Here is a 110,396-nt window from a genome sequence, read left to right as displayed (position 1 = left end):
ATTTTAACAAACATCTGGTAGTAACGAGAAAGAGTCGTCTTCGGTGTAATAGAATACGCGAGTTCCGGCTTTGACTATCCAACCATTATGTACTAAATTACAAATATACAGAGCGACCATAAAATTTTCAATGTAACAGCTCGTAAAGCAAAGTCTCTCCAAAAGCAAATAAAACATGAGATGCAAGCTATCTAATCAACAAGTATGAAAATATAGAAAGTATTCCGAATTGGCGCTTTAAAAATGTTGATCTGTCTCTTTCAAATACACGGTAAATCCTATAATTTCTAAGCTTTCGAAATGCACGAACTTCAAAATACAGCCGAACAAAGAAAACCACATCCCGACCAGTAGAGTTGCCAGGCAATATCATACCGCCGAATGATATGTCCCTTTGCTGCTGCGTGACTTTACTTTGTGACGAGTGAATTTTCGCCCTGGGATAGAAAAAGGATACGGGGTTGTAGTAGGGAGAAACTCATAAAAGATCCTGAAAAAAGTAGCTTCTGTCAAAGGTTTTCCACTGGATTTGAAAACGTAGATTCCCGTAATTCTCTTTCTTTTCCCTTTTACTCTCTTTACAGACTACAGGCCGGGAATCACGTAGAGCCTTCGATGTCACTGAAAGAGACAATAAGTGAACACAAATAAGTGAAGAAAAGGCAAACTGATAAAATTTTTAATTTACCTTACACTAGTCAGCTCATTCGCATGACTACGCGATAGAAAAGGCTTATCAGTTTTCTGCTTAAACTTAAACGGAGACTAAATTAATGACGTCAACAGCTATATTTAATTTTATATTTAACTTTAGTGTTTTTGCACTCGTATGCGCAGCCAATATTATATTATAAAATATTCTAAGAACTTAATATTAAAGATGTATTTTTTTAACTCATAAATGCTTAGAAATTACATTATATTGTTTGAAAATTATGTTTGTAAAATATTTTGCAAATATACGTCTATAAATATTTTACTAATAGGATTTCCAATAATAACAAGTAATTAACTAAGAAATAATACATAATTTAGATGTATAACGTTTTAGATAATTTTCCATTTTAAAACATAAAAAACAACAAAATTATAAATCTATCACGGTACTACAGATAGGATTAAGTTTTCAGGTAATATTATAAAGAATTGTATTATTCCTATTAGATTATTTTACGGCGGTGTGCTACAAGTAAAAATTAAAATCAATATTTGATTTATAATGTATATTACACAATTACTCAATCTAGACTAAAAACAAAAGAAAAACAAACTTTTGTGGAAATTTGTATTGAAAATAATGAAAAAAAAAAAAAAATTATTACAATATTCATTTATTCAAATTCATGTATTAAAATTTAATAATTTAGGAAAAAAAATATATATATATAATATGTATATATGAATGTGTAACAATGAATAGTTAATGACACATATTCGAAACATATTGACTGTTTAAAATATGCATAAACGGTGTCGAATCATTATTTCATAAAATGTTTGATCTTCTTCAGCTTTGAATTGACTCGATGAAAATGTTTTTACATCAATCACAACAATATTTCGATAAGCCCTATATTTATCATTAAAATTTCGAAAAAATTAAATTAAAAATTTCAAAGTGTTTTTTCATTTAACAAACGATTGAAAAAGCATTTATACTGCATATTCAATAACAAAACATTTTTAAAATCTACAAGGTTCTGAATCTTTCATTTGCTGTTATAAAATATAATTATAAAATATACCGATAAAATAATATGAAAAAATTTTAATTATTATCCCAGCCATTTATGTTTCTTTGCATACTGAAAAATTCAATAGAAAAACTGTAAATTATCCCAATATAACATTTTGTTTAATTAGAAGTTTAAATGATACTCAAATTTTATATTTATAAATAATTTTCGAACTTTGCTCAGTTAACTTCCAAAACCTTGATTCTTATAATTTTTTATCTTTACAAGTTTTATATTCAAAAATATAAAATTTTCAATTATACGCAATGAAATAGAATATTAATAATTTTCTTTTATCGATATTATAAAATTAATTTATATTTATAATATATACATATATAGTCATTGTAAACTAAAGATTTTTATTTTTATAGTGCACAATTAATTAATTAAAAATACGATAAAGATATTATCGTGTACTTTGCATTAAGAAAAATATGTAGTTTTCTTGGATATACCACAAATAATTAGTGATGTTTGATTATTGAAAATCATATCAGTTTGAAAATTTTTTATCAAAAACAAATTAAAACTAAATCTCTTTTACATATTTATATTATTTCGTATCTAATTAATTATAAATTTACAAATATTTATATATTTACACAATTTAAAAGAATTTTATCGTAATTTACACATTTTTTTTTACCGAATAATGTATTGATTTAGAAAAACAAATTTAAAAAATAAAAGTTATTATTAAATTATTTAAAGATTAAATTAATGTAATTAATGAATAAAAAGTCTACATAAGTTAATAGTTAATCATATTAATTTTTCAGTTATAGTCTCTATTGTGACTACCAAACTCATGGTACATTAATTACTTATAATTTATTGAATTTATTGATAAAAAATATAAGTATATTTATAATTCATTTACAAGCTTCTGCACTTTATAAATATCTTATATTATAATTAGTTCATGTCATGTATAAAATTAATTTTAATTTATTTCAGTATTCGGTTACGCCTCTAAAGGTATTATAAAAACTTAAATGTATGGATATTATACTCTAAAACTTTTCCACAATTTATATTTTCGAATATAGATGCAAACTATTATCAAAAATAATTTTATTATAATAAATACTATTATAATAAATTATAATATATATTATAAACATAACTAAAATGTTTAAATTCTATGTATGTTCTATCAATATATACAGTTACATAAGAAATATTTTTTTCAGGCATATACAATTACTTACACATTCGTGTAATTAATATAAGTGAGAAAAGAATTTCACTTTTCTATATTATTCATAAATATTGTACGTAAATTAAACATGATATTAAAACAAATTCATACACCGAATTTTCGTAGCTTATGAAATATTATATTAAACTAAATAACCTTACAAACAATAAGCTTAGCTATAGGTCACTTACTATCATAGTTTAGCATTCATTGATAACAAGCAATAGAAATAACATTTGTGATTCATGTAGAGAAGAAGGTAGAAAATGTATAGAGTTCACAACATTATCGTTGACAAAGACTCAAAATTTTCAATACAAAATTTGGATGATGAGAAGTGTTCTAAAGAATCGCATTTTCCTTATGTTTCTCATCGTGCCTAGATTGAAACAAGTCTTTTTAATTAGATTATCAAAAAGGTTTTTACCGCTGCTCCAATACCATTGGATCATTAGTAAAGGCGTCGAGAGACGAAAAATAACGGGTAAAATTCAAAAGTTTTAATAAAATTATTTGACTATTTTTGTTTTAAAATTCATAGTAGTTGAAAAATCTAGAAATACTCGCAACACTTCAAGGTTCGAAGTGCTGTTGGGGATTGCCATATTTTTGCATTTCAATAGCATTAACGGATCGTGCGAGTTATAACTTTGTAACTCTACGTGTTTCAGAAAGTGAATGCTAAACAAATGGTACTAATTAACAACATATGCTGCAATGTAAGTACACATGCAATCGCATGCCCTTTATACAGTAATAATTAACTATTATACAAACTTCAAAGTAATTGCTACTGTTCTAAATATTTTCATCCCTAGGGCATAATTTCATATTCTAAATGTATATTGCCGTAAAAATAAAAATAAATCATTTCTTGTTAGAATAAGAAAATTTTTTAAAATAAATATATATATTTTAATAAATTTTATGGTTATTAGTTATATTTAAATTACAAAAGAAAATTCAGTATGTTAATGGCTAATTGAAATGAATAATATAAAAATATCTAAAATCAATAGAACTAAACGTTAATTTATTTTAAATGAACTGGATTACAAATATTACAATAGTGATTTTAAAATTATTATCAAAGTTGTACTATAAATTAATAGACTGACTTATGAATAATAATACATATATATATATATTATAAACTGTTAAGAAAAAATTTATATTTCGTTCAATAGGGTGTGTTTGTAATTATTCTATACTCTTTATAATTTTAAATTCTGAAAGAGTATTTATGTCTTAAAAGTAAATTCTATCTTATTATATTTTCTAATTTTTATAAAAGTAAAAATATCAATTCTTTCATATGCGAATATAATTTTGATTTAATACATCTTTCAACATTTATGATCATATCAACAAATTTACGAATCATTCATTAATAAATTTGTAATTAATAAATGTGAGCTTACCGATTCACATAAAATTATTTACAATAACATTCAAATATATCGCAGATTATTTCCATATCAGTGCTTACATTTGTTTATATCGACAATTAGTATATAAAAGTAGTTAATGTTTCATATAAATATAATAATTAAACTGATTTTTGCAATAAGATACGTATGTACGTGAATATATAACGAATTATAATCGATATTGTATCTGGCAGTCATTAATAATTATACGTTCAACGAGCCTGATATAAATTGAATGACAATTGCCTCAATTGTAGAAAATAATTGAAAATACAACTTACAGCACTTTGTATGTTAATATATGTTTTTATCTAATTGATAATTATGAATGAAGACATACGTTAAAAATAATTTTTTAATACCTTTTGAGTAACTTTAAAGAAGACTATGTCGTATACTTATTCTATTGTAGTTTTCTATTAATTAGAAATTAGAAAGGATACAACGTTGGTTAAAGAATAATAAAAAGTAAAACATAGTTAATACATAATATTAAGCAAATTAAGCTTCGATATAAAAAATAACAATATGCAATTGAGTAATATTTTTTTTAAATATGAAAGTACATTAAACTCTAAAAGTTAATGATCATAGGTTTTCAATTATATGAATAATTGTTCAATTAAATCCTTATAATTTCACAAAAATAAACGTATTGAATATTGGGTAACAACTAAATTGTAAAAATGAGGTTAATGCACGACAATTCTTAAAAAAATAAGATATTAAAAGAACTTTAATTAGTTCCGAGATGAAATGCATAAGAGGAGAGGATAGATAGTGCAGGAATAAAGAAAAAGTTACTATTGTATCCAGTGACTATTAAATGTTTCCAATATCTGTACTTAAGAATTTTATTAAATATTTTTAAATATAAGCTAAGTATCGTAATAAACGTAAGGTCCAAATTACCGTAAACTTTATAATTACATTATAAAGCAATTTATAATGTACTGTTTAAATATCTGTTTAAATAATCAGAAATTCAACGATTACAATCGCTAATCGTAAATAATACATGGAATATAATATACGCAGCATTACATTATAAATTGTTTTTAATATTCGATTTGAAAGTTAATTATGTATTATACTGTTGCGATATAAAAATCCACTACGGTCATTGCAGAACGTAAGAATTTTCATAAATTTCACATAACCAGAAAAGAATAAAATTACAATTAAAGTTAGCTAATGTCTCCTAAATAAAAACATCTCTAGGAACAAATAGCAAAAACATTTAAATGCAAGTACCCAATTTCTACGCAACGTAAGCTTCGTTTCGTCCGTGTGCTTGATTGCTCATGAATTTCGGGTCAAAATTAACCGGAGACGCGTTTTTAGCATAATACAATAGAACAAATAATTCTGTTTATTCTATAAAAAAAAACTTGATTCGACAGGGTTAGGTAACCGTTGCATACGCTTACAGTGCGTATGGATGGTACAGCTTTGTACATGCCTCAAACACAGACGATCGAGTAATAAGAAAAAATAGGACTGCAATGCCTCAGTTAACAATACCAAGACAAGTACATCGAATAAACGCATTTTTATTCATGAAACGAATCCGTGCTCGTAGCCTATGGCTTAAACATAAATTTATGCACATTGTTTCTGTGTATGCTTTGACACGCGTGGGTCTGTTTCCGTGTAAGACAAACCTTGTCAGTGTTACGTTGCTCATGTTGTTGAGCCAATTACAATTTTATATGGTCATTATAACAAAATTTATTTGATCTACCTGAATTGTAGTTTCACTATCGATTCCTTTTTCTTTTCTATCTTAAATAACCCGTTGTATCGTGTTAAGCCTTGTCCAAACAAGTAATATTATAAATCACACCAATTATACAAAATGCATGGCCATATTAATCCGTAGGAATTTTAAAAATAGTATAAAGCTGTTAAGGAGCCTTTGTTAGGAGAAACAAAAAAGCATAGGATTTCCGTATCAAAGTAGTGGAGAGACACAAGAAGTATGGTTTTCCGACGAACTTTATAGCCTAATTTTCCGTAAATTTCCTTCGACTGTTGAATGGCAATTGGTGAGAAAAGCCTCGCGTTCTCATAGATCGCATGATGAAAAAGGTACGCGTAACTTTCGAAGGAGAGAAGAGACGTAGACGCGAGTCGAATTCGCGAATCAAACGGACGTCACATGGGAGTGCCGTCGAGTCAACGGGTCATGTTTTCGCCCACAAGTAGGCCATGGTTCTTCCCGAGCACCTCCTCGCGATTGTAAGGACACAGCGACTCGAACGTATCACTCGATACTCGAGCTGCCCCAGATTAGTGCGCTTGCGTAAGCTAAACCATGTAAAAAATCTTAAATACTGAATTATTTCGATCCTCGAGCTTCTCACACCTCTCTACACGCATCTTCACGACTACGAATGGCAATGTGTGTAAGGACCTTTTGGAGTTCGACACCACTGGCAAAATATTATATATAATCATCGAGAGCTGCAATTGTTTGTCCACTAGTATGAGTACGTATATTAATGATACATTGATGATATTGATAGCAATTCAATATGATTAAAACGAGAGCGCATTATTTTAGATATAAATTAGAAGGAAAATATATTCTACAATGTTAAGCATTACGGTGACAATTACTTTCGAAATTTTTTAATTCCAATATTTATAATTCCACTATAATGTAAATTATAAATATTATATAAAGTATATATAAATTCGCATTTACAGCTTTTTCTGTTTATTAATTTTCTTAAAAAATATTTTCAATAAACAAAACATCGATACCAACAGTACGTAAAATAGAATAATTAGAATTTATAATAATAATAATTAAAGTAATTTGCAAATATATATAAAATTGATTGATATGTAAAATTGAAAATCCTTGTAATTAGTAACTTATCAACTAACCGTGATACTATGAAATACGTCCTTTTATATATAAACAGAATGTGATTAATATTTTTGAAGGCTTACAAATTTCTGAAATACCATTACAAATTTTTAAATACCTATACTCTAATTTATAATTTCAGCATGCCTTTCACGTAATTTATACTAAATAATTCACTTTGTTTTTTAACTATTTATTTAAATTAAATATTCGATAAAAAAAAAATTTATACAAATCAATACCAAAGAATATTAAAGTAAAGTAATCAAACAAAAAAATTCAATAGAAATATTAAAATTAACTTAAAACTCTTTATATTTAATCAATTGATCAAACACTATACAGATTTTTGTGTAGAATAAAAACAAATGAAAATAAATAAATTTAATTTCACAATTATTTAATTCTACTTATAATGTAATATTTAGATGATGATATTACTGTTTATCAACTAAGCTTTTAAAAATATATCAAAATCGCCAACATAAAAATATTAATTCTAACGTATTAAATAAATTCTCTTATTAGATTATTAAATATAAACGTATTAAATGAATATTAAATAATTTCGTAAAATATAAAAATTGGTATTTGAAATAAAAAATCTCTAGAATAAAATTTCAGTTTTTTAATGTTTGTGTGCGTGTGTGTGTGTGTGCGCGCGCGCGCACGCGCTTATAATATAAGACTACATACTTAAAGTTGTTGTTCCAATCAGACATAAATTACTAAACAATTTTGCTATATTACATTTTCGTTTGTATTTAAAAAAATGACCCGTAAAATTTGAGCCTTAAATCATCTGTGAATCAATAATCGAGACAAAGCTTTATTGAGTGAGTAGACCATTAGCTCATGTAATTGCGTGTCTTGCAATTACGCATCAGAATAACAATACTATACTTTCCATTAAAAAGTGTGTGCGCGTTTGCGTGCGTTTCCGTGTGTGTGCGTGCGTGTGTGCGTGCGTGCGTGCGTGCGTGCGTGCGTGCGTGCGTGCGTGCGTGTGTGTTTGTATGTATGTGTGTATGCGCATGCTTATATGTACGTCATAAATCAATTGAAATGTTTTGATGATATCCCGATGTTATAATACATAAAATTCTAAAATATGCCCAAGAATAAAAACAATAACATTTTGTTACAGCAACAACGCTTATTTATCCTGCCTTTATATTTTGCTTCATTCTAATATTTCCATTTTTATCTAAGTATAATTTTTATATCAAAGCGATTTATGTTATTAAAATTTTTCAATTAAACTTTGAAATGAAATAATATTTAACGCTGAATATGATTAAATTTAAATAACTAAATTTCAGCATTATAGACTGCTAGTGACTGATTATTTAATAAAGTTGCCACTGTATATTTAGAGGGAGTTGTAAAACTTTAATATGAATGAACTGAAATGTATAAAATAAATATCTTTCGATTAATTGCTTATTACCATTAATTGTATTTTAACGATAAAAAGAAATTATGTAAAATATACTATATATACTTGCAATTCAAGATATGAAACTTTGTGTAAAACGCCAAAAACTGTTTTTTAAATCTAGAATATTTGCTATAAATCATAATAGGTTTTAAATAAATATTAATTTATGCCTATAAAAGTATTATTATTATTTTTTTTTGCTGAGTGACAGCTCTAGGTGCAGTTTGTGGGCTTTAAAAAATTCACTGAGCTGATAAGCCAGTTGGTATTCAAAGTTACCGATTTGTAACGTCGAAACATAGCAACGACGTCTGATAACTAGAACACGAATCACTTTTGACTGCTGTATAATGAAAAATCAGTGCCAAGGGGGTCTACCATAATTCTCCATTTTATTCTCCTTCCGTACAATTTTCATGTGCATTTTTATTTTATCGGGAATGCAGTATGAAATTTGAGTATATTAATAGTAAAATTTAATTTCCACTATTAAAAATAAGTTATTTTAATGGACTAGCAATAAACTCCGTGTTTAAATAATTTAAATAATGAATTAATATTATTTAATAATTGTATTATTTCCCATTAAAAAAAAAAATTTATAAATTGGATACTTCAATATCCAATAGTATCGAGAATATGGAACTTTTAGATTATATTTTCAATGCAATATTTTTACGATGATTTTTCTGTGTTTATGTCCATCGTGTTTTTAAAGATACTTCGAAATCTCCGACATAAAAATATTAATTCCAGTGTATTAAATGAATTCTCTACTCCCTAATTAGATTTATTAAATATACACAAATCATATAAATATTAAATGAAAATGTTGACAATAAGTTATAATCTGTAATAAATACGAATAACAAAAAGGTAAGTAACTGGTTGATAAAATAATGATAAGAAAATGTTGGATGTTTATTTACACGATTAGAAGTACGAATAATGTTTGTAAATAAATGTATCCTTATGGTTCACTCACTCATTCGATTTGAATTCTCCTCTCGATCAGGTTTCAACGTTCATCGGAACCTCCTTACATTTGTAGGACGTGCCAACCATAAAACAATTAAATGTTATTCTATTTTTAATAAAACTATCTTTATTTTCTCGTTATTTTTAAACTACGACAAATCAAGTTCAATTGTTTTACTATTAATCTTAGTATTTGAATATACGTTATGATTTACTATATAATTCGTCAAAAAAACGTATAGAGTCATCAATATTTCTAAACCATACACGGACAAACATAAACATTGAGAGATTTGCATGGGCGTTGAAGCTATAATATTATCTCAATGTACAGAATAAAAATATTCTTTCTCGATAAAATGAAAGCCTGACTTTTTCCACTTCTCAATAACATTCTCAATCTCACTTTCTCACCTCTTTATTAAAATAAAAAGTAAATATAAATTATCCTTTTAAAAGTCAATATTAAATTATATTCTATCAAAATGTATCGGTCGATTGAATTAGCAAATATGTTTAATCAATTGATACCACAGCATCGAACAATCACGAGAGACATGAGAACCAACAAACTTTACACGACAAACAACTGATTATTGATCTACTTTTTATTTCGCATTATCAAACGAAACAAAAAATACGCATAACCACGTCCGCACTCGCGAAACACGCGAGAGCAAACTGAATAGGTTCGGTGGCTTCTGATAATAATAAAATTTGTGTTAACTATATGTTTGGTGTAATCATTAGAAAATTGAAAGGCTCTATGATTCGGTATGCTTTAACGATTTCCTTTAGAAATTGCTTTCGTTATTTTCTATGTGTTATTGGCAGTAGTTGTACATAAATTAATTTAATTTGTAGTGAAATAAATTTATTTAACAGTTTTATCAGTATTTTCTTATAATTGTAATAAATATATTAGTAAAACTTATAAACAGTCGTTTCATTTTTATTACAGAAAATTTCATTATAAAATCTTATCTTTTTATGGAAAATAATTCATTTCCATTGTTTCTTATTATAAACGTTGATTGATTTGAATGTTTTTCACATCCATCTAGACGTATTTACGGAAACTTTACTGTTTATCTTCGAGCGCTCGGTTGAGAAATATTATAATGGATTCCTATTTTATCGATTGATTTCTGAACATTTTTAGGTTATATTGATGCTGGCTTTGTTGATGTCAAGTAACATCAGTTAGTGTCTACTTCTTCAAAACAATTATCAGGGCATAAGTAATTGTACATAATAATTAATACAAAATAATTTAAAAATGACGAGGCATGCTAGGAATTGTACTGCTGGAGCAGTTTATACCTATCATGAGAAGAAAAAGGATGCAGCAGCATCTGGATACGGCACAAATAGTCAAAGAGTTGGAAAAGATTCTTTGAGAGATTTCGATTGTTGTTGTTTATCTTTGCAGCCTTGTAGAAATCCTGTGATAACGTAAGTTTATTAGCTTATTTATTAAATTATTTAAACTTAAATATAATTCTTATATAAACATTAGGATACAACTATTTTTAACTTAATGTTCTAAAGAAAATAAACATTATATCCATAAACGAACTTGCATAAATTAATTACAATTAATAATTTGTATTGTTAACTTTTATTGTTGTATTAATAAATTTATTACACTTATCAATATGCAATTACAGAAAGGATGGATATCTTTTTGACAAAGAAGCCATACTTGAATACATTTTAACGAAAAAAAAAGAATATACAAGAAAACTTAAGGAATATGAAAAACAGAAAAAAAAGCAAGAGGTTAATTAATAATTTAGGATTTTAATGTTTAATTTTGGAGTTTAAATTTTATTCCATAATACAAAATTTATCCCTTTACTTAGGAAAAATTTCAAGAACTAACTGCAAATGAAGAATTGGAAAAGTTACAAAATTTTTTAAAAGGGGAAAAAACTATTGTATTTAAAAAAAATAAATCTAGCGACGAAGCTAAATCTTCGGTGTCTAACATGTGTAATGGTCGAGACAAAGACCTTCCAAGTTTTTGGATACCATCGAAAACACCAGAGGCAAAGGAAGTGACTCTTCAGAAACCAGATAAAAATATTTATTGCCCAATTAGTGGAAATATTCTTAAATTAAAAGATCTTCTTCCAATTAAATTTACTGAAATTAAAGATCCAGATGATAAAAAATCATTGATTATTAAACAGGCTCGATATATGTGCCCAATAACTCATGATGTGTTAAGCAATAGTATTCCCTGTGCAGCTATAAGAACTACGTAAGAAATTATTATTTTAGATTTAATATCCTTTTAAATTAGAATATTTTATTTATAATATTCTTTGGATATGATTTTTTATCAATTAATTATGCAATTAATAACAAATGAAAATTTGAAGAAAAAAATTAAGTAAAAGTATCTATATTATAATACATTACTTATGCTTACTAATTGTATTTTAGAGGTGACATAATAACAATGGAATGCGTAGAAAAAATTATAAAAAAGGATTGGATCAATCCTTTGGATAGCACAAAATTAACAGAAAATGATATTATTCCATTACAAAGGGTAATTTATAATTATTATACTTAAATAGCCTTGAATAACATGTAATTAAATTGTGTAAAATAATGTATTTTTAGGGAGGTACAGGTTATTCAGCAGCAAATAATGACTTAGAAGGAAAGCATGAAAGGCCTGTTTTACAAGCTTAAGTATCATCATATATTACAATATCTTATAATTTGTATTTTGAGTTGAAGGATAATTTCTCTAGAAACACATTTAATAATTATAGTATATAATAAATATATTAAACTAGAATATCATCACCAAGAACATTAGCATTAACAATAACCTAACACACAAACATACCCACACACTCAGTTTAATAATAATAAATTTTTCTTAGCATTGGTGAAGATTATATATAAATATTATGTATATATTATTATCAATTATGTAATTTTGAATATCGAGATGATTGAAAATATGAAAATATTTTAAAATCTAAAATAATAAATTATTTCTATCACATTCCACTCTGTGCTTTTATATTTTAGAACAATTTCTACAAAAAAATACATTAAAGTATGCATAGATAAAATAAAGTGTATATATAATTAGGTGAAATAATAAATAAAATTAATAGCAAATATTTTATGCAAACATTTTTCAGATTCATACTATTATGAAGTTATATATATATTAATTTTAAAAGAAATTACTAAATTATTATACATATGGATATAATTATAATGAATTGGCTACATTTGATGAATATTTAAAATTTCTAATATAACAATATAAAATAAATATATTTTATATTTATTTAATTACAAAGATTAATAGTAATTTATATATGAACAATGATTTTATGAATAAATGTATCGACATTTCTAAGAATATTTAAATATGAGATAAAAAATAAAAGTAATTAAACTGAAGGTGACTAATTGATTCTCAACTGAAAAAGAGAGTTTGATCATATTATTACATGCGTGTTAAATTCTGTGTTAAAAATAAATAAAAATTCTTTCATAAAGTAAAAACTGTAAAAATTTATTTTATATTTTATTTATAAAAGAATAATTTATTCAAATAAAACAAAGTAAAAGATATATGTTTAATACAATTTTAAAAAGTTGTATGTATTTATGTATTACTAAGCAATGATTTTTTTTAATAAATCTAACGTCATTTACAAAAATAAAAATATTTAAAATTAATTTGCAATATTTGTTATAAAAACTATACTCAAATGTTGAATTTGAACAGTATTCAAATAATGAATTTGTCTATAAATTATCAATAATTATTATAAGCCTTTATGATGCTTAATTATCTCAAATAAAACAATTAAAAGTATTTAATTCCCATTTTAGTATAATTACTACTTAAATTTAACTAGAACCAATTAGAAATATTAAAACATTATATAAATCAAATTATTCAACTTATTATATTTACTACTTTTCTATAAAAAAAAGTTTAATTTATTCTAAAAGAGATAATTTGTATGACTTGAATAAAATGGGAAAAAAATAACAACAACAAAAAATTAAAATTATCATGTGGTTATTGATTGTTGAATGAACAATAAAGCACTTGATTATAATTTTATTTAAACTTATATATTATATGATTACTTTTATGATTTTTATTATCACATAACTCATTATTTAAACTCTACTTATTAAAAATTATAAATACTAAGATGATTGTTTAAAATAATTACATAATTGATTGAATGAAAGTTAAGTTTTATTTGAAGTTAAAATAGATTGAAAACAATTTAAAAAAAAAACAAAATAAAATTGTGTAAGAAAGGATTTCCTATCTTATTAAATTTGTTGAATGAATTTATGTACTAAATTTTGAGCAAAAAATGTTTCAAAATTTTAAATAATATTTAAATTTAAATAAAAATGTTTTTTTCAATTAACTGGGCATCGTGTATTCAACGCGTATTTAATGAACATTCTGATTTAATTTTTAAAGTATAATAAATGAATTGTTACGCGTTAAATACTTTAAGTTTCTCATTTGTTCTGATTACAAAAAGTAGGAGTAACGATATATTAAATGCTTATAATCCATAAGTATATTATCTAATTTGGCGCATTAAGAAAAATTTCAAAAATCACGTCTTCCGGAGAGTAATTGTGATTCGATATTATGTATTTTGATTATAAATAATATGTACATTAGGAAATATAGTATATATACTATAACTTATGTTTCAACAGTATTATGTTAAAATATTGTATTAATTGTGTAAGTAAAAACATAAATTTTTTTATAAAAGATAATGTTTTATCTATGGTCGAATGGTCAAAAACTTTAAGTCTAATTTCTTCGTAAAACTTAATCATAACATACATTCAGCTATTTGACAATTTTTTATATTAATTTACGCTTCTCTATATGTTCTTTTATTTACATGGTATTTTTATAAAATATACTATTATGATTAAAGACTTTTCCACTTTACAAAGCATCGTTTAAAATACTTTCCTATGCGTTTCAATTGCAGTTTTTATTTATTAATAAAAGATATGGAATTTAATATAATAAATAATTTGTAATAAGCATTTTTACTGCATTAATAATCACTATTGGAAAAAACAGCGTTTTATTATATTGTATAATAAAAATAAAACATTCTTATTTTTATTAATTGTTACAATATTTACTTTATTAGTTACTTTATTAGTTTATTAGTTTATTAATATTATGATTTTACGATATATTCTAATTGAATGTTGATTGAAAAAAAAAATGTAAAAATAAAAATTAAATATAAAATATTTATCATAAAATCCGCAAAAATCCATTACGAATACACTAAAGAAAAATAAATGAATTTTATATTTTACTTACATTCATATTTACTTGAGATACATTATTAATTTACTTTGAAAAATAATTTCTAATACTACACAATAAGTATATTTATATTGAAAAATGAACTTTTATATGTATATTTTTGAAAAAAAATTTTTACTCCAAAACTTCAAATTCTTACATTATTAGCCAACTTATCACTTTTCAATATAATCGAGTTTGGTCAGACGCGGCGTCTGACTATAATCGGAATATATCTACGTCAGTATTATTATTTTATAAATATAAATTTCATTTTAAGGCTAAAATTTAAGTCATGCTTTGCTCTTTAATAAGGTTTTTATAATATCGTATTAATAATACTTATTACTTAATAAGTACCCAGTGTATAATTAATATATTTTATACGTTAAAATGAGTATACATGCAAATATAAAGTTTGCAATATATTTGCATAAAACACTTTAAAAAGCAATGTTAAGAATAAGTATTTTCGATGTAGCTACCATTCGTAATGTTTTAAGAATTGCTATAAGGATTTAATGAAAATGCCATTTGATCACAAAAATACGAATAATTCATTTAGAACATTAAGCAGATAGTTATCTTTTAAGAATGAATCTTAAAATTAAAATAAATTATTGACACTCGTCGTGATATCATGGTTTGGGCATATATTCTCTGTTATCCTAGACGCCACCTAGTGTGAAAATAAAAAGTATTCGCTGTTACGTACGCAAATGAAATCGAGCAGTTGAATTGTCTACTCCAAGGAAAAGAACGTTTTCTGTTCGAATGACTCGTGAAGTGCTGCCGCCTCAACGCACACACTTGCACTCGATCTATTTTTTCCTTCTTAACCCCGCAACGCACGCTTTTCTGTTTTCTTTGGATGTCGGGCGACGGTAGTCGTGGTGAGACGCTGAGACGCGCGTCTACATCGCTTCTATACATTTTTTTTTTTTTTTTTTCAATAATCACGAGGTGAGAATCGGCAAGGCCGAGAGGGGAAGACCATGACCAGTCGCGGTTCTCTTTCCCCTGCAGTTATACGATCGTAACCTTGCCATTGGTCTGGGATCAACCTGTTGCGCATCCTTCCTTCGGCGTGAGTCCTGATTAATTCTTTATATTCTGATCTACATTTATCCTTTACGCGTGTTATCACACAAGCAGTGCATCAAATGAAATAAAAAATGTTCTCGAGTGTACGGGCGAACGTGTCGGCAAATTTTAAAACGCGCCCTGGTTTGCGCTATCAAGAAACTCGCGATAATAGTTGGATGCTCGAGAAACGAACGGCTTCTTGTGTGTTTTGGCTTAAAGCGACTTATTTGCTTTAGACCATAACAGTCGTAAGAATATATTAATGAAAATAGTCGGTGCTCTTATTGTAAAGTTGTTTATTAATTTCTTTTATAAGATATATAATGTTATTCGTGTTACGAGCGAAAGAGAAAGAAGTGGTATATTTATTAAATAGTTTTGTTATTATTAAATATCGATATTGAGTAAAATATCATAAATGTTTAATAGTCATTATAGGTACTTTCAAATGACTTTTCAATTCTCGCGCGCGCGTGTGCGTGCATGTGTTATAATACATTGATAAAAACGAAACTAAGTTTTTAGTCATAATCATTATATATCCAGTAATGAATAAATTATTAGGATAAATATTTGATCGATATATTATTCAATAATCTTTTCTATTATATTTTTAATTATAGAATATAAGATGTGATATTATTTATAATGATATTCGATTAGTTTCGAAGCAAAATTGTATGTATTAAAACTGAAACAATTTATCTTTTTTATTGAAATAATACAAAATATACAATGATTATTATTACTGAATACCGTACAGCGCAGTATTACTTTAGATGAATATTTTGTAAATTAATTTGTTTCGTTTTAATTCAGTACACTTCGTTAATATATTGTCGAATATTCAAGTTATTTTCAACAATTTCAATCGATATTACGTTGAAAGCAGTTAAAATTTTAATAAGGAAAACAGTTTTCACACATTTTTAGTAACTTTCAAACACAAACCGATAAGAATTTGCGAGAAGGAAATGTCATTTCTAGTTATTTTAAGAAAAATACGGTCAATTTTTAATTATTGAACCATCTGTGTATATATATCAACACATTTTAGCGACTTATATATTGAATTGTAATTATTGTAATATTTATGCTCTTCTGAAATATTATGCAATATCTACCATGAAGTTTATAAATAAATTGTGGATTTAATTGAAATTACATACAAATCTTGAAAATCAATTTTAAGATGTGGATTTAAGAAAGAAAAATTTAGCGTCAATTATTTTCAATAGAAATATATATTTTACAATTGGATATAATCGACCTCTTTATTCATTTCAAAAGTTATTGATTCGACTTCCGCAGTGGTTATATTTTTGAAATACCTATGATATCTTACAATATATATATGTGGGGGGGGGTGCGCGCGCGTGTGAAATACATACATAACGAATGATAAAGCGAATGAATAAAAAATAAAGGACTTTTGGATTTATGCAAGATAATTTAGATGTTATGTAATAGAAACTTTAAGCTCTACAAGACGTGTATTATGGATTGAAATTTTAAATATATATTTCACTCTCTATTAGACAACATAAAATACATCTTAAATTATTTAATTAACTTGCTATTTTTTATGATTACAAATAAATTGTAAACTGAACAACATACATACAATATTTAAATAGTCTTGCACAATCAACTAAGGCACGAAATAAGCATTTGTATTTAATTAATATCCGAATATTTATTTCATAAATTTTGAAAACTTTAATTTTAATGAATTATACACATATTTTTGTTCGCATCCCTCGAAACAATAAATAAAACATACGAGGGTAAATATCATAAGGTCATTAAGAATCCATACAACAGAAAAATCGAATAAATTGCGACAGATATATTGGTTTGTAAATTCATGTCAGTCATTAATACCTTTGTTAGAAAGTAATAAAAAGAATAGATGAAAATTTTTTATTTTGTACATAAAATAGATATTAAATTAATATTAACGACTAATTTTACGAAAAATTAATTAAATTATGTTTCTGTGAATATGAAAAATTATAGATATTTAATAAATTACTTTGTTTCTGTCTATTAGCTGATTAACGATCAATTCTACTATCAAATGAGTTTTCTGAAACTACTTTTATTATTATATGATAATCAACTTTTTCATGATTTCTTAATATCATATTTTTAGAAATTTTATAATTTAAATAATAATTTTTTAATAAATTAAGACTCGTGAAGTAATATTACGCAGTAAAATTAGTGATTTAAGATTACGTTTTAATCTATATTAAATAACTGTTGCTCACAATCTTTCCCAGAAATATAAATAATATGAAAATTAATCTAAAGAATTTAATGAAAATAAAACTTCAAACATATTATTATTATTATGCTTATGCATTTTAAATAAAAAATGCATAAGCAAATTATAATCTAATATCTAATGGGTGCACAAAGGAAGTATTATTACCTATTGTATTCAATGAATTACTTCAAGTCCATTTTTAAGTTCCTAAAACCGAACTAATAGACTGCTTCAAACTAGTAAAGTCAGCAATACAATTACTTTAGTGACTATATCGATAAAAAAAAAGTTCGTTCACACCTGCTATATGATAACACTTAATAACATTGATTGCTCGATTAAAAAAACAGTCCTAACTCGTCTCATAATTATTAGTATTTATACGAACAAAATGCTTTGTTAGCTGAGAATTGCTTAACAGCAAACATTGTATAAAGTATATTTAATTTTATACTAATTTGATAAAAGTAGATGATAAAAATAATAATAACAATCACAAATTACAATTTACATACTTTTATAATCTACAATACGAAAATGTCAAAATTAATTTTTTTAATTAAAAGCTTTCAACAGTATTGAAAATCATGTCAGACATATTATAATTATTAATGCATCTGTTAATAATATAACAACAATAAGGTAGTTTAATGGTAATAAAGTATTACAAATAAGGATAAGTATAGTCATGGTAATTCAATGCAATTTATTATAATTATCCATTGCGAAAAAATTTAATTCGGCTGTCATCGAGATGATAAAATAGACGTGTGTAATTTGCTACGAAATCATAATAATAACAACTATTCAAGCTCCCATTACTAATAGCTTCAATTATCGAAAAATCCAGTATAATTCATGCCATAAAATTGAAATTGTATTTGTACACTCGATCTCTTATACATGTAGTCGATGTTATCTTGGATAAATCAGTGTAACGCCAGGCCGCCAGTCGACCAGGAATAATAATTGTTTTGATCTGTCAGTATCGCGTTGGCCTCGAATCATACACATATGAATGCAAAATGCATTGACTCGTACTCGCGAAAAGAGTGCCGACGACAGCGTCAACTTGCGCGGTAGATCGAGATTAGGTTAGGTCGAGAGCGAAGCTATCGCTTCGTTCACAACATGCGAGTTCCAATTGGATCTTCTGGAATTTCGCTTCCTAATCTTATATTTAGATAGAAAAAGTAGATTTTGATTCGAGGCTGGCAAAGCTCCATTAATTATCAATGATTGAACGTTAAATTCTCGAAATGTATAAGTGCAGTGCGTACAAATATTATAACTATACATTCAATTAACACACACGTACAAATATTATAACTATACATTCAATTAACACACACGCGCATACACACACACACACAAACACACACACATTATGTACATATATACATATCCTCCCTTATATATTTTTTTATTTGTTCATAATTGCTAGTTAGCATAGCAATAAATAATACTATTTCAAGTTCAGTCTTGAGAATAGTAAGCAGAATAATTTTCATAAAGTCTACGTGATAAATCCACACAGCCTTTGTTGATTTTAGCTTCTGTTTAAAAAAAGTTTACAATACTTAAGACGAGAACATTTGATCGAGAATCCAAGAACGCATATTATTGTGTTATGTTAAACGTTGTGTTGAAGATCGATACACCGATTTAATGTCGAGTCGGACGAGCGTTGGTGCTATTTACTTAGTTAGCCACTGATACATAACATTTTACGATGACTTCATTTTTTCTTTGCTTATAAAAGAAAAAAGTGAATGATATTAAATGTAACTATGAAACTATAAATCACTTTTGTTTGTCAAATATTGGATTTTGTGTAATGTTGTAAACTGTATAGTAAGCCCATTTAAAATAATATTTAAATAATCAAATAAGTTTCAAATGTTGAAATACGTAATTTGTAATATATGAAAATTATATGATATTTATATTGGCAGTTGTTGGTATTGTTATCATTATTTAACAATATAAATGAAAAATATTATATACTAACATAGTAATGTACCATTTAATCATATAAAGCGATGTATAGTACAATGGACAGCTATGGCTTTTATGTTTCTTAATTCGTCCAAACAAGTTGATGCCAATCGTTCTCCAATGTTCAGATTCAGAAAAAATTTATGAATGCATACAAATTTGATCAAACGTCGTGAGACTTGGCAAAATAAATTTCATTCTAATAATGTAACAGCATATAGTATTATGATAAACTACAAATTTCAAATTTCTATACCTTTCTTTCAAATGTACTACATACAATTTTATATCGAAGTTTAGTTAAATATTTTATTGTATTTAAATGTATAATGCCATAATACTGAGAATATATTAGTATATATATATATTTATAATAAATAGAATAATTTTTATTTAAAGTATTTAGAAATAAAACTTCGAATTGTAACAAAAAATAACTTCATTATATATTATAATAATGCTGGATACAATAATATATATATATATAGATAGATATTATTTATATTTTTATATATATATATATATATATATATATATATATATATATATATATATATATAAATATAAAACTAATTTATATAATTTATTTCATTCATTTATTTAATTACATATTTTAATACATAAATTATATAGAATATCAAATATTCAAATCATAATGAAATAAAACTCATCGTAATAAATAACTTCGTTAAATTTTAATACATTTAGAAGCATTTTAAAAAATTAGTATAGAAAAGTATAAACACAATTCTCGGATTAGTTTGGAGCCGTTCTTACATAATTACATACGTAATATATCTTTCGATATTGCATCAACATGGAATACGCTGATATTCATGATTTTACTAAATATTTGCCCTACTCCTGTAAATAATTAAATAATTGATTACGGAGTTGCATCACTATCATTTTAATGATTATGTAAGAAGATATTTTATAAACATAAATTGTAAGTAATAATCATTATAACAGTACAATATTAACCACAAACTCTATTAACCAGAACCGTATAATTATAAAATTATAAAAGCTCATAAAAAATTTAAAAACTCTCATTCCTATTAGCAAATTATTATTTGCAAATTATGAAAAACTATCACTAAAGCAATAAAACAGGTCTCTATATAGTTATATTAAATTATTATTGTCATTTAAATTAAATAACAATTATTCATGCTTAACAATTATATTAGTATCTTATTTTATTACTTATTTTTAAAATCTATTGACATAAGATACCTTAGAAATGTAATTACAAAAATTAAAAAACATGTATGTAATATAATTGTAGAATTATATACAAAAATCTAGAATCATATGCAATAAAAATATATTCGATTAGACAGTGCTTATAGAATATTTTAATCCATAAAATAAGTTTTTTTCATTTTTGAAATGATATAATAATAAAAATATGTAATTTGAAAAAGAAACATATATTCATTATTCGATAAATTTAATATATTGCTGTTGTAAAAAGACTTATTGTAATTGCATTTTACCATTATTGAGTAAAATACTATATTTATCTTATGTAATAAACTCATATATATGTATATATCTATTTAAAGTTTTAATATTATAATAATAAACAGTTAAAGATGAACAGAGTCTTCTCAATCTATATTATTAGCAATAGTATTTATTTTTGATAAAAAGAAGTGTTCATATATTAAATAGAACAGGATTCAATAAATTTCTGAATTGAAAGATGTAATTTACTTAGTACATACGAATTATCACAAAAAAATATTCTAACGATATACTGTCAAACGATATTATATTAATAATATTTTTAAACTTTAAAAAAAATCCTTAGAACGTTAAATATTTGAAATAAATGTTGGAAAATAGTTTTTCAATAAAATTATTACCAATAATTCAATCCACACGAAATACAGAATTTTTTGTAAAAATTCAATATGAAAAATTACCAAATCTATCAGTTATTTGAACAAATTTGGTAATATTGATTAAATATCCGTTTAATATTGATTCAAATACCCGTAAATATAGGCTCAAATCTAATGGTATTTGTTTCCATCATAATAATAATTCTTAAGTATAATATACGAAATAATCTTCTATTAGTAAGAAATGATTATAACTATACTATTTAGAAAGCGATCTTAGAATAGAATTCCTAAATAATAAAAGTGGTTCTAAAATTTTTTTCATATCCGCATAAATAGACAATAAAATTATTCTTCCATTCTATTCTAAGGAAGTATCTGTCATATAAATAATTAGAGTTTCTTCTACTTACGTCAAATACAACTGATGATTGCGTAATGACGGTATGTTCGAATGACTGCAAATAACGGTATTTCCCTACTACACTTTATAAATTGTAAATAATTTTTCCTTGTTTTATGCACTAACCTACCCTATTTATTCAATTCCGCATCTTATTTAGTTTATAACTGTCAATATTGTTAAAATTTTGATATTAATTAGTCAGCTGTTATTTATTTATTAATTTTCTCTTGTATAAATTTTCTAATATTTTATTATTGTTACATTAGTAATGTGAATTTTTAATATTTCTTCGTACCGTAAAATAAATGTATATATAGTTTAACATTTTGTCCTATTAAATATTTATACTATTATTGATACGTTTGTTCATTTAAATTATTCATATTATAATGAACTTAAATCTATAATGGATCTTCTAAATATGAATTAATAATAAAATAATAATATCTGTTTCAAATATCAGATTATTGTAATGTTTCAAAATAGACTTTATTTATACAAAGTTTTGAATTAGTGCATTAAAATAATTAAAATTATCATGTTATATTAATTGCATAAAGTAATTATATGAATACAATTTTGTAAATAATCATAACTTATATAAATATATATTTTAACATATATGTATTACAATTACAATTAACAATATTTTTGTTTTACTAAGATTTTTTATTACCAAAGTAGAAAAATTAGTAATGTTTTATGTTTGTCAAAGGAATGCTTTTCCTTAAGCATTGGAAATATGAATTCAAATAAACATTTAATTGGTTAGATTAAGTAAAAAGTGTAGATACTTGATTGTAAATCAACAAATCGATATTTCACTACAATTTTACAACTTACCAACAGTGAAACTTAAAGAAACATCTCGGCATTATTTATAGATTACATAAAGCATATCCAATATAATAAGGAAATATAGAATAAAAGTGAACGTTACAGAAAAAGAAAAATATGTCGCAGAAAGCAAATTAAAAATCCAAGTTTATAGTTTTATAGAAAAAAAAAAATAATATTTTATATGAAAAGAAGAATAAAAACTCTAATGAAACAATAACTTAATTCAAAATAAAATCAAAATGTTAATGGTGAATTTTACAATAATAATGGAATACTTCGAATAATCAAATTAAAGATAATGAGAAACTTTATGTTGCACATTAATAATAAGGGTTCGGCTATGACTGGAAACAAATGAAAACAGCACCAGTGCCTATTAAGCAATATCGTGTATGGATTCTGAAAGCAGGCGTAACAACTTCGTATTTTCATGTTCTGAGTGTCACACGTAATTGTTCAGAACAAATCATGATTGTAGTCCGATGGTCAATGCACAGGGAATGCTTTTATTCTTGTTATTGTTGTCAACTTCGGCAAGATTGAATTCTTTTAATGGAGATTTGTGGGTTTACTCTATTATAAATGGCATAAAGAGATAGTAGAGAGACGTGACCTAAATATCGGGTTGTTCGTTACCTAAAGCCTTGTCTTTTTATCATATCACAAATATAATCAAAGAGAGGTGCAGTCGAGCAGCAACTTGACACATAAACACGATTGGCAAAGTTTCTCGATTCCTCTCCTAAACATATATGATTTTTTATTTCAAATAATGTATTTGTCCTTGAAAATCATCACTAATTCAAGACGCAGGTATTTTTACCCTATTGTGAAGAAATTAAAAACATAAATTTTAATATAATAATGATTACATTGTGAACACTTTGAAGACAAACTTCAACTTCCTATGAAATATCATTATTCATAAAATTTTCTGTCCATTTTGATTTTCAAGGCAAAAAAAATTAATGAAAATACAAGTATTATAATAAAGTAAAATGAAATTATATATATATATATATATATATAATATATCTTCGACTATAATAATAATGGAACAAAGTAGATGGGATTTTTAATTTATCAAATTAATATAATTGCAATTAAACAACATGATTAATTATAAAATTGAAATGAACTTTAATCTATTCTTCTTAAATTTATATTCAAAATAAAATTCTAAGCGACTACAAATAATAAAATTATTATAACAAACTTTTTAACATTCTTCAAATAAAAGATTATTCTCAGAAGGAAATCAAATAACATAAAAAAATTTTAAATTATCTCATAATCAATAATCTTTTATAATACAACAAAATCAAATGAATACTTCTAAAAGTAAATACACACTCTTTATAATTTATTGCCATATTTAAACATAGAAAAAATGGAAAAATTTTTAATTCTACCTTTTGCAGTCTTGATCATTTTTTTTCATCATACAGTTGTATATTTGTAGTATAATTCAACTTTTTGTTTACAAAAATTCTAAAACTAGTAATTCAATATATAGTAGTAACACAATCAAATCAATAAATAACAACTTTTTCTGTAAATATAATGCGAATAATACATCGAATAAGCTTATTAAATTATTACAAATAAGATTTTGAAAGGGTTATATAATTGCTTCAAAAAAAGATTTATTATAAATTGGCGCTTTACTCAGTTCCATAATGCAAATTAAAACTTGAATTATCATTATATAAGTCAAAATGAATCATATTGTCCATAAATCAATTTTAATAAAAATATCAGTATAAATAAAAACCAAATAAATTATTTAAAAAATCTTTTCACTCTAGAATATTCTAAAATATTTATAATAATTAAAAATTTTCGAAAAAAATTATGAAAAAATGCATAGATTCAAAGAAAATCCAATTTATAATGAAATATACTTCAATGTATAATTAGAATTAACTGATATTGAAAAAATATAATTTAATTTTACCTAAATACTTATACGCAATTATTTCTTTCAAAATAAATAAAGTATATAGTAAAATATCGTAAAACTTAAATAATGAAATATTATTTAACTTTTTTAAAATCATTCCAATTGATTCAAATTTTTTTCGCCCTAAAGAAGCTGTGAAAATATAAAAAACTTTATTCTATATATTACGGTTACGGTTAAGTAGAATAAATGGCAAAGTGAAATTTAAAAAGTATTGTTAGTCCGTACAAATTAAATGTGGTTCATTATGAGAGTATTAGTATTTTAATAGAATAAAGCCGAATAAACATAAATATTTATTTATATCAGCACATATAGTATACGTGAATAAACAACCTTCGATAAAGAATTTAATACGTATTTTCTAGTTTACTGATTTTAAAAAATACAACTTTTTATGGAAGTATCCTTAATTTGAGTATGTACAAAATATTGAAAAACAATATACGTATTGTAAAAAAGAAACCTTTAAATAGCTAAATGCAAAATACAGCAATAATTATAAAGTAATAACTATATTATCCCCGCTATTTATCATTACAACTCGTTTGTGGATAATAGATAAAATCACAGGAAATTTTAATATAACTAATTTTTTAATATAAAAATAAATCGACGTAATCGATATAATTATCTTATAAGAAACCATATGGAGGGATTTAAAAATTATAAATAAGATAAATCGACAAATAAAATAAGTTTTTAGGAAATTCATTTATAAATATACAGGCACAAAATTTATATTTGATTTCAAATGAATATAAAATATAATTATTATTTCCCAATTACAACTATTACTACCATGACACTATAAAAAAAAAACAAAAACTAAAATATTCGTAAACTAGAATTTTTCACGATCTATAAATATTAATCTAAATAAAAAATATACTGTTCAATGATACGCATAATTTACTACTAAATCTATTGTTACTACAATATAAAATGAATTTTTTATAAAACTTTTATTCATTTATTAAAATAAAAAGTTAGTTATGTATAAATAGAAGAATTATACGAAATAATAATAGAATTTTCAAGTATCATCTGTAATAAAATATTGATTAATAAGCTAATGAATAAGTAAAATGTTCACTAGTATAATTAATTTGAACAATATTCTAGAAATAAATAAAAATGAATAAAGATTAAAATGAAACGATGTTTTCATTTTCAAATAAAAAGTTATGAAATAATCAAAAGCAAACAATCAATAAAATGTATTCTATACGTCTTTGCATGTAGTAAAAGAATCTTTAGTCATTTGTGTATTAAAAACGCTTAGCTTAAATAATTTAATTAAATAACAAGTATTTTATTAAAATATCCTGTTAAAAATTATTTCGCAGGTTACATTGTATAAATTTGACGAATTTTCATTGGAAAGTAAAAAAAAAAACCTTTTAGAAATATCAAAACAAATAAAGGCAATTCACAGCTGTAGTAATTAAAATTCAATTAATACTAATAATAATGTTGTGAGTAATTTTAAAGAAAATTATTATAATCTATTAAAATATTGAATATATATATATATATATATATATATATATAATATTAATTAAGAAAAATAGTTGACTGTTAACTTCAATTTCAAATATTCAATTCAATATGTAATTTTTTGTTGGTATCTGACTGTAAAATAATACGTTAATTTTTATTTCTTCGAGTTTCGAAAATTTGATTTTATCCATTCTAAATCAATATATATTGTTTCTTGTGCAGTTTCTAAAGTATATAATTAATTTAAGTATATAATTAATTTGCAGTATAAGTAATTAATATTGCTTATTATATCAAAAGATTCGTTTACCTTTGGTCGTATGTTCAAAATACCTTATTAAAATAACTTATTTGTACTAGCGGATTTTGTTACGAAATTACTCAATAAATTTATTTAATATAAATATTTCAACTTTTAAATGTTTTATAAATTTTTTATTTAGCATCCTAATTTCAATTAATGACATTTGAAAAAATAACAAAGAATTATAAGATATTGATTGAATTTGAATTATATAAATGAAGTTAAGTAAATATTATGCATTGTTATTATAAAATAAAATATCATGCTAATATAAATGAAAAAATGTCCTTATTAAAGAGAGTAAAGATGGTGGCTCTAACAATCATATTTATAAAAAATTGCATTAAGTAATTAAGGAAATTTGAGGATTATCAAAATTGTACATTTATCCAACATAGAGACAAGTCAATTTATAAAACTCAACTTCATATGAAATATCTAAATAGTAGAATAAAAATCAAAAATATATTATGAAGCATTAATAATAACTTATAGTCATTATTTCTGACAATTCAATATAAAAGCAACCACATTTCTATGTTATATTAAAAATTAAACAATAAACAAAAACATATGAATAAAATGATTTTTTTATAAATACAATTTTCATAAATAAAAGTGTAATAAAATTTAAACAATTTAGATCAGTATAATTATTTATAAAAACATTCTGTTACTTTATTAAAGATCTATACAAATTTTATTTTTAAAATTTGATGGTCCATTCTATTGTTAACATTTTTGTTCCTTAAACTAATAGTGTAATACTATTATTATTACAATTTTTAATACTTATTGTATTTACTTTTAAATGAAAAATTTCATAACAAGGAAGAGAAGAAACGATAGAAGAGCAGCATAGAAGTCTATATTCTATCCATCTCACAAACTTATTGAATCATTTTTCGTATTCGAAGACTTAAAAGAATCTAATAATAATAAGAATAATGGATGAAGAGCTCGACCTTGGCTCTTCTGTGACAACACGAGCAAGAAGGCTGTTCAACTTCCCGTAAACTGGAAAATTTTCCAATTTGTGCATTAGTATGGCTGAGTTTTCATTTCACTATGTTTGTTTGCTTAAGTTTGTATGCTTATTACGTTAATTAGCAACTAGAAATCAATTACAAGTATTTTATGTGTATTCTAATTAAACGCCGTTAATGTTATATACTTTATACATAAATTAATTATTTAATTTAACCAATGTGATTGCTACTAATGCTCAAAATCTTTGATTTACAATTATAATCTAAGTATGAATATTAATTACGAATAAATGATTCAAAATTAATGTCATACCTTCACTACTTACAATAAGACTAATTATTAGGCTTAGGATTATATTACTGATTACGAGAATTAAGATGATCTGCAACATTTGGGACATGTTTGTAAAATATATTAATTTCAAACTCACAATTACAATATTTATGTACTTGTAATATTAATTAAAATGTCGTTTGAATAATATGAAAGATTAATTTCGCGAATGAATTTAGACGGCGTATAAAAATTATAATTTTTCATACGATATTAATTATTAATACATCTAAATGGTATTTATTTTAAATTGAATAACAAGAAATTCATTCTTACCTAATTTTAAATAAATTACTGCTAACATGTATTCAAATAAATTAATTTGAATCTTTATTAAATTAATATTGATCTAAATTTTTTCAAATTACATGTAATTTACAATTCTATACTCACGTGACACCTTTGCACGAATTGTACATAACATTTATTACATAAAAACTACATGATATACATAATTATAATTCATTTCTTTCTAACGTTTAACTAACATTGATAAACTATTAATGAAGAATGTATTTGCATAAAATATTTTCAATAAGTTTTATTAAACAACTTTAGATTAAGACATCAACGATATTTATCTTGCAACTTGACTATCTGGACTCCTTTAACGATTCAAATATTTTATAATATTCTTATAATCATACTTTACTAAGCCTATAAACTTTCATTGTATTCCCATTCTCAATAGAATAAAATTTTAGATTACTTTGAAATACAATTTCAAGTATTTTATTTTAAACTGCGCTATCGATAAAGTACAGAATAAGCTTGTTTTATATGGGATTATTAAATTATTTTATAAGAATTACATTATAATACCCATAAAAAAAAAGCCTTCATTATAATTGAAAAATAATAAATCAGTAAATAGAATATAATAAAGTAAATAATAATGTAAAATTCTCATACTTTTCTTGAATAGATTTACGTGGCTCCTTTTAGTAAATAGTCTACTAATGATGTATTTTATTACTAAATTTTAAGTTTGAATTTTTCCTTCACGTATTATCAATAATTTAATCTTTATTTTATAATCGATAGGCAAAGATTAGATATTGATATTTAAAAACAATTTTCAAAATAATAAAAATGTCAATTTATCAATAACTTCAGAAAATTCATTTTATATCATTTTGTAATAAAATTCTTCATAAAACACTTTATAAGAGTATAAATATTAATAGACAAATAATTGAATCCTCTATGATATAAGAAATACTCGATAAAGAAAAATAAATATAAATTATAAACAAAGTTTTTCCATTATTGTATTAGATATTTATTGAAGTGCATTATTATACGAGACCATTTATACGAAAACATCTGAACATATCTAAAATCCGTTTCTGAAAATGAATTATCCATAGAAAACTATGACGCTACGATCGTCAAAGTCATCGAGTTAACTTTAACTAAACAAACGGTTAAATAAATCGTTCGTTTATCCTATGCAGTATCATGCAACCCCGAGAAAAGATTCGAAATACTGATATCGGGTACCAATTCTTTATCGTGCCAACTTCAAATCATGTATAAGCATTCGTTCGCTTTTGCAATCGCAACTCGAATTACGTAAGATGTGCTTAGTCTTACTCGAGGAAAGTCTTTTATTTAAATGTTTGTTTTTTTTTTATGAAAACAGGTTATAGAACTATTTTAACGATACTTATGTCCAGACATATGCATATCAAGAGCGAATTTGTTTTATCATAATTATTTATAATTGCATGCATACATCATAGTTATCAATTTTCAATCAGAAATATATATTTTTTATTGTTCGAATTTGAGAAAAAATTCATAAATAATTATATTATTATAATTATGATAGAATTTTTGAGAATGGAGCAATGGATTTTTAAATTATATAAATTGTTGGATAATCTCATGTGACTTTATAAACTTACATTACTTTTTAATAAATTATTCGATACTATAACAAAATCCTTAAATATTATTACATATTATATAAGAATATATTTATATTTCAGTTAATTAAATAATAGAACAATGACACTGCGATATTGTATTAATTTTTATATCCTGCAAGTACAATGATAGTCCTTACATTGATAATTATTCAACAATAATGGTATTAAAAAATAACCAGTATTTATTTATCTAAATTTTTATTTTTATAAATAAATATCTATCTAAATTTATAGGCTAATAACGAATTTGGATTAATTTTGATTTACATTAGATAAAGAAGGTCAAAATAATAAGGGAAATCACTAGGTTTAATTATTAAATTAAATTATTATAGAATAAAAATTATAACTTACTAATAATGTAGTAAAAATCGACTGAAATATATAACAAATATTCATATTAAAAAATATATATTAATTTTAATATAATAAATATTATTAGTTAAATTGAAACGAAAATATATTTTAAACGTGCATCTATTTAAGATAATTAACAAATCCATTCTGTTATACTAAGTTTCTTAAAATCGATTTTAAAATTGTATAATAATATTTATCTTCATACTTCATATATATTCACTACATATTAATTATGAGATACTTCGTACTTTTAAAACAATATTATTTTCATATTGTTTTTAAACTAATATATTTCAAAATAATGTGAGTTTCAGTACCATATGGTTCGCTGGTTATTTTTTGTTTGAAAATGGTTTGTGTCTTCCTTTGTATGAATTGCGGTTATATATAGATATAAATATCGAGAAAATAATAATAATTAACAAATAATAGAAAACAGAAATATTACAGAATTCAGAATGCATATAACTATATAATACGATAAAACTAGACATTTAGTTGAAATTTTAATGATTGTAAATTATATAAAATTTGTGTTATTATACTATTGTTCTTTTTAATCGGTGTCTTAAAAAAACAAATGTCGCCAATTAGATTTTTAACTCTTACTTATATGTCCTTTATATCATAGTATGGAAGAAATTTCATTCACTAATATTATATTAATATTATAAAATTTATAATAATATGACTGAAATACATTAATACAAAGATATTATTTATAGATTTATAGATCTGAGATCTAATAGGTTTTTTTAATGTAGTTTAAAAGTTCAATGTCATTACTTTAAAAATACTAAATTATATTAAAATATATTATAAAAAAATATTGAATTACTATATATATATATATATATTTATTTATTTATATATAATTTATTAATATAAATACAATTTATATATAATAATTAAATATATTCCTTAAATTACTTAATAACTAATTATTGAAATGTACAACAATACATGCATTTTATGAACATTGACCTACAATTCATACTTTCTCGTTATATAACTTTTTTTTATGCATACCACTATTTAAACAACTATTATATTTATGATAGGAACTGAAATTCAAAATCCGGATTAAATAATAAATCAAAAATGCTTTTATTTTTAATGACACCATTAAATATAAAAGACACACATAAACAGAGAAATTTCTAATAAACTATTAAATTTTCACGGAGATTAAACTCCTACATAAAATGATATTCTAAGTGTCTCAAAATTATATTTCGAATAATCTTAAATAATAATAAGATAATAATTTTAAAACTACATTTTATAAAAATTAACAATAATTTCAACTTACGATATTTTGGAATTCATTTGGCACTACATTGAAAGTTGACATATTTAAGATTCCAAAACAAAAAGAAATAAGGACACAGAAGAGCAGCAATTTATTTTAATTATGGTTACATGTATAATGACATGGATAAATAGATAAGCGGGTTCCTTTTTTTTGTGAATGGGGAAAGAGGCAATTTGGTAGAGCATGAAACAGTCGAAAGTTGCCATTCTTTGTCAACATTCTCTTTCGGGTTTAAATGCAGTAATATCTCGATGAGTTTTTTTACATCTAATTAAGCAATTTTACAATTTTATAATTACTTTATACTTTATCTCTAATTATCAGATACGGATAATAATACAAATTCAGTTTACACTTCAGTTTGACTCAAAACAACTATTTGCAATTTCATACAATTTCATAAAATTCATACAATGATATTAAATATATATATTAAAATAAAATAAAATTTATTTAACGTACATTATAATTAATTATTATGTTCTATATTTTATAAAATTAAAATACACTAATAAATTTATAACTATATTAAGTATGATATATATAATCAATTATTTAATAATAACATAAAAATATTTTAAAAGTCTAGGTAAATTTTCAATTATATTCTTCTACTTATATATATAAATATATATATATATATATATATATATATATATATATAGAGAGAGAGAGAGAGAGAGAGAGAGAGAGTACTCAATTGTATAAAGTATTTCCCGCTTTTAACGATAATGTTTAAATGTTTGGCCTATATTTGCAGAAAGTTTATATAAATAAAGATAAAAGTACAATATAGTATATATAATATAAAAAAATGTAAAATTAAATCTCAACGAGTTATATTAAAAATAATAAACACTCTTCACTTGATTAACCAGCCATTTCTCCTTCAATTTTTTCATTAATAGACCCTAACAAAGCTCTGGTATTAGCTCGTATCAAGCTATTATATATATATATATATATATATATATATATATATATATATATATAAACATGTTATATGCATTAATGAAAAATAAATTTGAGAGAGACAGTCACATGTCAGATACAAGGCCATGGTCTGTCAACCACAGGCAGGATAATGCTTACGTAATCGAAGCTCCCAATAAAAATTATTATGTATTGTACCTATAGGTTTGCGCGTACCAGTTATAATACTGTTATGCAATCCGAGGTTTTGACTTTTTCACTCGCAAACTCGGAAGCTCAAGCCAGAATAGCATTGTACCCATTCGTTGTATAGATGGATGTTAAATTTTATGGTGGAAAAAAGAAAGTTCAGCCATTACATTTTATAATCGATACATCTTACAGTGTAGCAAATACTTTGAGGTATTACGAATGTAATATAAATAAAATGATGAAATAATAATTTATTAAATAATTATAAATATAATATTAAAATAATGTTAAATCGCTTTTAGATTTTTTGCGTTATAAAGTATCTTTTAAATAATTGTTATTCACCAAAAAATTCAATGCACTTTATTTTACTTTGAAACAATTACTTTGGCGTAATTATTTAAAAAGAATAAGAAGTTATTTTAAGCGATTATTCATATTTTTATAAATTTTTTGAGTTATATATTTCAAGCCTTAAGAAATTTCGGAATAAGCCATTGTATTGTCTAAACTATTCAATTATTCTTAATAATTAATGAGATCAATCTAATTACTTATTCAATACATATTTCATTTTATTTATGATTCTATAAGTTTATTATCGACAGAATACATATTTAAATGAAAATATTATTATTCATATAAAAATTATTTTAACAAAATTAGTGAAGATTTGAATAAAATTTGATAAAAAAAAAAAAAAAAATGTGCTAGATTTATATATATATATATATATGATTGCGGAGGATAAATATGTAGAAAAAATTAATCTTTCAATGGAACTTTTCGATCTCGTCTACAAACAGCAACTGTCAATATTTTTGATGATAGTAAAAGAAATTAGCAATAACGATTCTATAAACATAAATTCGACAGATTATTTCATTATATTATATTTATAGTTAATATTAAACATTACTGTTGAAGATATTTTTCATTAAATTGATAATTAATTTATCATTTAATTAAAATTTCTTTCTATTATGATTCAAATTTATATATTTATTAAAAAGAAAAAATACGAAAATTTGAAGTTATGATTAAATATTTTAAGAAATCTTTTCATTTGTTTTTATTATGTGTATCATCAGCCATATCATGCTTGATTATTTAAACTTTATTGAATAAATCTCGATAAATAAATTATATATATTAAAATGATTTATTATAAACAATAAATAGTACAACTGTTTGTTAACTATATTTCATTAGAAATTATATCTTATTTACATTCCCGCTTTCTTAAGTATTTGAGATAAATAATTAAGAAAACTGAGAATGGGATTATATTTCAGTCATGAGTATTTTAGAAATATGATGAACATATTAGATGATTATATTTTTATTTAAGAAATTATTCTAAAGCTGCATTTAAAATTACAATGTATAATAAATATATAAATTAATTAGTTGGTTATAAAATCTTTAAGACAACTTTCCCTGAATCTTTTGTCATTCTGTCGAAAAAAAACATCTTTCGAAATAAAAATCTTAAGTAATCGTCAATAAAATAAATATTTAAAGACAAGTATATGTAATATTTACAAATTTATATACTGTATCAACTCAATAATAATACGAAATATTCATAAAATTTGTATTAAGATGTGATTTTATATTGATGGAACATAAAATGGCTATCAATATCAGATCACTAATTATAACGAGGGAAACTGAAACTTTACCTTTTAAATTATGTGTAATTATTGTCTCAGAAATTGCTCACTGAATTGTGAAATAAAAAAGAAAGTATTTCCTTAGCGAGAGAAACATCTTGTCTTTTGCCAATTAAATGAAAAAATAGGTGATCGGAAAATCTCATACAAACTGTTCTTCTAGTGATAATTAAACATGAATTTTTCTTTTATTTCAATCATTAATTATCGATAATTATTTTAACGAGTTTTTACTTTCAGTTTGTAAATAAATCCGTACATTATTATATTATATAATTCAGGAATTCAATAGGAAAGCGATTGTTATATATACGTGTGTGCATGTTTCTATCTGAATGCGCGCGCGCGTGTACGTGTTATGTACGCGTGACTACACGCGCTTGTTCATCTGTTCGTGTATGGGTATGTATCATATAAATGTTAATAATAAATCTGATATAATAATGAGAATACGCACTAATTAGTTTTCTCAAACAATAATCCTTAATTTCACTGACTTTACACAAGTGTCATGGATTATTATTCACATATAATAAATATAACACTTTAATATACTAATACACATAAATATAACACTTTCTTCCGTTTTTCTCGACACGTGGCATTTGCTCAGATAAATATGCGATACTGTTCAGAAATGAAAATTCGAAACCATATGCTGACTTAGCAACAAGAGCAGAAGAAAGGAATTAAATTTTGCGCACGTGCAACGTACACAATCGCATTTTTCTTTTTCGAATTGCAGCGATTGTCTGTTTGTTTACCTTTGGTCAAGGTTAACGTTTTTCATTGTTTTAGATCTAAGAGGATCAGGAGGCCAAAGCTGTTCAATGAAGTCCAGATACCGAAATCCTAGTCGAAATTTAAAGGTACATGAGCTCATTTGAATTAATGCTGTAATAAAATGATTTATATTATCTAAAAATTCACCACACCTATTAACTATTACGAGAATATAATTTCTATATAATTATTAATTTTTTTTTAATGTATATAATTATCTCATAATATACGAGTAAGAATTGGCGTCATTCTCTTAATACATTTTTAAAATATATTTGCCTTTTCGCGATAAATTGTGTGTGCTTCCTCACAAGCACAAAATCATCTCTAATAAATGTACGAATATTATTTGTACATTGTCTCTAATAGAAATAATAGTAAATCTTGTAAAACTTATTATGTGGCTTACTACAATTACTATCAATCTAAAACTTTTTGATTTCCACATATGTATATTATTATTTTATGAATATTCTTAGACAAAAATTGATATAAAAGAAAGAAGAAGTCTGACTCCAGTTAATTAAAGATTATTCAAACATTATGTTTCCTTATTTTGTTTTGCTTTAACTTTTATAATAATTATTGCAGAAAAATAATGATACATGTTAGGAAATATTATATTACTGCTATTATAATTTAAAATCTACATTATATACATTATATTCATTTTAAAATATTATATTTTTGGACTCAATTACTTGTAAGTCCTGTCTCTCCACTAACGCAACTACAAAAGACAAATTCATTGTTTTTTACTTCATTGTCAATCCCATCAACATATTATTAATTTCTATTTTCCCCATATAACAACCAATTTACTTACCGATCCATACTCAATTGTTGATTCTCTCAAAACTCGATAGGATCTCTACAAATATAATACTATCGTTTAACGTTCGTCGTTGTAAATACTTAAAAATTGCTTGATATTTATATAATAATAATATAAATCCCGAATCATTGAGGCCTCTCATTGCCCTTGAGGCTTTTCTAAACGATAAACAACGAAGTTTTAAGCAATCAATTAGCTTACAACAGTGTGCAATTTCCATATGTAAAATAAAAATGAGCGTCCAAAGCAGTAAATGAGGACCTACAATGTATGTGTTACACGTCGGAAGCAAAAGACCCTCGTAACCTTGTTATTGGCACGTGGCTAGCGAGGAGATCGTGCTTTTATAGAGTAACAACCTCGGGGTATGCTGTAACTGGACGCTTTGACGTAAGCAAATATTCATTTATCGTGCACTTGGAAAAATGACCCTTTTGTCATAATCGGATTTTCCTTGAAAGTGTATATCTGTTGCCGCATAAAGAATGTGTCAGTCCACATAGGATGACAAGAGCGCGTAAATTCACTCGGCTTAGTTCATGACGTGGAAGGATGCGTTCTTAAAACGAAATTGTTGAATCAGTATTCTGGACGAATTTTCTCCCTCTCATCTGATGCAACATTGCATTCAACGGAAATTCTTATACAAGAATTTCCTAGAAACAAATATTTTGAGGTGTCGTTTATCTTACGATAAGTGAATTGCATTTATTACGCTCGATAGTGTTGCCCGCATAAAACACACGAGGACATTTATAATTTTATTTCCATTCGATATGATGAATATTAAATTCATTTTCTCAATGAAATCTGGAACTTTCACTCACAATGCATAACTTTCATTTGCATTATTTTTATTATAATAGCAATAATAATAATTATTATTATTGAACTATTATTAATAATTACTCTAAACGTTATTAACAAAAATAATGGAGAAGAAGCGTAATTACTTTTTGCTTTCTTTCGAATTTTGCGAATTAAATGAAAATTAAGTAAGCGCCATATCAAATGACATAGAAACGCCGTTCGTTTACTATCTCTGCTTACATTTTATTTTATCTCTCAAGAACAACTAATCTATCGGATTGTACAAAAGAATTGTTATAAGAAAGAAATACGTAAGTAAATATGTGCTTTTATTTAATTTCAGAAGTTGGGATTTGTTAAAAAAAAAAAAAAGACCATTATTTACAAATTTTTTACCAATCTCTCTCATATACAATGATTTTATATTTGTTTTTGCATTAATGACCTATTTTTTGCCATTCGATTTTGAAAATGATCTAATTGCCGCATGTATGCGACAGAAAAACCTTTCATTTAAATAACAATGCAAAATGACCAATTACTTTTAAGAAATTTACCTCTATAGAAATAAAAAATTAATTTAATGGTATAATAAATTTAATAGTATGAAACATGTATATTTAAAAAATTGTTAAATCACGTAATAAAATGAATATTTTTTCTTTCATAATTTTATGTGTAGTTTTTAAATTTGACAAGAATAAAATAATTATCGCTTAATCTATTAGTGACGTTGGAACAAAAATTTACAGTATTCAATAAAAACTTGCTGTATGTAAATATTTAATTAGTATATTTAAGTAGTATGTTTAAGCATAATATAGTAAATCCACAAATAAGTATTATATTAAATATATTTCATTGAATTGTTTGTTTACTTTCATCAACGTATATATATATATACGAAGCATATACAATATATACGATAAATAATTTAAATAATTTTAGATTGTGTCTACTTTTTTCTATTCTTCACTGACATTTTAATAGCAGCCAGTCTGAATTTTATAATAGTTAATAAAGCCAAAACTTTTAAATTTTAACGAAATATGCGCATTAATTTTAATTGCATAAAATTTATAAAAATACTCTTTCTCTTTACAACTTCTGTTAATATTCTTTCAAGATCTATTAGATTTTGAAATGAAAATAAAACATTTAAATTCATCGTAAAAATAACAAGTTACATTATTCTGTAGTTTTAGTCCAATTGACAAATATAAGTGTATGTATTTTTTACATCAATAAAAAAAATTTAACGATGTAAAAAATAAAATATTATATTTAAATAGTTTTTTTTTTATTAATTTTGCAATAATTGATAAAAATAAAAATGACACTGTAAAAGAAGTAATCATCTTCCGTTAACACTAGTCAAGTGTCTTGAATTAACTTTGGTAAAATGAGAATTTTCTTCGGAAATCCTGACAGAAAAACTAGAGAACTAACTATAAGGACCAAAGGTCTCATTTTACCAATCAATCGAATCTCCGAATAACCGTCCTATGATGAGAATCAAACAAATAATAAATATTATCACTTTACCCTTGAAAAATGGATGTAACACGAGAGTCGCAAATGCCCGTGAGAAAAATCGAATACAACGAATATTTAAATGTTCGATGATATTTTTAACGAACCCAGCTCTATAATTAATTTAACAAAACACAAAGGGTAAATTTTTTAATTTACCAAATTTAATTTACACAAATTAATAAATTTACGGTTATAACATTATTTCATAAATGCAAAATTTTTGATCTCAAAATCAAGATTACAAAAAAAATATTTTCAACTGCATGTAAATTTGGCGAAAGTTGTGACCATGTAAAAACTAAAGATACCACAAAGGCTCCAAGATTGAATATTGTATTTATTTAATAATCGTGTGCACTTTCACTTTTATGCGCATACGTATTTGGCCGTTTAGAAAGCTGCCATATCATTCTCGCAGTACCGGCCTAATACACAATAAGCCTCGGACTCTATTAATCTCTTTGTTTTGCTTCCTTTTTTTGTCTTTTTTCTTCTTCTTTTTTTTTTTTTTTTTTTTTTTTTTTTTTATTTTGTAATGCAAACATATCGTGGGCCGAATACTATGGCGCAGTGAAATATCAGAGAAACTAACAAACCAATGGGAAATGCATAAAGAAGTAGTGGGGTAGGCTCAATTGGCAAATCAGCATTGCGATAAACAATCGTCGATAGGTGCTTCTCAATATTACTCTAATTAACGACGCCATGAAGGAGGGCTCGGACACTTCAAAGGCACATTCACTAAAGCCACTGGCTGAATGAGAGCTAAAATGCATCGCCGGTAATTAACGAGAGCAGGAAAGGCAGAGGATCGCTTGCAATAAGCCAAACTTAACGATCAGCGCGATTATGGTTCAATGACGAACTGACTCGTGTCATTTCAAGCCGGCGTCTGTCATCCGACCAAACGGCTTAAATCGAATTAAAAACTGATATTATAAAAATACTAGATAAATTATAGTCTTTAATTATAAAATATCGATAAATTCATGCATTGTATATCGTAATTCACTTTATAAGCATTCGTTTATAATTATAACAATTAAATTTCATTTTCATTGCAGAATGCTAATTTAACAAAAGGACAATTCGAGAAAAGGAAAATATTTGACTTGAAATGAAATAAAATATTTTCATTAATTCCCTAAAACAATATCCAATTTTTTCAATTATTAAAATGTACCGATGAAGTTATTAATACACAACAATTTTCATATATCGAACTAAAAGGAAATGATTGTTTTTTTTATAAGTAATATATAAGTAAAATTTAAGAAAGCAGTGATTCACATCACAAACTAAAAAGTTTATTTAAGTACTTTTTGAAAACATACTTTTCATTTCCTTTAATTAAAAACAAAGAAAAAAACAGAAATACGGATCACTAAAAAATAGATCGAACATTATACTTTTATCTCTGGTCTTTCATTTTGTTTCTAGGTTGTTTCTAGGTTCCCTATGCAATTTCAAAAATTCTATTATCGTCTAACGCAATTAATATATACATCTTTTTAATTAAATTTTTTTTTTAATTTTATTAAATATATATATATATACATATATATATTTGTTGCAAGTTTTCGTCATTTTTTATATTAATAATGTTCAATTGAACTTATACCACATACGATGGACTAACAAATTTTAAAATGTATGCTGTTATCTTAATAAATGTAAACAAGTATTTATGTATCGATTGTTTTATTTGTACAACAGAATTGAAATTCAACAAGAATTCGAATCAAGTTGAAATTTGATCGATTTCTATTTAATCGTATTATCAAATTTCTAATAGTTTTTTAATCTAAACTTTATATTGAACAAATTATAATTTTCATATAATAATAATGAAAATAAATGCGTGCATTGGTTCCTATGGAACAAGAAAAAAATTGAATTAAATTGACAAAACGAATAAATATAAACCATATCATTATATAATTTTTCGTTATAATAAAAATTAAATTCAACTATTTTTAGTTGTACAATGACAACAACAACAACAACAACAACAACAACAACAACAACAACAACAAAATAAATAAATAGAATTAAATAAACCAAAAAATTAGGTTCAACATCATTTAATATTTTGTGAAGGAAATAAATAACAAATATCATAAACTATAATAGAACATATATTGTAAAGCATTATAGACTATAATGTCATTAAAAATTACGTATATGGTTATTAATAAAAATTTGAATATTCTTCATGAGTTTTTAGATAATAAGAATAATTGATAAAATATTTACTATAATGTGACGATAGTATATTCACTTATTATGTAAATAACAATGTGCATTCATATTCACTTTTGAAATACGAACTTTTTATACATATTTACGTATTACTGATAAATATGAGGAAAGAATAACAAATATAAAAGAATTAATACAAATTATAATCGTTTAATCGTACATTGAGTTCACGCTAAGAGAACGACATTTCATTAGTCAATCGTTTTCAAACAAAGTATAGCAAAATTCAGGCATCTTATATATTTAGCTTATTGAGCTAACTCGTATATAACGATACATTTCCATCACTGCATATGATATTTTATAACAACTCGTTTGACCTGTACATTGTTTCTAGATACATCCGGCATTCAAAGATTAATCTAAAATTGAAGCTCATCATTCCTTTCTTGCTATGCAATCAAAACTATATACAAACAGGAAGGGAATACGATGTTAATTGTTAGATGAAATTTGGCTAGGTAATATTCTATTTTGTTTTTGTTTTTTTTTTTTTTGTTTTTTTTTTGTTTTTGTATAAATATGGCATTGAGTGTGCATTGAAGTCTCAACTAAGCACTATATATAAAAATATTGAAAATATATTAATTTTGCCAATTCAATAATTAATGGATATTCTGCATTTAAATTCATACGATCGTTGTGACATGCCATATTTAGACAATAATAGAATTAATGATATACAGAGGTATAAATTAACAATCTAAATAATTTCGAAAATTTATAAATATGCGAAGAAGAAAATTGTCTTCTTTATAGCTTTTATGGTAAAATAATATGACAATTTCATTAATTTCATACATTTACTGTAATATTAAAATCAAAATATAAATAATTCTGTCAAATTAATTTTATATTTTAATATCTATTCAGTGGTACTTTTATTCAAATCATAGATTATAATACATTGATTTACAAAATTTACAAAATTTTGTGGAATATTATTGGGTCGAATAATATTAGGAATGGTATTTTTTTTTTTTTTAATCAGCTAAAATTTATAGTGAAAGCAGCGATAGTTAAGGTAGTTACGGAACAATTTAACCCTGACCCACTCTAATCATTTGCAACAAGAGGTAATACGAGATGAATCAGTGATATTATCAAAGACGAACTGCATGCGTGCATTTTATTTTCTAAGTATGGGATTTAAAGTATGGGAGAATGAAAAATGACGATGTAACTCTTTCATAATAATAAGAATAAACATTTAATCTATCTTTGTTTTTTTAACTTTATACAGTTATAAAATATAAGCTACTAGCCTTTTAAATATATTTTATAGGTGAAAAATTTGATAAGATTTTCTTATATAGTAGGGTAGTTTATATTTTATATTCCTATTGTCTATGTGTTGTAAAATATTTCCTAATGTATAAGGTAAATAAAAATTTTAATTGTTTAAAATCTCGTCTAGTCAGGAGGGAGGCAGGGAACCAGCAGGGGGATAAATACGCATTATGCCATATTAATTGAAATAAGAAGTTTTTATGTTAATTTGTAAGATATTTATTGATGTATACTTATAATAACCTATTAAAAGATCATGAAAGTCGTGCACTGTAAACATGAAAATACTCATTATTTTGTTACTTTCACACAGAATAAATTAGAGTATTTTACATAATATAATTTTATAAATTGTATCTCGTATTTATAAAATAAGATTTTCAATGATAATATTATTAACACATTAGATAGATTAAATAAAAGAAATTGTAAGACTTAAATATAACTCAATTAGGCTCGTTCAATTCGCAATAAAACAATTCTTGTTTAAAGAACAAAATATTTTAATATATTACGTGATATAAAGTTGGAAAGATTATTTCTATATATATATATATATATATATATATATATATCAAGAGAGTAAATCCACTTTTAAGTTTACATATGCACAAGAAACTTTTCTCATATGATGTTGTGGACGCGCATAATACGATATTAAAAACTCTTCGAGTCATGTCAAGCATATAGTGGTTCTCGATCATAATATTTCATACAACTGTCACATTTAATATTTTGAAATCAGACATAATATTCAATTTATTTTTATTTTATTTTTTACATATATAATTTAATAATTTGCATTACCTTACTACCTTACAGTGCAGCATAATACTTCAATAAATTAATTCATTAAAGTTCCTTTTCATTACATTAACTATTTACTTTACTTTATTTTTACGTGATTTATTATGGATTTATCTATTTATGCATTTATTATATACATATAGTACCAATACTTAAAAGGATAAATATTCAAAATCATACCGTAGCGAGATTTTATAATTTTACAGCCTTGCAACGCTTCCAACATTTACAGATATTAAATACATCGCATTCACGTACGATGAACTTACTGAAAATACTATACATAAAAATGTTGAATAATAGCAAATAAGAAAATTATGATTAGTAATAATTTAATCATTGCAATACGTAACTGATTATGGAACGCCATTAATACAAACATGCATTTAAATAACACCGTAATTTAAAAATAAGAATTTTGATTTGAATACTTGATGGAAAGACTCGTGTATCGGCCAACGATATACAAGTTATTCGGGACAATTGTAAAACAATATTTCTAAAAGAAGAAAAATAATCTTCAAGAATGTAGAAGAAATGAAAAAAAAATCGAAATTATTTGTGAATTTAAATAAATAAATTACATATGAAATACATAAGATATTTAAAGTAGTTCATTTAAAGATACTAGAAAGTCATTGAACGTAATAAAATCTTTCTTAATATAAGTTACACAAAAAGAGCCTCTTCGTCTACTAATATACACCAGTGATTTATATTTATAAGTAGATTTTCTAACCTTCTCAACGCCTAGAATTGAACTACGAGTCACCAACTTTGTTGGCTCTCAGGAAATCGAGACCACTCGGCGTATACTCTCCCCTGCTCAGCATTTGCTTTGCTCTTCGAAGCGCAAGCGCTTCGGCGAGCCACTCCACACACACACACGCACATACCCTAAAAGGGGTGGGGTGCACATGACAAGGGTCCAGCCCCATCCGTAGGGATGTCGAACTATCGGCCCTCTTCCTCCTCCACCGTCTCATGATCCCTCTCGTTCTTCTCCACCTCCAGATTCCACTTTTGGAGTGGCGTCGCCTGTTGCGACTCGAGGCTCTCCCACCTGCGCTGTAAAAGAGAGAGACTGAGAGAGAGAGTGAGAGCGAGTACGAGAGGGAAGGAGCTGCGGCACGCGACCACGTGGGCTTCCCGCGTTTTCTCGTCGCGCGAACATTTACAGTGGCTCCCCAGTCGCTTTCGTGACACGCAGCGGTTCGCGCGAGTTCGCGCCAGTGATATTCAAGCTGCCTTTTATTAGCAAGAGATTAGCGATCCACCGCCATCACCACCCCACCCCCTCTTGCTCATCGTTTAATAGTTAATTCCGATTATTATCCTTCATTCTTTGCTGTGTTGGTCGTGAGATGTGTTTCTACGTCTCGATGGTACGTTCGTTATGTGAATGAGAACCGCGACAAATTTTAAAGATCTTTGCTGCAAGCTTTGCTCGTCTTTAAGTGTCGATTAAGGCTTGGCGGTGTCTCACTGGTGCGCTATTATTTCTCATGGATTAACGAGAGGCGAATCCATCGGTGGATATATTTTGGAATTCAAATTGTATTTATTTATTCTCGACGTGTCTTTTAGTAAAAAAAAACTTGGCAATAACAATGGTTTATGCCATTATAGGTGCCGGATTCAAAAGATGCAGTCATTTTATAGTTAATTTCTTTTAATTGCTGATAATTATCTTGTGAATTTATTATTCGTCAATTTTTTTTTTTTTTTTTTTTTTTTTTTTTTTTTTTTTTTTTTTTTGAAATTGACGGAAGAAGAATTTTTAATTCTTTTATCAGCTGATAGTCGCTTAATATGGATCGATCGAAAATGATTCGTATAATTAATCGTAAGCGTGATGAGCAAGTGTTTCTCATAACAATTTCCACTGATTCATATATAATGTTGAAATTATACTTGAGCGTACAGTTCACGAAAATATAAAAGCCCACGTTATCATGAGAAACTATAAATTTTCTATGAATTCTCTAATGAGAAAGATCACTGAAGATGTGTGAATGACCGATTTCTCTGAAGCTACAGTCATTAATAATTTATGTAATACACGATTAGATTGTAGGCTAATTTGAGTAAAAAAATTAAAAAATAAAAAAAAAATAAAAAACCGAAAGGCAATTACCGCTATCGTGTACTTAACTCTTCTAAGGATTCTCGTAAAATGAAGTAATTAGCTGCATTTTTCTTTGCGATATGCCTATGAGCATTATTTCTTTATTGCTCTTTCTAAGTTGTTCTCGGTAAGGATTCGCTTCTGGCTAGCCTGCAGGATCCGTGACATCTCGTTGACCCTTGCACGCTCGGATTATGGTGTGCGATGCGCTTACGGTCCAGTCGTAGCTCCGTTAACATTTCAAAGCCGTTGCATCGAGGATAGCAAGGAGTGAAGGAAACGTATAGTTTACCAAGAGGAAGCAGATTGCACGGAGAAATTTGATCGGCGTTAGGGACGCCTGAAAACGAGTGTCCGACTTCACCCGCGAACCACTCACCAGGAATCCTCGTCTTGTACGACTCGGGGGACTGGCGAAGAGGGCAGGAGTCCTCCGGAGGCTGTCGAGGATGCCGCCACATTCGCTGCTACTTGGATGTACAAGCTCTTCGGTGAGATTCGATGTCAAGGATGTCCTATTGATAATTCTTTAAGTGTCAACAAATTATTTAGGAATAATTGAAAGTTCTTTTAAAACGTTAAATCGAAATGTTGAAGAGTAGTAGCATATCGTGTGCCTAACTGCTTGCTAACCACTACCGAAAATCTTTTATAGGGTTATAAATTAATTCAACTAATCAATTATATTAGCGCTTTCTAATTTATACTGACATAATATTCTAAAATAAAATTAATAAATCATCGTAATATAAATTCAATTACTATTCAATTTCGAGTGTGAATTAGAAACTGCGATTATAATCGTAAGAAATAGTGAATTAATCTCAGTTTTAGAGTAACCACATCATATTATCTCGTGAAAAAAATATAAAATGATTACATTGAAAAATGACATATATATATATATATATATATATATATATATATACCTTGTAAAATAATTAGATTATTTGTTGTTAATTGAATTAATATGCCTATTCGTCAGCGTACACTCATTATCGTTATATTCTTTGTATGAAATAAGATAGCTACATGTTTATGTATACGATATATTAATTTATTAAAAGTAAGAAATATATCTTGTTAATACGTATTTTTAAAGAAAAAATTAAAAATCTAACGAGAAGAAGGTAATTTAAATTTTATAAAAAATTGACTATACACTTCGTTTATAGTTATAGAATTGCATTAATCAATTGCAAATTTTAAAATGTGTATATTAGTTACAAATTCTCATAATCTGAAAAATAATTTATCTATAAATAATAAACTTAAATACCTTTGTTACATAAATTTTAACTATATATATATAAATTTCGAATGAGCGTACAATTTCATAAACTAAAAAAATATATAATAAAGGTTAATAACTTATAGTAGCTATAAAATAATATAATAAGATCTTTACAAAATGAATTTTCACTTTATAGTATTATATTTCAATAAATATTAAAATTGCAATATTATTGAATATCCGACAACAATACTTCAAATCGAAAGTAAATGGAAAAATTAAATAATATATTCAATAATTACTTATTATATAATATTCACAGAAATAATTAAAAAAAAAAACATGAAAACAAGAATTTTTTTTAAATTAATTTAATCCCATCTAATTTTTAATAATTAATTTTTATAAGGAAAAAATCTAATGCATTAAAAATATATATATACAAATGTAAAATTTAAAAAATATTAATTAGCTATTATGATAACGTAAATATCATTAAAAATTAGTCAAAATGTAATTTAATGAATTGATTCTGTTATAATAAATATAAATATTAATTATGCGACTATTTTTTTAATTCATTTGGAGAACTTCTTCTCATAATTATTTTCATTCTAATTTCACAACTTACTATAGTTAACATATAAATTGACTCTATATAATGAATCATAATCGTAGAAGTATCATTATTAAATAATCTCAAAGTACTTATTTTATAAATATTATTAATTGATTTTTACGAGGCTTAACATATTTCCACGTCTCAAAAAAATCTGCAAAAATAGTATAATATTTCTTTAATTATAAAAGGTATAAGTGAAATTGAACATTTTTTGTGTCAAATACGTCATCAAATCGAATTAATGTATAATTTATCTTCATATAATTTACAAAGACATTATTAATAGAAAATATTATTATTAAGAAAAACTTTATATTAACAGATTGTGAAATAATAAAACTATTATAATAAAATTATTTCGGGCAAAATGTTTGTATAAAAGTTACGATATGACTGTTTCAAATAAATAATAAAATTATACTTAAAATTTAAAAAAATAAGTAAAACACGGCATTAAGTATTATGATTTTTATAAAATATCAATGAATTTTAAGTGTAAGTGTTAAATAACTTATCTTTTTAATCATTGAATTATTAGACCAAATTGTATTAGGTAATACTAGTATTATAGAGTGATGGAATTAATATCTTAAACTTATAAAATTCATTAACATAAACTGCAATAAATTAATATATTATATAAGTTATTCTAATACATATTATTGATAAAGTTTAATTATTGTCAAAACATATTTTAAGTATCTTTAGCATATCTTAATAAATAATTTAATGCATAGTTTCGAAGGATTTTTTTTTACTAATTTATGATAAATAAAAATAATAAGATATTTAAATAGTATGTGTACATAAATGCTGCAAGATGTTTTTTTTTTTCATATTACTAAGTCCTGTAATTTAAGTTACACTACATACATGCCATTTCCATTCAAGTATAACTATATTTAATTGTATATCGTATTAACAATTAATATGGAGGAATTAAATATCATTATATTACATACAAAATTTGTATTAGATTTTTTTAAAGAGACTCTTCATTTTCTTCATAATATTTAATACAATTTATACATTAAAACAACAGTAATGTGAAGTAATACCGAAACCTATTATTACTTTAATTGAATATATCAATTTTTTATGCAAAAAATATATATACAGATAATGAAAAAAAAAAACTGCTTTTATTTTTAAATAATACTTACAATACAAGTGATTATATTGCATTTGAGATTAATAATACATTCCTTTCTATACTTGAGAGCACTTATTGTCTCTGGAATTGAAAATGACCAGATCTAAGATTTTGGGCCAAAGTCCTGCGACTTCAGAAATTCTATTGCTTAACAACTTGACCTCATCCTCCCTCGATTACCCCACACCTCGAAGCAAGAAAACGCGTAATAACAGAGTCAGAGAACACAACAACAAAAACAACAACAACAACAACAACAAAAAACGCAATGCCCAACAGACGAGGGTGAAATCTTGCTGGGCGGCTGTGGCAACGCCATCGACACTCTCTGGGAGGGATTCGAGAGCGTCGCCGTTAAGTGCGAAGAACAGAGCGAGGCTACGGTCGGGCCGGATATAATCGAGGCGCACGGCATCTACGAGGAGGAGATGGTGGCCCAGGAGAGCCAGGCCCAGGGCTATGGCGAGCTCCTGCAGACAGCGAGCCGGGAGTCCAAGGAGCTCATCTCCCTCGAGGAACTGATGCCGCGACCGGGCTCGTCCTCTAGCCAATCGTACCAACAGCATCACCAGCTCCAAAGACAGCAGCAAAACTACTACAACCTAGCACCCATACAAGAGTAAGAGTCTTTTCCCGTACCTGTGTACGAAATTTTTTTTCTATCCCTTGCTCGAATGTCCGCCTTATGAGAGAATCGCCTCGTTGCGTATGTCAACAGTCGTTAATTATAACATAGCGATAAGCTCAAAAGAACATTTATTATCATAATACTCGCTTATCGATGCCCCAATACTTTTGAATCTTTCGGTGCAAATAATTAAATGCTATTAAGGCTCCGACTGATCGATACGATAACTTTCTAGCGTCATTAAAAGTAAAAAAAAAAAAAAAAAAATACTACCAACCGCACTGGATTTATCTGCATAATTAAGGATCCTGACTTAACTTCTCACCGAGATTGATCTATTACTCAAGACATTACGTTATATTACGATCAAGTGCAAATACATAAGTGTATGCTTGCTATTAAGAATATCTTCGTAACATGTTGAAAATGGTAGGGATTCATTTGTTTGAAGATGCCGGAATTTAATTTTATTGAAGAATACCTAAGTTAAACCAATAAAAATCTACGTATGGCTTATATTATTAACTATTATATAATTATTAAGGACATTACTCTATTCGAAGTTGATAATTAGGAGAGAAAAGCATATTACATTTCTTTGAATATATTAAAATTACTTTCACAGATAAAGACCAGAAATTTACTTGTATAATCTATGTATTATTTTTTAGATTCTAATATTTTCATCAATTGTTATTGAATAAAATTTTGGCGAAATAAATAAATTTTATTCACTCTAACGACATTGAACAAACATCCGGCCTGATTAATTTTGCTATAATTTTGTCATTTAAAGTCATTTCATATAGCAAAATTAATCAATAACTGGGCCTTATCAATATATTACATTTCACTATAATGTTTATATTAAACGAGCGTGGGTGTTTGTAAATTACTATTCAAAATATTATTGCTTAACAATTGTTTAGAATAAATGTTTTTATAATAATTATTATTGGGCTATACCATATCATATATTTATGCATATTTTTATGTGTACATAGCATTAATTTAACTTTATTTAATTACTTGATTTAATCTGAAAATATCTTCTTCCAAAACTCTACAAATGAATGATGCTAAGAATCAAAGTAATAAATGATTTAACAATTTTATAATAATTTCGGCGTATCGCATTCTTTCACAATTTTCGTTGCACTCTAATACCAATAGCTAACTTGCGTTACAGCAATGGCAAAATGAAATTACACTAATCGCCAACTTGTTATATCACCGGCCACGGGCAATGCACGGAAAAAAAAACACTGCGTTATTAGCGCATACAAATATACACGCGTAATCTTACTGCAACGACAGCTCCGTTGTCGGCGTCACTCTCCGTCGTGATCGTCATCGTCGTCGTCGTCGTCGTCGTCGTCGTCGTCGTCGTCGTCGTCGTCGTCGTCGTCGTCGTCGTCGTCGTCGTCGTCGTCGTCGTCGTCGTCGTCGTCGTCGTCGTCGTCGTCGTCGTCGTCGTCGTCGTCGTCGTCGTCGTCGTCGTCGTCGTCGTCGTCGTCGTCGTCGTCGTCGTCGTCGTCGTCGTCGTCGTCGTCGTCGTCGTCGTCGTCGTCGTCGTCGTCGTCGTCGTCGTCGTCGTCGTCGTCGTCGTCGTCGTCGTCGTCGTCGTCGTCGTCGTCGTCGTCGTCGTCGTCGTCGTCGTCGTCGTCGTCGTCGTCGTCGTCGTCGTCGTCGTCGTCGTCGTCGTCGTCGTCGTCGTCGTCGTCGTCGTCGTCGTCGTCGTCGTCGTCGTCGTCGTCGTCGTCGTCGTCGTCGTCGTCGTCGTCGTCGTCGTCGTCGTCGTCGTCGTCGTCGTCGTCGTCGTCGTCGTCGTCGTCGTCGTCGTCGTCGTCGTCGTCGTCGTCGTCGTCGTCGTCGTCGTCGTCGTCGTCGTCGTCGTCGTCGTCGTCGTCGTCGTCGTCGTCGTCGTCGTCGTCGTCGTCGTCGTCGTCGTTATGGTCATGTGACTTGACTTGTTGGAGAAGATAAACGTCTGACCTTGGCGCTTCTGACTTTTCATATTTTCGACATAAATCACATTTTTCGCAAGATCCCATTTTGCATATATAATTCAAATTAGTTATGTTTTTTTTTTTGAAAATGATATTCATCATTTTGAAAAACTAACTTTGCAAAATGATCTTTTCAAATAGATTAAATAATAATTTATGATTTTAGACAAATACATTAATAAAACAAATAGAAATATATATAGAAGTAAAATTAATGAGAAGAAAATTACGTTGCAACATATTTTCACATGTATTTCCAATGCTAATCTTACGATTTTCGTCCAAGGATGCACTTAAATTTTTTACATAATAAATTAATTAGTTTTATAAAAAATTCTAATAATATATTTGATATATAAATTACATAAAAATATATATAAATAAAAATAAATGTACGAAACAATATATAATACACATAGATTGTATTTCCTTCTTTTATTTCAAAATAAAATTCACAAATATTAAATATAATAAAATAATCCCTTATAAAATAAAACCTATTATTTTGTGCAAATATTTATACTAAAAATTGTAATTTAATACTCTTTTTATTGTTACGTATTTTTTAAAAGACAATAATGATGTTTATTTCCTATTAAAGATTATAATTAAAAGAGAATCCTGTAAAGCCAATTCTAATACGTGTACTCAATAAAACATAAATAATCGAAGGATGCAAGATTGATTACTATTAATTCAACAATATACGTACCTAAGTGGTGCATACATATTTTAATAAAATTGACCAATGATCGTTTACCAAAAAATTTTTAACCGAAAAGTTTGAAAAGAGCGTAATTCTAAATACATGTACATTGCAACGAACCACCATATTAGCGTCAGCCTTAGCGAAATATAAAATTTCAAAAACCATCCAACGACTGTCGATATCGATATAAACAAATCACAATCGTCGCCGAACAAATAAAACTAACAAGCATATTGAGCACTAGGAGTCCATACTCGACACTCTTCTTCGGCGAGCTAACAGCAGCTACGGGTCTGTATCCAACCCCGGCGCGGTCGGGGCCCGAGGGTATCGGGGCGCCGGCCCCGAGCGCCGGCCTCGTCGTCCCCTGCAAGGCACCCCCGAGTAACACGAGCAGCACTAGCAGCAACCCCTCGGCACCGGAGCCCTACCAGCTCCAGATGGAGGCCACGGGTGCGATGGTTCCCGAACGAACCCGAAGCGGCTCCTCCTCGCGTCATTATGTCCACCAGCAGCAGCAGCAGCAGCAGCAGCAGCAGCAGCACCACCACCACCACCACCATCACCACCACCACCACAGCCGAAGCTCATCGGTGTCGCAGGAGGGACAGACGACGGCTGGGGAGCTACCCGACGAGATCCAGCATTACACGAAGAAGAGGAAGGTCTTTAGCCAGTGAGTACTAATCATATCCTTGTTACAATTTTTTTTCGATCATCGAATTCCTTTAAGGCAATTATCTACCTTCTCTACCTTCGAGCCTAGTCACCCTTCACCTTCTCCCAAATCGAACACCTGATGCATTAAGACATATGTTAGGTTCTTCGGTATACCATTCGGTATAGTCAATGATCTAGAAGATTAATTGCGGATGAAAATAGTCTTGAGTAAACGTACCGATGGACGTGATTTATTTTTCCTCGGGATTTATTTTATTTACTTATTTATTTACATCTATTTATTTCAATTGTTGATGGAATTACGCGATATATCCTAATATTTAATAAACGCTCGTATCTGTGCTGAATAAATAATTATAATTGACGTAGTGTTTTAAATTTAAATTTTAAATCAATTATTGTCCATTGCCCATGATATAACATTAACAATTGCAGACATTTAACAAACTATGTATCAACTTTATCACAAACCCCTTCTGCTAAAGATCCAACTAAATTGTAGTTATTCAGGTATTCGTTAATATTATCAATTGAAGGAAATAATAATTCGAAATCCTCCAAATTCGATAATACATTTTCGATTATATTCGTCCAAAAAAAAAAAAAAAAATAAATAAATAATTTCCTTATCGTTTTAATTAAAAACGATATTACGCAAGCACAAATAATTAATAAATGCGTAAATCACTTTGAATCTGATATTTTAATTTGCTTGTAATGAATATCGAGGAAAGTAAAAGAAAATTCAGATCTTTCTCACGATCGACACTTGGGAAAGGCGAAAACACTCGCTTCAAGATTTCATCTACGTAGCGGTGAAACCGCATGAGTTCTAGGATGAATAGGTGTCGGAAAACTTGCGAACTTAGTTCCCCACGTGCCAAAGAATTTCGCATATAAAGTGAAGCCCCGCAGACCCATTGCGGTAAACAGCTGTTTTGAATATGGGAAGCCCTTGAGTCGACCCTTTGATCCGCAACCGATGCAAGACATTCAAGTTAGAGGTGCTGCGATGCAAGTCGCGGAATTTATATACAAATTTATATACGGAACTCCGAAAATCATTAACACGTTCCCGCTTCATCGCATGACAATTTAAGTAATTGCGAAATTAACGATGCGGGAATTTAGTTTCAACGAATATATTATGATAATAGATGATTTTCACCGTAATACTATTATTTCCTTAACTTTCTATTATCCATTATAATTTGAGAAATCAATAAATCAAGAAATCTATTTAAATGCGTAATATACAATAATAATTAATGATATTTTAACAATAACAATTTTAACGTAAGCTAATAATGCATTTAGTATTCTTATTACTGATGAATTGTTAAAAATTTATATAATATTAAGTATTTATAAGAAACAGATTTGAAATAACAAAGTAATTATAAGCTTTATGATAGCAAAAGTTTTATGATATAAATTATTAAATACTAATCGATAAATAACATTAATCACAATAAATTATAAATATATACTATATTACATTTTATCTTTCTGCAATTTTATATATTCAATTTTTATATACCGCAGAAAAAAAAATGAAACACAAATACAAGCGTATGTAATATAATCGATCGAATCCTTAATTCAAAATAAATATTTGAACTCATATTGTAAAAAAAGCTCACACGATTAGGGTCAAGAAAAAACTGTATAAATATTTATTTATATTCATATTGCAAGAATATGAATTTAAATATTATCGTTATTACAATTTCGTCACTTTAACATTAAGAATAAGTTATTAAAAATTTTTCTTATCTATTAAATGTATTATTATTACAAATATATTTACAAGTATATTTAAATAATGTTAGGCAATAGAATCATATTTTATTTAATTGTACTTTGTATTTTTTGAAAATTTTATGCATAATAATCCGTATAAGTGTGCTATAGAAGACCAGTACCATTACATTGTACTAGTACAATGATAGTTAAGAATAATACAATTTCTTTAAATATAAATAAATCATTCCAATCAAGTAAACAAAATTAAGTTCAGACATTTACGGATATTATTAATGCTAATATAGTTTAATTAATTTTAATTGATTAATGAAAAGAAATATAAATAATTTGCAAATAGTTGAAAATTAATATATATGTGTGCGCGCGCGCGTGTGCGTGCGTGCGTGCGTGCGTGCGTGCGTGCGTGCGTGTGTTTAAACATTATTTATTTAACAAGTATTAAGTATTAAGTATTAACCTTAACTTTGTTTTATAATTAAACTTAAAATAAATATAATATAAAGATTTTTATATTTCAGTATATTATACTTACTAGTTCGCCAAAAAAAAAATTATAATTGAAATTATTTTTTGTGTATTGAGTTAATGTAATTAATGCACGTACATTAGTTAAGGGAATGCTTTAAACATAAAATCACAATATTTTTTAATCATTAGAGCAATTAAAATCGTAATTCAATCGCTTCATTAAAAACTGGTTTAACAAGCGAGTTTTGAGATTCGAACGAAATTCGTATTAATCGAAGTTGTTATTTATTATCATTTAGTTTCATATGAGCTGTCCACAGCATAAAAACTGTCCATTGTCACATTTTCATGATTTTTGTTGTTGTTGTTGTTGTTGGTGTTGTTGTTGTAATAATTCAATAAAATTTCATGTCCATATTTATACTTGTATATAAGATTAAATTAATAATGTATATTAAATTCCATTCGGATCTATAAACTTTTTCTTTTGTAAAAAAAACTGCTGATTATATTTAATTTCAATCGTCTGAAATTTAATCATGAGAGTAAAACCGATTGTGCCTAACTTCTTAGAAGTTTTAATTTTTAAGTGACAATATTTAATCGCAATGTCAGTAAGTATAGATTAATCAAATACCATTTAAATGACAGATTAATTCCAAGGAAAGCGTTTGCTTGGAAAAGCAGATTGTCGATCTGTATGTTCAAAAAAAAAAAAAAAAAAAAAAAAAAAAAAAAAAAATTCGACATATGAAATATAATATGGCAAACGAATCACATGCTGCATAAGATTCTTAATCATTATAAAATTAATAATAATGAAATAAATAATATTTGTCTTAGTCGTGACGCATGGATTGAGAAAAAAAATTTGCACAATGCCTAAGGCTCGGCTTACTACTACACCGCGACATAAACAAAGAGAATAAAAGAAGAAAAATATTTTCGAAGGAACTCGCAACGCAAATCAAACGTGAAATTCGTAAAATTCGTAGAGCAGATAAATCGGCCGTGTATACACGCAGATTATATAGATCATGCCGCACAGGAGGCCGTTACGCAATGGCGAGCTTTCGTTAATGGGCTAACGGCGATCGAAGGCGTGCCAATGTAATGTAAGCCTTTGCTCTTTGCATAATTCATAAACATCCAAAATGCGGAGAGTTTGCCCCTCGTTAAATTGTTAATAGATTAACAAATCACTGCGTAATTTGGAGTACAACAGAAATCGTGGAGCGACCGGTCTTGCTTTCCGTTCAGTCGACTTTTCGTAAACGGACTTTCTTCTCTTTTATCTTTCTAAGCACGTCGTATGTAAAACCATTACCGCCCCTTTTCTTGCACATGCTTACAATTTATGGATTAAAATTAATTTAAACATCATGGTGCTTCCGATACTCTGTTCGGGCTAGAGCCATAATATTCAACGTTACTACCTATAAATAATAAAAAATGTTTGTTTATTAGTAAAAGCATAGATTAAGCTACCAATTGAAAGTATACATAAGATTTTAATTATATTAAGAGAAACAAAAACAGAATCATACATTTCTTTTCTCTAATTTGCTTTCTTAAATAGTCAACACTTTTATAGAAATATCCGATGATAAAAATTATCTAAATCTAAATAAATTTTCAAAACGTATATTACAAATTATCAATAATAATTAGTAAAATATGTCACAATAATGTAATTTTTTTTTTTACATTTACTGGAAAATGAATTGTATTACAACTTTATAGCATACTTAAATAGTTGCACAATGATCATACATTGTATTTTTAATATATTTTTTGTGTGTGTCGATAATATTATATATTATTTATTTATATCGATAAGTTAATATACATGAATATAAATAAATGAAATGGTTTAAAAAATTTATAGATAAACGTAATGAAATTATGCAATACAACATATAGATTACCTGCGACGCATAACAAGTGTCATAAAATATATATTTTAAAGAATAATATGCTAATTCAACATACAATAATTCTTTCGTTTACAAAATTCTATTTTCTTACAGCTTTATAAACATTGTTAATTACCTTTTTAATCTAAAATCTAATAATCTTTTTAATTTGAATTCTTTTTCTTTCCACAGTGACTCGAGCGAATTAATGGATGACCCGGGAGAGGATGCGAAATCAGTACAATTGAACGATGATAGTAAAAAGTAAGTTAAATAACAAAATAATAATATCACATGTTCTTTATTGTTATTAAAATAAAGAAATAAAATATCATGAAATTGATTGATAGATCATTTCCATCGATAATATTTTTTAAGGTTAAATAATATTTTATATACCAATATTTTCAATAGATTGATATTATATTTGAAAAATTCAATTACATAATAAACAATAATATTATGAAACATACTATGAGTATGAAAAACTATTATATGTTAATATAATATAACGTGTTTTTCTATTATTATTTAATAAAAATATTGATATATACAAGATATATGTATTATGTATGTACATCGTAAATAATTGTACTACAGAAAAAATATAAATATTAGAAAAATATAGAGAAATAGGTATAAATAACTGTTATGTTCTACGTTGTAAAAATATTAAATTATTAAAGTTATTCAATTCTTAAATGTGTTTCTTAACTGTTCGTAAATGTTTACGTTGCAACTAAATTTTTTACTTTATAAAATGTTTTCAGAAGTTCAAACAATTACGCCGTAAATATATATATAGGAAAATTTTATTTTAAACAATTACGCCGTACATATATATATATAAAAGAAAATTTTAGTTTAAACAATTACGCCGTAAATATATATATATATAAAGGATTATTTTAGTTTAAACAATTACGCCATACATCTCTATATATAAAGGAATATTTTATTTTCATCAATTACGCCCTAAATATATATATATATAAAGGAATAATTTAGTTTATACAATTACGCCGTCAATATATATATATATATATAAAGGAATATTTTAGTTTAAACAATTACACCGTCAATACATATATATATATAGGAATATTTTATTTTAAACAACTGCGCCGTAAATATATATCTATAAAAGAAAATTTTAGTTTAAATAATTACGCCGCAAATATATATACATAAAGAAAAATTTTATTTTAAACAATTACGCCGTAAATATATATATATATAAAGGAATATTTTAGTTTAAACAATTACGTCGTCAATACATATATATATATAGGAATATTTTATTTTAAACAACTGCGCCGTAAATATATATCTATAAAAGAAAATTTTAGTTTAAATAATTACGCCGCAAATATATATACATAAAGAAAAATTTTATTTTAAACAATTACGCCGTAAATATATATATAGGAAAATTTTATTTTAAACAATTACGCCGTACATATATATATACATAGAAAGGATTATTTTACTTTAAACAATTATGCCGTAAATATATATATATATATATAAAGGAATATTTTAGTTTAAACAATTACGTCGTGAATATATATATATATACATATACATATATATATATATATATATATATATATATATATATATATATATATAAAGGAATATTTTACTTTAAACAATTACGCCGTCAATACATATATATATAAAGGAATATTTTATTTGAAACAAATACGCCGTAAATATATATATATATATATATATATATATATATATACATATATATATATAGGAATATTTGAGTTTAAACAATTACGCCGTACATATATATATATATAAAGGACAATTTTAGTTTAAACAATTACGCCGTACATATATATATACATAGAAAGGATTATTTTACTTTAAACAATTACGCCGTAAATATATATATATATATATATATATATAAAGGATTATTTTAGTTTAAACAATTACGCCGTAAATATATATATATATAAATGAATATTTTATTTGAAACAATTACGCCGTACATATATATATACATAGAAAGGATTATTTTACTTTAAACAATTATGCCGTAAATATATATATATATATATAAAGAAAAATTTTACTTTAAACAATTAAGCCGTAAATATATATGTATAAAGGAATATTTTATTTTAAGCAACTACGCCGTATATATATATATATATATATATATAAAGGATTATTTTAGTTTAAACAATTACGCCATACATATATATATATATAAAGGACAGTTTTAGTTTAAACAATTACGCCGTCAATACATATATATATAAAGGATTATTTTAATTTAAACAACTACGCCGTCAATACTATATATATATATATAAAGGAATATTTTAGTTTAAACAATTACATCGTCAATACATATTTATATAAAGGAATATTTTAGTTTAAACAATTACGCCGTAAATATATATATATATAAAGGATTATTTTAGTTTAAACAATTACGCCATACATATATATATATATAAAGGACAGTTTTAGTTTAAACAATTACGCCGTCAATACATATATATATAAAGGATTATTTTAATTTAAACAACTACGCCGTCAATACATATATATATATAAAGGAAAATTTTACTTTAAACAATTAAGCCGTAAATATATATATACATATGTACGACGTAGTTGTTTAAAATAATATATTCCTTACTTGTATTGTATAATTATATAAAAAAGCACTTTATTCAAATATAGTGTTAATTAATATAAAATAACTTAAGGAGCCTACAAGTTATTCCCTAATTTTTTAAATTCCACTATATTTAAAATTTTAGAATGTAAGCTAAAAAATGTAAATTTCTTATTATTTATTATGTTAGTCAAAAGAATAACATCTTGTTATTCTACTAATATAAAAAGCTGCTATGTTATAAATTTCAATATCTTTTTTATTAGAATACGGTTACAAATTTATTTTGGATTTTCATTACGGATTTAATTGTTTACATCCACGTGAATAAATAAATTTGAAAATTTATTCGCTGTATTAATAAAATATCTTATGTATTAATTTACTATCGCGATGTTAAATAATAGCAATGTAAATATAGTCAGAGAAAAGTAATATCAGTAATGAGCTTATCACGAAGTGCTAATTTATTATTGAATCATTAAGTATTTATTGATTTAATGATCGATTGTTGATGAATAAAAAATATGGCCTAATCATTTTCATGTTCGAATTTTTTATTACAATTTTTATTTGAAAATAAGCATTATTATAGTATGATGAACAGTAATGGATAGATTTTCTAAAAATTAATCAAACTTTTCATATTGCTTACTTAGTCTAGTAATAAATGAGTTTTTCTTTAATTAAATTAGAGTATAGACATTTTATCGAGTCGTTGATCAAATGTGTTTGATTATTACTACCTAACGGAAACTCTTGTTTTATTTATTATTATTACCATTAGTTGAAATTGTTTATGTTTTATTTATTTATAAAAAAAAATTTGTTTATTAATAATCATCAACAACAGCTAATCGTTTATTATTGGTAAGCATTTTTGTTACTTTGATATTATCTATATCGCATTAATGCACTCTTGTCGTTTCGTAGGCTTACAGCATTTATAATTAGGGTGACTTGTAGAATAATTGCCTTCAAGACATATCGAAGTATGCCTTTATTACGTCATTTAACTGAAATACAAATTATTTCTTAGGCTTTTCATGCATTTTCAATATCCATATTTAATATAAGTAATTATAATTTAATGTATTCGAGAATCTTGTTCTACGTTACATATCAGTTTTTCGCAATTTCGTGCATAATTATCGGCCATTATATTTTTTGCAAAATGGAGATTACAACGATTACAAAGACTAAGATGAAACTATTATACTTTCAATGTATACTAGTGCAATAAAAGGAATATAAATATCAAATGTATTGCTCGAAAAAATATTCTTAAATTCATTCAATCAAGTAATAAAATGCATTATGCCTTACGTAAAAAGAATGCGCATCAGTTTTGCGTGAGTTTTTAACAAAATAATTGTCATCAAATTTCACTCCATCTCAAATTAAAAAATTACATCTATTAAATTAAATCTATTAAATGCAGTATAAGTTAAAAATTGCATTTTAACCCAATGGCTGAAAGTCTAGAAAGTACGAAGCTGTCATCTTTCGCTCAATAAACATAAGCGATAAAAATAAACTCCAGCCTCTTGCAATTCGTTCATTTGCGACTGATTCCCAAAGCTTTCGTAAAAGACTCGTAAAAATGAACGGCACGCACGATTTACTCGTTCGCGCACTGGTTGTAAGTTCATTGACCCTTTGTGCAGACAAAATCATAGCGAGATCGAGAAGCGTCGACGGGACAAAATGAACACATACATCACGGAGCTCTCGGCAATGGTGCCGATGTGTCACGCGATGTCTCGGAAATTGGACAAACTGACAGTCCTAAGGATGGCAGTGCAGCATCTCAAGACAATCTTAGGTGCCGTCACGTCGTATACCGAGGGCCACTACAAACCGGCATTACTAAAAACTCTAATTTTACAGGTACGTTTGTTATTCCTGAAATATCGACGTTCCCACTCACAGCATTAAATCACTTAGAATAGGCATAAAGTAATCCGAAACTTTACCTCTCTATTTTCAATCATTTGGATTACTTATGGATATTAAATTTTAAATTTCACGTTTCTGGCGTTAATTTTAACATTTAATTAATCGACAATTTATGGCAATAATATTTATTATTTCGTAAAATTGCCTTTTAAGGAAATAGGGAAGTATAAAGATGAATAAACAATTTATTCCTCGTACGTTTAGCTTTATGATAAATAGTTATTATAAAATCTCATAGTTTCATACTTTTTTTTTTTTTTTTTTTTTTTTTTTTTTTTTTTTTTTGTAAATCAATAATAAATTATAGATTTATTGACTAATTTAATAATTGAATAAAAGTATGTAAGAACAATTTGTGAAAAGATCAACAAATTTAGCGAGCAATTTTTAATCTAAATTAATTCATTCTTTGCGGTAATTCGAGAATTTATGAATTATCTGCGCAATGATATTAGTCAGTACGTTAAAGTTAAATAGATATTAAATTAGGAATATTAGCATAGCTAATGTTTTTTAAAAATATTTCTATGAAACGGTAATGCGATTAATGTACAATTTTCAATATTACAAATTTACAAAATATCTTGTATATTATGGTCGTGTGCGATTAAAAACAACATTTTAACGGCAAACTTGTAACGTATTTATCTTATAGGTTACATATACACGTTACATATAGACTAAAATAATTGTATTTTTGAAATTATTAATTTTATTGATTTCAATATCGACATCGTTATAATTTATTTCATTACATTTCACGCTTGATTTTCTAGTCATTTCAGCAATTTTCTTTAAAATGAAACTCTAATGTATTATTCTACTTCAGAATCTTTTCTATAACTGTCGAGTCGACGGCTAAGTACTGAAAAATTATTTTATTAAATAAATAAAGTCATATAAATTGATAAACACGTAAAATGTTATTGATTTAAAGTTGCGTGAAATTTATAACGACTCGAGCCACCATACTACCATACAAGTAAATATAGTTCCAGCACAAATATATATTTATTTAACAGAAATGTGTGTAAAAAAATGTTCGAAAAACATTTACATTACTTTATAAAAAAAGGTCAATGTGTTATATATATTTCGCAATTCATAAGGTGGTTCTCAAGAAATTTCGAAATTCCACACAGGTATGTGTAGGACTGTTATTATCACTGGATGAACGCGTTTCGTAAACGATCGATTATTTTGCGAACACTGAGCGCACACGAGTTTTGAAAATTGCATTAAGATTCATTTTCCAAGCCCCGATAGATAAGGCGGTATATTACCGTAGACGCATGCGCGCACGACCAGACACAACACAAGCGCACAAACGCACGCAACACAGACACACAGGCGCGCGCGCACACGCACGCACGCACACGTCCTTTTAGTCAGTCACTCATTCATTTACTAGTATCGAAATACGTAAATCCAGACGCTCGGCCAGGCTTATCTTGGCACACTGTATCATTATCGTTATATTCGCGTTCGCGCGAAAGTCGAACTGCAGCCGCGAGCGGCGAAGATTAATTTACTCGAAATTCCGTTACGCGCCTCGAGCACGCGGCCTTTTTCATTGTCGTGACCCAAGAGAGAAAGAAGTGAGCGAGATAGATTGTGCGCTTGTACGTGTAGGTAATAGAGCAACGGTCACGATAATAAAGGATTGGATTGTCTTTATGTATGTAGTTTTGTAGGTTACCTTTGTTACCTTTGATTGTCAGACTTATGCAAATTATGAAATAGTTTTTTTTTTTTTTTTAATTCGATAGTGCGTTAACACGTGTATTGAACTAATAATGTATTAGAGATTTATGTGATTTGAGACATAAGTCGAAGATATTATTTAGGAAATTTTTTTGTTCACGTATTTACTTTTATAAACGATAACTGTAGATGATATATTGTATTTAATTATTATTTTGATATACATTAGAGTATGAAAAGTTTAAGTTAGTTTGTAACAAGGATATCGGACTTGTTTATTTGATCATAATGACGCTGATGCAATATCGGTACCTGATTTTTAATCATCTTATGTAATTCAATCAACTCTTAATTGAATAGCATTTAAAAATGTTATTTAAGGTAAATATTCCAAAAATACGTTTTGGTTGAAACTGGATTATTTTTATATTCAACAATTATTAGTTTCTTTATATTATTATAGTCAACCAAAATATAAAATTCGTGAAAGAAATTTTAATTTTAATTTAAATCTATATAATGGTTGACATCGCTTAATGATTTGTAAAACCAGTGATGTTAATTGAGATAAATGAGCTTGCCAATTAAGAAACTATATTTTGAATTGTTAAATTTTACATTATTGCGAAATAAAAATTTATGGAAAAATTTTCTATTGTATCACGAATAATTCATTTTTTAATGAGCTTTAGAAAATGGCATCTCCAGTTATAGAGTTCTAGAATATCGCTAAAAAAATTATTTCTATTTCTAAAAGGAATATATACAATTACATTTCCATATTAATAAATACTTTTTAATTATAACGATAATTTATTGTTATATTAGTATAGAAAAAATTCAAATGCAAATTTTGTTTTACTTCGGTCTAATCTAAAGTAGCCTATAAAGTAGCTTTTAAAATAAATAATTTTATATAATTTAATCATTTAATGGAAAATAATTTTCTATTTCTAAATTATGTTAAAATAACATTATCGTTCTAATACATTTCAATGTATTCAATGTAATATATTTCCAAAGGCGAAACAAGATAAATGTATTCGTTTTTTATACATTCGTTGTCCAAGTGTATATATATATATATATATATATATATACTCTAGTGATAAGAATATGAATTAAATATAATAATATTATATGAAATAATGTATTACTAACATATTACACCAATAAATATAAAGATAAAATATTATTAAATTATTACGCTACATTAACCAAAGTTACGCATACGTGTAATATTATTTTTGTAACGTATTTGCACTATCCTTCATAAACATTTTCTTCATAAATATCAGTAGCATATGATATCTCTAAAATTGGATAAAAATACCAATACTATTTAAACAAATTGAATTGGTCTAAATCTCAGTTTATCCGATAGTGAACCTTCATGTGCATTGGCTCATTACATTCCCTTTCAGGTTGACCAAACTGTATTCAAGATAAACCAATAGTAATAAAACTATTATAAAGTGTTTCGATTTGTCTCTTTTTTTCGTCCTAATTCTTTTCTTAGCGCTTATATATATATATATATATATATAAACTTTAGTCTTAAGCAAGGATCCTTTCTTCCTACACCGAACTTTTTGCTTGTTCAATGCTCATTTGAAGATCTTTTTCTCGATTCTATGCTTGTTAAGAATAAATTCACGCAATAGCCCAATATAATGTCACGACGGTGCAATATATTAAAAAATAAACGACATTATAGTTTCATTCAGTGATTAAAGATGAGATTGTATAAATATATTATTAAATGTATGTCACTTTTTAATTCTATTTTTATTAAGTAACAATCATACTCTATCATTTTTAAAACCCTTTTTTATTCTTTGATAAGTAAATAGATGAAAAAATTTTTAAATAAGAATACCAAACCAATAAATCTTTATATCCGTTTCTTTTCACTTGTATGAAAAATATTAAGTAGTAATTATTTTTAATTCATCGATGATTAATATTTGAATGGATTTAACGAATTATTTATATTAAAATTATTTGTTTGTTATAAAGTAAGATCTGTTCTTTGGTGTATACAATGGAGTCGTCAAATTTTTTTCACGAAAAAAAATGAGAAAATTTGTAACGAAATGGAAGAACAATTTATCACGCAATAAACAATAATTTACAAACTTGAAAAAACTGTAAAAATCAATGCTATCTGATATGGATCTGATATGGATGGGAATATGATAGACAATTTATCATAGCATATTTTTAAATTGTTATTACTAACCGAATATCTTTCATACGATTAAATTTTTTAATAATAAATTGAAATGAAATGATGATGACAAATTGACCTGTGATAAAATATAAAATTACATAAAAGAAATGTTCTGCTGTAACTAAAAAGAAAACTTACCGAAAACAAGGTTACTCGAAGAAAAGATTTCTCCAAATACGTTTAAATTTAGATTTGGAACTTAAGTTTAATAAGTGACTTTGGATTAATAAGAATAGGACATTTTTTTATAATTTAGACACATTAATAGAATATTAAATTTCCTTACAATCAATAATTTATTACATCAAATGAATCTTTCCGTATTATTATTATCCATCGAATACATCAATTTGCAACAATATCAATATAAAAACTCTATTTTACATTTTTTATGAAAAATAGAGCGAGAAAAAAAAATACCCCAAACAATAAGATGTTCTACGGTTTCTCCATCTCTCGCATCTGCTTTCAATACCTGTATGTAATATTCCTATAACCGAGGTACATGTGTGCATAAGCTCACCTACTAGAGCACTGCACGTGTACTTATACAAGTACATACTTTCTCTGATATCTTATTGAAGACACTAGATTTGATTTTGGTACGTACCTGTATGATCAATACATATGTAATCTTAAATAGTACAAATAGTACATTCCTTTCTCGCCACATCAAAGTCCATCTGGTTACTTGATGTTTTTATTCACTTATGTACTTATATCAACCTATAAAAAGACTTATATAAAATTATTAAATGTCGTACTCGTTTGTTAAGATGAGATTAAAAGAAATAGCTGTTGAAAATATATATATATATATAAATTGTTTAAGTAATAATAAAATATTATTGTAATATATAGATAAAATGATTAAATTTCTAATGAATTATGAATAAAGTAATGAATCGATGATATTAAAATAAATTACATAATCGAATAATATAAAAATATATCACATAACTATTGAAAAAATAAAATATTTTCCGACTATATTGTCTAATTTCAATAGAATACGAATATTATATAAATTGCTTAAGGATTTTCTTTATAATAATGAATCAATCAACATTTTTATTTAATGATAAGGATAAATAAGATTTTTATACATTACTATTATAATTATTTAAACAATCGTATGAAATAATGTTTAGTAGTAATTAATTTTCAGTAAGTTCTGTTAAATTATACCTTAAATTTTAAATTACTTATTTAATAATTTTAAAAACTTTTTTTTTTATATTAGTACGTTCGCATATTAAGCTCATGATAAATTTATTAAAATATTATTTGAAAATTGCACATATATTTTAATTAAAAGATAGCAGCATATATTATAAAGTCTGCTGAATCTCTGACTTTATTAAATTATCGAATTTAATTTAATCTTAATTAATCCTCAATTAATGATCATTGATGTGTATATAACCATTTGAAATAATAATTATTATATTGATAATTTTCTTCCTATCCACTAAACATTTATGCTCGTTAGACCCTAATAACAATATAACAATTTAGTATATGAATAAACAAGTATAATAAGTAATATGATTGTTTTTTTTTTTTAAGTATTTATTATTACTAGAATTTCAGTATTAATTATTTTATAAAGTAATATTTGATTTGTTAATAATTTTAAAATTAATGAAGATTTTTATATGCTAGCTTTATATTAGTTTTCTTTACAAATCATACAGATCATCGAGAACAAAGTGTTAAAAAGTATTAACTAATAATTGTTCGTATTCATATGAGATTTATTTTTCATTATACATCGATATATTTCGAATTTTCTACACTGGTCACACTGGGAATGTTTATTTTTTTTTTTTTAACATTACTAATGTACATATTTCTGAAATAATAAGCCATTCACTAGTTTTTTTTTTTTTTTTTTTTTTTTTTTTGATAATCATGAATTAATAAATAAATCATAATTATTGTCATTAAGACATAAAAAAATCTATATAAAATATATATAAAATCGAAATTATATACAATCTATAAATCACATTCTAATAAATGAAAATGACTAGATAACTTAATTTTAATGAAACTTATTTGAGCGAATTACACAACAAATATATATATATTTAATAAACACAGTTTTGAAGAAAAATAACATAAATATGATAATTTAATGTAAAATATGCAGATTAGATAGCAATTATGTATCAACCTCGTGCCAATAGTATTGATGCACGTAATGCAATTGCAGTGCTGCAACCAACAGCTTTGTAGCTAAATTCTTAGCTCGGGCATTATAGGAACAAGTTCGCCATTTAACCATATGGTTACACTAATTATGTTGCTTCGTTAGCCCTGCGGACCTGTGTAAGCTTCACATCCATGCTACAAGCTGACTAAGTTTCAATGATTCTGAACTTTCGACCCTCTCACCTACATATGCATCGCATTATGCAAACCCGGCAGTAGACTGTGTTTCGCGCTCACAGACCCGTGACTGACCGCACCAACCCAAACAACAGTCACTTGTTTTAGCACTTGGTCGTGTCCTAGAATATCCTCCTCGATATGCTTTCATCGTGCGCAAGACGACAATAAACCTATCCCGTCTATCCGAATAAGCCGCTTTGTATTTTTTCCGACGAAACTCGTGACGTTATGCTTTGTTCCTTGGTATCCGTTACGAAAATCAAATGTCTTTTGATTTGGAGAGGGGCCGTTTTATAAATCGGTCGTCCTATTTAATGTTGGAAAACCGGGTTTACACCTGAAAAATGTTTCTTTACTTTCTACTTTAGGGACGAGGAAACTTTTTAATACATAATGCAAAGATAAAATGCAAAGTTTCGTCCACGCTATTTATGCTGAGCTCATGCTGAGAAATTAATTGTGATATTACGTTAAAAATGTATTAACTATATTAAAATGTGTAAAATATATTATTACTACATAGATACTTTGATCCCGGAAGGGACGGAATATCTGGTTACCAATGCAACTACAACAAATTAAATGATCGTTCGTGATTATAAATTGTTGGTCGAATAATCGAGTCACGACATTTGGAATAATAAATTTAGCAATTATTAACACTATCGTTAGTCAATATTTAATAAATATCCTATTATTGCATAATACTTGAGAAATCGAAATTCGAAATCATACTTTATTGTGAATATCGAGTATTCTTGTGTAACTTTTCCGACCTCTTCTCATACTTTGTTGCACAAATAAAGCATATTTCTTTAATAAAACATGCGCAATGTTAAAAGTGTAGTTCCGTAGTCTTTTATTCATATGTTTAAAGTGATCTATAAATTTATTTATTTAAGCAATGAAATGCAATAAAAGCGAGCGCCCCTGTTATAATACTAGAAAAAAAAAGGAAAAAATTCTTTATTCGCTAATTCATGTGACCAAAGTAATTCAAGTCAACTAAATTCCTCATGGCGAAAAAAAAAACATATTAAATATGTATAAAAATCTTCACAATTCGCGATAAATCGATCTATTTATTCGAAACATGAACACCGCTGGCTGGTGTACACATAGATCAGATAAAGCTCGGGCATATGGGAACAAGGGAACCGATGATTATCGCAAGGCAAAAGTCTGCCCTTAAAGTATTACGGCAAGTATCGAATTAAGGACCACTGCTTGGGAGAAGAAAGCGCGCTCGGGAAAACTACGTATACGGAAATGGTATCAGCTTGGCTTATCGAACGCGAACGATTTCGTCGCTGATCGTGGGCGCATGCGCGTTGCTTTCGCTCGATTCTCACGCATTCTCACGGTGCCGCCTTACAAACTTGGATTTTCATTGTGCGACCCCCGCACATGAGCAACAAATCCCCAGACGGAGACCAGGTGGTTTTTCTTAGCGCTTTCGCGCCTTGCGCAATCGATTGCCTAGCCGCTCGACTTAATATATCGTACTGTCAAATTAATTATTGCCTGAATTACCGTCCCCGGTAAGAAATAATCAAGATAATAATATGAATGAATCTAAGGTGGAATGGTATCGATAATTAATTAAACTTTATGAGAGATATTTCGTTCATTTTATTACCACTTTATTTCACAAGTGATAATTGTTCGTAATGAGAACGTAAGGCTTTTTTTTTTTTATAAATTGAACATCACGTTTGTATATTTGAAATTTTTTAATATTTTATGCTTATAGCATCTTTGCGTTTCACTTATGTTAACTCACTTTTAATAATATAGGTAAGATCGTTTAATCATTCGTTTCGTCTACCAGGAGCGAGGAGGAGAGTTTTTAATAAATTCATATGAAATTACAATTACATATCGTAATTTACAAGCTTTTTAAAGCAAATTGAACGGCGTTTAATATAAAAATATTATTTACATACTCATTCCATAGACAAATCACATAGCCTCTATTTAAATTATTGCCTCTGCTAATACCACAAAAAATTTTGCTTAAAATTATAATAATTTTATTTTACATTGTTTTTTAACTTTTATTTGCAAGCGAGTAAGACACAAACGGCGTAAGGTAAAGTTAACAAGGAAGGACTCGCAAGAAAAATCTCAAAAGCTAACAAAACCATACAATTGAAGCCTATAGAAACTTCTGCTTGCCAATGAAATCGCGCACAAAGCGGCATGATAAGGAAGGGGTTGTCGCCATTACTTTTTTGCCCTTCCTGCGACACAAGCAGCCTTAAAAGAGATCGACGATGTGCTCGTATTCGTGCACGCACATGCGAGCAAAAGAAGAATAGTTCAGTTTGCTTTAACGTGACAAGGATCTTACTTTATTGTTATAGGCAACCGAGGGTTTCGTCTTCGTCGTCGGCTGCGACCGGGGCAGGATTCTTTACGTATCCAAATCCGTTTCGCAGACGCTTAATTATTCTCAGGTAAGCATCTACAATAACTGCTCGTTTCAAACACGCCGTAAATATGTAAAAAATTCTAAAATTAACTTTATTTAACATTTAAAATATAAGCATCTGTGGATGAAAACGTTATGTCACTGTTCTCAACAATACATGCTCATATATATAAAATATTTACAAAATTTTTTTCAAGATTCTTGTATAAATATTTCACTACGTAATTTTAGTGATGAAAATGTAAATGTGCATTATACTTGAAAGAAAAATAAAATCGATAACAGTCCCTGAAAATTATAAGATTAAAAATCGATACAATAAATTAAAACTCATCTTAAATATTATTAAGACTAATATTATTAAGTTTGGACATATAAAATAATCGTAGAATTTTTATAATGACATGCAAATTTATTTTCAGAATTGTAATTTTAAAAACATAATTAATTCGTAAAAATTCATACGTACACCTGAGAAGTTCAATATCCAGAACCACTTACATACCAATAAGAGTTCGAACAACCGATCTCTATGGCGACGATTGTCCTTGTCCGTGCAAGCATTATAATCCATTCGCGAATCGGTAAACGATTCGTATTCGATTCTATCGCTAGTACTGCTGATAAGGCCTCGTGATAATTAGTACTGGGTAAAAAAGCATCGATCCATCGCATTTACCTGGCATTGCATAATTATTGCCTAGCCGCAATCTACCCTAAGAAGACGGGAGCCAAAAGTGTAATAATAAGAAATGCATTTCGCCCGCGCAGCCAAAACAGTCGCATGTACTTTACGAGGCGAGGCGAGTCTAATCACTAGCCCTCTTTACACTTGAATGCAACAAACTCTATGACTCAGAGCTCATCGGGATACGCGCTTGAAATTATGCCTCCTGCGAATGCTTATTTATCCTCGACTTAATCCACTCTTGCATTTGTGCAATTATCGAAATTGCGGAAATGAAGATCGTCAAGGCTAAGTTGCAGTTTCAGAAATAAAAATTGAAAAATAGCATATTATTTATTAATTAAGAGTATATCGCGTAGAATATAATAAATTTTATTAGATAGTGTATAAGATTTCCTTATTATTGCTCAAAAAGAAAAATATTTTTCGAGGCTAAGTTCAAAATGATATTAAATTTAAGCTTTCATAGTGCATAAAATAAATTTCATTTAACGTTTCGATTAATGAAATATTATATATTTTTAAAACTGATTAATGAATGGCCTCCGGATAATAATAATGCTTCCATAATGGTAAAATTATCATGAATATGCAATAAAATGCCATTGTAAAGGGAAATAATTAAACACAAGGATTTTATGAGTAATTTGAGTGTAAAAAGGGCATAAGCCACACCCACATACGTTTACACTTTCTCGTTAAAATTCGCTCATTCCGTCGGATCACTATTACGAAATAAAATGCTATGCGATAAGATATCCTTGACCTCGGACATCCTTGCTGTTATCTCGTATCGTTTTACCTTTCTTTATTGTTCACTTTCGTTTCGTTAGTTCTGCCGTAAGAGCTGCTCAACTTTTACAAATGCAGTAATGAAAATATTAATACTTATTAAAACTATACGCAAAGTGAGATGTGCTCAAACATATAAATTCTACAAATTAAAAATGAGAAAAGCAATTTATAAAAAAACATACTTTAGTATACGGGATTACTTTTAACATTATAATAATACATGAACTAGTCAAATTAAAAAATTAAAAGAAGTAAACGATCGCTTATACAATTTTCAAAAACTCGTACAATGACGTAAATGGCTCAAAGTCACCGCTACAGCGAATGCAATCCATACTATATTATTTGCGCCCAGATAATAATTCAACTAAGCATAGCATTTTTGTTTTCATTCATAACTGCCGACGATATATTCAATGGAAAAGATAAACTTTGATGTTAAATATTAAATAGACTAATTTTAAATATTAAGCGACAATATTAAATTGCGTGTTTGTTAATTTACATTCAACTATCTATCATTTTGACCATCAAAGTTACAGGAATCTTCATTATTTATGTCTTTTGTTATGTTAAGTTTTCTAATGAACAACAGACCTGGATTTATTAATTCAGATAATTTTTATATCCACTCTGCTATAAGTACTCTTTTTCTTTCGTTCTCTTTTTTTTCTGTTCCGTGTATGCATCTGAACAGGGCGATTTACTGGGCCAGAGTTGGTTCGACATCCTCCATCCGAAGGACGTCGCCAAAGTAAAGGAGCAGCTCTCCTCGTCCGATCTCAGTCCTCGTGAACGGCTCATCGATGCCAAAAGTAAGTACAATTTCAATGGGACTTAATATAAAAGCATTATTATAATTACAAACATATTTACCGAAACCCATTATTAAAAATTTTTTAATTGAAATATCCGTATCTGTTTTTAATACCAATTTAATAAAATATACCAAAAATAATATATATTTAATGTTCAGAATAGAATATGCATGTGCTGCTTTTTATATTATATATATATATATATATATATATATATATATATATATATATATATATATATATATATATATATATATATATATATATATATATATATATATATATATATATATATATATATATATATATATATATATATATAGATATTTTATATCTATTACAGGTACATTGATGCCTAAATAAAAAAAAAAAACATAAAAAAAAGCAGCCTCATTTAGACTTATTTGAGTTATATTATTTGTAAAAGCATCGTTTGTTTTATTAATTTTAGACTTTCTCGTATTCAAATTACTTTAAATTAGATATAATTTCAAGTCGATAAATTTGATGGCTTGCATTTCCTTCGATTCTAATTTTACTTTTATAACTGTAATTCATGTTTCATTTTTCTAAAACTAAACACACATTCCTTTCCATATTTCAATACGCGCAATTACCGAACAGTTTGTAACGGCAATATTCGAATTAATATTTAAATTTATAAATAAAAATAATAATTAATTTTATTATAAATAATAAAAATCACCGTCATTAATCTCGTAATTTGTTTAACATTTTTCAAAATTAATAAAATGCATTATAATGCAAAATTTATTGCAAACATTTCAAGCTAAAATATTGTATATCTTAAAATTGAACAAAAATTATTCATTCATACATTATCACCTATGACTGCAAAATAAAAGGCCAAATAATTTTTCAATTATTTATTAACAACTCGAAGTATTATAATCGTGTGAACAATAGAAGTAGAATGTATAAATTGATCTACGCCGTTGTATATGAAAATAATTTATAAATTGAGAAAGAATTATGCAAACGCTTGTAAGAATGCGAATGCGTCCGACGAATAATCGAGTGCTCTATAAAGAAATGCAATGATAAATTGAATCGCGTCTTCTGCGGAATCATCATTGTTGATCAGAGACATGTATGTACTCTTATTTCTTCCACCTCTACTTTCTCACCGCCTCTCTCTCTCTCTCTCTCTCTCTCTCTCTCTCTCTCTCTCACCCACTCATACACTCTCTCAATCTCTCCCACTTACTCACTCGCTCACTCGTTCCCTATCTATTAATCTATCTAGGTATTTAGTTATCTTTCCCTTTTCCCTTCCTCGCACTTACTCTCTCGTTTGATCGTATCAGCGCGTACGAGCAAGATCGCAAGTTACATCATACGATTTGTATAAGATCGTTATACTGTGCGACGCTTATGTAATACGACCATACTGCGATGGAGCTACAAACTGAAGGCACTCATTGAATAGGCGCTAGAGTATGTGCGGGGGGGGTGTTTAGATAGTTAGATAGATAGATTGAGAGAGACAGAGAGAGAGAGAGAGAGAGAGAGAGAGAGAGAGAGAGAGAGAGAGAGAGAGAGAGAGAGAGAGAGAGAGAGAGAGGGAGAGAGAGAAAGTAAAGCAAAACGAAATCAATTATTTGTCGCTTTGCTCGAACGAGATCGTCGTCATTTTTCCTTCTTGGCTATGACAGAGCGTATGTCTATCTGCTGTGCGATTACCTGAAGTAAGTTGCTTGGAAAGGATACGCCCACAAAATTATCCTAATTTGGATTGGAAAAAGAATCTAAACAGTTTATTTATAATTATTATTTTATCCTTCATTATCACAGTAAATTAGTCGGAATACGATATTCATCTACAATGTATACTTGCATTACTGGACTATAATAATCTTCACAATATAATTTATAAAAAATATTCTGCAAATTGAATTCATCATTACTTGGCTTGATGATGATTCTTGGTAAAATCTTATGATTTACAACAGCAATTATTATGCACAATATTATATTGCACGGAAAAGACGAAAAGACAGTTTTATTTATTATTACGTCATTTTAACTTCTAATGGAAAATATTTACAATCTCCTCACATAATTGATTAATCAATAATAATACTATTTAATATTATTTATATTAATCATATGTAGCATATTAATCAAACATTAAATATATTCATGCAATATTCAATATGTTTGTTGAAACAGATTTAGAAAAAGAGATTGATATTTTAATAAAATAAAAATCACAACAGTATAATGAAATCTATATTATTATAATGAATTGTGATCTTTAGGGATTACTTTTGTAACGATAATTAATATAATATTTAATTAATAATATTTAATAATTAATTAATATATATTTGTGTTAAAAAAATACTTTGTATTTACTTAAAGATTCAAAGAGCATTAGAAACTTTATACAATTGTTCTCTTGCCCTTGTTGAACAGTTGAAAGTGAAAAATTACATAAATGATAAAATGTATTATTTGAAAATAAATGAAAATATTCCAGAAATGTTGTTGTTTCCTAAAAATATCACAAAAAGAATATTCAGTTTACTTATTCAAAAACTTATATAATGTATAAATAAATCATTTGTGATATTACTTATCGTAATTATTTATTGTAATATTAGTTTAAACTTGTATAATTGACGATTAGACTAAAATAGATAACAAAATGATGATTACTAGAACATGTGTCTTAATCTTTGACTACAATTTAATATTATAGATTCTTAAAACTGATTAAAAAAAAAAAACCATTATAAACCATTTCAATTTTTTTTTTTTATTTTTTTTTTTTTTTTTTTTTTTTTTTTTTTTTTAATATATATGTATATAATTATGCGATTATAACAATTATTACAATATGATATTCGCACAATGTCTTACACTTCTATTTTTCGTAATAAAAAGAATGAAATTTGTTCATATAAATAATAAGGACTTTGCTTTAACTTTAAATGTCCATCGAAATGCAAAATCACCACACAGATACATTTGAACGCAATTTTGTTTAGATAAGTACGATCAAACATGCCCGATGAAAATTGTACAATATTTTGTATACTATAAAGTATCTCTAGTACCATAAAATAGAATAAAACCATTTATAGTCTAATGAGCCGATGATTGAAAAGTCTGTTGATATTAAGAGGAGTTTTACTTTGATCTTCGTTCACGAGTATTTTCCACACTGACATTTATTTTGAATGAAATATATCGTTGTAGACTGAAATATTTAATTGCGATTATGATTTATTTATGGGACCAATCAATTTGTTACGCATTATTAAATAAAAGTTGTACACAATTAAAATGAAATAAATCAACATTTGTGATACATTTATTTATCGATGAATAATAAACGTGAATATTTTTATTTAATGATTATATTAGTAATTTAATAAAATTATAATTTATATTTAATGAATCTCTTATGATATAATTTATACTAGAATGAATCCTTTCCTTTCGAATTAATGATTTAATTTATAACTGTAATTTGTGTATATTATATAATTGTATATTATATCACATATATAGGGGATAAAAATTAAAACAAAGTTTCCACTTTGATAATATTTTGCATAAAAAATGTAGAAAATATATGTGGAATGACTTGATATGAATCTCAAAAATTGATATGAATGTATGCGCGCGTGAATGTTCAATATACTATTTACAAATTTATTTACTCTTAATTATTTTCATAATTATATTGTACTTAATAATATAATTTATAAGTCTTAAATTCAATATTTCCACTGAATTCCTTTTTTTTTATTTCTACGGAATCAGTTTCGTATTACTCTATGGTAATAAATTTAAAGAGTCTACAAATAAATTTTACACTAATCGTTACTTTATATTTTAAAAACTTGGAAAGTATGAAAATACGAATTCCTTTTTAAAGCACAGTGATTAGGATGTTAGTCGATAAGAAAGAACTCTTCGTTTCATAGGACATTTTGTGTTCTATCTAATAAATAAAATGTAAAAAAAAATGCCATAATTATATTACGTAGTTAGATTATTATATTGAGCATTAAGTCACTCAAATCCTCAGATATCTTATGCAATATACGAACTGAATAAACAAAGCATCAAACAATGTATTTGAAATTAACTACTTAATTATAAAGCAGAATGCCTACCTACACATTCTTTCTAATCATAAAATTAGCAATGCTCCCGGTGAAAACCGACGTTCCTCAAGGCGTGTCCAGGCTTTGTCCCGGTGCCCGACGTTCCTTCTTCTGCAGGATGAAACGGAAAGTCAATACGCGATGTGCCGAGTCGCAAATCAAGGAGGAAGCGGACACGACGACTGGTTGTCACAGGAGAAAAAAGCAACAAAATCATGGTGAGCTTACGGCTTAAAGTCATTCCGTATATTATGAACGGCTTAAGCTAAATTAATGCGAGCGAATTTTCTTTGGTGGTCTCTTGCAATCAATAATCGTAATATTAATGGAAATATTAGCAACAGAGGAAGTTTGAATAATTGACGGATAAATCGTGCATGTAATTAATAATGGGCGTAAAATGTTGAAACGCTAATAAACATTTAAAAGAGCTTAACTTTCAAGTAATATATTTAGAAATGAATAGAAATTAATCCATCAATATTGAAGCAAAAATACAAGCATTTGTTACAATAAGAACGTAAAATAATATCATAATTACATAATTATTATATGGATAATTATATATATATATATATATATATATATATATATATATATATATATATATAGATAATACATTATACCTCGAAATAATTTCAAATAATATTATTATATATAAAATTACTAGAGACTAAATAATATCGTTTTACGTATATTATTTGTATATTGATATTAATGTAAATATTATATGAAATTATATACCAACGATAAATATAATTGTATGTGTTAATTTTAACTCCATTATTTCTTTGTCAATAAATTATCAATATATTTAAAAATAAAACTTTCCATTGATCGAGAATCACTATAATTTTGAAGTATCAAGGTGCCGTAAGATTTTAAGCCAGTTACATCGATCTTAGCTAGCAATGAAAGAAGAAAGAGAGAGAGAGAGAGAGAAAGAGAGAGAGGGGGGGGTACTTATTCCTTCTCTGCAATGCTTCAAAGCGCATATTTAATTCATACTTATTCATTATTAAAAATTACTACCGTCACTTTTTCAAAATCTATCAAATCATAGCTTTTTAAACACAATCACACTAATATGAAAATGGAAACGATAGAATTTTATATAAAAAAATCGAATTAAATTCTCGAATTAAAGACATTCATAATATTACGCGAAAACAGTCAATTTCTGGAAAAAGTATTTTATAATGAAAAAAAAAAAAAGAAATAGCACATTTTTATATTGTACAATTTTATAAAATTAGAAATAAAAAATAAAAAATAAAGGTTAACAAAAGAGAATCCTCGTTGAAGCTAGATAAATGAATAAGTAAATATTAATAAAAAATCTTATAGGTGATGCGAAAATTATATGCATAAAAATTAATATAAATATTTTAATTTAAGCAATTCGCTAATTCGATATTTTAACGTACACGATTCAGAAAATCCCAGATGTTTATTTCGATGTCATTAAAATTCAAGGACCCGACTTTTAACAATCATCCTGGAAAATCGATGCGATGAATAGACGAAGCAAAAGTATATAAAAGCAAATAAGTCTACTGAAAAGGTTGTTATTCGTATTTTCGGCGAGGGTGAACAAAATTACCTTTCTTATGACAAAGAGTTTCTTCCAAGTAAAAAAAAGTTTTAGTGCATAAAATTTTATGTTTTTATTAATTATCATTCATTGGCATTGAATATCATTTATGATTTACAACTTTTTCTTACGTGTCGATTAAAATATCTTTCCGACAGACAAGTATTTTTCATTAAAATTAACATTACATATTATTGTTATGTATAAATAATTCAATATTAAGGATTTAATATTTAATATTTAATATTCAATTATTATTAATAAATATTTATAAATATTTATGTGCTCGTAACTTTACGGAAGATATTTTTTTAAACAATATTCTTTTGGGAATAGCTTAACCATTTTTAAAAAATTCATAAAAACACAATATTTTTTATTACAAATTGTAACTTTTCATATTAAATATGAATGTGACCGAGAAAGGTAGTAAAAGTGTATTATCGATCAAATAAAGAGAGATGAAAATGATTTTAGATTTAAAGTAAAAATATGGCTTTAAAAGTGCGTATTTGTATAATTAATAATAGAATTTTGCAGATATCAATAATCATATTAATTATAAAAATCTTAACATACGTCGATCGATTACTGGCTCATACCTTTTAATTTTACGCTTAATTACCAATGATGATATCTTGATTGATAATACACATTTAACGCGTTATTGAAGTCCACCGAACCATGCATTAATTTCAAAATTAAATTTATAATTTACTAACGACGGTTTTGGATTTAGAATGATCGAACATAAGAAAAAAACTGACTTTCTTAAGAATCTTTTTATATTAACATGTAGATATAAGTATTACGTTAGTAATTTATAGATTATTACGTTCGAAAATTCTAAATATTAAAGGAACTTAATGAACTCAAAATACAAGCTCATGTATTTGTATATCAAAAGAAACGATTAATTTTTATTATTTTCATAAATACAGTTATCTATATTTAGCTTATTCAAACCAGTTATTTCTATTAAATTATGTTGCATGAGAAAATTTGCTATTACACATGTTTTTAACGTTATGTGATTACTAAACTGCAAATCTTATGCATTTCATCGAGTTCTATAATTTCTCTAAGTGCAAATCATTATACGTACGATAATTCTTTTTTTTTTTTTTTTTTTTTTTTTTTTTTTTTTTTTTTTTTTTAAATCATAATCTAGTATTTTACACACTCATAATAATAATAAATATTCTATATTATTATATTACGTTTATATTTCTACCATATTTATTATTCGATTAATTTTTTTTTTTTTGTTTATTATATTACACATCTAATATTATATAACATCTAAAATGTTTATTATAGCAGCTTCTTTACAAATTGTACTTAAAACATAATTATTGAAAAATCTAAATATCGCAAATAAAAGTACGAATGATTTGAAAAATTATTTCAATCGTATTTCATGGTTGAATAAAACAAATAGAACCGTTTTGCAAATTTTTCTTAAAAGTATAACACAGGTAAACATATTATACGCTCATTTTAAAAATTATGATTGAATAGCTATTTAGTCGTAATGACGCCTAGAGCCGATAATTATCATAATACATTTAACATACTTTTAAAATTCTAATTGTTGTTAATTTTTCAAATTATAATATTGAATTCTAGTATATTCCTCGTTTTAAATTGTAATAGCTTCTGACGTTTCAAAATTGAAGGAAAGTAAATAAAAAAATATTGCAATCATAGTACTAATATGGAGTTAATGTTTGGTATTATTTATAATTAATTTTATTCTGTGCATTTACATTTCTTTATTAGATAAAAAAGAAATCGCTAATATTAAACTAATGTCAATGTCGCACGAGAAAAGCTTGGCCAGAGGCATTTAAGCAATTTTGTTCTTTGCGCCCTCAGACTGGAAGTATTGCGTAATTCAGTGCACGGGTTACCTCAAGTCCTGGGCCCCAGCAAAAATCGGCCTTGAAGAGCAGGAGACAGATGTCGACGACGAGGCCTGCAACCTCTCGTGCCTCGTAGCTGTCGGTAGAGTGCAGGTACCCTTCGTTGCCCCGTCCTCGACACCTCGGCGACTGAGACTCCGGACCATCGAGTTTGTCTCACGCCACGCCATGGACGGCAAGTTCCTCTTCGTAGACCAAAGGTAAGTTGCCTTTCGAGCTCATCTTTATTTCATTATAATATAGGACTTGTTAGCACACTGTTCTATATAGATATTAGAGGGTAATAATAGAATGAACGAAACTGCAATGTTCCTGTCCAGATCATGTTCGTCAAATTATAGTAAAATTCATATTCTGCTGGCGTAGAAATTTCTTGACTCATTTTATCAAGGCGAAGAAGAAATGAGTGATAAAAATTATCGACTAAATAAGAGGTCATGCAATGGCAAATTTCATCATGGTATATCATAGAACGATTTTAAATAATCCAAAAGCCTGAATGTGAATTATGAAGAATAGGTGCTCTAAACCTGTATTTTATTAAATCGTTATTTTATTAAATATTGCGTTACAAACAATTAAGTCATAATTAATTTAAGTATTAAAAAGATAAACTTCTTGTATTTGGAGTTTAAGATTAAATTCAGCAAAACTATCGATAACATTGAGGTTTTGTACATACACAATACGCAATTGTGATAACGAAGTTTCATTATTTGACAAAAGTTTTAGTTTCTTAAAAAATCAAAACTAAGAAGAATTGACATTAAAATAAGTTTTTATTTTTTTACGTTTTATGATTAATTATTAAACGTTTAAGTGTCTTAAAAAATTATTATTTTACTTTTGTTTCAATAAACTTTTGATTTTTATATTCTAATATCGTATTACTTTTCAACTTAATTTAAAAAATTAGAATTTCATTAGACGATAATATATATATATATATATATATATATATATAGATTAAAAATTGTTTTTTCAAATAATACTGTATTTTATTATTTTATATTTTATTAAAATGTTTGTCTTTGAACATAAATTGATTTAATTTAAAATGAAAAATACATGCTAATAATATTGATTTTCATTCCACCAAATTTATCAGAGCCACATCGGTTTTGGGATTTCTTCCTCAAGAATTATTAGGAACCAGTATGTACGAATATTATCATCACGATGATATTCCACATCTGGCGGAATCACATAAGACAGCACTTCAATCATCCGAACGTGTCACAACTCAGGTATATTTTGTATATATACATACATAGAGGCAGAATATTAGAATACTTTAGACATTGAACTTAAATTTCCTAGGTATATAGGTTTCGAAGTAAAGCTGCTGGTTTCGTTAAATTTTGCTCAGAATGGAAATCATTTAAGAACCCCTGGACCAAGGATATTGAATACCTCATAGCTAAAAATTCGGCTGTCTTGTAAGTAATGAAAATAAAAAAAAATCCCAATTGATTAAAATTTGCATGAATGTTGATAAATTCATCATAATTATTCGTAACAAATAAACATTACATTGTATCAAATAATTTTCATAAAAATCGTTTTGTAAAAAATATTTGTCTCAGTTCGGACACACGACAAGTGGAAAGCAGCGCAAGCCGATCTGAAGGAGGTAGTGTTCAAGAAAACTATGACTACTTCACGCAAAGTAATATACAATAATTGCATAAATGTTTTAAAATTGAAAACTAATATATATTTGTTAAAATTTTAGAAATACAATGTTGATTGAATTGTTAAGATGTAATAAGTTTCGTGTACATTAAACAAACATTACTTATTTTAAATGCACAGTCAAATGTCATTTATCTTGTGTTAATTTTTTCAATTTCTAAATATTGATGAGATTAGGATTGCGATGATATAATTATTATTGTAAAAATAAATTATTTAAACAATAACGTTTATCTACTTTTTATTGCTTTTAAATATAATTGCTACTTTTTTGTCAAAAAGTATTAGATTTTAAGAATGTGTAATAAATTTATTAACTTGGTTTGTTATTAATTTCTTACTTTAATTATTCATCCGACCCTATGAATAATGACAACGAATTTATGGATGAATATTGTATTGATTGCAGGTTTTTTCTGTGTATATTATGTATGAATCATTTAAAATTCCTTGCACTCATTTATACGTAATCCTTTTCAAAAGAACAATAATTTCATTGCACAATGATTTCATAAGAAATCACGACTTACATTGTTAAATTTGTAAACGAGAGTTAGAAATTTCACTAATACTTTTAGACTTCTAATATGCATTCTTTTTCAATTTATTATTTTATATGGAAATAAATATGTACGTATCATTTATTCGAAATATTAAAATGAAATATTTTCCATGTAAAGTGCATAAATATTTACAACAACAAATGAGGTTTAGTTTTAAAAATATTGTAATTATTTTTAAAAAATTGATGATAATTAATTTTATTTTTGCTATTAAAACACTCGAAGATACAATATATTAATTTTAAAAAGTATAAGATTTTTTTAATTAATAGAAATTACATCTTTTATAGCAAAAGTTTTATTTATCTATATGGAGTATATGATATGATTCATAATATTTATATTATTGAAGTTGAAAAATAAACACATTTTACAATAAAAATTTAATCATTGCTCATGATTTATTATAAATCATATATTAAGAATTATAATAAAAAAAAATTAATTAATATATTATATTAAAATATACTATATACATAAATATAAATTAATAAATATTTAGATGAGCAGATTTTTTAATTAAACGATAATATTGCCAAGTATTTTATAATTTAACGAAAAAATCAATAAAATTTCGGAAATACCGTCGTTTTAGATTTAAATAGTCCCTTGTCACTAATAACATTAAATTTGAAAAATAAATAAGAATAAACTGATAAGGAATTATTTTGTAGGTAACGGTGAACTAGAAAGGCTAATATCGAGTCATGTGGAAGTAAGTAAGATTGGACGCCAAATAGCGGAAGAGGTTCTAGATCTTCAAAGACGAAGCGATCAAGATTCATCATCAGGTAACAGTCCAACGCCCGCGCCAGAATCTACTTTACTCAATACCGAGGTAAATAATGCAAATAATATTAAGCCCAATTGAGATAGGTAAAGCAGTGGCAATGTTTAAAAGATTTTATCAAATTGTTGTTTATCCAAAGATATAATACGACTGGGATTAGCGGGAGACTAATCGAATGTTTTTAACATTAATAATTATTCGATAACTAGTAGAAATGCGATTATGGAGAAAAAAAGCAAATTGCCAGCTTACCAACTATTAATTTCACTTGTAAAATGATATCAAGATAATTCATAACTGATAACGAACTTTTTTCTTTATTCTTTTTTCTCTTTTCTTAATAAATTTCGCATAATTTAACAATATTGCTTCCATTGCATTAATGAACGACATCGTTAAAGAGTTTTCATTAATGAATTTTTTATTCGCAAGTCCCAAATAACAACAACAGCCTCTCCGGAGCAGGCCTCCGAGGTTCACCAGCTAATAGGTAATGAGAACAGTAGTAGTAATCCCGCAACGACGTATAATCACTTGAGCAGCAATGTGCAATTAAACATTATCGCTAATGATCAAGGTACGTTTTATTCTAGTATTGATTATTTCCTTTCTAATTTAATTATTGATTGTTGATTAATTTAAACGCTATATTGATCCAGAAATTAATTAACATATTGATCATTTCATAAAATTAATTTTAGTGTATATTAAGACTGAGATGCAATTACAAGTAATAATGATAATATACATTGATCAAGAGCATACGGTAATACATATGCTGGTAATTACAAATATTCATGAATTTTTCCGTAGCGCAATGCAATATACGTCGCGAGAATCGAATTCTTTCATATTGTTAATTTCATATTGTTATTTGTTAATATTGTTCATTTGTGGCTATATATTTCGAGCAATCGTTGTTTTTGATATTTTACCATTCAAGAAGTTTGAAATAATTTCTTCTATCAAACTTTACGATTGCGAAAATTACAAAATTTACTTATAACGTCATTTATGAAATTATGATAAATTGTACGAAAATTTTTTTCTAAAAACAACACATCTATGAAGAAATTTCTCAATAATTTCATTAGCTCTGCTATTCTATAATACTGTATAATCTAACATTTATTTTTGTATATAAAGAGAAGCCCTTTCACTAATCGATCGAACATCCTAACTAAAATTACTATTACTATTTATATTACTATTATTGCATATATCATTGCAAATAGGCTGAAATGAGAGATAACCAGGCATACAGGCTGATTAATAAAAGTAAAATAAATGTCATAAACAACGATAAAAATAACATTGATTCATGAGTAAATATGTGTGTAAAGATGCCAAAATATCCAAAGGAAAACTGATTTCTTTTCCATTTCTTAGAAGCGCCTGATTCGCGAGTGTGAGCGCGTAATTGAAAAACTAGATATTCATTGTCTGGATATTCGAGAGTCGCGGTATCATTGTAATCGGTTCTTATTTCCAGAGCCGTCGGGCGAAGAGGACATGATGGAAATGATCGGTGGCACAACGATCGGGGAGTCGTCAAACCCGGTACCGAGCGACGGCAACGACGAAGCGGCAATGGCTGTGATAATGAGTCTACTGGAGGCTGACGCTGGACTCGGCGGACCCGTTGACTTTTCCGGACTGCCCTGGCCCTTGCCCTAGCGCCAACCTTCCTCATCACCGTTTCATCGCATCGATGAAGCGTACTACTCTGCGACCTTGCCAACTCTTTCGTTTCGATAGTTACTATTGGCTCTTGTATATTCTCTCTTTATTTTTCTCTCTTTTTTTTTTTTTTTTTTTTTTTTTTTTTTACTGGGTAGTTCGATTACAACTGGACAACTTTCGTTTTAACGGTTCAGATAAAAATATTCAGCACGCGAAACAATTAGGCAAAAAACAAACAAACAAACAAACAAACAAACAAACAAAGGCAAGAAGTAGTAGCTTCGATTTTTCCCTGCGTGGTTAATTTTTAAAAATACATCCGATGAAAATTTTCATGCTTATATGATTCGTACCATTAATCTATAAGTCATACTTTAATAATTGATCTCCGTAGTACTGTTTAAATACAATTGTTACGTAATGCAAGTTGCATAACATAAATTAGATTACTTTACGCCTATAATAGGACGATTGTAATAATCCCAAAATCTCCCAACACGTCTCAATTATTACGTAATATTTATTATGTCAGTTATCAATCAATAACATTACAAAGTCTTTTTTTTTCACTTAAGTAATACCTTGTTTTTACATTGGAATAACAATATTCCTTAATTTTTAAATATTTTATAAAATAACGATTATATCGATTAACTAAATTTATATAAGTAATAATTGAAGCTTGAAAGATTATAATTTTATTGTACATATTTGTAAATCGAACATTTTTATTACAAACCATCGAATAAATATGTGTGTACGGCAAGCGTTTTCAAAATTTTTTCTCAACTTATTTCGTGTATAAATTAAATTTTTTCAATCATTCGATAATTACACTTTTACAAATTGTTATTAGGATTATGAAATTAATTAAATTATCTAATTTCTAATGCATTTGAATTAATCACAAATTCACTTTGGATATAATCTCGATATTACATCATTATTATACTGCCTTGTTACTATTGTGTTATAATACAGTATTTTTCCTTAATTTTTAACATATTATGTAATAAAATTATATTATTATAACAAAGCTTTCACACACATTACTTATTAAATACTGGCGTTATTTTTTCTACAAAGAAATTTCTTAAAGGTCTTAATTTTATTTAATACTATAAGAACGTTTGTCAAAAATACAAAAATATTCATCATTAATTGATACAATTGATTCTAATTAATCAAAAATATTTGGAAATTCAAATAGATTGTTAATTAAAATTATAAATAAATGAATAATTATAGAACTCTAAAATTAATAAATCCTTTAAAACGCAATATTTTTATGTCCAAAAATAATATGATTAAAAATATATTGTTATAAGAAAGTTTTTAAAATTTCATATGCAAAATGATAATCTAACGTTCTTTATTCCGTTTCAAAATAACATTAATAATCTCTTGTCACAACATTATATATTGTTGTATATGCAAATACATATTATTTGGTCATTAAATAATATTATTCTAATACCTACTTGCTCATACGGTTTTATTTGCATCAAAATAATAATTTTAATTATTCATAATTGAAAGTTCCTTTATTGTAAAAATATATTAAACATAAAAACGTCAAATGTGAGCAAATAGTTTGCTTGTTAAGAAATCATTTTACATATATTTTTATATATCGATATTATAGATAAAAACTATTTTGCTTAAACATTATAAAAAGTTTTGTCATTATTTTGAATTTCATTATGTAAGTAAAAAGTTTTAAATATTTTCTAATTACTTTAAACATTAAAAAAATTATTTTCTGATTGTACATTCGATTTCTCAAAGCTAATATTGCTCAATCAAATTAACAATGGTACATTATACGTTATGTTACTTTATGTTGATACTGTCGGATTTAAACTACATGATTAATTCTCATAATCATAAAATGATTCTCATAATCATAAAATGATTCTCATCAAATACATTTTCTTTATACAATAAAATATAATATTGAATAGTTTCGTTCGATATTTAAGCAAATGTGCCATTGGCAGTTTAGTCTAATTGTTCACAATTGTTTAAACTCATAGACTGAAATTTGTAATGCTCATGATTTGCCGAAAATGATAAAATATATAGACTAGGCAATAGTTGTTGTAAAAAATTGCTTAACAAACCAAACGTTTATATATACAGTAATGCAGTATATATATATATATTTCGTCGTAGTAAATACTGTATAAATTATGAAATTTTAATAAATATTTGTCAACGTTGGTGTTGTAATATCTACACGTAAAAACTTTTTAATGTTATGTATATATTATATATACATCTATGAACACACAATGTGCGTAAAAACTCTGCCGTAATGTATATATTATATATACATATATAAGCACACAATATGTGCAAAAACTACGTGTACCTAATTAAATTATAAGAATAATAATTATTATGTGGAGGCAGTTTCTAATCGAAAAATGTGCATATTCGTATGCTTTTATCTTAATTTACAAAAAAATAGGAATAAAAAAATAGTTAAATTTAAGTAAATAAATGTTTTCTTGAGCGATTTTAGTAAAAGAAGAAAAAAACTATGAGGTATTGATCTAAGTATACATTTACAAATCATAAAATATATTACAATGTATTTGAATATATTTTATTACATTAATATTTATTACATTATGTATAAAGTATATAGTAAACAAAAAATTATATATAAAAACATATAATTTAAATATTCTGTCCTGTGGTATAGTTGTATATATAATTGGAATAATACATAATTTATGTGATTATATGTAACTCACAATTATTTTAGCTTTTATGAAACATAATTTCTTATTAACTAATTAAAATGATAATTTACAGATACATTTAGTACTTTGTTTCTTCAAATGCGTACTTATAAAAATTAATTATAATTAATATATTAAAGAAAATTATAGGACTACTTTTTAAAATTTGGCATATGTTACCATAATAAACAAGACGACAAATACGTCTTTAAAGAATTTTATTTATGTTTGTAAGAATTATAAAAATGGAGAAACAAGTATCTTTAACAAGTTTAATGAAATTATTTGTTTTTCTATTTAATAATAAATAACTTTTATACATATTCAATTATAATAAATAAGAAAAAAATAAAGAAGAAACTAAATTTTACAATAGGCGTTTTAAATGTTCTTTAATGCATGAAAAAATAATTAATCGTGTAATATTGTTTTTGTATTATTGTACATGTATGTATAAATGTGTTTATATTGTGATTATGTAATTGTTGAAATACATAATTATTGTATTTCTTATATGACATAAATTCAAATTGTACCAAAGGCAAAATAGTAAAAAGAATATTTAAAAAGATTTGTAGCAATTTAAAAATATATTACTTATTAAAGCTATAAAAATAAGTAAAATATTTTCATTTATTTAGCTATTCTTCCGTGTAAAAATATATTAAACAATTTGTTTTGTTTGTATGTATATTCGTTTATTTAATATAGTATTTAATTTTGAAGATGTATAATAGATATTAATTGTGAATATAATTATATAAAAAAATATAATTAGTGATTCAAGTTTATTAAAATTATTTTAAATTACTGAATTTAATTGAATTTATTAAATTTTAAAATCCACACACAAATAATATTGCACGAATATTGTGAATTTACGTACTAAAAATACATTCCTATTAAAAACTTTCTTTGTGTAAGCTTATGAATTAAAATACAATTATCAGTGGTAAATTATTTTTTTACATTAATATTTTAATAGACCATTAATTAAAAAATTAGAAATATTATTAGCTAACAAAGGTAAATTTTAGCTCTATGTACATAAAACAGGTTTCTTGTATATTGAAAAAAAAAAAATAAATCATTTTTATTATTAGTTACTATTTTCTTTATTGTATTTTTGGCACTTGCAAGTTAATTTTCATGAGCTTGAAGTTAAATTCCTTTTCAAACCTTAAAAATAGAATGTAAATTGTTTTTAAATAAAATTCTAATAGCTTTATATTTTACATTACTATCACGTTTTTCACGATTATTAATCAAGCTGAGATCAACATCATTTTGATTTGTTACAATCTCGATTAAACCTTTCATTTAATTTTTTGTATCTTCACTATTCAATGTTGTCTGGTTTGTTTCTTTTTTTTTTTTTTTTTTTTTTTTTTTTTTTTTTTTTTTTTTTTTTTTTTTTTTTTTTTTTTTTTTTAACAAATTGACATATTATTTCTTTATTTTCTGATTGAAAATATATTATGTAACAATATCTTTTTCCTTTGTAGTTATCGTTTTTACAAAGTACTTGCCCTTAACTTCTCTTTCTTTATCTGCTTCAATTGTAACTAATAGTGGATCAATTCAGATTATTCATTTAATTCTGATGATTTATGTTTTTTTTTATGTTTCTTTTGTTTAGATACTTTGAATTCTGAACTATTTTCTATATTATCTGTTGTTTCAAGTTGAACAAAAGATTTTATAGAGGACTTATGCATACGTTTATCTTCTGTATCCATAAGGTTATCATCATTTTCCAATGATATTTTTTTCTTCTTTGACTGTTTTTTTTTCTCTATAAATTCTACATTATTACATTTATTTATGTCTAAATTGTTTGAAACATCATTATTCACATATTTTTTAAGGGTTTCCCCATCTTCGGTATCCACAGATATTTTGTCATTTGTCCTCTTTTTCTTTTTCAATGGTTTATTTAGTATTTTACATTCTATACTATTAAACTCGTTTGATTCTATGTTATCTAACATATTCTTCTTTAATGATTTTTTATATATTCTTTCATCTTCAACATCATTGGTTACACTGTGATTTCTTTTTTTCTTTTTTGATTGTTTATTAGAATCTTTACATTTTAAATTATTCAAGTCATTCGAATCTAAATTGTCAGACAAATTATAACTTGAAGATTTTTTATTTATTCTTGCCTCGTCAATATCATTTTCCTCGCTCCTTTCGCGTTTCTTTTTTCGTTTTTTCGACGAAATTGGATACAATTGCATATTTGATTCTGAATTTTCTATTAATTTGTCCGAAGAATTCTGGAATAATTTATTTTCTTCATCCTCCCTATTATTTAATGTGTCTTTTGTAATAGAATTTCTTTTCCGTTTTGTTGAATGAGCTTTTGATATTTCTTCCTCGGATTTTATATTACTTTCAACAGATTTTAAATTTTCCATTAAAAATTCATTCTGTTCTTCGTTTTCTGTATCAAGTCTTTTCTTTCGCTTTTTACGTTTCTGTTCCAATAATTCTGATTCTAATTCACAAATAGATGAAGATTTTCTTTTTCTTTTCTTTGGTGAAATTTTAATTGGTTCTTCAATATAATGAAACTCTTGCTTTAATTTTTTAGCAGATTTCTTTTCAGAATCACTTAATAAATTAACCTCTGTATCAGAATAATTAAAAATTATTTTTTTATTTTTCATTTTCGACTTATTTTTAACAGCTCTGCATTCTTCTTTAATATTCCCATTGTTACTTTTATTATATTCAGATTCATAAGTAGATGCAATTTGCTCGTCAAATGGTTGACAGCCATTCAAATATTCTCTAAAGTTTAAATTTATTTATATCATTTATAATCGTTAATCATATAATAAACTACAATAATCATTTTTATTTTAAATGCAATATACTTACTCTTTATTTAATGAACCACGAATATATGGAAGCCTTGTTGTATAATCTATTTTATCAAGTGTAAATCTTATTTCTTGGCCAACTTTTACTTTATTACCAGGCCAATCTTCCTCATTTTCAGTATCGTCAGGTTTAGGTAAAGAAACATTAAAAGCTTTATGAACTAAAATACCTATATGTTTTGTACCTTTCTTATTTACAAAACCTAGAACAGCATAATAAAATTATAATCGTGCATTTTATTTAGTGCAAAACTATAAACAGTTATAACAATATTTGATTTTATAAATAATATAGTTATTATAAATAAATTTATATATAAATAGATGAACTCTTATTTTTATGAATAATAACTTTTATATTCTTTATACTATCATTCTGTTTAAATTTAATTAGAATTAAAAAATAAAGTGCCGAATTAATATAATTTTTAATATTTTATTTTACAAAAATATAAAAAAATATTGATTTAAAATTAATTTAAACCTTTTAAACTTCGTCCTATCTCTGGTTTAAAAACATAAAAATCTGCTTCAATATCTATATGTACAAAACATGTATCATATAATATATCTCCTAAAGGAGATAAAATTTTTGGATTCTTGTAAGCTAATAATAAGCCGTTCAATCTGAAAGTGAAATTAATGTTTTTATCTATTTTATAACAAATGTTAATATTATAAAGGGAAATAGATATCAAAGTAACAATGTTCTCAATATTTCAAATAAATTAGAATTTTTATTTTTACTTACTCCGAGTCATAAAAATTGAGACTGGCGTTAAGAATTTCTCGAAGGGCTTCGTTCAAGTTGGTTAAATGAAAAGGATGGAGTCCCAAATGCTTTTGAACTTTTTCTAAATAAACACAAGAATCCACGTCCTCTAATAAACCTCTTAATTCCAAATTTGTCCATTGTATACCAGTTATTGTTTTAAACCCCATTTCAAATTTAATTAGTAAAAAAAAAAACTATAAAATAAGTTTCGCCGCTAATAATTCCTAATGTTAAGGTTATGTACCAGAGAAACCAAACATACTACACGTGTGAATTCATGATACTTGTAATATACATAATAACTTATTAAAGAATCATTAAATTTTAATATAATTAAACTTTTTGAACCTTCTGTTTTATAAACTACATATATCTCAAATTAAAATTTTACTTTCTATACCTGATAGACTACATCTTTATAAACACGTTTACTCTTATAGTACTATCTTTGTCTTAAAAATAAAATAAAAAAAAAAAAAAAAATCAGGAAAGTAAATAAAGGAAATTTAAACATTAATTGTTATCATGATGCACGTAAATGATTATCATATGCCTTTGAATAAGCAAATATTAGATCGCATGTATTAAATATTTACACTAATACTTTTATTATTTAATATATTACGTTCAATTTTCTAATGATATACACAAACGCTCCAAAATATCAAATAGTCATTTGTATAGAATTGTAAATAAATATATATATATATATATATATATATATATATATATATATATTTGCACAAGTGGCTAGGTGTGGGTGTGTGTGTTGTGCGCCTGTGAATTTTCGATTTCGACCACTATGATTTATTTAATTAACATTGAAATAATTATTAATTAAAAATTTATTTCATTTCATAATTAATTTTTATATTAATCATTAATAATTAATATTTAGTTTAATAATTAAACGTTTATTAACTTGAAATCAACGCTTAGATTTCTTTAAAATAAAAGTAACTGACAAATTGAATTTTAATATTAATACTAATATATCTGAATTTCAGATTGTTGGAACTCTCTAGTAAAAAATCATTTTCTAAGTAATGTGACAATAACATAAGCATATTTCATTTCAACGAACTTAAATATATAGTATTCATTTTCATCTTATCTATAATCGAAATTATAAAGCTACATGGACATTACAACTAACAATAATGAAAATATCAACAACAATAACAGCAACGATAACAATACCAGCAACAACAATAGCAATACCTATTACATCAGACCTTTTTGAAAAGATTCGAAACGATATTATAGATAAAATATTGTTGATCTATATGATTTGTTGATATTTGTTTCAAACATTAAAATGAAGTTGATTTATAGAATTTATAACTTGAAGCGAAAGCGAATGTATATAGAATACTCTATCATTGTATAAATATGCATATTTTTGTTTAATAAATTAAATAAACATTTTTGGAGTCGTATTTCTAGCATAATGTAATCTATGTATTATTTTATTTATTTACTATTTTATTTAGCTATTAAGCATTTATTTTTCATAAAATATATTTTAAGTGGTTATCATATACCTGTGTGCCGTCCGTATGAAGAGAATAGACCTTTAGGTGGATGCATTGACACAATTGCGGTTTATAATTTTGGGTATTTGAAGCTATCAGCAGTATTTCAATGAATTTAGCAGCCTCAAGATTTTTTGAATTCTACCTGATCAGGAAAGCTTGAACAATTCTAGAGAAAAAAAGAAAAAGATGAAATTCACCTAGTACGCACATCGTAAAATATTTGACAATTTGATGCATCAAATCATCGCCACACTCATAATACGTATAATAATAATAAACCAATTGCAAACATTACTATAAACAAATTAGTATTACTGTATGTAACATTTACTATGTAGTTGTTTTTGTTTTATCAGTGACTTTTCTAAATGCTTTATAATGAAGGATGAACGATTATTAAAAATTAAGCATTATAACTAATATTAATCAAAATTGAGAAACCTATTTTATATTTTCTTATTAATTTTTTAAAAAAATATTTATTAATTGCATTTTATCACATTCTTAACCACATTCAATATATATATATATATATATATATATATATATATATATATTAAAATATAACTTTTCAAAAATACTTAACATTGTCAATAATGCTAAGCACATAAAGTACAAAAAAATAGCGAGAAAATTTAAATCAATTTGCTATTTTTCAGAAAATAACGATCTTTAGAAAAGCATTTTTAATTTTATATGGAGTTACCTGCGAAGCTTATTGTTAGACAGTTTGAAAATTTACCTGAAATAGGTGCGGTACAACATCTCCGCACATATATTTATCTCATACCTAGTATATACTTGATAAAGCTTGAAACCTAAAGCACATCAAATTATTCATATAATAATCACTATTTCAAATTGATATGTTAGGCTTGTCAATTGTTAAGTGAACATCAATCTATGTTATGATAATGAACCCTTTTTTATTTTAATCAAATAGTCCTATATAGACACAGAATATATATATATATATATATATATTGTTTATGCGAATGTAAAAATGGGAGATTGTACTTTATATTATGATGTATATGTTAAATATAAATGCAGGAATTTTTAAATGTATTGTTAAGGTATATCATAATGTGAGTTTTAATGTTGAGCTACGGTAAGGTGATCGGCGCACGAGTAATAAAATAAATGCACCTAGTTATAAATTTGTCCTAAAAAGAAGGGAAATTCGGAATATATATAGCCGAATTTGCTACGATTTAGCCAAGATCTCAAGGCTCGTACCTGATAGCCATCTAACTTAATCCTCGTCTATTTATTAATGACGGCATAGCAATGACCACATATAAATACTCAACATGCAAATGATCCATCCGAGAAATGGTCAGTGTATCGGCAAAGAAAGGATACTTACCTGTTCACCTAGGTACAGAAGAAAGAGAGATGGATCTTTTGAACAGTCTATAAGGCGATAATTTTCTCGACACTTTAGCTTCGTCTACCGACCGAGACGGCATTTGTCCGAATAAAGTTTTCCTTTTCATTAGTCTCAATTAATTTATTCGCTATTGTATTTAAAAACCTTTAAAAATTATAATTTCACTTTCTTTGGGTGCGAACTCCAATATTTCATTTCCGCTGAATCTGACATATTAGTGGAGCAGAAAATGTGGTCGATAAAATGACGAATACCGCCTTTAAGTAACGAGTTTATACTCTTATTGAAGTTGCTATTCAATGATTATTAGTTGGGTCGGGTTGCGTTCGTTTAGCTACTTTGCTTTATTTAGTCTCCTTGTCTGCATGTTTTCTTTACATTATTTTATTTAAAAATGCGCTTGGACAATGTTAAAAACTCAAATACATCGAAGAAAGAAATTAATAAATATAATATTAAGAAATCGGTCATAGGAGTAAAATGACAGGGAGTGGCTCGCATCTAAATTCAAAGGTATTGTAATTGCATTTTGTTTTTTTTCTTTTTATTTTTTTAAAAGAAAGAACTGTGATGATCCTATAGTATTTACAAATGCCAAAAATAAACGAATATAATATTTTTGAAGTCTTTTGTTTCAATAGTTGCGTTTATAAAGATTTACTGGGTTAACTTACAAAATTAATAGATACATGTTTTATAAAATTCAAAATTATTTATGCAAACCTTAATTTTATACGCTTTAGCTATTGCGAGTTTGCATTATTGGCTTTTATAGGTCCATTGATCAACATATGGTTTCTGCCATGCAAGGTACAATAATTACTAAGGCAGTAACAAGTGTTCATTCTCAAACTTCCACCATTCAAAACAATTTTCAAAGTAAATATTATTTAAGTCTTTGTATTATAGTTTTAGTTTATGAAAGAAATATATCATTAATCATTTGGAACTTGATTATTCAGATGAATAATAACATTTGATTGGATTATAGATGGATTAGTAGATGATTTCATCTAGTCGGTGATGAAAAATTCAATTAACAATATATTTGTATTTTTAGGTGACGCTGTACAAGACTTGTCAATAAATGATTATTTGAAGTCGGAATCGTGCTTAATAACAATGCACAAATCTAATGTAATCTCAATGCAACACGATCAAGATTGTTGTTCTTGGTTGTCCGATTTTAATAAAGCTATTTGTCAATTGACTGCCTGCACAGATTATCAACGTTTCAAACAACTTCTCATAATTTATGCAAAGTACTATCTGTTTGGCTTTATTTGAAATTAAAAATTTTAAATTTACTCCTCTATTAAATACAATTGTATTTTTACAGAAATGTAAGCAACGATGCAGCTGCATGGAATTCAAAGCTCTCTAAGTTGGCTGCATTAAAAAAACATATAAGCAATAGTCTTTTGTACTATCATTTTCATTGGTATGATTGTAAAGAGGTACGTATGATATAACAATCGATTAAATTTAGTTTAGAAAATTAAATTAAAATTAATTTGAATTTACATACATAATATTATTTCAGAGAGTTAGCGATCATTACTTTTATTTGCAAAGCATGTCAGATATTTTATTAATATATGTAAATTTGGAGTTGAGATTTTTCAAAAAAAGTTCAGCTTCGGTAAATAAATTCACAAATATGTTGCTCAATATACTTTATATATATTTAGGTAATTATAACGACAAGACAACATTTTAGACAAAATTTCACATATATTTATGCTTATATTATAATTAAAATTATTTATCCAGGTAATTCAGAAGAGCATATTTTTAAAGTCTTGTTGAAAAGTGAACTTGCAACCAAACATAATAATAAAATTTGCTCGCCAATTTTCGAGTAAGTTAATAAATTAATGACATTTAATGGCTTATTAAAATTCAATTAGTTCAAATTTATAAATTAATTTTATTACAGAAAATGTTTTTCTAATGCCCTTGTCAATAAGTCACAGCTAACTACCGTCACATTTGTGCGTTATGTACTTGCCTTGAAAATGTGGAAATTAATAAGCGATGATCAAGAAGAGATTAAAAAAATTAATAATTTTGCCTTGAAGATTATAGGCTCTACAATGCCTTCGTTATGTTTTGATAGCTTAGATTTTTTTCCTCAGCCCCCCAAAAAATGTATCAATAAAATAATCTGGTATTTACAAACCAAATCGTTTAATTTAACAACGACGATACAAAATTTTCTGGAGTATGAGGAAAATTTACATGGCTCGATAAGTTCAAGCGACACAAATAAAATTGAGGTAATATAATTCGCAATTTTTATTTCACATAATAAACTGCTACAATAATTTCATTTACAACGATGACTTTCTTATTGTATAGAAGAATAAAAGTTGTTTTCACTTACAAGTTAATGAAAACATTTCATTGGAAAATGTAAATAAATGTGCAAAACTGCACAATCAATATTTTAAAATGAAAAAGAAATTAGAGCCTGGTAAAATAACTTTCATTGATTTAACTGAGGAAGATGATCAAAAGAGCGAGGAAAAGACTATAAAAATTAAGCAAAATCTAGAATGGTTAAAAGTCATAAAGAAGAAAAAGAACGTTTTAAAATATTCAAAATATAATCATAAAGTAGAAATTGCTGATAGCACCGATAGCTATGAAAGTCCAGTTAATAAAGTAGCATTAATCAATTTACCAATATCTGATAACGAAGTTACCGAATCTTATAAGTTTGATATTGTAGATTCAAGTTGTGAAAGCTGTGATAATACGGGTAACGATTTATCCATTTTAAATAATTCTAACGACATGTTTGAAAATAGTGATATTACCAAAGATAAGAGAAATCCCAACATTGAGACAAACAGAATTTGCTCAATTACTAGTGATCTATTCGATGATTACATTTGTGATATGTTGATTAATTCCAGTTTATTAAACAATGTAGAATCAACTCATTTATCTGAAACGAAATTATTAGCTTCGGATTTAAGTACCGATTCTTCAAAAGAATTTGTACCCACCTTGCTTGATTTTAATTTAAATGGCATTGATTCGTTATCAAATGATTTCTCTTACTCAAACATTGAAGCTATAGATCCATGTCTTACGAGAAAAAATTTTAAAGAGACATGCACGTCAAGTGAAAGCGATAGGCCTTATAATTCATCATTTCGAAAAGATACTCTTTTAATGACATTCAGAGATAACAAAAATCAGCTTTTAACCGAATTGACTGATTTTGGATTATATGAAGTTGATGATAAGGATTCGTCAATTCTTAATGATGAAACATTGATAACATCCACTGATATATCCTCCAATCCATTTATTTTAGAATTAAATTCCGATATTGCCATAACTGATTTTTCAAAGTCATCATTGTTAGACGAATACAGTTTTATTTCTGACGGTAAAGAATATCCTTTATCGTCGATCGATATTAAGCATTGGAAAAAAAAAATATTAAAAACAAGTGGTACATCAAAGAAAGGTAAAGAGAAGATAGTATTACAGGAAAGTCTTAACGAAGATTTGGAAGGTTTCAAGATACCGCAAGAAAAAAAGAAGAATAAATTGCGACACAGAAGAAAAAGATCGGCTGCAGCATTGAAGATAAAGGAACCCCCAGCACAGAAGATGAAAATACCCGAATTGCTCATATTGGATGATGAATCTGAAAGTATTTCTTGGTTAAATGAAAGTAAATTAGAAGGTATATATGTGTTGTTAATAATTAAATCTTTTTTCTCAATTGGTAATGTACAAATATTTTTTAATGTACAAATATTATTATGTTACTTGGGTTTATTTGATAAATATTATTGATAAATGATTTTCACTTTTGGAAATATAAAAATTTGATATGAAACAATCATTACATCACTGAAGATAAAATAATGTTTGACAAACGATGGGAAAAAAAAAATGATTGGAATGTAAATTTTAACTTCGTATTTATTTATTTTTTATTTTAATACAAATAAGACGCGTGAAAGTGAAAAAATCTTTGGAAGAGCAACGAAAATGGTAGTGTATTTCTAAATTTTGTAATTATACTGAGAATATGTAATACAAAACATCATGTTAATTGTATCATTGTAGAAAAGAACGATTATTAACAGATTGCATTTATTATTAACAGATGACATACTTAGTACAACAAATGTACCGGCCAAAGAATCTAGTGACAAGTTAACTTCGAAGTTCCTAAAGCAGAAAATTTCTAGTTTTCAAAATCTTGCCGACTGTATAAAAAATAACAACGTTAATAAAATAATTACTCTATTTGATTCTGGTAGTTCAATTTGTAAGTTTTATTTGAGATAATTTGAATTCTTTAACAAATCTAAGGCTCGTATAAATTTCTTGTAAAAATCTTTTATTTGATTTTAGTGAAAAAATTGACATCCAAACAAATGAAACCATCATCCAGTCATTACTTTATTCGTTTACTCAATGAAAAAGGATTTTTATTGCGTCATTATACAGAAGATAAAGGAGAACTTGAGAGACTAGCGGGAATTACACCTGAAAAATGCGTTGCTTTACTAGAAAAAGGTTACTTAAAAATGATTATAATCACATCGTAATTATAATTTAACATCTCATAATTATGTGCCTCTTTGCAGATGTTGTGCCAGAATCACTTTATTTTCAAGTAAACTATGATTTTTCACAAGCTAATCTTCTAATTTTTTTCATCAATAACTTATCGTCTATCTCAAAATGGTAACTATAATCATTTAAATTTTGATTACTATATTCCCGTTTTATTATATTGCGTAATTTTTTAATAATAGGCTAAATGAAAAATGCCCCAGACTATTTATTATCCAAGAAACGACTGTGGAAATAGAAAGTATGTTTATAGCAGATTATTTAAATCTTATTCCAAAACCTTCTAAGGATTTACAATTTGATAGCAATATAAAACTCGAAGTTATTCGAGCTGAAACACATGATAAAGGTTGTCAGTTACTCGCTGAGAAACTTGGGTGGAGTGTAAGTGTTTATTGAATACCATTAACTACTTTTATTACAATAAAAATAAGACATTTACAGTTGTAAAATGTTGAAAAAAAAAAAAAAAAAAAAAATTTTATTGAGAAACTATTAATATCTATTCCAGAAGGAACTGAAGAAATATGACATGTAAATCAATGAAAGACGTACGTATAAATAAACAATAGTACAAACTTACTGATATAATGAAACACTCAGTTAAGTGTTCATTTTGTAAATATTATTAGCAATATTATGAATTTTTTATAATTTCTTTATTTATTCGCGAGATATAGATAACAAAACCATTATATAAAAAACATACATACATAAAAAAAGTAACTGAGTGCCAAGGATTATAAATACAAAAATAAATAATAGCCATAAAATAAAATAGTCATTAATACAAATATATAATTCTTGTAACTCGCGAATAATGTATTTTCCTTGAAAACTTAGGTACAAACAAGATACGCTTGATTACACTTATTTATTTATACACGTATATGATAATAAATTATAATGCAAGTTAACGATGTAGGCATTATAATTACGTATGCGTCTATATACACAGAGTATGTAAAATTTACAAACCATAAGACAGTACATACGTATGTGTACATTATTTAACTTAATCTCTCGTTCTTCCACGATCAAAAGGGGAAGCTTGTAGTCAAATTTTGAGTGCCTACAATTTTTGGGCAAACTTTTTTATAATACGAAGTTACGTATACAAGTTCTGTCAACTGATATGTTATTGTTAAAATGCATAGGCAGTTTCAACAATGTGTTTATAAGTCAGATTTTTATCATTTAGTATCTTTTTTTTTTTTTTTTTTTTTTTTTTTTTTTTTTTTTACGAGAAAAATTAATTAATTAGAAAAATTTTAGAACATTATTCTATACATTATGTTAGAATCTGCGCATGTATACATTAATAAATTGTTTCTAATTTGAAAATATCATAATTCTACAAAATGTTAAGAAAAAAATATCAACTACATTATAAAATATTAAGTTAAAAATTATTATATTTTTCTTCTCATGACTTTTACTGTAATAATACATATAATACAAATTTGCTTAAAACTTTCTACATACATATTGCATATTATATTACATATGCATATTATAATACATATTAGCATATTACATGTTTCACTTTCTTAATAATTATATTTAAATATTTTATCAATTAGTCAGCAATTGGTACCGCAGCAAAAGATAATATTTTACGTTATTTTCAATACGGCACATTAATTCATTACTATATCCATTCGAAGTACAATATTTTAATTATGATTGATCTATCACCATAATCAATTATTTTTATTGTCCGATAAATTATTTTATTAAAAAAACTTTGAATTTCATTCCGTTTTTAAAAAGATACGTATATTTTTATATGTAATTTGATAAAGTTAAAGAAAATGTCCTAAAAATTGCAGTAAAAAGTAATACAATGGATGAATTATACAATTTATGAATTGAAAATGTTTCAATTCTTGACTATGGGCTTCCAACAAAACAACGTCATCGTAGATTTTTTGTAATATTGTAGAGCACCAAGATATATTATAATGTAATTTATGAAATTCACTTAGTTTATTAAGCAGTATATCTATACTTATAAGATAATTAAATAATACGAGCGACTATTCACTCTAAGAAAAAATATAAACAACCGTTTGCAAAAAAAAAAAAAAAAACTTTTATTCATATGGCGTTGCGTACAACTTTCTTGGTACAACGATTAGTCTATCGAGGATTGCATTAGCAGCCGACAGACATTTATATTTAGGAATGGGAAAATATGCATATAAGGGATTATTATTCTAAAATTTTGAAGGATTTAGATAAAATTATAAAGCTTGTTTCAACATCATGTAAAAGTTGAGAAAGAAAATCTTGAGATAATCGGTTAAGCGTAGTCGGATTTAGACAAGAACTCGTTTCTTCTTTCTTAAGTATGTGATAAATTGCAACTTAAAAAAGATGTTAAATGTTAAAAGAAAGCTAGCTAATGGAAATTGTATGAATACGGGACATATATAGAAAGTTAGAAATTGCAATTTCCGAAGAAAGAGAAAAAAGACAATCATTCAAACAACAATAGTAGTTTCTGTTATAAAAATTTGTTAAAATTTATATTAATGATCGGTGCCTTTTCTAATAATTAGATTGTAAAAAAATATTTATAGGTCATGCAGTATAAAAGACCAGATAAATGAAGTCTTATGCGCCAGTTATTTTTGTTAATTTTCTTTGCAATTATGTAAATTTTACCTCAAAAATATTGTATATGTATTTAAATAGTTTTTACCTTTACCGTAAAAACATTATATTCATCGTTGTTAAATTTAATTATAAAAGTTTTACGATTTTTTTTATTTTTTTATATTCTTTAAAAAAAAAAAAAAAAAAAAAAAAAAAAAAAAAAAAATTAAATATTTTCGGGACTTTATATTTTACTTGAGCTGTTGATGTGTAACAGCATTAAATGTAAATAATAATAAGTCATTTGTGGTACAAAGTGAGCCTTACTTAAGGGATAATATGACTAAACTTTTCAAAAAAGTTTTTAGTTTAAATAAACCTCAAAATATATAAATATGGTCCAATCCATTAGAAGAATTTTATTTTACCATACATTATTTATAAAAAAAATATGGAGCATTTTTTCTTATTACTTAATGTATATGTTATAATCAATTAAGCCAAGATTTCATTTATGCGAAAAATATTTGTAATTTTTTTTAAAACAACAAATTTTTCAATCGTTTTAATCGTTTTAAAATTATTCTACATATTATATATGTGCTTATTGAATGTAGCATTTTAATTGCCAAACTTGCCTATGATAAATTGATGTATATGTATTATTTTTCTTTAGGGTTCTTTAGGCTGGCGTTATCCCTTTAAAAGCATTGCATTACATTTGTTGTATATGACAAAAATATTTTTTATGGATATTATCTATGAAATCATGTATTTAAATATTTATTTTTTGTAACATAAGTAACAAACTGATACGATTAAAAAAGCAGTATTTTTAAATTCGATATAAGCTTTATTTAATATATGCGTAAGCTTCGCATTGGTTAGATTTATGTATTAAATCACGTTTATAAATATTTTATTTACAAATTTATAATTCTTGATTTATAATTCGTGTAAAGTGACAATCTTATATAATTTAAAAGTATTTTGCATGCATTTATTTAAAGTTTTATAAATAAAAATGAGAAAGGCTCACTTTAATATATTATCCTTTATATTAATTTTAATTTACGAATGAACATAAAAAAAAAAGTTTAGTGCAAAAACTTATACAATATTTTTTTTAAAGCACTAATTATATTAATGCTTTATATCTTAATATGAACCACCAATATATATATATATATATATATATATATATATATATATATTTAATATAATTATCCTTCAATTGTAATGGAAAATACGGGTATATAAACACAAAATTATTTAATCATGACCTCTTCACAAAACGAATAAAATTTTCCAAAATTATATACTTATAATCATTTTATATGCTTAATCTAAATATATGTGCTTTATGTAGTTAAAATAATAAATCATTTTCAGACAATCGCCTAAATTATAAAAGATCTTTCATCTTTTTTCGTATGTACAATTTTTTGTTCATCTTATTAATTGTCGTATCCATTAATCTTCTGAGCAACATTGAATTCTCATATTTGAAGTCATTATTTATTTTTATAGAAACTCGACTCTAAACGAGTACAACTTATTAAAACTAATACTCTTTTCCGAGTGGCACTATATTATTATTTGAAAATTAACGTTTAATTATAATAAATTTACAGTTTTAGATATTTTTGTTATCAAATTTTAATACATCATACAAATAATATAAAATAAAATATAATAAGAATTTTCCTCTTCCTCATCTTCTTATAAGCATCCACTTTTAATTTTGACTAATTGAAAAATCGTAAATGACTAACAAAGAACATGTAATTATTTTAATACTAAAATAATTTTTAAAAGTACATGAAATCGTCCGAAAAATATAATCACGTGTATCTTTAATCTTGAGTGAATAGCCTCTCGAAATAATGTCTGTCGGAAGTATTAATCAAGATGTCTTTATAATTAATAAGAATGTACTTTATATCAATAATTGTTAAATTAGGTGTAGAAAAAAATTATTTATAAGAGAAGACTTGAATTAATTGTAACTTGTATCTAAATTTATACTTTAAGCGTATGATATTTATATATTTATTCTAATTATATTATGACTGTATTTATCCCATGACATGTATAAGCGCAATATTAAGCTTGAATAAAACTAAATAAAAAGTAAATAAGAAACAAGCGTACAACATTTATTTTTTAAAAATATTTATTTCGTATTCAATTTTTTTTTTCTTTAATTGAACAAAATATAAACAATTTCCCTTGTACATGATTCTATAAAAGTATTATTCACATTGCTATAATACAAATTTTTAATTAAAATACGCCAATAATTGTTTTATATTAATAAAGTACACAAAAACTTATTACAAAATAATTCAAATCGATTAGTTTCTCTAGTGCCAGCATACTTGAAAATACATTCATACTTCATAATTAAAAATATCACAATTATTTTTTAAAGTACTTATAATGTTCTCTTAAAATATAAATGTTAATATTAACAATTAATTATGACATAAAAGCATTCGCTTTGCCTCAATACCAAATTGTTACTTTATTTACAATATTATTATAGTTATCACTCATTGTAATTAATAATCATTAGTAAGATTATTTATCGCAACAAAGTGAACCACAAAATTATGTATAATTTACAACTGTTCAGTACAATAACTAATAATTTAGTCTTGTAAATTAAATACTTTAAGAAGTTTAGGATTTTAAATCATAGAGGCGGCGAATTTTGTGTACTGGCACTTGTAAATTTAACATTTTTGTACTTTTTAACACATATTCTCGCCATTAAATAATTTAAATTTAATAGGATATTCTTTAAGTAACTATTACTTCATTTTTTTTTTTTTTTTTTTTTTTTTTTTTTTTTTTTTTTAAGTAACGTATTTATTACTTTATACTATTTAAGCGTATTAATGGTGTACCTTAAAAAAAACTTCAATACGCAATGTAAAAAATCTTTATATACTTCAATTAATTTTGTTGTACCGGATACTGGATCTTTTTTCGAGATCGACATGTATTTTTATTTCATTTTTATTAAAATTAATTGCTTATTAACTATCACAAGCAGTTTTATTTAGGGTTCAATATTCTTTATATATCACTACTAGGGCACACGATCTTAATCACATGTATTTTATCCTTAAAAAGACTTTATTTTTACATTTAAAACAAATGAAGAGTATAACGTTAAACATTATAATACATTATACACAGAAACCATCACCGGCACATTACACATCTAAATTTGCAGTAGTTGTTAATGCGATGTTAATCCGACTTTAATTGTGACAAATTTTGGGAATGTAACGACAATTCGCCAGAATTATCAATCAATATTATTATCGATGATGTGTAATAATTTACAATTATATAAGCTCATTTCAACAACAATTATACATTCTGTTAGTGTAACAATTGTAAAAAGTAGAGCCTTTTTTCTTTGGAATGAAATTTTCGTTAAGTCGTTCAAAAATGTGGGAAAAAATTTACCCTGGCTTCAAAAATTTCTAGTTAATGTGAAGACATTTAAATAATTATTTGTCTATTTTTTAAATAAACGTTTATTAACAAAAGCGACATCGCAAGTTTGAAAATTATACTAATACTTTAATGCTGATATGGTAAATAAAAGTAACGTAAGGAATTTCATAAAATATAAGCATGCTTTAATGCATACTTTAAAAAATTATTTTTGATAATTACGTAATTATTTAGTTGCTTTATGAAAACATAATGTAAAAGAGTTTATTAATAACTATTAAAACTTCGATAAAAAATTTATGACAATTTTAAATTATAAAACTTTTATTACAAAATATTTTTATGTATTTTTTTTATATTTCTCTTTTTTTATAATGCAAATATTCAAAAATTGAAAGTAATATTGTATTTATAAAAATATTCCATATAAAACTGGAATATAAAAAATCTAACAATAGTACTAAAATTATAGAGTTAACACTATCTTTAATATAGATAAAAATCAATATTAAGAACAAAAATTTAGTACAGAAGACATAAGAATTCAAAGAATTCACATGGTAATTATGACTAATAAAGTTTTTGGTTTCTATAACATAAATATTTTTGATTTCTTAAATATAAAAAACTTGATTTAGAAAATTTCATTAGAAACAATTAGTTAAGTAAGATTCATGTTAAGCATTTCTCTATTAATAACAATATATTTATAAAAATAAATGAATTTAAATGGCTATTATTACGTCTTACATTATAAATATTTACATATTAAAGTTACACAAAATTTTATAAAAAAAAAAAAAAAAAAAAAAAAAATTACTCTGCTGGTATGTAAATTTCAACAAATATTTTAGTTCATACTAATATATAATCTGTAGATGTATTTGATAAGCTCAACTTGTATAACTATATGTATATTGAATATAAATAAATGAAGTAGAAAATATCAAATTTCTTGTAGATTTTTAATTTTATCTTTTTAAGAATTTGGTTGACAACTTCAGCTTGACAGTATTAAATAATAAATAAATAAAAAAAAAAAAAGTTATAAGAAAGATAAAAATACGAGAATTCCAATTTTCTCTTTAATTAGATTTTAATAATATAGAAAATAAAATAGAAATTTATTTTAATCACAAATTGTAACGAACATAAATATCAATCATTTATTAAAGTCTTACCCTAAGCTATTTAAAAAATCAAAAATACTAGCTTTTACGTAATACCATATTTTATGATTGTATAACAAAATAAAATATACTACAATTATATTCAAAATTTCAATTTAATAAATTTCCAATATATTAGAAATAGATGAAAATTGAATAAAATTAAAAGCAGAAAGTTACTTTTATAAATCTTTACTTTTACCACAACATTTTAAAATAAATTATTGGAATTGCACGTCAATTTTACAAGTACTAAAGCTAACGATTACACGGATTGAAATTATTTATGGGCGATATTTATTAGCAGCTTTACATGAACGAAGCTCTTTAGGTTCGAAAGAATTTCAAATTAATTTAGCGAAAACACAAAATAAATGCTTAGTTTTGAAATATTTGTAAGATGCTGAATCCTAAATTAAAGTATTTTACATTTCTCAGTCTAAGAAGAAATTATTGATAAATTAATACATCTAATAAGGCTACTTGCAGATAAAATTAAACAGAATCAGTATATAAAATACGTAATATACATACAACTTTATAAGTCATAGCGCATCATTGAAGTATAGAATACTTTTGATGTGTGTAATGGGTAACAAATGCATTTATTACTTATATCCAAAGTAATTAGTTAGAATATATTAAGAATAGAAATTATTAAAAATTTTAATTTATTCATTCAGATATTTGATTGATAATAATTAAATCTAATTTGATCAGTAATTTCTTTTTCTTTTTGCTAGGATAGTTTTTTCGATAAAATTAACAAAAAATAAATATAACGATAGTCTGTAATAAGAGAAAGATTAATTTTAAATAAAAAAAGAAATTCAACGTAAATATGAAGTACTTATTAACGAACTAATTTATTTTTAAGAATCTAAAAACAAATTAGAAGTTTCTTAAATATTTAAAGGCACTAATTATTATTTTATATATGAATTGTCCCTCAAAATTATCTTATTCAATAATTATCGTTACTTTGATGAATATTAAGTTTCATAAATCATTTTTGAAATCAATCATGAAGTTAATGAACTATTCATGCAAATTGTAAGGCATAAATTGTTAAATGGTATATTTCTAAAAACATAAGTAGAATTTAACTAATTAATAATTTTAAATGTTTTATTTTGATTGTTTTTCAAATTTTTTCAATTACTCTTCATTTAATTCTTAAAAAGGTGTACTAGAAAATTATGATTATATATTTAGTAAAAATAAGCTTTTAAGCAAGTGTAATTTATAAGACTTATTTTCATACAAAAATAAATTATAAATTAATATTGTTATTTTCAGGTTTGAAAAATATGCATCAATATTGATTATGAAATGATTTTTGAAGCATTAGTAAATACTTTTGTTGAATTTTTCTATTATTATTCTGTATAAATATAAGAATTTGTTAAAATATTTTCTCTTGGACACCATAATTTCAATAACAAAACATGATTCTCTAATTTTTTTTGAATTACGGAAATTGAACAGAGTTATCTAAGTCAATTAAACGAATATATTATATTCTATTAGAGTTATTCTAAAACTTTTAGCTGTAATATTAAATAATACTTAATGTAAGTACAATTTCTTTAAGTATGTAAAGAATCGTTATATATACAACAGTTCTTTAGTTTCTTTGATATATACCTATAACATTGCACATCCCTGATATAAGTCTTTTTCTTTTTTAATACTTGGCCAATTGAAGTTAAATTTAACTTACTTTGTTGCAACAAATTTTCTATAGTTTTTCAAATATATGCTCTTAAAATATTACCAAAAATGAAACTGTAATATAAATCTAGAAGACATAAATTGTTTCTAATGAAATGTTCTATTCACAGAGTGAGATACCTAAGTGCAATAGATCGAATTCTTTCTTCAGCTGGCATTTGATACATCTATATCAATTGTATCATCTTTCAATAATATTCGTTTTTCATCCCTCGTGCCGCTCTGTTTTTTTCCGCCACCCTTGCGCTTTCCTCGATTAAGTACACCATTGTCCTCATCCATCATTCGCAGAATTTGAATTTGATCAGAACTCTCCAATGGTGCAATCGAAATATCTCGAACTGCTCGAAATTTACCACAATTATTTAGATGTTCGTTCTCTAATCGAAAAAAGTTCCAAACGAATCTCCTAGGAAGAAAACGATATTGATGTCATTAAAAACAAATTGGAAGTACCTTTACTCAATAATATTGCATCATAATTAATTGTAATATAATGTACAACATTGTCAATCTTGAAAATTACAATCATAAAAATAGTTTATCATTAAAAATTAATATGACAGTGCCATACGAAAAATTGAGAATACAACATTGGAATAGATTTTTCTATATTACATAAACATTTTCTAACATTTTATTATTATATAAACATTATTTATTAAAAATCCATAAATAATTGTATTGGATAAAGAGTTAATTTGTTAAATAATTTTGAGTATTTTTGTGTTTTGAACATTTCTAAAAGAAAATCGGACGATTAAAATATATTACCTGAACACTTCTAGGGGTGCAATTATGGAAGTCATCAAGTCATGTCCAATAAAGCCATATTCGGTTAATACAAAGCTAAGTACCCACACAAATCTTAATACCAAATCTTCAATAATGGCAAAATAGTAGAAAGTCTAAAAAAAAAAAAGAAAAAAAAAGAAAGAAAGAAAGATTGTGCAGTGAGCATAAATGCCATTTATGAAAAAAAAAAATATATATATATATAAAAAGATGAAACTTACGGCTGATGAATAAACCACTTCCTCTCGTAAAAATCTATTTTCTCCAGCATTGCCATCTAAAAAACCCCAATCCATCTTTATATCCCACGTATACGAATATATAGAATTAATGAAACAGCTAACTAGCCATAACCAAAGCCATGGGCTTTCCCAAATTCCTCCATACTTATCTACAAAAGAATTATACACATTATAGCAATAAAATCTATTAAAAATGATGAAGTCAGCGTTAATAATAACATTGTCACTTATATTATCTGGCAATTAATTTTATCCTATGAAATGTTATCATTACAATTAATAATAGCAATAATATAATGTAAATACCTTCGTAATGAACGCGTAAAATAAAGGTGATGACGACCAAAAATGTAGTGGCGTACTTTCCCGCATTGACCAAGTGCGGGAAGGCTTCCTTCGAATCCCGATAACGTCGCACACATTGCGCGAAGCGAAACCACGCAGGCAGACAATTAACGATCGGCCTGATAATTAAAGAGCCTGAAGTGCACTGGGTTGTATCGTTCGCCTCGAGCCAATTACCGTTGGTGATGTAGAAGCAGGAGAGAAAATGGAAATCGAGAAGGGCCGTAACGAGGCTGTTAAGTTGATCGGCCAACCAAAAATCGGCAAAGCTCACGTAAGCGAACGGTGCGATAATAACACGCCACTGTAACGATAAGATTAACCCTTTCGTTCAATAAACAAACATAATAGATAAAACGCAGTGTTTGGTCACTATTATTTGGTCGTCTTTTATTTGCATAAATTGTATAAGATCAAATGCATATTGTAAACGTAGCATATAAATGCAGTTTATTTAATAAATTTCATCATTATTGCACTAACGAACTTCATTCTATAATACAAAATGAAAACAAATAATAATAATAGAAGAAAAAGTGAATATATAGCGTTAATAAATTAAACGTATTAATTTATTGCTAATTTGGATAATGGATAAATAATTTAATTGCTTTTTATGCACGCTACAGTTGCTTTGAGAGCATTTCTTGTTGTAAAATATTATGAATATCGCAAATGAAAATGTGATAAAATTTTTTGAAGACTTGTATTAATTAGATCGTTAATTTATTTAAAGCGATATAATTCAATGCCTACTGAAAAATTATATATTGTTCGTTTGATGAATCTTTATACAATCTCTCTTAAATGGTCTCTATTAAATTGAATATTAACAATTATTCGTACCAATCATTCGAATTAAGCTATCAAGAAGAAAAAAGAAAAATAAATGAAGTTACGTAGTACTATATCTTTCAGTACTGCGTTATAATTTTTGCTAAATAAAAATGATTGAAACATACTGTTCACAATTTTAAATACAGATTGATACCTGCAATGATAAAACTATACTTCAAATGCATACTCCTTTAATGTAATCTAACCACTTACCACTTACTTATTCATTCAGTAATGGTATCGTATAAATATATAGACTATATAGATTGTTTAAATGGAAAATAAAATAAATAATATTACTAACCACAATCTTCAAAAGCCAAAATCGAGCTTCGTGGCGAAAGATTTTAAAAGGATTAAGTAAAAATGCCAACATTATGATGACCAGAGCCAAAGGATTGACATATGGTGGTATGCTCAGACTTGCACTATATAGAAAACTCAGTAAACTAAGTGTCCAGACAACTCCAAGAACGGCAGCTAATTCCATGAGATGCTGCTCTGATAAATGATTACGTGGATCCAGCTCAAATATCAACACATGATTAACACCGG

At 25.9% G+C, this 110,396-nt stretch overlaps 6 protein-coding genes across 9 annotated transcripts in view; 4 read left to right on the top strand and 2 right to left on the bottom strand.

Moving 5' to 3' along the window:
• The first annotated feature begins 10,829 nt into the window (after window positions 1-10,829).
• On the top strand, window positions 10,830-12,547 carry LOC105360169 (nitric oxide synthase-interacting protein homolog). Its single transcript, XM_011496985.1, has 5 exons — window positions 10,830-11,122; window positions 11,338-11,449; window positions 11,533-11,933; window positions 12,119-12,227; window positions 12,302-12,547. The coding sequence occupies exons 1-5, from the start codon at window positions 10,947-10,949 to the stop codon at window positions 12,371-12,373; spliced, it is 870 nt and encodes a 289-aa protein (XP_011495287.1). The 5' UTR covers window positions 10,830-10,946; the 3' UTR covers window positions 12,374-12,547.
• Window positions 12,548-44,671: 32,124 nt separating this feature from the next.
• LOC105360407 (uncharacterized) lies at window positions 44,672-52,973 on the top strand. Its single transcript, XM_011497302.1, has 5 exons — window positions 44,672-44,692; window positions 45,770-45,926; window positions 48,724-49,063; window positions 52,035-52,319; window positions 52,907-52,973. The coding sequence occupies exons 1-5, from the start codon at window positions 44,672-44,674 to the stop codon at window positions 52,971-52,973; spliced, it is 870 nt and encodes a 289-aa protein (XP_011495604.1).
• A 2,653-nt stretch (window positions 52,974-55,626) lies between these two features.
• LOC105360168 (protein cycle) lies at window positions 55,627-84,778 on the top strand. Of its 2 annotated transcripts, none has more exons than XM_011496983.1 (13): window positions 55,627-55,821; window positions 56,815-56,886; window positions 60,934-61,156; window positions 69,926-70,018; window positions 72,174-72,291; window positions 76,475-76,654; window positions 79,909-80,155; window positions 81,064-81,202; window positions 81,276-81,394; window positions 81,542-81,588; window positions 82,888-83,051; window positions 83,436-83,580; window positions 84,496-84,778. In XM_011496983.1, the coding sequence occupies exons 2-13, from the start codon at window positions 56,831-56,833 to the stop codon at window positions 84,678-84,680; spliced, it is 1,716 nt and encodes a 571-aa protein (XP_011495285.1). In that variant the 5' UTR covers window positions 55,627-55,821; window positions 56,815-56,830; the 3' UTR covers window positions 84,681-84,778. The 2 variants fall into 2 exon arrangements, with proteins under 2 accessions (XP_011495285.1, XP_011495284.1); XM_011496982.1 differs by having other exon boundaries at window positions 81,542-81,624.
• Window positions 84,779-88,912: 4,134 nt separating this feature from the next.
• On the bottom strand, window positions 88,913-91,535 carry Polr1F (RNA polymerase I subunit F). Its single transcript, XM_011497301.1, has 6 exons — window positions 91,079-91,535; window positions 90,812-90,954; window positions 90,326-90,530; window positions 90,070-90,235; window positions 89,916-89,976; window positions 88,913-89,001 (listed from the first exon to the last, which is right to left on the bottom strand). The coding sequence occupies exons 1-6, from the start codon at window positions 91,267-91,269 to the stop codon at window positions 88,913-88,915; spliced, it is 855 nt and encodes a 284-aa protein (XP_011495603.1). The 5' UTR covers window positions 91,270-91,535.
• Window positions 91,536-93,735: 2,200 nt separating this feature from the next.
• On the top strand, window positions 93,736-99,330 carry LOC105360167 (uncharacterized). 2 transcript variants are annotated; one of them, XM_011496981.1, is made up of 13 exons: window positions 93,736-94,546; window positions 94,809-94,912; window positions 95,094-95,295; window positions 95,373-95,490; window positions 95,577-95,724; window positions 95,807-95,894; window positions 95,973-96,312; window positions 96,395-97,739; window positions 98,169-98,333; window positions 98,420-98,584; window positions 98,656-98,755; window positions 98,827-99,028; window positions 99,156-99,330. In XM_011496981.1, the coding sequence occupies exons 2-13, from the start codon at window positions 94,825-94,827 to the stop codon at window positions 99,180-99,182; spliced, it is 2,988 nt and encodes a 995-aa protein (XP_011495283.1). In that variant the 5' UTR covers window positions 93,736-94,546; window positions 94,809-94,824; the 3' UTR covers window positions 99,183-99,330. The 2 variants fall into 2 exon arrangements, with proteins under 2 accessions (XP_011495283.1, XP_011495282.1); XM_011496980.1 differs by lacking the exon at window positions 93,736-94,546 and having other exon boundaries at window positions 94,716-94,912.
• An 8,169-nt stretch (window positions 99,331-107,499) lies between these two features.
• The window catches only part of LOC105360166 (xenotropic and polytropic retrovirus receptor 1 homolog), a 6,218-nt gene continuing 3,321 nt past the window's right edge, over window positions 107,500-110,396 (bottom strand). The window contains exons 6-10 of one of the 2 annotated variants that reach the window (XM_011496979.1): window positions 110,146-110,396; window positions 108,966-109,308; window positions 108,639-108,808; window positions 108,397-108,530; window positions 107,500-108,031 (exon numbers count right to left, since the gene is read on the bottom strand). The exon at window positions 110,146-110,396 is cut by the window's right edge and continues 150 nt beyond it. In XM_011496979.1, coding sequence (XP_011495281.1) covers window positions 107,770-108,031; window positions 108,397-108,530; window positions 108,639-108,808; window positions 108,966-109,308; window positions 110,146-110,396 — 1,160 coding nt within the window. In that variant the 3' untranslated portion in view covers window positions 107,500-107,769. The remainder of the gene's footprint in view (window positions 108,032-108,396; window positions 108,531-108,638; window positions 108,809-108,965; window positions 109,309-110,145) is intronic. The other variant, XM_011496978.1, reaches the window with a different exon arrangement.

The sequence above is a fragment of the Ceratosolen solmsi genome, unplaced genomic scaffold (assembly GCF_000503995.2).
Source record: "Ceratosolen solmsi marchali unplaced genomic scaffold, CerSol_1.0 scaffold13, whole genome shotgun sequence".
Classification (NCBI taxonomy): domain Eukaryota; kingdom Metazoa; phylum Arthropoda; class Insecta; order Hymenoptera; family Agaonidae; genus Ceratosolen; species Ceratosolen solmsi.
Note: the sequence above shows the minus strand (reverse complement) of the source record. Positions and strands in the feature narration are given on the sequence as shown.

Bases quoted from the DNA above. Each gene is read 5' to 3' on its own strand.
- LOC105360167 (XM_011496981.1), top strand. From the start codon at position 94,825: ATGGTTTCTGCCATGCAAGGTACAATAATTACTAAGGCAGTAACAAGT. The intron at 94,913-95,093 runs GTAAATATTATT...TTGTATTTTTAG, and splicing joins CATTCAAAACAATTTTCAAA to GTGACGCTGTACAAGACTTG. The intron at 95,491-95,576 runs GTACGTATGATA...ATATTATTTCAG, and splicing joins ATTGGTATGATTGTAAAGAG to AGAGTTAGCGATCATTACTT.
- LOC105360407 (XM_011497302.1), top strand. From the start codon at position 44,672: ATGTGTTTCTACGTCTCGATG. The intron at 44,693-45,769 runs GTACGTTCGTTA...GATCGGCGTTAG, and splicing joins TGTGTTTCTACGTCTCGATG to GGACGCCTGAAAACGAGTGT. The intron at 49,064-52,034 runs GTAAGAGTCTTT...ATTGAGCACTAG, and splicing joins AACCTAGCACCCATACAAGA to GAGTCCATACTCGACACTCT.
- LOC105360169 (XM_011496985.1), top strand. From the start codon at position 10,947: ATGACGAGGCATGCTAGGAATTGTACTGCTGGAGCAGTTTATACCTAT. The intron at 11,123-11,337 runs GTAAGTTTATTA...ATGCAATTACAG, and splicing joins TGTAGAAATCCTGTGATAAC to AAAGGATGGATATCTTTTTG. The intron at 12,228-12,301 runs GTAATTTATAAT...ATGTATTTTTAG, and splicing joins ATATTATTCCATTACAAAGG to GGAGGTACAGGTTATTCAGC.
- Polr1F (XM_011497301.1), bottom strand. From the start codon at position 91,269: ATGGGGTTTAAAACAATAACTGGTATACAATGGACAAATTTGGAATTA. The intron at 90,236-90,325 runs GTAAGTATATTG...TTTAAACTTTAG, and splicing joins CGTGGTTCATTAAATAAAGA to AGAATATTTGAATGGCTGTC. The intron at 89,977-90,069 runs GTTAATTTATTA...ATTTCACCAAAG, and splicing joins TTAATTATTCTGATACAGAG to AAAAGAAAAAGAAAATCTTC.
- LOC105360168 (XM_011496982.1), top strand. From the start codon at position 56,831: ATGGATGACCCGGGAGAGGATGCGAAATCAGTACAATTGAACGATGAT. The intron at 76,655-79,908 runs GTGAGCTTACGG...TTGCGCCCTCAG, and splicing joins AAAAAAGCAACAAAATCATG to ACTGGAAGTATTGCGTAATT. The intron at 80,156-81,063 runs GTAAGTTGCCTT...CAAATTTATCAG, and splicing joins TTCCTCTTCGTAGACCAAAG to AGCCACATCGGTTTTGGGAT.